General features: G+C 39.1%; 2 protein-coding genes across 2 annotated transcripts; both read right to left on the minus strand.

The window, feature by feature from the left end:
• Nucleotides 1-29,855: 29,855 nt before the first annotated feature.
• On the minus strand, nt 29,856-98,878 carry tacr3a (tachykinin receptor 3a). The gene is made up of 5 exons (XM_041786228.1): nt 98,242-98,878; nt 83,816-84,004; nt 75,168-75,318; nt 39,666-39,862; nt 29,856-36,732 (listed from the first exon to the last, which is right to left on the minus strand). The coding sequence occupies exons 1-5, from the start codon at nt 98,607-98,609 to the stop codon at nt 36,408-36,410; spliced, it is 1,230 nt and encodes a 409-aa protein (XP_041642162.1). The 5' UTR covers nt 98,610-98,878; the 3' UTR covers nt 29,856-36,407.
• A 16,942-nt stretch (nt 98,879-115,820) lies between these two features.
• Nucleotides 115,821-129,186, minus strand: cnga1a (cyclic nucleotide gated channel subunit alpha 1a). The gene is made up of 9 exons (XM_041785974.1): nt 129,022-129,186; nt 126,394-126,493; nt 126,231-126,275; nt 126,083-126,115; nt 125,907-125,999; nt 125,722-125,826; nt 125,286-125,392; nt 119,637-120,247; nt 115,821-116,738 (listed from the first exon to the last, which is right to left on the minus strand). Exons 2-9 carry the CDS (start codon nt 126,477-126,479, stop codon nt 115,821-115,823), a joined length of 1,998 nt encoding a protein of 665 aa, XP_041641908.1. The 5' UTR covers nt 126,480-126,493; nt 129,022-129,186.
• Between the last annotated feature and the right edge of the window lie 14,993 nt (nt 129,187-144,179).

Consider the following 144,179-nt stretch of genomic DNA (forward strand, 5'->3'; position numbering starts at 1 on the left):
TAGCTAATTAAAAAAAATCATATACCCCTCTGCTAATAAAAAATAGTTTGTGCCAATCATTGGGAGGATATAAAAAGCTGTTTGATATCTAGATGAATGTTGTAGATACATCTGCCATGTTTTAAAATGCATGTTTGGAATAAAATAAAGTGAAACAAGATGATCTGCACCATACTCTGCCTCTGTCTTCATTGCTGTGATCCAGCTGCTCATTTGTCATTTTTCTCAACTATTAATTAGCTGTCACAGCATGATTTTTTTTTTAGTCTATTCTTGTTCATAACACTTTGTGCAGAAAGAATGGAGTGGTAATTATCTACTTTCCTGCCTTTTGACCTATCAGCATTGGTTAACAATAACCCGCAATTTTCACATAGGAAGACTGCATTGCGCACCGAAGTGCTACAGGTTTGCTTCGACCAAAGGTGAGTGACCTTGCACACTGGAAGCGAATCTTGAGCGATGCACCGCAGCACGCAGCCCTGATCAGAGGGCAGAGATAGTGGGAGAACTGTGAGGTCACGCAGGAATGGTATGTCAACAGCGGACTATTTTACCTTTTAGGCTTAATTTATCATCCTCTCCAGTAGAAGTCCATGATGTTATTGCTTCCACCATTGGGTGTGTACATTTGGAAGTTAAAAGGTTAATGTTTGCTTCAAGTATGTGTGGCTTTATGTAAAATTCTGGCTAAATGTCCTCAAAGATAACTTTTCCTCATCAATAGCACTATTGAAGCTCTGTGACCCACTGACCTCCCGGTAACCCTTTGCTCTTGCTACAGGATGAGACGCAATGTTGATATAGATTTGTGACTGGGAATCCGTGCATTGTGTTTTATTTTGAAAGGATCGGATATTCTACGCATGTGATTTCCTTATTTGGAGCTTTCTGTTTAACAGGTATTGATGCGGTTTGGCAACAGTGGGCGCTAAAACAGACCTGCAGTGTGTCTCTAATGAAGCGAAGCAAAATGGCGCTCCAGAGACACGCTGCTGTTGGTCTGGAGCACCAGCTGTGGATATGCTCCACAGTACAATTCGCTGACAGATTGCGGCATGGTCACTGTATGTGGAAACTGGAGGTAAGGGGTTTTACAACTAGGAAAAGGAATTCAGTTGCCTGGCTTCTCTTGCTCCAACAGGCCTCAGGATCAAGTCATTGTAGGTGTGCATCAAATATGAGGTGTAAGTGCAACAATATGTAATAAGGGGCCAAGAGTTAATACATCCAAATAGATACTGATTATCCATAAATGTCCCTGCAGACTCCTGGCACCAACAGCAAGGTCCAAGCCCTCAAAGAGACCACAAATATCTTTATTTGTAGCAATTTTTTTGTTATACTTATGTCTGTTAGTTATTTGTTAGATAGACATGCTAAATCAATGAGTTATGTGATCACCGTATGTTGAAATAGTGTATGAATAAATCTATAATTTTTGTGGCAGAATAACTGATTTTGTATTAATAGTAAGCATACATTTTCATTTCTTATAAGTTACACCTGGCCTAAAGTCATGTTCAATTAGATACGAGTTTAAGTTATGATGCTCTTTTCAGCAGTGATGACAGAGTATCTGGCTTTCAGATGGGGATATGTCCTGTAGTTTTCTGGCTATGATACCAGAAAAAAACTGCTTCAAAAACCTTATTTCACTCTCTATTATTGCTTTTAGCTTATCATGGGAAGCGCTCATGTTGGTCTTTGCCTGGAGCCCTCAAATTACTAAAATTGCCCCTGAGGTTGATGCGCATTACTGATCCTGAAGAAAACTCACCATTTCATTTATTTTGTTTTGTTTTTTTTTTAGCTTGGCACATATATAGACCTAAAAGCAGAGAAATATGCACCAGGGAGATATAATAGACAGTAGGGGGCTTCACACAAAAGAGCAACGAGAAGTTGGGGGTTTGATGCCTAGCTAAGGGCTCCTTGGTAGTGCTCCAAACTCCGAATATCGGCACCTATCCAGAAAAACACCCTCAAGAACTTTCGACAAGATACCAGAATTTCAAATCTTGTTACAATATATATATATAATAGAACAATAATAAAAACTGGTAAATTGAGAAAAAGTATTTCATGTCAACAGAAATAGCATTTCACTTGTGGTAATGTCTTTTTTTGCAATGATTAAAACTCAAAGCAAATTCCTTCACTGTCTAAATTGCACTGTCAGCAATTCAGTATTGAAACATGGTTTTGAAGCATTTTAGACAGTGTGCAGGAGTTTGCTTGCTTTTTTTATGGATTTGTTGATTTCTAAAGTGCCTCTGTAGCTCTCTACACCTTCATTTCCTTGATATACCATTATTCTTTACAACATACTGTTTTAAGACAGATGGAATTATAAAGTATCAAATATCTGATAACCTTATATTGCTTATCAGATGTTTAAACCTTTTTTTCACCCTGGATTTAACCCTTACAAAGTCTTGATATTCTGTGTACTCCCCATTTCTAAAAGGTCAAAAATGACTCCCTTTCATCAAAAACTTATGACAAACAGCTTTACATTCATCAAAGACTTGTTTGAAGTCCCTGTAAAGTAATAAAAATCTCCAATTTAGGTTTGTTGTATGACAGACTACTGTGTTATGAACCATCTTACATCTCAATTTTCTTCTGATTATCCTGGGCAAGGTCACAGTAGTAGCAGAATAAGCAAGTCAACCCGGACATCCCTCTCCATAGCAAGCCTTTCCAACTCCTTCTGGGGATCCTGAGGTGTCCCCAGACCAGACAGGACATTTAATCCCTCCAGCGCATTCTGCCTTCCCCTGCCTTCTCCTCCCAGCTGGATATGCCTGGAAAACCTCCAAAGGGAGGCGTCCAGGAGGCGTCATGATCAGAAGCCTAAACCGCCTCAACTGGCTACTTTCAATACAAAGGAGCAGCGGCTCTACTCTTAGTTCCCTCCAGAAGTTTAAACCCCTCACCATCATCTCTAAGGCTGAGCCTAGCCCCCCACTGGAGAAAACTCATTTCGTCCACTTGTACCTGCAGTTTCAATCTTTCGGCCCTTACCCAGAGTTCATAGCCAGAGGTGAGGTTGAAAGGAAGATTGACTGGTAAATCAAAAACATTGCCTTCTTGCTCAGCTCACTCTTCACCACAATGATCCAGTACAACGCATGCAGTACTGCTCGCACTGCATCAATCTGCCTGTCAATCATATGCTCCCTTTAACCCTCACCTGTGAGCAAGACCCCAAAATACTTGAACTCCTTCACCTGTGGCAGAGACTCACTCCCCACGCTGAAGGAGCAATCCACCGTTTTCCTGCAGAGAACCATGGCCTCTGACTTGGAGGTGCTGACTTTCATCCCAACCACTTGCACTCAACCGCAAACCATCCCAGTGCCAGTACTGGAGGACCCCAGCTGAGGAAGCCAGCAGAACCACATCTGCAGAAAGCAGAGATGGAATCTTGAGGTCCTCAAACCAGAAACCCTCCTCCCCGCTGGCTGTGACTCAAGATCCCGTCCATGAAAATCACAAACAGAATTGGAGACAAAGGCAGCCTTGGCAGAGGCCACGCACTAGGAACATGTCCGACTCTGTGCTGAGAATGAGATATACATACAGAGACCTGATGGCTCGCTGCAGCAGCCCAGGACCCTATATTCTCGCAGTACCCTCCACATGACCCCTCTGTGGGATACAATCGTAAGCCTTCTTCAAGTCCACAAAACACATGTAGACTGGATGAGCAAACTCCCATGCTACCTCAAGAAGTCCGCTAAGGGTAATGAGTAGGTCCACTGTCCCACGGTCAGGACGGTATCCTCAGGAACCACCAGCCCAAATATCAGTCATAAGAAGCATCTCTAAAATATTAAATCAAGCCTCAAATCATGAAAAATGAGGCAGTAATATCTGCGCTAGGATATAGTAGGCATGAGTGTGGAATGCCCCAGGTCCACACCTACTAACGAGAAATATGATCCTCTCTAATTTAAAAAAAGCTACAACCTGAATGTATGAATCATCTGTCTGCTATGTTGCTACATAACAACTCTCTTTGTTCAGCCACTAGAAAATCAATCAGATTTATGTCATGATACAAACACAGCTTAAGAGTTTAAAAGTCTCAGCTTCATTCTCTCATTCTGTATTTAACTCTTCAGGTATTCCTTGTATTTCATTTTCTGAGTTATGTGAAGTTCTGTCACTCGTTCAACTTTGACTCCAACTCCATCACCTTTTTCTGTAATCTGATGACTGAGGTCCATTTCTTTTCCAAAAGCCTGGCATACTTTTTATCTACCTCTTCATTCATATCTAACTCTGCCTCTTTCTTGAAAATTGAATAGGCCTCCTGGTATCCACTGGAGCGGCGATAGTTAGCTATAGCTCAGTTTAGTTAATCTCTGATGAGATGTCTTTGTTGAGAAGTTGCTGCTAAAAACACATAATTTCCTGATGTTGCCTTTCAAAGTAAAAGTCTTCAATGATGATAAGCATTAGAAGCTTATATTGTGGCAGACTTGTCAGGAATGGAGCGTGGCTTTCATCGGCCACTTCACCAAACTAGCACCACAACAATTATCAGGAGGGATTGAAGTCTTGCTGCTTAGAGAGAGACAAAGCCACAACCTGCTTCTTTTATTCATTCAGAACTAAAGACAAGGGAAATATGGATTAGAACACACCTATAGCAGGAAATATGTTTGTTCCTGCAGAGAAAGAGAGTTGGGAATTAAGTTTACTGTTTTCTGGCACAAATGTCTCCATTGCGATACTTTTAACGACCCATAGGCTGTGAAGTGAACAAAAACAAAACAAAACATAGTGTGTAGCTGGCTGTTAACTTTCAGCAAAGATAGTGGCATCAGCTAACAACAGATTGTATTGACATGAACTACTCTGTGGTTTATATCGTTGTAGCATTAGGGGGCGGGGCAGCAGCTGTGGGCTCCCATATTTGCTGTGCCCTGAATAAAACCAAGGGAGGAAAGAGGTGAAAAACTTTCTAATGGTCTAAATACAAACCATGATGGTCTAAGTCCATTCATCTACACATAGAGCTCAGTGTTTTCACATGTTTACAACAACCTTATTCCAATATATCCAGTGTGTTAAGACACACATTTTGGATTTCGCTTTACATGGGCTTTAAATGTTATTGTGGTAAATAATTCTTATTCTTTGAACTGAAAAAACAACCTTCAGATGTGTTCAGGAACACATAGATAGTAATTTAAATTACTTTCAGTCTCAGTAATCAGTCATGTATTGCCATTCCTGGGTCTATCTACAGCAAGGGGGAAAGTGGTATACCAATCTGCATACTAAACACTAAAAGAAAATGAGCCCATTTTCTCAAACAGGTGCACTAAAGCTTAATGAACACAGTGTTTATGCCACTGATTGCTTTGATATTTAGAATAACCTAGTATTTACAATTACAATTGATTTTTCATCTACAAGCTCTTTGTATGATCTTCAGCTTTCACAAACCCAAAGAGGATACGTGTTAACAATATCTATTTCAATGTGTGAGAAAGCCTGCTCAGAGAAACTTTCGTACACGCTTGTAAAGCAGGAAAGGATCAAGAGCCACAGTTCATGCAGCACAGCAGAAACAGGCGCCTTTGGACAACCACAGGAGTAGTCTGGAGTATTTGTTAACCAAATTGTGCCTCCATTAAGACAAAGACAGGTTATTCACCTTTCTCAATATTGAACATGTTTAATATTTATTATTTCAAATAGGAGTAACCCTGGTTGTCTTCTGAGGAGACAGGGAAGGGTGAAAATCACACTGGAAAATCTGGCAAGATAATCTGTAGAACCATCAAATAATCAGGCCTTTGCTGACTTCAGGCAAAAGGGGATGTACACAGCCCCATTGGTGATTCAACCTGCTGCACAGACTACAATAAGAGTGTATTATGAGAGAAGAACATATTGGGTGGATGGAACTAGCTGAAAAAGCAAGATGAATGTATTATGAAGAGAGTTGGGGGAAGAAAATCTGTAACAGAGCAGAAGTGGCTGACTGTAAGGTGATGTTTTGAGTGATTAAAGTTATGGTCAAGGCAAGGTCCTGATCCCTAGTCTGACTTTTAAAAGCAAACTTCATCTTACGAGCAAAGACCACAAAACAACAATACATCACTTTAAAGATTACTGGAGGTATTGATGTCAAGTACTATTGAAGATCAAAGTTAAGAGGTAAAAATGAGGTCATTTGTTGGGCTGGTCTTGAAGGACTTACTGGAACAGGGCAAAGAAAGACTTGGCAGTGTTTCCATTTCTTGTGTGACACTATCCATCCTGATGACAGCCCCTAGAAAAGTCAATGTTAAAAATATCTGAGCTTAGTGTAGGCTTGACATTAACATTAAGCCTGTTGCCCGAGATGGCCAAGGGCAAAAGAGATAGTCACAGCTGCTGTGACACTGCCAGAGTGTTAGAAACTCCTGTGTAACTAATTTAGAATTAAAGGATGGACTTGTACTGTTTCACTAATAAAGAGTGTCTGCCTTGGTAGTTTCTTGGCAGCACACTTGGAGCTGATTGATTTGATGGCTCAGGGCAGAATTTGCAGATTTAGAGAGACATTTCCAGCTGATTCATTTCTTCGTCTGGGAGGATGGGAACAATTATAGGTGGAGGAAGCTGGGAAAAGATGTAAAGTCTTAGTGGTAAGTAAAGCTGGAGGTAAAAGAAGTCTGATGACTGGTTTCAGGAAGATGTTAATCTTTGCTGAGTAGGCTATAAATTCTGACCTTGATGAGTGAGGGCGATAATATTACAGATGGCAGCAAAGTGATACCTGCACAGTAGTGTAATATGTCAAATCAAGGCTGAAAACTGTGACCCTGGTGTGGCGTAATGCTCTGATTCTTGGGTCAAGTGTGTGATGCGTCCGTGAAAACTGTGTGCAGCTTATTGTCCTCTGGTTGAGGAATGAGGAGAGCCATGTAAAATGAAATGCAATTTCAAGTAGTGACATTTTGCAACACTATATCATTCTTGTGTCATCCAGAACAAATCTATCATAGAGAGAAACAGTGTAACAGTATACTATGCAGTATAAGTACAGTATAAGTCACCTCGCCTTCCAGCTATGGATGGTCCTGACTTTTAGCCACCGCTGGAGTCGAGGCTTTCTTCTTTTTCATACTGAAAATAAAAGTGTGTTTCTTTATTCGATGCTCGCTAGCGTTTGTAAACCTATGCTGTGCTAGTTCAATGCTAATAGTCGGCTAGCTGCTAGCATCATCAAAGTATAAGCGATGCTCATTTGTTTGGCTGGTATAAGCTGAGCTTTGTTTCTGACAAATATTCATGACAATTGTCCGACACCATGTTGGTTAAAACTAGATTGTGCGCAAGCTCGTGGGAGGGACTCATGGGAGTGTGGGGAGTAAAGAGAGAATCAGGTTGGGAGGGGCTGTGTTGATGTTTTAAAATCTCTCGCCTTAGACGTCTGCCACTGTTAACTCGAAGGATATTTCAGGAATTTTGAATTTGAGTCATATGAGGTACTTGGCTATAGTAGTGGCATTAGCCTTCAGTGATTTCTGTGAAAGTTGCTCCTGTGGTTATTACGAGCTCAGAGAGCCTCGCGGCATAGTGGCTATAAATGGAATGGGCCAAGAAAATATGTTGGCTCACCCGTACACTGTATTGAAAATGTACAAAGCACTTCATTTCTCCCAAAAAAAACGGTCTGTGTCCAGCACTAATTTACGATGCAGCTTTCGGCATTCTGAACCGTAGTACACCGAAGAAGAACTTACACAGATGGAGAGTCAGCAGGCTAAAAGAGAGAGCAGAGAAACTTCATTAGAAAGTTTTGAGCAGGAGAGATCCCGAGTTACCTGTCTGCGTAGGTGTGGAAAATACGAACCCATGCTCAGGATCTGTCCTGCAACTGTTGCTGCAATTTTTATCCTATCTGATTTTGTGGGAGAGTTCCCATAAAATCTGGTTTGAATGGCACTTCCCATAAATCTTAATTTGAAGGGCCACTTTGTGCTTCCCCTTCATTCCAACTAGAATCAGGACACTCTACCCTTCTACATGAACATGCAAAACATGGTAGGGCTAAGTGGTAGGGGGTGTGCTTATATTAAATCTATCTGTAGATCTGTGTGCACAGTTGTCGTCACTTATCTCTTAAGGTGTTGTATTTGTGATTTTAAAATAAATCAAAAATAGAATTTGTTGAAATTATGCTTTTGCATTGACACAATTCCAACACTGATTTTGAATAAATGCCAATAAATCATCATTTCTGACACTATTTTAACACTAAATGTTGAAATTATGCCCTTAGGTAGGTTGGATTTACCCATGATTTGGAGACATTCTGTTAAAAAAATCTTTTGTGTCCTCCTTTCAACAGTAACATGAACGATTTACCGTACTGAAAAGAGAGAGCTTTGGTTCGTGAAACGCTGGTATAGCCATATTACATCCACTTAAGAATTTGTTAAAATCAAGTCTTGGACATCTTGGCCTGTCAACCTGTTTTCAACCAAATTTCAACATTAAAAATCACATCTAGTTTTGGCGGGAAAATGACTGAAGTAGGGTTGGGCATCTTAGGTGTAAGGCCGATAAGATACGCATCTCAGTACAATGTCTCCAATCCGATATATTAAAGATAAATGTGTGGCATTTTGCAGTGCAATACGATACAATTCACACCCAAATCACGATACAGAGCGATTCATCACAGTCCATGTCCACAGTGGTGATGTAAAAGAGGATGCTGTGCAATTCAATTAACTTGATTATTTGTTTACCAAATAAAACCAAGACTTTTCCCAAACTGGCTTTTTTTCTCATAGCCTGAGTGTCTGTTTTAAGTTTACAGTGCCGTGCCGTTTTAGAACACATGACTCATATATTTAAGTAAAATCAAGATAAACAGGAATATTTAAGTGCAATATATAAAAAAAACCTATTTTCACTCTTTTTTAGCAGAATGAAGGCTCACCAGTGAGCAGCTGAAAGTGATTTCTTTCATGAACTATAAAAATTAATTTTACAAAAATGTCTTTTAGCGCTGAATACAAATTCAAATAACATAAACTAGTATTAGCAGTGTTATGCCGCTTTTACTTATTGTAAAAACAATAACAGCCACGAAAGTGAAATAGCTTAACTGTGGTAAGAATTTTAAAAAATAAAAATTATCTTAAAACAAGTAACTTGGTCAGGTGGACGACTCATGGCCTTTTAAAGTAGTACACACTGGTCAGTCACCTTCAGTCCATTTCTCACTGAATCAAATCCAAATGCCCCACTTAAAGGTTTTTCTTCAGGAATATTAATTGATCGACATGATCAGGGTGAGAAAATTGCGCTGTGCTGTAACTATGTCACAAGCAGTACTAAAAACTCTTTCAGCTGGTACACTTGTTGCTGGGATTGACAGATATCTCTTTGCTAAAGCTGATAGTTGATTAAAGATCTACTTGCTGTCTCCACCATTGCAACACATCCCCACCCAAACATTAATACTCCCTCTCTCTATGACACCTTCGTTCTCTGTGACACTGTAAGGCTGAATATCTTTGCTGATAAAGAAAGCAATAGCATCAGTTTTTGCCGTTGAGTGCGTGGAGCTGTTAGTCAGCGGGGCATGAAAAAAACTTACAATACTTTGCTCACCACTTTTGGAGCAGGCAGCTGCAGGCAAATCCAAGCTGGAAGCGGGGGGTGGGGAGGTGGGGGGTGGTAGACGCCTCCATGACAACACCATGTTGCTGCTTCAAGTGAGTTATCTGATTGGTCGTACTGCCTGTGTATTTTACAGGAGAGTGGCACATTTTGCAAATTGCATCTGTCTTGTCAAGTCGTCCGTCTTTCTTGTATAATCGTTAGATTTAAAACTCAGAGAAGAATAATTTCGCTCAGGGTCTGACATGTTTGTTTAGCTTACTCCTCACGCTCCAGCTCACTAAATCTAGTATTCATCTGCGGCACACGTATCACAGTGCAATTGTAGAGTAGGGCTGGGCAATTAATCGAAAATTAAATTAAATCACAATATGGCCTGCGGCAATTTTTTAAATCGTAGAAGGTGCATTATTTCTTTAACCTGAAATTTGTGTCAAAAAAACAGTTCAAAACTTTTTTTTTTTTTGCAGCAGAGATCTTATGCATTACAGATCAAGCAGTCTTTCTCAGGCATTTTTTTTAGATAAGTCTAAAAAAAATGCTCCTATTTAATTTCTTATTAAATAGGAGAATGACATAAAAATTAAAACTCCCTTTAATACATCAATTCCTATCCAATTTGCAATATGAGTCAAAATCATCACAATTAAATATTAAAATCAGCTCTAGTTTGATCTAACATTGTGTTGGTTATAATATAGAATGATTTATTGTGTGTGTTTGTTGGTAAAAACATTATATAATGATCTTAGGAAATAATTGTATTTCAAATCGCAATTGCAGTACAAGGAAAAAAATTGCAACTAGATTATTTTCCCAAATCGTTCAGCCCTACCACTGAGCTCATACTGTAGCTTGTAGTGTACACATCTGCGAGTCCACTACCCACGTTTATGTGGGTCGAAGAAGTAATGCCTCTAAAATTGTTTGTTAACACTTATTAATAAATGTTAAAACGTGTATTAAATGGATCGGATTGTATCGATACAAACATTTAATAACCGATGCATTTTGGTATCCTTCCAAAATTGCATTCACTCTCAGCTGCTCTACCAGTGCATTCGCATTGTGCACACTTGTGACCGTGTATCCATAGACTGAAGAAGGTTTCATTATTGAGGCGTTGGCAGCAGGAGCCCCTGTCAGTCTGCTCATTTGGCCTCTGTTTTAATAGGAAAACTGACAAAAGTAACACCTGCTATTAGACCTGTCCATGCAAAAGATATAACTAATTAGAGCTTAACAAATTGTGGTCAGCAGCTCACATTTAATGACTGTAATGTTTGTGCATGATGGCAACACAATAGGAAAACTGAAGAGCAGCTTTTCTTCGGGTAATTGAGAATGTCAAAAGAAGGACATTATGGTTGGGTACATAGAAATAAGATAAATGCCCATTCACATGGTGGGAAAACAAAAAGCCCACGTTCACAGAAATCCATGAAAAGAATAACAGACAGATGAGTCATCATTTAGATTTAAGAGATCTGGTGGCTCTGTTTTAATAGTTGCTGGCATCGTTTTTATTCATTTCCCCCTTAGAAGAGAAGGTCACCTTACCTCAGTTTAATTCTTCCCCTTTGGTCTTCCTCATCAAAAGACATTTTACAAGGCTCTGCTCTTGCTTCAGACTTTCTGGGGTCACAACTGTTTGAAGCACTTAATTTTTCATGCAAGACATAACTCGCGGCTCAAAGTCATTCAAATCAAGTGTTCTCTGGGAAGTCAGGAGGTTGCAGGGGAGATTAAACGTGTTTGAAGTCCCGGCCAGCTGCTTCCATAAACAGAGAGCATTTGTCATACTTGCATATCCACACATGTACATTTAAGGTAACATATCTTGCAGCAGATTCTGTTTTGTCATTGCAGGAAAATCACAGGTGTAACTTCCAACATTACTGCAGCTCTGATTAGATTTAGAGCAATATTAACATCCCTAAAACAGGAATCCCTAACTAGTCTAGAGCAGTTATTTGTTTCTGATTACATATCTGTTACAAGTTTAGTACCTGCCAGATAGATTTTGCTTTAAAGAGAACATGTTCAAAGCAAGAGGAGAAAACGAGATTTATGCTCTTAACCTTTATCAAAGAAAACAATCCACAACCTGCTCAGAGCATGAGTTGAGAATATTTTTATTTCAGGCCAGGAAATCCTTGACCTGCCTTAGTATTTTCTTGTTGTTGTAGTTGGAGTCTGGACTTTCTGAGTTATTAATTTGTGCTTCTGCTTGCCTCTCTTTGATGATTCAAGTGCATTCAAGGCTCGCAATTTTTGTATTGTGACTCCAGGAAATTTGTCCTTCTGTTCCATCTAACATGTTGAGAGCACACTGTTAACAATATGGGCTATTTTTAACTCTGCTAAACCTTGTTTACACTCAGTTTTATTATGCCACTTGGGCAACAGCTCTCAAATGTAAAGCACCACACTAATGTGTAAATACCTTCAAGAACCATGTATTCTGGTCACTCGGGCCTTATCAAGGTGGTCAAGGATGCATTTGAACACATGGTTGGTAACGGATGTTAAAAACATTTACAATACCTTTTTGCTCTCAGACAGAAAGCGGCATATGCATCAATAAAATAAAACATGTTTTAAAACAACGTCTAAGCAAGTTCTCAGAACCACAGTATGAGTTGGCGTGTATGCACATTACCAGTATTTTGTACATAAGGAAGCTAAATAAAATTCAGCTACAGTAGTTAGGCAATTAACAGACATGCTTTTCCTCTTTAAATTTCTCTGAAGCTACTTGATGATAGAGGTTTACAGTATGTTCCAACTAAGTTGCAATCTGTAAGGTTGAAAAATGAGGTGTGCACTTGAGGCTGGCTGCAGAAGTCACATACACATGTTAAAATGTTGATTTTTACATCAAAAAATAGTCATGAACAGCCTTGTTCAAAAACCTACATAGTCAAAAAAGTCATGCCTTTATAGAGGGTATGCATGCCACATCACAGGCAGCATGCCATTCTCACCACTGAGTGGCAGAAAAAGCAGCCTAGCATCAGAGATGTGTAGGGATATAAGCAGCAAACAGCTTTACTTGAGATGAAAAGTGCCAACTTTATTATTAATTAAATCTTGATGGTGTACAAAGAGGTTAGATCAGATCCTCAGCTGATAGAATATGTTTATAGAAATGTTTGGAGCCATAACACTATGTTAATAAAGCAACAAAATAAAGCTTGGCTATAACTGTAGCAATCATTTAGCAATGACTAAAGCCAAACCCCACTCAATTCTCCTTCCTGCAGCCCAACCACACAGCTAAGAGGAATCTAAGGTAGCAGGTACTTAATGATAATGGATTGTGTTTTTTAGTTCTTTATATAGTTCTTAATAGTCCTGTGATGTCCAATTAACATGGCTGATATTATTGGGAAAAGACCCAAAAAATGTCAAGGGCATCAAGATTTCTCACAAACCAAATAATGTAGTCTTGGTAAATGAAGGTGATTTCTTTTTAGTCAAAAACTGCTGATATTTCCACTAACTTTCCATGGAGTTAACGTATCCGCCACTTTAACAGTTTATATGACATAACCGTCTAAATTTGACACATTGGAATTAACATGAAGATTTAACAGGTGTTAGAATCTAATTACATTAAACAAGACAGTCGGGGTTTGTTGATTTTATTCAAGAAAAGGCCTACACCCGAACTTTGGTGTACAGAACCACAGGCAGATTGCAGATTACCTTAAGTAGAAACAAGTATACACTATTTCACTGAACTACAGAGAAACAACTGATCTAGAGATTCATATAATGTCTGAAAACTCAATTTATGACCACATATCACAGTCACCAGTGGGACACAGTTTGTCTCGAGTCCAATGGAAAAGTTACTTTGCACATGTATTTCTCAGGACAGGTGCGTCGGAGGGCAAGGTATTCAGCAGACATTTCAAAGACAAACACCTGCACACTGTTCAACTTGCAAAGAAAAGGAGTATTTATTTGCAACGTTTCGTCACTAGACCTTCATCAGGCAGTGTTGCAAATAAATACACCTTGTCTTTGCAAGTTGGACAGTGTGCGGGTGTTTGTCTTTGAAATGTTTGTCTTGAGTCCAAAAATCCCTTTTTTAAGCAGATATTAGTCTGTTTTTCTCCCGTTTTCACCTGTTCCCCACAGAGCAGACAGCTGTGTCTCAACTCCAAGTCAGTATTATGTAGCTGTTTCTCAGGAGGCTTAAGGCCCACTCCAACACCTATTGTTCCACAACATGACAGAGACTTCACTGTACTAAAGCAACACAAACATTTCTACTCAGTGTAATGTTTTATGACTGAATAGCAATCCTGGATTATTAAATCAGTGAACTTTTTAAAAATAATTTATTAGGAGATAGGAGTGTGCTGGTTTTGCTTTGTTGGCCCATGAGATTCAGAGGTACCAGCTTAGTCAGTCAAGACTAAGACCATCTGCTATGCTCACCAGCTGTAGTCTGAACACCTGAGGTGAAGGGATGTGCAAGGGGGAATGTAATGTTGCCAGACTGTGAAAGAAAAATTGGTGTAGCAGAAGGGTGATACAGAATAATAAATTTATTTAACATAAGTTGAATGAGTTTGTATTTGAATTTACTTAAGGATAGCCCCTTGAGATGCATCTTGTTGACACCTGATTTAGATTTATGCTAACTTTACACGCCAAATAGACTGTTGTATATTTACATTGCATGGTTATATTTAACATCTGAGAAAGCTTCCACAGAAAGCATCTGGGAAGGGCAGGACTTTTCAAAAAATTCTTGGAAGGTGAGTGGAGCAGTGTTCTGTGTGTCACTTCCATGACAGGCCAACCAGAGGGACAAGACAAAATGACGTACGCATGCGCTACTCTTGAGCTGACAGGCTACCACTGCTGTATATTGTTAATGGCAAAGCTTCTCGGTGAATAAAACTGATACCAACGCCAGCCGGGAGATGTGCAAAAACATCTTCTCTGCCAAAACAAGGTATCAGTTTGGCTCTTTGCTCTTGTTTAGAAAAAGAAATGTGGTCCAGTTCTGATTAAATTGCTGCTTTCCTACAGCTACATTCGAGCTAATAGTTACCATGGCAGCAGCCATTGGATATACCTGCAAACGCCATAACAATCGCAAACCCATGCTGAAGCAGACCAGGAGAAGAGCAAAATATATTTTCTCTCATGAAAAGCTTTTAGTGTTGGTGTCTGTCCTTTTTAAATAAATACATGTTGTCCAGTTCTTACAAAACTGCTGCTGTGGCTACGTCCAAGCTAATCCCTCCACTAGCAGCCATTGTATACAACCTCTCGCAGTACAACTAACCCCTTCCCACAGTAACTCTCACAAACTCATGTCGAAGCAGGTCGGCAGAAGAATGACAACACCTTTCACTTCATAAAAAAGCTGTAAGTGTTGTTGTTATTATTTATTTCTTGCAGAAATGTGGTCAAGCTCTTGTAAAACTGATGCTATGCTAAAGCTACATCTGAGGTAATCACCGCACTGGAGGCAGCCATTGCAGGGATAACCAAACCCCGCCTGTAGCTCCCGCCCTGTTGTCCTCAAATGATGCTGATTGGTCTGAACAGCATTCAGTTTGGCACAAACGTTGTGGATTGGAGCTTTTCAAGAGGGATTTGCCTGATGACAGAGACTGAGTCCAGAAAACCTATCTGTTTTGCAAGGTTAGATTTGTTAGATTTGCCTCATCAGAGTTGATCTTTTGATATTTTTTCCCCTGTTCACCAGAATCGAGCGCTGTTTATTTAATGTGATCACAGTGTCAGCAGGTTAACAATGTGAAGTTGTTTTTCTGAGTTTAGCTGTTAGCATTGCTAACCTTCTGTCTTCCTCTCAGGTTAATATCCACATCATGCATTAAAATGGTTCTGATTGCTTCAGCTATATGTGAGTATAACCTCACACATTTGATGTACAATTTTATCGCCAACACTATTCCTGTGAGTTGCTATGATGCTATCTATTGTAATGGCAAAATTAATCCTTTAATATTCCCATGCAAATCTTTTATTTGAATCATAGTGAGTCATGATATTCATTTTGTGTTATCCTATATTCTCTTGTATAACCTAATAATTACTTAGTTGTGTGACCTAATAGTCTTGTGATTCGGTAAGATTCAAATGGAACAGAGCTGGCTGTATGTTCACAGGGAGTAAAAAATAGTGGAAGGTCCAAGGTCAGTGTTCATGCAGATCACGCTCTGTCCCCTGGGAATCAGCACCTCTGTATCTATGTCCTGTTTGGTTCATGTAAGAGGGGCACCATCAGGCCTGTTGTTGATCCCAGAGGGCAACAAAGTTTAATTGGGGGCACAGAGACAAGAGGTGCAGCTGAGGAGGTATAATATAGATACTTGTGCTATCCTCTCCTCTGGGCTCCTACGCGATGCCAAGGCCAAGGTCCCGAGAGGGGGGCCAGTACCAGGAAGATGAATGTGTTTTGGAGCCTTGTGTGTCACGGGAGTCAGAGGGAGGCGTGAATGTTAGAATAGCGTGATTTTACTTCATTTAGCGTGATGACGTGTTCGGAAATGTATAAAAGTTTGCGATTCCTTGTCTCTGGCAGAACTCTCTCTGCAGAGCTTATGCACTGTATGATTGACTTCTCTCTTGCAAGATAATAAATCTCCATAAAGACATTTCCTGACTCAAGATCCTTCATTGATCCTCTACTGTGGTAAAATTTCCAGGACAATGCCTTGGTGTCAATTAAGTGGGATCCCAGACTGATCGTCCGATGCCCGGAGAATGGGGATTGGCCGTCCAGGACCAGGTAGGGTCCTGCCTCTTACCTCATACTTTAATGACTTTTTGAGAAGGGCGGGCCGTCTCCGTGGAGTTGGGTCATCATCTCGGGATCCGAACTGCTTCCTCCAAAACCACTCGGGTAAAATTATACCCTATGACAAATTATTACATGGGGATCTTCTTTTGTTGAATGAGGATCACTTTTTATTGAGTCAAAGGTTCTTTGTTGAGAAAAGGCATACATAGGGGTGTCCCTCTGAGGCATTACTAAACATCTGGAGCATAGAATTCAGGCATTCATTTTAACCAGACATTTAATTTCTAAGTACTGAAATAAAACTTAGAACTTAAGTACTAGTTCTAATCTGAAATGTAATTTCTAAGCACTGAAATTACTAGGCAGCTTTTGTGTGTCTGAGTGTCTGACAAGATGGGGTCAAAGCAGAGTAGAGATACAAAGAAATGCCCAGATACACCCTGTTGTAATGTCATGAAAAACAAATACGGTGAGGAACGGATACCCCATTTCCACGTATGGGTAGATTCCACGGGCTTCCCTAAAGAAGGAAGCTTTAGTCTGAACCAACTGCAAAAACTTGAGCAACATTTAAAAGAACAAAAAAAAACAACTCAGGTCAAAGAAAACAGTAAAAACAGCAGATTTAGACTTAATAGATGGTCACAGGGAAAGTTGAAATAAGTGGAAGCAAGAAGCTGAACGTAGAGACAAAAAGAAAGTGGCAAAGATTGTTTCTAAGTGTGATAAGAGTGATGAGAGTGGTAAGTGTGATAATTGTGAAAGGTGTGATAAAGCCACTTAAGCTGAAATAACTGCTATGCACCATACGCAAAAGCCTTCCCCCTCTGCTCCACCTAAATCCTCTCTTTATCCAACTCTCGAGGAACACGTGGACCCGAAAAGGTCATCTCTGGTCCGCTATGATGATGTGACTCCTCCAAGAAGTCGGCCTAACCCTCCGTCCTCTCCCCCGCCAACGTACCAGGAAACACCACCAATCAGCCCACCGCCAGGCCCATCATCACCGCCACAACAACAACAACAGCTGGGGAGCACGCCAACAACAAGCTCAGCGTCAGGCTCAGCCCCGCAGCAACAAGTGAGTGACACTGGGGGCACCTGCATTGGGAACTGGTCTCTGACTAACCCTTTCGCTACAGACGACACTGAGGTGTTCAGCCCATCACACACACAGTCAGGAGCAACATACGCTCACAAGAGGTCAGGAATAATGCCTATGGTGGAGTATCCAGGGCCTGATGGGACCCCAGCTTTAATGCTCCGCCCGTGGACCAACGCTGACGTGATGGAAGCAGCTCGTCAACTTCCCCCTATTTCCGTAGGAGGAGAAAAGTACGGAAATGCACTGCTGTCATTCTGCAAAGCCTTGAGGCCAACATCGGGTGAAATTCATCGCTTGGTAAAAATGTCTCTTGACAGCGACACCTGCATGAAGTTGGAGCCGAAACTATGGGGGGATGAGCGGGCTGCACAAGCTGAATGGGATGACACAAAGCCCTGGGAGAGGTGGGTGATGGCTCTGGTACAGGCGATAAAGGAGGCATTTCCACGTAAAATAAACCTGGCCAAAATACGTGAGTGCTGCCAAGAGGACGATGAAAAGGTAATTAAATACTATTACAGGCTGATGGATGACTGTGAGCAACACAGTGGTTACGAAAAACCCACATCTTTTGATGGAGAAGAGACCCCTTTTGAAAACTGCATGAAGGGATATTTCATCGAAGGCCTGCGCAGCTCCGTGTCCACAGCACTGAAGAAAACCATCATCGGGCCTTGGGGAGATGAAAGATTAACAGAACTGCTCAAACACACTAAACATGCTGAAATACAAGAAAAGGAAGAATGGGAAAATGAGAGGAAGAAGCGCGAAGACGTCGCGCTCTTGGCCAATCTCTCCATGGTTAAAGGTGAAAGTTTCCAACAGACAGGGCGCGGACCCCAAAAAGGATGCGGAGGAAAAGGCAAAAATGGAGGTAAAGGATCATGGAAAAGTGATCAAAAGGGCAAAATCAGAAGCCTTACGATCCAAACAGGTGTTTTTACTGCAAAGAGATGGGTCACCGGATCAAAGACTGTCCAGAGAAGAAACAACAAGGAAACAACAATGAAAGCACGCAGTCTTCTTCAGACTGACGACTAACTGAAAAGAGTAGGGAAGGTACTGCACCTCACACACACGCTATTTGCAATGAAGAAATGCTTTGCACTGATACACTGCTTTCTATGACTGATGAGACAATAGAGAGATTAGAGCAGGGACAGACTAAACCACAGGAAACTTATTCAATGTACCATTCAAACTCTTACCAGAAAATGCCAACCATTACTTGTACAGTTGATAATGTGTGCATGACTTTTTTGGTTGACTCAGGAGCAACTAACTCCCTGATCAGATCAGCAGAATTATCTCCAAAATTAAGTGGCAGATATATGTGGACTACTTGTGCCTCTGGCCAGACAGTCAAGAGAAGTTTTCTGTAGCATTATGTACACAACAACCATTTCTCAGCTAACACACATGACTGAACACAACCACATGTAGCTGGCAGAGAAAGGAGGTGTTTGTCATATGTTTTGTACTGCCTGTTGCACACTCATTCCTAAGAACACTGCTCCTGACGGTTCCATAACAAAGGCTTTAAAAGGCCTAAAATCCCTGAGCACCGAATTGGCTGAAAATTCTGGTGTTGACAACCCCTTCTCCACCTGGCTGGAAGGTGTATTCGGTAAATGGAAAACTCTGTTTGTCTCTCTGTTCACCTCTCTTTGCGTAGCTGCAGCTGTCTTGGTGACTTGTGGATGTTGTGTCGTTCCATGTCTGAGAGGTCTAGTAGTCAAATTGATTGAAACAACCCTAACTAAGGTTAAGGCAAAACAAACCTATGCAAAACTGACCTCTGTTGATCCTGAAAGTGTTGACAAAAAATTCTATTTGAACTTACCTGACATTTTTCCTGAACCTGACCAAGGACTGATAGACTGTTCAGATGACTGTGACACTGACAGTGACTCTGACACTGTTGTCTAATGACCTTTGATCGTGTCTCAGTGATGACACATTTTTTTTAAACTGCGTGCAGGGTAATGTGTTTGATGCTGAAAGAAAACTTCATTATGACAAGGTGTTAATCATGCTATTATCTTTACTTCACAATTATGCCTTTAGTTAGTAGGATTCCATGCTTATAATCACATTTCCTTAATTTTTTAATCTTTTCAATATATACAGTGTGAGATGATCTTATGTTACTGATACTTATACATTGTGAGTTAGATTAATTTTGACTGAAAATGATTGGGTGATTAAGAATAATCAAAGGGAAGGAATTGTAATGGCAAAATTATTCCTTTAATATTCCCATGCAAATCTTTTATTTAAATCATAGTGAGTCATATTCATTTTGTGTTATCTATGTTCTCTTGTATAACCTAATGATTATTTAGTTGTGTGACCTGATAGTCTTGTGATTCTGTAAGATTCAAATGGAGCAGAGCTGACTGTATGTTCACAGGGAGTGAAGAGGTCCAAGGTCAGTGTTCATGCAGATCTTGCTCTGTCCCCTGAGAATCAGCACCTCTGTATCTGTGTCCTGTTTGGCTCACGTAAGAGAGGCACCATCAGGCCTGTTGTTGATACCAGGGGGAAACAAAGTTTAATCAGAGAACAATGAACAGAAGTGTATAAAAGTTTGTGATTCCTTATCTCTGGCAGAACTCTCTCTGCAGAGGTTATGCACTGTATGATTGACTTCTCTCTTGCAAGACAATAAATCTCCATAAAGACATTTCTTGACTCAAGATCCTTCATTGATCCTCTGGTAAAATTTCCAGGACACTATACACTGTTGTTTACATGGGGTTATAGAGTCTTTATGGCAGCAAGACATTAGCAACTAACCACAGCTACAGTGGCTACTAGTGGCATGCAGCTGTGTTACATTTTAGATTAGGTAAAGCAAAAATTAGTAAAACTGACTGACTAACTAACTGGCCAAGGAATCAGATGTTTTGTTAATTTAGCCAGCTAATGCTGTGAACCCCTAGTTTAGTGTGCAACACTGTTGGTTGTTATTCTAGTTAAATGTATCTGTGAATGCAGCTTTACAGTAGCTAATGAAAATGGTCAAAACTGATCTAATACTTTTGACAGCCATAATTATCAGTTTGTCTTATGAACTCTGCAGGTGTTGCCCCTGCTGCTGTTTTGACTCTGTCACATCTCCACTGCCATGTCTCTCCCCTTAGAAGTCGTGTATGCATGTCTCATTAATTTTTGAGGACGTGCACTGTTGTCACTCCAAGCAGATGAAGGAGACTTAATATGTGGCTGAAAGCAAGCATACTGTATCTCCACATTAAGGAGCACTTGGTGTTGAATGAGAGAAATGAGCATAAAATATTATTTCCAGACAACAAGAGGAAAAGATACATGACTGAAAGGGGTTAAGTTGTTGGAGCATGACTTGCAGGAGCTCCCGTTCCACTCTGCTAATTTGGCATCTGTTTCATTTGGTAATATCAACAGTATCATCTGCAATTAGACCTGCAAAAAGCAATTCATTAACTAGGTTCATAAATTGCTGTCAGCAGCACGTATTTGATGACAGTTATGTTTGTGCATTAGTGCAATAGATTAAGAAAACTGGAGAGCAGCTATTCTCTGGGTAATTGAGAATGTCAATAGAGGGATATTAAGGTTGGGTTGCAGCAACACAGTAAAAAGATAAATGGCCATTTGAGATTAAAGTGGTTCAGAAATAACAGGTCTACAGAGATATAACTAAAGGGGTCTTGTAAAATGAGTCATCTTTTAACAGGGTTTTGACATGTACTCAATGCATCTGCAGCTTATTCATGTAAAGTGGTGTTGATTTCTGTAAAAGCACTCGGAAAGACCCATGTCCAATCAGATTACTTTGTTAAAACCTTGCTGTTTTATGATTATTGATCAAACTAATGGTGTGTTCACAACATTTGGAATGGAGTGGCTGGTTTACATTAACATCTGCATACTAGATTCAACAGTTCTCTTGGATTAATCACTGCCCTCTTTGACTGTACTTAGGATGTGTGTCAGGCAATATAAGCTTTTTAACACATTCATACTGAAATCATCATCCTGGCTGCTTCTCCTTCACAACTGTATGAGCGATGCAGCAGGCATTAGTAAAGCTACATAATGTAGTTATGAATGAGGTGTCATTTTGCAAAGGAGGAAATTAACTTAATAACTTACACAAATTACTGTAATTATTTTGTTGTGCTTGGATTTTTTTTATGTGCATTTTGAAATCAGTATTTTTACTTCTACTTAAGTAAGGTTTAACCAGAGTGACTACACTTTCATTTGAGTACTCTTGTAGTTTTTCCACCTCGCGTCCCCCTTTTTTGCCCCCCCCCCCCAGTTCAGTTCAGGAGTCCCCAATCCTGACCCTACAGCTTGACCTGGGGCCTTGAAGTGACTTTACCATCCACAGAATATCTGTGGAGACCCAGAAATATTAGAATTGTTAGAATATTGGAAATTTCCATTACAGTACTTTTACTTGGATGCAATAGTCATATAACTTTTCCCACCTCTACAGTTTTGTCCAAAGCCTTACAAACACTCACTCTGGATATTTTACATACGGTATCGGCTACATTGCTTTGATTTATAACATTATTGACACTACATATATACACTGCAGCAGTGAACCATCACTTACACTTTATGTGGACGTCAAAGGAATCCTTTTAATTCACAAATATTTATTGGATGAAGAAAAAGAAGACGTTTTGTCTTTTGTGTTAGTTTCAGTATTTAATGCTCTGAATGTGTTCACAGTCAGGAGTGATGGGGAAATCTAATACAAACTACCCAGACAAACCGCCCACTTGTCAGTGAGAAGATGCACATGATGGATTTCCTGACAGTGTTCAAAGTGACATGCTATCTCCATAAATTAAATATGTGTCACATTTCAAATGAATCAGAGATTTGCACTGGCTGGCAGGCTGGTTTGGCCTGCACAAAGGCATCATATTAACTCATCACTTTTCCTTGTCAGTGATAACTTTTATCCTATTTCATCAAGTCAAGAAAAATACATGAGTACACTCAGGCTTTTAGGAACTTTTACCAGGAAGTATACGCTCTGAAATTAAGGTATTAAGGTCAAATTAGCCTTTCTATTTTTAAGATTTCAAGAAAAAACATGATCTCCGGTTATAAATATTTTTGTTTAGTTATTAATTAGCACTTATTGCTATAATTTATGCTTGGCGGTGTGATATTCTGGGATCCCCCTGCCCTTAAACAAGCCTATGTGGAAAGCATCAAACAGAAACAGCACACATTCCTACACTTCCTATGCAGATAAGGAAAGCACAAGGCAGGAAGAGAAGCAGCAAAAAACCCATAGCAGAGCATGCATCAATGACAACTGAATTGCATTCAGTAATCAGAATGATAAAGAAGGAGCTGGGGTGGAGGAAGGTTGCAAGAGCAGCTTGCAGAACATAGCCAGGCAAGGGCTTTTAGATAAGGCAGCATGAGAGCGATTCGCCAAGAGCATGCTTAGAGCATCAGCTATCCATCAAATATAAAAGACTGCAGAAATAATCAGTTTTATCATTCATGTTGGAGATATATTGTCAGGATTATTTTTTCTAATAGAAGAAATAGCTTTCTATTTCCTGCCAGCAGCATAAGTCTTTGCTATGGGAGGTGCTGCAGAACGTTTTGTCTCTCCTGATTTTACTGCTTGGAAATACCCCTTAGTGTTGGAGAATCCTGTCAAAGTGTTTTGAAACACCACGCTGAGGTTTGTAGATGCGGGGAATATCACAGTGTTCTTTCATCTGTGAAGCAATATATTCCATAACAGAGCAATATATCAGGATATGCAAATAACACAAACAGCTGTGAGGAGAGTCAAAGCGATAGGATTGTTGTTGTCACAAACCCTTTCAGCCTTTTTAATAAAGACTGTACATGAAAAAAAAGCATGTGCCATTATGCCATGGTGCTGTTCCTGTGCACACAGTGGCAACAACCTGAAATGTGTTTAATTTAGAGAGCGACAGAAGCAGTAACCAGCTTGACTTAAGTTGTGTGTTTTGGTAGATAAAGTATAAGACAGCTTATGTGACTAAAGCGTGTGTGGCTGGTGAGAGGCTGCTCTAAAAGAGACGGACCTGCCAAGTGGTGTGACACAGACCAGCGGAGCAGCACTCCTTCTGAGCCCAACGATAGCAGACTAGGGTTGCTGTGTAACAATTGCCTTATTTAGTGGTGCAGGTCCATGCCTCCTCACTGGCTCACATAGCACTTCTTGTTTTTTAGAAACACAGAAAGACTCAATGTAAGGGAAAGTTTTTGACTCAACTTTGAGAATTGATTGCAAACAAAAGCCCCGCATTGATGTATTCCTGGCAACATGTCACCTCTCTGATGACAAACTACAAAAGATACACAAGTGGAATATGTGACTGAATTCAGTTTGGAATCATAAATATTCTTCTTGACATCATGAAAATTCATGCATTGTCACAGAGCAGCAGACTGTGCTGTAAAACAACAAGCAGCAGAGACATGCTGCTGCATAAATAAAGCCTTATGAAGCAGAGCTCACTGTGCAACTGTGATAAATAAGGTGAACAGAAGAGCCCGCAACATATCAATAACGCTTCCTATAAGATCAATCCATCCATTATTACACCACTTGTCTTGTTTGGGGTTGCGCAGGGCTTGAGCCAATCCAAGCTGTCGCTGGGTGAGAGGCGGGGTACTCCCTGGACTGATCGCCCATCAGTCACAGGGCTGACATGTAGAGTCAAACAACCAGTGCCTATAAAATGTATTGACAAGACAAAAAAGACAAAAAAAAACCTCTTTAAAGTCAAAGTGAAAACAGATTTCTACAAAGTAATGCCAATTAAATAAAAACATGTAATGTAAAACAAGTGATTGCACAAATATTCACCCCCTTTGAAGTGACTGAGCTAATACAACATAGGCCCAGTCATCTGGTACTAGTAGTCTCACAATTAGTGAAATGGGGATGACTTGAGTGTAGTGAATGAATCTCAAGTAATTTTTAGTATAAAGACACTTGTGTCTGGAAGGACCAGGCATTGGTTAATCAGTATTCCTAGCTACCATTTTACCATGAAGACAAAAGAACACTCCAAGCAACTCAGAGAAAAGGTTACTGAAGTCAGGGCATGGGTAAAAAATAATTTCAAGGCACTGAACATCCCCCGCAGTTCAGTTAAATCCATCATCAAGAAATAGAGGGAATATGGCGCATGTGTAAATCTGCCTACATGAGGCCGTCCACAAACTGACTACATTAGTGAGAGAGGTCACCAAGACATGACAAAGTTACAAGCTTCAACAGCTGAGATGGGAGAGACTGCATACAACAACTGCTGCCCAGGTTCTTTACCAGTCAAAGCTTTATGGGAGAGTGACAAAGAGAAAGACACTGTTGAAGAAGACTCATTAAATCTCAGTAAGAGTTCACCAGGAGGCAAGTGGAAAAAAGTTCTTTGCTCTGATCAGACCAAAATGGTGCTTTTTGGCCATCATCGTCGTTGTCAGTATTGCAATCATCGTTTACCTGCCTCACAGAAATGAACACCTTTACCTCTAAGCTGATGTCGCCATCACATCCTTTCTCATTGATCTGAAGTGGCGCAGTAACATTGGAACCAAAGCTTTTTCATGATCATTAGATTAAAATCAAGACACAAATAAACATTTCTTATCAGTTGTTAATGTGGACTAGGGCTGTCACGATGTACCGATATTGACGATAATCGTGGTATTAAAAAATAAAACTTCAATATCGTGTTAAAAATATGCATATGATAATATCGTATAAATGAGCAGGTGCCATTGAACACAGTTTATTTTCTACATCCGCCCCTGTTTTCTTCCACCCTGCTTCGTCTCCCTCCTGTAGCACCCCAACAACCCCTCCTCCTTCCTTCTCACACACAAACACTGACCCTCTGCACTGACACAACAGTTGCAGTACCTCCTTAGACAGGTATTTTGAGTGTAATTCATCCGCCCAAAGAGAGAACACAACATAAAGTTAAAAATAAATTTGATTAATTGTCCCATTATTATTTAATTTTTTGAATTGAAATCGTGATAATATCATTATCGTGACATTTTTTGCCTACGATAATCATGGAGTGAAAATCTGATATCGTTACAGCCCTAATGTGGACCAAAAGTTGTGTTTTGAAAGGAATGAAAAAGGAATCCAAGCATGTGATTAAAAAAGGTGATTAATTGTAATTCACTTCAGATATTTTGCAATTAGTTTGAGTTTAAAAAAAAAATTAAAATCCCCTGCCAGGCCTTAAAAAGCAGACAATTAGAGCATAAAAGACCATTTGGGAATAAAATATTGGCTGTTTTTTTAATATATTTGAATTATTTATCCTGGGCATAAGTTATCTGGTTTTATTTTCTCACTTGGTAATGTTCAATGTCTGCAACAATTTCAACCTCACACATTTCACAAGATGCGTGCCACCTTTCTGTTGTCACAGTGTGATATCCAGATTAAAAGGAGAATTAAAGGTGTGTAGACTCTGAAATAGGAACAACAGCCGCACGTCTTCCAGCTGACTTTTACATCATTATTTTTATTTTTGAGTTCTGGTCTGTGAAACTTGATTTTTGTATGAGCCAACCCTGCTGCTGATCCCTCACCCTAACTAAATCAATCGTTGAGGAGTTCTGAAGAAATCATAAAAGAAAGAAAAATGAAATATCTAAGGTTATGGTCAGTTGGCTGTTGCCTGGTAACATGCTCTTTGATGTATTGCTATATTACTCTGAGGATGAGAGGCCTCTTCATTCAGTAAATCCAATGCAACGTTTCATTCATTAATTTAGATCAAACTGCTTCCTGTTATTCTGATATCATCCTTTGGTCCTGCTCATATATGGCCTGTAGCTCAATGTCCAATCAGAATCAAATGTTCCCACCTTATAATTTCAGAGAAATGAGATTTTGAAGATGTCTTTGGTTCTGACATAGTTGCTAAACTTGTGCTTTCAAGGCTTCATTGCTCATCTGATGCTGCAGGCTGATGGCTGGCAGGATAAGAAAGTCATACTTTCTCAGTGGAGCTGTGAAACCTCAGGCGAATGCTCTGACAGATTATTTATGATGACGATAACGGCAACAAATAAAAACTGTGGGGGACTTGCCCTATGAGTTGCCCTTCCAGTAAATAACATTTTTACACAGCGTCATGTCGACTGAGCTGTGTGAACCTGAAAGTTTCTTGTGCTGGGATCATTTAAGTTCAGTGTCTGTGCTTTATGTTATAGTTAAGAATGATTTACTGACAATTTTATACAGCAACAACGAACATTAAGAGTTCAAGTGACTGTGTCGACTGGAACTATTTTGCACTGGCAGCCCCCTCTTCTCATTACAAAATCAACGCAGTGCAGTGTTTCTGATGATGCTTTTGTGACTGCTCTCACAGCTCTGTCAGTTCACAATAGTTCAACTTTAGGAACACTGGCATGCTTGTTTACGTCACCTCTCCTGCAAAGAACAATCAAAATCAAGAAGGAGTGGGACTTCTTGTGTCAGTAGTCAATGCAAAGTTGTTCAGTTCTTAACACCTCTGTGTTCCAAATTATAATGCAAATGATATTTTTCTGTGATTTTCCTAAATAGTCAATATGACAGCATAATTTTCAAGTCATCATCCATTAGAGCATAATTAAAATTTGAGCAGATCTCCAAATGATAACTTTTTTAAATTTCCAAATCATGAAGCACAACAGAGTTTCAACACATTTTATAGGCTGTAAAGAACTGAAAATGGTCATTCATTGAATTTGCAGCATTAGGAGGTCATATTTACTGAAATCAGCTATTTCAATCAAAAACATCTTAACAGGCCAAGTTCCATGTTTACATAGGAGCCCTTCTTTGATATCACCTTCACTATTCTTGCATCCATTGAACTTGTGAGTTTTTGGAGTTTCTGCTTGAATTTCTTTGCAGGATATCAGAATATCCTCCCAGAGCTGCTGTTTTGATGTGAACTGCCTCCCACCCTCATAGATCTTTAGCTTGAGGATGCTCCAAAGGTTCTCAATAGGGTTGAGGTCAGGGGAGGACGGGGCCACACCATGAGTTTCTCTCCTTTTATGCCCATAGCAGCCAATGACATAGAGGTATTCTTTGCAGCATGAGATGGTGCATTGTCATGCATGAAGATAATTTTGTTACAGAAGGCATGGTTCTCTTTGTAACACAAAAGAAAGTGGTTAGTCAGAAACTCTATATATTTTGCTGAGGTCATTTTCACACCTTTGGGGACCCTAAAGGGGCCTACCAGATCTCTCCCCATGGTTCTGGCCCAAAACATGACTCCGCCCCCTCCTTGCTGACGTCGCAGTCTTATTGGGACATGGTGGCCATCGACCAACCATAAACCACTCCATCCATCTGGACCATCCAGGGTTGCACGGCACTCATCAGTAAACAAGACTGTTTGAAAATGAGTCTTCATGTATTTCTGGGCCCACTTCAACCGTTTCTGCTTGTGAGCATTGGTTAGGTGGGGCTGAATAGGTTTATGCACAACTGCAAGCCTCTGGAGGATCCTACACCTTGAGGTTGGTGACTCCAGAGGCACCAGCAGCTTCAAATACCTGTTTGTTGCTTTGTAATGACATTTTAGCATCTGCTCTCTCAATCTGATGAATTTGTCCATCAGAAACCTTCCTCATTATGCCTTTATCTGCACAAACCCATCTGTGCTCTTAATCTGATACAAATTTCTTCACAGTACAATCAACACACTAAAGTTATTTGATGCTTTTCGGCAGCAGAGAGCTTTTTCTTTCACAGATTGCTTGAAACCTTAGGCCTGCTTAATAATATTGAACGTCCTTCTTCAGTAGTTTTCCTTAAATTGGGCTCACCTGGCAAACTAATTATCACAGGTGTCTAAGATTGATTTAAGTGATCCAAAGTGCCCTGAGACACAAAACCATCCATGAGTTGAATTGAAAAACAAAAAAGTGAATGTTTATGACACTGAAATTCAATTTACATAATAATGTGGAACCCCGACTAATGCAGACACCCTCGTCACAGCTGTTGTTCGACGCGACACTTACAATGCTCTCAGATGAAAAAGTTTGGCTTTTGCAAGGGTGCTGTCTCTAGGTCTTTGGCTGCTTTAATTCTAAGGACTGTTGCATTTTTTTATTACCTTTTTGTTGTATGGAATTATTTCATTGCATAGTTAGTGCTTTGATGGTTTCTTTTATTGTTTTTATTGATTGTTTTTATGAGTGCGTGTGAAATCCAACTGCCCCTGAGGCACACAGGTAGCATAATCAGAAGATGAGCAACAGATATGGGACCATTCATCAAAACAAGCGGTCAATATGACTATAACGTTGACTGTTTTTAATTTGCAGTTAATAGTGCTTTAAATGTAATGAGCAGAAAGAAAGACAGAAGCAGGGTAGACTTGTATAATTGACAGACACAAGAGAATTAAAGAAAGAATGGATAGGTAGAGAATAAAATGAAAGGATCTAATAAATGTCCTCAATATCATTCATCTAGTCCTTCTAACTCTGACGAGAGATCAGATTAAGAGAAACCAGGCTGTATATCAGGCTGTAAAAATCTTAATGAGCTCTTATTTATCACCAAGGCTTTCATGTTTCATTTGCTGCACTTCACAACATAGAGAATGCGCCAAGTGACAGATGTGAATTTTGTAGTCCCTCAACGTTAAATTGTAGTTTTACACAAATAACACATCACATTTGTAAAATCCAGTGCAGCTGGTTTTCCTAGTCAACGCTGTTCTCCTTTCACGTCCTCTAATTTCCACTTTTCCTTAAACCTGTAAAGTTTTTTTCCAGGGTTAGGGAAAAGTGGATAGGAAAGGATTTAGGAAGTAGTTTGTTGGACTTTTTGGATGGACCCAAGGCGGTACACAGAGCCAAGGCAGAGAGCAGAGAAGAAGTGCATACCCTGGATCCACAAGCCGAGCACAGGTGACAGTGTCTGAGGAGCAAAAAATTCCAAGCCGGGGCCTATGGCCCAGGAAATCGGACAAGAACAGTGGCAACACAGGAGAACATAGAAGGCTGTTTGAGAACATCTGGAATAGAGCAATCACACTGGTCAAACGGGCTGGACTTGAGGCTCAAACATGCCTAGGCACAGTACAGATTGCCGAGTGAGTGCACCCTTAAACAAATTAGCAAAGCAGTCACTGAACTGGTCCAACCAGCTAGATCCACTCTGGCCACATCTTAGCTCCAAATTACCTCAACATCACAAAATCTCTGCCACCGCAGTAGTGGTACTTTAGGTTCATCTTAGTTCAATAGAAGGAAACAGTGAAGAGCTGTCCTTTTTATTAAACATACATTATATTCAAACAGTTAATGCTTCAGACCAAAGGAAATTTGTGTTTGAAAGAGTTAATTTACATTAAAACCCACAGTTTGCTAGCAAAATGATACAATGTCTGCCTTGTCACATAACATTGATAAATACACTTTAATTGAGATGATCAGTGTTTCAGATTATTACAAAAAAATTCATTGTTTTTGACATAAAACAAAACACTCATTTTTTTTCTCAAATCATCACTACATTTCATAAGCATGTCATGAGCACTCATGGTAAGAAAGTCTATTGCAGTAAAGCTACATCACACAAAACATCAGAACTGATCACTGCAGAGCAAAAACCTTTTATAGGTCTGATTGTAAGAAATATAACACTGTTTAGTGATGTAATTCTGTAACAAAAAAATCTTCTTATTTCTCATTTCAAATTACCAAAATAGTTTTCTTTTCCACAAATAACACATTTATGTTTGTTAACGCTAATACTGTCTTCAACCTGAGTTATGTCTCTTTTCTTAGCAGAGCTTCCTGCTTAAAAAGGAGACACTATTCTTACTAAAATCATGGCAATTAATTCAACACAAGGTCTCAGGTCAATTTAAATATCTTAATAAGACACAACAAATAAGGTGGTCACAACTCGACAAAAGAGAGAGGCACACATAGTACTTTACATTCATAAAAAACAAACAGAGAAACATTAAAAAAACACAGCACATATAATTAACCACCTTAAATAACATGATTATACATAGCAGCTTAAAAATGCACGTTGTTGCCACATTCTTGGGTAAATACTTTCATGAAGTCTGAACATTCAGAGTGGTTTTGAGAATATTTAAAGACAGTTGTATTTTTTGTTTTATCTGCTATGGAAGATAAGAGCTTAAATCTTCTTCCATACTGAGAACACATATGTAATAACAAAATGCTACTTTTATCATGGGAATAAAAACACAGACACTTATGTTAAGAAATGATACATATCGGTCATGAGTGCATCATAATGATCAGGTTTATGTGTTGCTAAAAAGAGTCAGAAGGGACCACTTTCCCCATGGTACATATAATCCTACTTATTACAGCATCATGTTGCAAAGCCCTGCTTTTCACTTAGTAACATTTGATGTGCACACAAACACAGAGTTAGATTAAAGTACACAAGAATGTGGGCAGGAGCTACAAAACAACAATGCTTCTTTTTGTTATCTGACACACACCAAGCTAACTGCACGTCACTGCTTGACTTTTTTTTCTTCATAGAGTTAAAAAATGGAAAAAACAACAGTGACCGACAGTGACCAACTGCCCCCCTTTATTCTCCAGCAGCCTGTTTATTGACCTGCCACAAATGGTAACTGGATTTAGCCTCCAGCTTGTCACTGGTCACCAGGACGCACAGTACTTTGTACAGTTACATAACAGAAAGCCAAACTCTGTGCTTTTAGTGACAAACTTTCAGCTGAACAGAGTTCAATCAACAGATTTTCCATTGGCATCTCTCTGCAGCCCCTCACATTGTTCTGCAGTGGGGAAAAAATTTGCAGAGTGCATCCCCTCCATGACATAAAGTTCACAGACACGCGTCAATGAAATGCATGTGACGCTTACATAATTATCACCATGATGGGTGTTCAGATTATCTCTGCTGGGAGATGGTCTCACATTCCCTTTTTTTAAAATAACACTGATTAACTGATTATAGCCACAATCAGTTGTTAAAAGGAAATGGAAATGTGTTAAATTGCTAATCTCAATCAGAGCTGAACCCTTGATGAAAAAGGAGCAGTTACATGCTGCTTTGCAATAAAGTATAGAGGCTGATTAGGGGAAAAAACAAAACAGATAATTAGGGCCCAAGGTGCGAGGACCCTCAAAAGATTGTTGGGATTATATTCCATTTGTCTTTTTTTTTTTTTTTAATTTGGAGGCCTTAACATATCCGAGGAGTCTTGAAATTTGACACATGCATATATTCTATTGGTTTTCAACTTGCATGATGGGATTTGACTAGCCAGCTGCCCCTGAACCAAGAGTAAAATTCAGCACCATTCCTCACCATGACTATGGTAAGGAATGGTGCATTCCTTACAGGAAGTCATCGTTTTGAATCAAAGTGTACTTTTTTTTTTTTTTTTTTTTTTTTTTTGCCATGGCCGGGGGTCATTTGAAGATAAACTTGCCCAAGGGCGTTCATCCTATTAAGCTGAATTTTTGTAAACAACTAGAAGAAACCTGAATGATGAAAATGTATCAAAATCTTGTAAAAAAATCAAAGGGCGTGGCAATGGCAGGGCCTCAAATTTGCATATTTGCTCTGAACACATTAATTCTGAATATTTTGATAAATTGCACAGCAGCCCCCTCTAGCAACTGGAAGTCACTGCTTGTGAATTTCACATTAAAATTTCTATATGGTTGACGAAATCATGCTAAAACTTGCCGAGGTACATCCCAAGACATTGACCTTATGACATATATGGATGTGGCCATAGTGATTTTTTTGTTCGCCATGAAACAGGAAGTAGTTTTGCCAGGGGGGAAAAATGGTAATAAAGCCACGAAACATGTTTGGTAAATTCACAGTGAAGAAACAACATTATTGATCTAAATTTTGGGGGTGGGGGTGGCTTAATGGCTCAGTGGGACAAAATTTTTAAAAAAAATCAGCGCTCACATCACATTTAACCTAGGATTTTGAATTTAGGTGCACAGTGTTCAGTGTCAGTCAAAAGCTTTTATGTTGATCTAAAATCTGTGTAACTTTACGGAACATTGTTGGCACATTAGAGGAAATACATTTTAAAAGGTAACCTTTTGTTAAAATCAAGTAATATCTTTCAGACATGCCTAGGTTGGTTATACTGTGTACTCTCATCAGATTTCGTAGCTGTGCCCAGCGTGCACCAAACCCTGACATGCATGAATTAAACTTGTCAATATTCTTAACATAGAAATCCTTCAGTTCTCTCACATACAAATCATTAACTCCTTGGACTAAAACATTTATGTGAGATTTCCACCCATCATTCTTCTAAATTATGGCTCATAATAGCATCTCACTATGAAAAAGTATGGGTACATTATGCATTTCCTGAATTCTAAGTTTCATGTGAGAATTACAGTATTTGAGTTTTGTGTCCCTGATGTAGTATGACTAGAGTATGATTCAGGGGAAAACTGTGAAAAAATGTGAGTCATTGACTACTTGAGTAGGTGCGGTTAACTCAGTATTTGTCAGAAAGATTCAAAATTGGTTTTGAATGACCATTTAAAATACTGGAAAATGTCCTGGACTAAACCAGGATATGCACCAGCGTCTAAAAGGCAATTTCAATAGGGGGTGGCTCATTTTAAGAGCTGTTTACTATGACTCAGCTACCACTCAGGAAAGTCTGTCATTCCAAAGTACTGACTACAGACATGGACCTTTTCAAAAGTTATTACGAAGTTTTGCCGCCTTGAGTGGTACTGATCTCTGAAATATTTGGGCTTGGCACATGGACTAAGGTTGATGTGCCAAAGTCACGCAAAAAAAAAAGATGATGCTCTCTCACCTGAAAACACTTCCCCACTTCATATGCAAGTAAACATGGAGAATTATTCACCTTCAATATAAATATAACATCAAGACCCGATGTGCAGCTATTGCAGAGAAAGAGTATCGGCTGAAGAGTGATGGTGCAGATGGCATCACACTAACATGGCGGCCTCCTGGTGACTTTTAACCTTCCAAAGCATATTAATTTGCCAGACTGTCATCAGGCAAATCCATATTGCAAAGCTCTAATCTAAAACGTTTGTGCTGAAGCGAAAACAGTTCGGACCAATTAAAATTATTTGAGGAGAACAAGGCAGTAGCAGCGGGCGAGGTTAAGTTGTTCTGGGATATGGATAAATGGTTGGTGTATGGCAAAAAGCCAGTCATGTCAAGGATTTTAAGGAGGCCAGTCAGATTTCAGAAGAACCCAGGCTACCATTAGCACCGGTCAGAAGGAGAATTTACAGTGTTGTCTCAGTTTAAGTCCAGAAAAAATTATATAAATGAACTGGTGTGTAAAAATGTTTATTTACAGAATTAGCAAGGTAGCACTGCCTAGTGCTTAAACTTAAACATACTTGTCCAAATAAATTCATACAGTCTTCACAGACTATATTTTTTCTGCGTTTTTTTGTTACCTTCCCAGACTAGCTCCCAAGGTAACACAAAAAAAATCTTGTCTGTCAGTAAGAAATTCTATGTGGAAATTGTAATGTGGGCCATTTTTATATTTATGTTTTAGAATTTGCTGCAGGCCGATTAAAAATGGAAATGTGGTTACATTTGTACCCTGGGCCATAGTTTGGACACCCCTGGCGTGGGACCTCCTCGCATGTTGGGGGGACCTCGCCATGAGGTTTTTTTTTTTTTTTTTTTTTTTGTCCGTTCCCTCCCTGCAAATAAAGCCAGGGTTTGCATGATAAATATGATCAAGATTTTTGTCTGAAAAGCATTGGCCAAACAAAAAACTTTAAATAGGCATCACACATTAGAAAATTAACCACTGTAATGTCCCACGCTGGTTTTGATAGTGACTTAATAAACATCAAAGTTCAAATCAGCTGTTTAAGAATCAGGTCACAGATGAAAAATAATAATGATGTTTATTTTAAGGAGATTTAATAAAAAAGGGTACTGATGATGACACTAAAGCAGAAACACAGTGAGAGAAAGAAGCAAAATAGATGAACTGTTGTGAACTGCTGCAGGGGTGTGTATGGGGGGGGCACTGAGGGGGCAAGATTGGTTCATTTAGGTTAGTTGTATTTTTAGGAAAGACCTCAATAAAACAGATAGCAAATAAATAATGTTATAATGCAACTAATGAACCTACAGTGATGAATATTTAAATAAAAGAAACAGATGAAAATAAAGAATATAATCTAATTATTGCAACAAGGAATATGAGCATTAAAAGCAACAATCATTTTTGTGACTTTTAATAGTTCTCATCACATATTTAACCATTTTATTGCAAAATGGATAAACAGTTGATGGAGAAGGCTTGGCTCAAAAGATGCTCCCTGGGTTAGTCAAGCTGCATGCTTTGAATTTCCTCAGAGCTCATACCTAGAAACCTCCATATGGACAGATTTATGACAATGCATACTGAATACAATAAAATTAGGTCAAAAGATACTAATCCATACTAGTATACATCTGAATATGAGGGTGCAACAAGCTTTATGCTATAGAGGAGGATGCTGGGGTGGAGGTGGTTAAGCTTTGCCAGGGGCAGTGTGGTGCATCAGCATTAATGCAAGTAGGGATTAGTCAGAAGTACGTCATATTCAGGTGATAATAAGGATCAGCTGATCACGGCTGGATGTATGACTACCATGTTCTGCATGAACTCACGCTGAGCTTCATTTTAGCTGAAAGACACAGGTCTGTGGTAGTATTGGGTATGTTATTCTCATTAATGACTCAATTATAACTCAGAACTGCTTTTTTTATCTCACCGTCTTGGGGCAAAATTACAAATTGCAAAGACTTTATATTTATTATTGTTGTAATGTTGAGTGAGTATACTGGTCTGTACAGGGGTGGGGGTCATGCAATGTAGGGGGCCCTCATACCAGAGTCTGGTTAAGGCCTCACTTTGGCTGGGGACAGCCCTGGGGGCAAAGAGAGTATTCCAAGTAAATGGCCTAAGCTTAACCAGGCTACAGCTGTATCTTATCTTAACTGTGCATGTAAACATGTCAACTATTGTTGGCCTATTTTAAAATATGCATAAGAACATTTGAGCATTTTAATCTCTGACTACATTTTAGCTCTTACACTGATGTGATGAATAATTTTTATTTGTGTAAGTCACATAACAGCTACCGTGTAAATCTTTCCCAAAGCAACCATCTAAATCAGAGCTCTGTTTACCAAATACAACTCCCCAGCTTTAGTTTACAACCACAACATACTGTCCTTCCTCCTCTGTTGATTATAATTTTTTTTAAGGATCAAAACAAACACAAGAGTTGCTGGATGGAGGAGCCCTGGAGGAGTATTAAATCTATTGAGAATTTGCAAACAACAATTCTCCTGACAGTGCCAGCCCTTCTGATCTGCATGTTAACACTCCTCGGCAAACATTTGAATCCACTCAGGCATCACTCAACAGAAATCATCAAATATACTAGAGTAGGATATTAAATCTTGGCCTCACCAATATCAAATGTATAATAGTAGTGAAAATCACTAATCATTAAAATAGATTCGATTTCATTGTCTACATGATATTACAAAAAAACTTAGCTCTGTGACTTTTGAATGAAAACAGCTGTAACATTCATTCTCAGTCTTAGGGGCCTCTGTCGCTAATCCTCTTTGATTATTTATTCATGACGGCTTCTTTTTGGTCACTCTCTGCACGTACACCTGTATGTGATAGCACTAAGTCTAAATTAAGCACACATGACATGCACTGTTTGTATGTACAGAGGATTATGCATGTTAACACATTTCCTTCATGCTTGGGTGAAAATCACGAGGACCGTCCTTCAGGAGAACTCTTCCGATTGACAGCTTCGAGCTTCTCCGTTTTGTGTTTTTGCAAGGCCACCGTTGCACCCGGTGATCTCTGCGCTGCGAGACGTAATGTAGCTTCTCTTCCTGGACGGGTTCCTTCCAGGGCCCCCACCAGCGCTGCTGTCGCCCTCTGCAGGATCGTAGACCACTACCACGGTGGTATCCATACGTGACAGTGTATACATGCTGCTCTGGCGTGTCGGGTGCATCCGTGTGGACCGTAGTTCCAGCTCATCGTAGCTGGACACCTTGATGAATGGGCACCAACGAAATGCTCGCTTGAAGCCGGCACGAAACCTGTGGAGACGTAGAGAATGTGAGAGGAGGAGGGCAAACAGATTTAGTCTATGATCTTTTTAGAGAAGCTTACAGGTTGGTGACCCGGTTCAGCAACTTGTAGGAAATATCTTTAAAATTTTGCAGCAAAATGAATATTCTAATACATTATGGTGACTCCTGGAGTTGTTTTCTAAGTTGTTTGTACTTCTGTAGCTAATGGGAGTTAACCTTATTTATCATTAATACAGTAAAACATATGAATCACAATGTCAGTAATAATTTAAGTATTGATTTATACACATATGACAGACCACAGACTTGGTGAACAACAACAGGTGAGAATGAGGAGGAATTCAGTTGTGTTATGATAAATCACTGCTGGTGTCATGGCAAGGGGCCGGGGTTAGCCAGCCATGCAGGGAGATGAGTCTGTCAGTTTAGTGTGATTGAATTTCTCTGTATTATTTAGCTTCTAAATAAAACTGTCTGGACTGACAGGCTGTTTATAGAATCCTGCTTGTGTAAGACATATATTGTGTAAAGTTGCTACAGCTGAAAACACCCCTGTATTCTGCTGGGTTGTTTCAGAGTTTAAAACCTGACAGGCCAGGTTGTTTGACATTTCCATTGCATTGGATATATTTCACATCTGGGCAATCACACATAGTCTGTGTTTGGGAAGGTAAGAACCTTTAAATGAAATCTAAGAGGGTGATTGGACTATTTAGATAAACTTTACCTCTGACCTGTTGACTCTGGGCTCAGCGACACACCATTATGATGTTGTCGATGTAGTAAAGTGAAATATGCTTTGGCATTTGTCTGGCTTCAACACCGATTATTTTATTCTGAAATTTAAATGGATAATTCAATTTCTGCAAAACTTTCTGCTTCACTCAATCTTCTCTGTTTCAAATTGATGCACAGTGGTCCAGCATTCATAAAAAAACAGAAGTGCTGCATATCCTCTGTATAGGGGTCTGGACTGCCAAAGCTGTGACGGAGCAGAGATGTACTGCAGCGAGGCCGGGGGAAGCACTCTCATTGATTAAAGTGAAACCTGTTGGCTGTGTTGCCGTAACAGAGCGGAGATGGACCAAACATGCATCAGGTGGAATTTAGGGGTAAGACTGAACACAGCTGTTTCAGACTGGAGCTTTGCAAGATTAATCTGCCTGACAACAGATATGGAAACAGTCTGCCTCAATGGTAAGCTTAAAACTAGACTGTGAAATAAACAATAACTCCATAAGTTTCCTGATACAGTTCAACCCGCAAGTCTATCAGTCATGAGTCAAAATTAGGACAACCAAACTTAACTACTGTTTATGTTAGCAAGCCAAATTTAGGATAACTTGGCTTTACTTCTGTTTATGTAAGCAAGTTAAAGTTAGGATAACCTAGCTTCACATTAGCTAGCTATAAACTTAAGCCAAATCAGTAACGAAAACAATGACAGAATGAGAGAAAATGTGAACGCACGTTTAGAGGACATTAAAGAGGCACATTTCAAATTGCGTTTTACCGGTGACTTTTATGACGATGCTTATCCACTTGCTGAATACCTACAGATGATACATTTATCTTTTTAAAAGCACAAACTGACCACTTCATTAGTTACATCTGTGTAATGTAATGAACACCAATAACAAAATCTCTACCATGAATTCTACTTCAATAAATGTATGACTTTATAAATGTTGTTGACATTGTCAGAGGGATGATTCATTCCTTTTTATGTTAATTGCTGTTGCTGTTGTTGTAAGAGGTGTTCCTAATATTTTGACCCTTTGGTGCATTTGAGCAGGGTTATCATAGACTCCTCAATGTAATGCTCTTCAAACCAACACCCACTACCACCTCAAGACAAAGCATATGGAAGAAATATCAGCTTTCTGACAGTCAAGCCATTTGTTTTATCTATTAAATAATCAAAAAAAGATTATTTAAAAATGTAATTGGCACATATATTGGTTATCGTAATTTTTTTAATCCCTAATACTATTATCAGCATCAGCCCCCAAAAATCAATTTGCAATAAGACAGGGCCGAACAGACTCACTCAACTTCTTTTACATTTTTTTTTCTCTGTCACATGCTCTGCTTTTTCTGTCTATGAAGCAAGACTTGTCTTGTTGTAATGTTCCTTTAAAGATTTTCTGCTGAGAGAAGTGGGTTCAGGTGTGCTTGAAGCTCTTCAAAACTGCATTATAAATCAGAGTGATTTCACAGCAAGAAGCACAGGATGATTAATGTTGAAGTGGGATATTTCTACAATCAGAAGAGGAAATTTACAGCACTTGTGATAGTTTACTCTTTGAAGACATAAAAGCTGCTCTTGCTAAAATGCCAAACAAATTAAGATAATGAGCAAGATTTATTTACAACTGATCAAATCCATTTTCATGGCATGGCTTTTAAAAGATTAAGTTTCCACTGATTACAGATCTTTTATGTTGAGGTTTTCATCAAGTTAATTATTTAAAACATATATTTTTTAAATATCATATTCCTGTTAAAAGATATTTTCTTTATCAGAGGGAGAATGGAAGTTATATCAAATAAGATGATAGTTATTTTTGGTGTCATACACTGAAAGAGGATAAACCAAGCACATAAAAGACTCGATTGTCTCATGGTACCAAGCTTGATAAACTCATTAATTATTGTCTGCAAAGCCATGAAATTGTACGTTTTACTGATTATCTCTGCTTTGATTGGATTCCCACGGATGATTTGACCAGCTTTGATAAGTCCACTTCTTTATCATTTTCAACACAAGGGTAATGATGAGAGCCTACATTTCTTATCTTTTACTGTAACACACAACGCCTCTTGGACTCAGTGATGATAATACGATTAGCTCATCTTTGCTGCTTCATTATGAAGCTGTTACAAAGATGATGTAATGCAACAATATAGATCACCACCACCACTGTGAAGGTACTCACCTGCTGTTGAGGCAGCAGTAGATGATGGGGTTGTACATGGTGGAGCTCATGGCCAGCCACATCACTGACAGGTAAACCTGCTGGATGTACTTCCACCTGCTCAGACTCTTGTTGAGACCCGTCACGATGAAGTAGACGTGATAAGGCAGCCAGCAGAGGGCAAATGTCACCACCACAATGATCATCATCTTCACCACCTGCAGCACAGAGCAAGTCAGTCAGGATGATGCACGTTTATGAGCTGTCAGAGCGAGCTGTGTTTAGGAGACAGTGAAAGACGGCGGGGTTTAAACCTCTGGGTGCGCTGATTCAAAAAGGAAACAATATGACTGTCAGCCCAGCATCACTCTGTGAACAGATGAGTATTTACAGGGAGGAATTTGATGCTCATAATTTTAATCGTTTTCTGAATTATGGTATTTTGCTAACACCTGGAACTGCAGAAAGACATCAGTATCAATCCTGTGTTCACTCAGTATTCAAACCTCATCTCACATTTGTTCAGGGCCTTTTCACAAATGTGCCTCAGAGCACAATACCACTGCAACAATATAGGTCTAACTCAAATGTATCATAGCAGGATAAACTCTGAGCTTCATCGTCTTTTCAAGGGGACCCTAAAATCAAACAGGAGCACAAACAACAGAGAAATAAGAAAATATAACATTGAAAGTAAAAGGAATATACCTTCTCAATATCAAAACAGAACAGAACATAGACACTATGAAAAAATGGTAGCTTTAGATGACATTTTCTTATTATGTCAGAGAAGGGACCCGCAAATAAATTACTTTATTAAGAGAGAGCATTAAAGATAAAAGCATGCCCTTTATTGAAATTTCCAGAAAGACAGACGGGACAACAAGGTGTAGGTGATCAGAGCAACCAGTAAGTAATTGCATGAAAAAAGGACTATTTTTTAAAACTCATTTTGAATATACTTGAATATGCACCTAGGTTTGTATCAATAATAAGATGGAGCCATCTGAAAGCTCATTTATTGTGCTTAAAAGTAGAAAATCCAGAGAGGAAGTCACTGCAGAGACCATTGTGATCTGGCCCAAAACCAGAAAGAAAACTGGTCTTTAAGTTAATTCTTCTCTAAAGGATGAATGGGCCTCATTCACCTTTATCCTCATTTGTTTTTATATGAATAAGTTCTGAAGAAAAATTTTAGACAGATTCACAAGGCTGTTATTAGTGAAGTGCAGAATTGGTCCTTTATATGTTCCCAAGTTAATTGTCCTCGTAGGTGTGAAACTCATGCTAGTTCTCCAAGAGGGGTCTGGCTGCAGACTGAGCATCACTGGTGGCCACTCTCACAGACCGGTCTTATGAGACACAAGCTGTTTCTCAAAGCCAAGGAAGGATCCTTAAATGGCCGTTTTTGAAGGATTCCACTTTCGTTGGAGGGCTTGAGGATCAGAAGGAACAGAAGGACATCATTATTTTTGCCATCATTATTTCATCATCAGAGTAAAGCTGAAAAGGTAAAAGTAGCACCATATAATATGATTGTATAATATAATTATATTTCATAATTATATTAAATAATCAATATGATTACATGATATTATTATAATATATGTTATGATTATCTGATGATGTGATGGCCTGCTAGACAGCGCAGGGTAAAACTTGTGGAAGTTGTTGTTAGTACCCCTCCCATTTTGATTTCTGCCGCCACAGGAGTGACCCTTCCCATGACGTGATCACGTACACCTGCTAGCCTGTTCCAAATGTGTGTTCAAGAATTGCAGGGGAGGTCTCTGGTCTCACCTCCAAGGGTCCTGATTTGGGAGGATCCGTCCCATGAAAGAAAGGATCCTGGAATTTGGGAAACAGCTACTGTCTATTTCAGAAAGGAAGTGCCTAACATATTTCCAGTTTTTAGATTATTCTTTTAATTAATGTCTGGCAGTTAAATTAATGAAATAACCACACTGCAAACATACAGACCTGTTTTAGAAGAACTTAAATAAACAGTAGCTCGCTTTAACTTCATAACTTTCAGCTTTTAGCTAAGGATAACATAGCTACTGTAGCTACGTAATTATCGTTACTACATAAGTTAAATAAAGCAATGTGAGCTTTAGCGTCATTTGCCAAAGCTGATGTAGCTGCATAGATAACTTATCTACATTGCTTGCATAGCTGCTTTAGCTATGTTAGCTACGTAGCTCAATGATCTATTGCTAAATTAGCTAGCAACATGAACATACGCAAATATGGCTTAAGCTTACTTACCTACACATATTAAGTAGATATATCACATAATCAGCTACACATAGCTACGTAGCTAAATTATATTTAACTATATTTGTGTAAGCTCACATTGCTAAATCTAACTTAACTATAGATAATGGAGCAAGGTAGCAAAATTAGCTATGAGTAGCTGCTATGTGAGCCTATCTTTGGCTACATTAGACACACAACACTGTTATCTATAGCTAAGTTAGCTTTAGCAACATGAGTTTAAGCAAAAAACGTATTTAAAATTAATTTAACTACATAGAGAATGTAGATATGTGTAGCTAAAGCTAAGCTCATAAAACAGCTATGTATAGCTATAGCTAAGTTATAGCTAAGTTATAAGCTAAATTTGCTCAAGTTCAAATTACAATAAAAGAACAACATAGCTTACTGTAGCTGCTTTGTGAGCTTAGCTTTTGCTATGTTTGTAGCTACATTGTCTACATAGCTTATGCAGCTAACAGAGCTATGTAAGCTACATTTGCTGTGTTTGAATGTTTTCATGGAGGACAAGCTTTTTTTTTCCTGTAAACAGACTGTTTACTTGGCTTTACATTTTGTAATCAGGTTTTGCAGGTCAGGTTTTTGATTTTTAAGTCTTGGTATTTTAAACATTACTTTAAGCCTTACCCTTACCCTAACCCTAAGAGTTTTAGTGTGTATTTCTGTTCTGAGATAAACAGTGTCTTAGATGAACAGTCTGTGAGAGTGGCCAACAGAAATGATGGTGGCAGTTCAAAACCCAAGTAGCTCTTTGGTTTGTGCTCTGAGTTACTGCTAAATGTAACGGTGCACAGGCTAGGGTAGCAGTGAAAACATAATAATGAATTTCCCTGAATTAGACAGTCGCTCATTGAAAAAACTAACTCAAACCTGGTTTAGAGTTTCATTGATTTTATCATTCCTTGAGAAAGTAAATTAATTCCACCGAGAGTGCTCTTAAAATAGAACAGGGTGGATAGACAGACTTGCTGAGTTTGTGACACAGTTAAAGTGTGATGCTCCAAAATAGTGATTTTAAAAGTGGGCCGGAAAAGTCCCACCCATGTGCAATGGGTCAAATGCCCATGGTTGTTCCTAATAAGCAGAGAAATATGCACCTTTAGTGGTCGAATAAAAGCATGAGACTGCAGGGCTGTTTGCACACATTCATAGAAATTCTCAGTACTGAAAACAGAGAAAAGCTGGAAATGTTCAAAATCTCAAATGATTGCACAGATGAATTTTACAGAAAAAAAACCAATGACTTCTCATTTCACACAGACATGTCAGTACTTATTCGTAGGGAGAATAGGTCTGCACCAAGCAAGACACCACACATACATCAAAGACAACATGGAATGACTCATTATCAATGCTGCTCCATGAGGGGTCGGCTCTAGCTGTCATTTGGTGAAATGTCATCTGGTTCCAGTTGCCCATCAATCACAAGGCTGATTCACAAATACCATCAAGCGATTGCATTCACTCACACGTGAGGGTGGTGTAAAGTCACCAATTAACCTAACAAGCATGTCTTTAGATCGTGGGCGGACACCAGAGTGCCTGCAGAGAACCAGCACAGGCATGCTGGGAAAAACAAGCTAACTCCACAAGGCCCTTGGCTCACTGCTCAGGGTCACAGGAGGCTGGAGCTGATCACAGCTGTCATTTGAGTAACAAGGGGACCTGACCCTAGACAGGTCACCAGTCAATCAAAGTGATAACATATAGACCCACACAAGCAGGCACACTGACTCTCACACCTATGGGTGCATCACCAATCAGCCTAATGAGCATGTCTTTAGACTGAGGGGGCAAGCTGGAGTACCCTCACGGACAGAACACACACATGCAGATAACATACAAACTCTGCTGAGAAATTCCCTGTCTGATGGAGATTTGACAGGAACCTTATATTATGAGGTGACCGTGCAAACCACCTGGCCACCGTTAGTCCTAAAAGGCAACAAAAAATGAATAAATAATACATACAGAAAATCCACAGCTTAAATGAAAACCATGGATACTCCTGCTACACTGAGGCAGAGGCAGAAAACTGCAGAGGAGTGCAGAAAGAGTCAAATGAATTTTAGAGTTCTGGCTCAGAATTAATCTGAGACAGCATTTGTGAATGAAAAAAAGAGTAAAATAAAATCCTGGGGAGGCCCTGCTCCCCCCTTAAAAATGTCCAAATAGTATAGTCCAGCGCTGTAAAATAATAAAATATATTGCCAAAAGTATTCGCTCACCTGCCTTGACTCGCATATAAACTGAAGTGACAACCCATTCTTAATCATAGGGTTCAATATGACGTTGGTCCACCCTTGGCAGCTATAACAGCTTCAACTCTTCTGGGAAGGCTTTCCACAAGGTTTAGGAGTGTGTTTATGGGAATTTTCAATCATTTTTTCCAGAAGAGCATTTGTGAGGTCACACACTGATGTTGGACGAGAAGGCCTGGCTCCCAGTCTCCGCTCTAATTCATCCCAAAGGTGTTCTATCGGGTTGAGGTCAGGACTCTGTGCAGGCCGGTCAAGTTCAGCCACATCAAACTCTCTCATCCATGTCTTTATGGACCTTGCTCTGTGCACTGGTGCACAGTCATGTTGGAACAGGAAGGGACCATCCCCAAACTGTTCCCACAAAGTTGGGAGCATAGAATTGCTCTTTGCATCTCTTGGTATGATGAAGCATTCAGAGTTCCTTTCACTGGGACTAAGGGGCCAAACCCAGCTCCTGAAAAACAACCCCACACCATAATCCCCCCTCCACCAAACTTTATACTTGGCACAGTGCAGACAGACAAGTACCGTTCTCCTGGCAACCGCCAAACCCAGACTTGTCCATCAGATTGCCAGATAGAGAAGCACGATTTGTCACTCCAGAGAATGAGTCTCCTCTGCTCTAGAGTCCAGTGGCAGCGTGCTTTACACCACTGCATCCAACGATTTGCATTGCACTTGGTGATGTATGGCTTGGATGCAGCTGCCTGGCCATGGAAACCCATTTCATGAAGCTGCTCTACGCATTGTTCTTGAGCTAATCTGAGGCCACATGAAGTTTGGAGTTCTGTTGCGATTGACACTGCAGAAAGTTGGCGACCTCTGCGCACTATTCGCCTCAGAATCTGCTGACCCCGCTCCATTATTTTACATGGCCTACCACTTCATGGTTTAGTTGGGGCCATTACAAATCGCTTCCACTTTGTTATAATACCACTGACAGTTGACTGTGGAATATTTAGGAGCGAGATTATTTCACAACTGGACTTGTTGCACAGGTGGCATCCTATCACAATACCACGCTGGAATTCACTGAGCTCCTGAGAGTGACCCATTCTTTCACAAATGTTTGTAGAAACAGTCTGCATGCCTAGGTGCTTGATTTTATACTCCTGTGGCCATGGAAGTGATTAGAACACCTGATTCCAATTATTTGGAATCACATTTGTTTGCTTGGCTAGCACATTAAGGGGGCCCCTGTGTAATATTCTTTCCAGGGGTCTGGTATCCCTAGCTTCACCCCTGGGCCCCACTAGGCATTTCCAGATCAAGTAGAGACCAGACTTGCTGCTTAGCATGCCCACCTCTGTCTTATCTTGCATTTAAGAATTTATTCAATTATAACTGCACTCCCTAAGGTGCATTTACTTAACAGTAAGCTGACATTTTGGTTTCATGCATGAATTTCACATAATAAGGGAAAAAAGCTGTGAAAAGTGCCTTTCCTGGTTTGAGTAGTCCCTAGAATGCTTTGCAAAAAGCTTGCATCAGTAGCTAGAAAGGCTATTATTGTTAAAAAGTGGAGAGCTTTTTATGTTAAAAGACACCTCAATTCAAGAGTAGGCAGATGTTGGTGGAGCTGAGTTGTTGGTCTCTATTTGTCACCTTTTGTTATTTTTTTTTTAAGCAATCAGAAACAGTGGCAGAATTTCAATAATGTTAGTTGGGTTTTCAAAAACAATTTCTACTGAGGAGCAATTGGTGAATGAAGCGTAGCACTTACTTTAACAGTCAGGTTATGAGCCTTTCAAACTCTCTGAAGGGAGTTATTGTCTTTATAAACTTAAACCAAAGAGTTGATTTAACAGTTGGGCTCTGTCTCCTACAATTCCACAATGTAAAAATTGTGTAATTTGGTAGCAGAAAAAGAACATCTGGTTAAAGGCAAATTTTGTAGTCCCATCCATCTTTGTGTTCTGTTCAATGAAAAGTCTGTTCACAAACTTACCTCTAAAACAATCACTTCTTATTTGGGAGTGAACTGCCTGACCTGTTTAGGATTTCCTCTGTGAATACAATCCACACGCACTGTGTGACTTCACACAGGCAGGCAACAGAGAAAAAACAGACATGGAGTCCCTCCTGAAATCCAAACACAGGTCCTGGCATACCTTCTGTTGAGAACATGTTTCAGATTAATGGTAAATCACAAGCTGTGCTGTAAACTGTGCTGGGTGGCTGAAGAACAGAAGTGGAGCAGTAATTTTCCTCGTTGGCAGAGTGGATATAAAATGATTATTCTCAGAGGGATAGGATTGAGACTTTAAAAGGATGTGACAGGGCTAATTCAAGATGTATAAATACCACAGTAGCTATCTAGGGGGCTGTGTAAACATTTCCACTGAATGTGATGTGCTCTTTTGTCAGAATCGTCACATTGAGGAGTACAACAAGGAGAGACAGGAGGGGAAGGTGAAGAGTCCAGTGCATTTATTTTAGAGTATCTACACTCCAGCAGAAATATCTGGCCTCAAGTGCAACTGGAATTCAGTCATGTGTTTATATCTCAGGTTTCAGGGATTTCAGAAGTATGTTCTTTTGGACATTTCAGCTACTCTCTTATCGAGAGGTCTTTAAAAACTAGAAACTTATCTTTACCCATATATGTGAAATGTTAATGAAATTAATCAGTGCCTCTTGTTTATTTTAGGTGCTGAAGTATTCTGTAACATTTTATAAGCTTCCCGAATAAAATTAATTTGCAGCTGGACAAAGCTCGCTATTGACAACATGGCGTTAATTTTAAGTCCAATCTTTATCTGTTTGAAACACACAGAACATTACTTCACATTCCCAGATTGTAAATGATAATCGTTGATCTTTATTTCTCATATTACCTCTGGGAGGAGGGGAGGGAGTACAAGAGAGCTGCAGTGTTGTATATGGAGAGGAAAAAGAGAGAATCTTAATTTGATCCTCCAGCCTAATTCAGCTACTTTTCTGAAGTGTAAAACAAAGCTTCAACTATAATTCACTATAATAATATAATAATATAATATAATAATACTATTATATAAATGAATATCGCCCAGTCTTAATTAAATGTTGTGAATGTTAAAGATTGATCATTTAATTACTGGATTCTCACTTTGACTTTTTACTTTAAAAAAGTAGTGAACACTAACATTGTTTTTCAGCTGTACACTGAGGTATCTGACTGAACTATGATAAAACACATCAATGCTGGTGTTATTTCTGACATTTGCTCCAAACTGATAAAAATCAGCATTTTACGTCTTTTAATTAGCTCAAATGGACATCTGTTTTGAAAAACCTTTTCTGAAAAGGCGGGGCTTATGTGACATAGAAACCCACCAATAGTAGGTTTCTCTATCACAAACTTTATGGAAAAGGTAGAATGTTACCGGCTCTAACTGACTTTTCCATTCAGAGACCACTCCCATCCTCACCTGCACCTGCACTGCCTAGGCACAGAGAGCTCCGGCTTTAGTAACGCCGCTGCTGGAGCCAACGGCCGTAACAGGTAGTGCTCAGGACCACCACGGTCCATCACCGCACTGCTTTAGGGGACTCTGGAGGGGAAAAATTCTCCACCTCAAAAGATCGCTCTGCGGCAGCACTGCTGCGGGACTCTGTGTCACTTTCTGGCAAGGGGGAGTCACTGTCACTTCCACTTCATCTGGAAAACACCATCCTCTAAAAACAACAAGAAAAAACATCCTTTTCTCCTTCCTCCTCTCAGTACCAAACATCTCACTTTCTGTAGACTTTTTGAAACCTTGAAGTGGGCGGAGTTAGCTTTGAGCTGGGGGTTCACTTACACTTTAAAATATTTGTATCTCTTAATGTTTAATTCTCATCAATTTTTTATGCTTTGAAAGTCAAATCATACATATTTTCATCACCTTAATTTTCATCAACATCTTTGTGACTTCCACCTTTGAAGCCTCTTTCCTTAAATGATAAATGCAAATGTTTGCACGTTGAATGATAAATGATACGGAAAAACAATCAAAATGATCAAATTTGACACTATTTGCATCAAATTGCAACATTTTTCATCAAATCATCCCCAATAAGCAAATCAATTCATAAGTTACCACTTCCTTTTTTTTAGTTCAGTTGGAGTTAGAGTTTTTTCAACTCCATTTCAGTCATCTATTTTTTATTTTTTACTTTCACCCTTCATACTTTGTTAGTGAAAGCAGATTTAGCCCTAACTTGTGCTTTTCTTAAGGACTATATTTGTCTAGCATGTGTGACAACATCATGGTCGTGTCTGGAGACCAACTCTAATTAACTTTCATTTCACAGGTCGCTGTGCAGTTGTGGAGATCTGTGGTTAAAAAAACAAAACAAAAAAACAACAAAAAAAAAAAAAAGAGATTTGTTAGTGGGATTGATTCAAGTAACAGTTTTGTACATGCAGTCATTGTTAGCATGTTTGTCAAAAACCAAGCAGTCCCATTATTATAAAGGATGTTTCATTTCTCTGTGGCTGGAAACATGAATAATGCTGAGGTGGAGAATACATTTGCTCTAATATCCTGTTAAAACAGGCTGTCTTTGGATGGAGCTCAGTACAATCCATACAGTTTATTAAGAGTGTGCATAGGCTATGAGGCAGTCAGTAAATTAAAAACATACAAGTAATAATAAATGGAATTTGACTTTTATGCAAAAATATTAAAAGATCCCTTTTTATCCCTGAGCTTGCGTCAGTTCAGATCCTAGTGCTCTAAACAAGCTAATGCATGCTTTTAGCCCATTTTATCAGCCACTCAGTGATATTTGAAAACTCTAAAAAGGATCATTATCTAATATGAGGTGCATTAAGCACAAAATACCTGAAAAGAACTATGCAGTGTTGTTTTGCAGTTGTCAAAGAAAAGTTTATTAAGAGGTCCCTGAGGTTTTAAAGTAAGTGACGCAAATCTTAAAGAGGACATAAGGGTTGAATGATGCCAAAATGTAAGGTAAACGGCTATTTTCATGGTTAGGTATCAATATGTCAACAGCATTAAACCATGTTTTAAATCTCAGCACAGTTGTTTTAGTCCTCTGAAAATGAAACCTTTTTTTTCTATGTCAATTATTCTGATGTCTTCTGTTGTTTGGAGCTTGAACATCAAGATTGACAGTCACATCAAAATGTTTCATAATGAGAGTGGTGCAACAAATTGAATAGAAATGGCTTCATTGAATTCACAGAAATGAAAGCCCAGCCAAGAGAAGCATCATTAAAGTGAAACAACTGAAGAACAGTAACCACTGCACATCCAATTAAAGTACCTGCAGTGAAAAAACAAAAGAAAAGCTGCGTAGCCCCTAAAACAATGTTGTTCAAAAGTTGTAATTAATTAGTTATATGCATATTTATTAAGAAGAACAAAAACTGGCTTAAAATGTAGTAAACATTAACATGTGTGTTTTAATGTGTTCAACCAGCAAAGACTGATATTATTTTAGACCAGGTTTTAAATTTGACAAACACTCATGCTGTCGAGCCAAAGGACCAAGGTACCTAAGTACTGAACATAAAGGAACTGAATAAACCTCTATATCACATATTTCATGCATATATCATATATACACCAGTATAGGTGTTACAGGGTTGGTGACTTGACAAGAATTTTACTTGTACAGATGTGATTTTAGAATAGAGTGGGACTCGTCCCTCAACAACAACAAACTTGACTCAGAGTCAAGGTTTAGGACTTGTATTTATATATATATATTTTTTTATTTCTGGTGTATTATATATAAAAGTTGAGTGTAATTCACACACATCATGTAACCCTCTGTGTTTGGTGCAGGAATGGCCTCACATCACCTACAGAAGCTACAGTCAGGGCAGACTTCTACCACTACTACTAGGCCAACTACTGCTGTGTTTAGGTCTATTGTGCTACTACTGCAGTGAGGCCCATTACTATAGGCCAATGACTGCTATACTATATTGCCAAAAGTATTCACTCACCCATCCAAATAATTGAAATCAGGTTTTCCAATCACTTTTCGTCCGCAACGCCGTTCTGTATGAAAGCGACTGTTCCACAATGGGGGTTGATCTCACCCCACCTCTGATCCGGATTGAGAGGTAGTATCAGAGCCGTAAGAGCCACACCGAGTGTGAAAGGACGTCACGTCATTCTGCAAGGGCAAGTGTGCACTGCTGTCTCCATAAACGGGAGATTTAAAAACAAGCATGGTTTAATCGAGCAGCATTTCATTGAAGAAAACAACAGGGGGATAAAACAAAGAATAAAGTGGATTAACTGGAGAGACAGCAAGGTTAGAGAGCTGATCACACTCTGTACAGGAGAGGAGAGAGCAGACGCATCTCTACTCACAGCAGCGTCTGAAAAGTTCCATGATGTGTTCAAGTGAGCTTAGTACTCTGAAGTTTCCGACCTCTGACGCAAATACATGTGCAGTGACACTGCTTAAGGTTGGACCTCCAACTCAGAAACATGGAGGAAAAAAGTCTATTTGATCTAATCGATCAAAATGAACGTTCATGTTATTTTCCCTGTATTTCATTTAGAAAATACAAAGTTTTGAACCGGGAAATTCTGAGTTTCGAGTTTCATTGAAAGCAGTAGCTCGGGCAGCGGCTGCCATCTGATTAGGGGACACCGGTGAGAGTCCTCTCTCCCCCTCCTCGGAGGCTGATGGTTGAAGGTAGAATTAATTTGATTCACAGAGCCAGAGCACTAATGTTATAATAAAAACAATCTTAAATAATAGGAAATTCATAACCAGCTGGTGAGACTTTGTTGTTCCTCCTTGTTACAGTGACGTTCTTGTTTGAGTGGTGCTTTTTAAAATGCTTTGATTGATCTGCTGGACGGCGTGCTGTCAGCGACACAGCTGCTGAATAATGTCAGCGCTATTGTTGTTGTCTTTGTCCACTGTTGTGTTCTATTGGGCAACAAAATGTTCCTAAACAAGACAATTTTATCTGGGAGTATTCAGGCTGTTGCTGTCATTAGCTGTGGTTGTGTGGTTGCCAGGACAGTGTGACAGTGAGTTGTGCTCTGGTTTTCTGTCTGTATTTGAGCTTTGTTCCATGCATATCCATTTGGTACACCTCTGTACTGTACCGAGAGGCCCGTACCGAATTGGTACAGTACAAATACATGTACTTTTACACCCCTACAATATACAGTTTGCAGGGGGGCACGATTCAAAAATAACAGAAAGGCAGGATTACACAGCTACATAAACAATATTACAGTATATCCTGCAAAGCACATAAGGTTTAGGTAAAGCTCTGCAGTGGTTTATATAAATATCACTGGACTCTGTTTATGGCTGTGGGCACACAAATACAAACATAAACTCACAAAAGAATAAGATGTAGAAAAGCTAGGACTGCCTGCCACCCTTTTTCATCATGAGGGATAATACGAAAGTCAGAGCATATTGTTCAAGAATGCTCTTATTTTCATATTGTTTAATATTATTATTGCCCTGCTGCATGCCTTCAGACGTTTGCTGAACACAGTGTGAGTGGACAAACAAACATGGTATGGATATAATTATTTCCGTCAATGGAAAATGAAAAAAAAATGAAAATTCAGTTTCAATTATTCTTGTTCCCTGTGCAGTTTGAAACCTGAGTTTAAATATTCAGATTGACAGTCACATCAGAATGTTGCATAATGAGAGTGGTGCAAACAAATCAGATGGAAATGGTTTCATGGTATTCATAGAAATGAAAGCCAGGCCAAGTGAGGTACCATTAAAGTCAACAACTGGAGCTGTGAAGACTGCATATCACAGAGTATAACTGCAGTAAACAAAACAAAAAAGCAAACTTAGAACCCAAAGAACAATGTTCTCTAAAATTCAAAATAATAACTTGTAAGCTTCCTCTAATCTTACACAGGGAAAAATAAACTTAAATTGTTAGCAAAAGGTAACAGAAGTTTTTTTTTTTCTTTTTCTTTTTTTTTTTTTTTAACACGGATGCCAGATTCTTTTTTTTAATATTCAGTCTGTAAATAGAGATAAAGTGAAGATGCATCATAAAAGTAATAGTACTAGAAGATAAAACCTGTTTTATTTTGTGGTCTCTCTGGGGAAAACAGCGTAAACTGTTTCCCTGTGTAATATTTTCCATTGTGTTCAGTATAGTCTAGTTTCTGGTCAGCTGTGTAGCTCTTTTATATTTCCATCTGTTTTCACCATGTGGAGTTTGTGATCCTGCTCACGGTTATGTTCTTGATTTTTCAGCCTACAGTGATAGTTGTAAAACAAAACTGACCGCAGGCTAAATCCACAAAAGATAGTGCTGCTTTTTGCATGTACTGAACCTGTGGAAATAGAAAAAAAATGATATGGTCCAATCACAGAGCATGTGCAGAGGGAAGCTGACGCAAACAGTTAAGTTCTTTGGTCAAATTGGTCAATTTCTCTCATCATGTTGTTTTGGCCTTCTTGAAGTTAACTCCGAAAAATATTTTCTGCTCACATAGGAGGGGAGCACCTGACAGATACCCTGAAGTTTCAAATTTTTCTTTTTCTGTCTTTTAAAACCTTTTTGTTGTGTGTTGAATCGAACTGTTGGCCCTTAATTATTATATTTAACTGTCTCCAAAAACTGTTCAAATGAATTGTTTTTCTCTCCCACACATATTTGTTTAAACCAGTTGGGTTCAAATAAATTTTATAGAGATGGTAAATAAAAAAACAGTGAAAACTACTCAGACTCATTTTTGGTTGTTCACTGTTTTCATTATTTTCCATTATTTATTAATCTTGATTATCCATTTTATTTATATCAATAATTATTATTTTAAATGTCCAAAAAGCTGTTTATTTGCCAACATTTTTTCTAACAATAGAAAACAGTAGAGTTTGTGTTACACTGTTTAATTTAATTTCAAGGTTGTTATTGGCAGTTTTTGCTTTGAATGAAAAAAAAAACTGCTTTCACATTACAGTTGAAATGCATCTTTAGCTGGACTTGTTCTGTTTGGAGCAGCCCTTGTGTCTCTAAGACTGAGCCCCTGTATCACTGTAGAATCCTGAGTCATGGTATTTTCAGAGGTAAAAAGACAAAGAAAAATGAAAAAATACAGAGCCCAGCTTGTGCTGTCGTTGCTCCCACCTATGTGTTAACTAGTCCTTAATGAAGAAGACCTGAGGAGAAACCACAGGGGGGCCAAGGCCACAAAAGCTTGTGACCCTCTCCTCTTGTTCATTCCACTGCCATACCAGCTGCCTTCCACTGTGTATTTTCGTGGGTGATTTCCTTTGTTCACCCAGATTAACCTGAAAATTTGGCACAGTCAGTAACTCACAGGTTGAGCATCAAGAGTTTTCTCTCCTTTCTTCAACTTCAAGGAGCATAGCAGAACAGATAGACCCCTGGTATGTAATGAAGGACAATAAAAGAACTCATTTCCTGCCGCCAAAGGACAATTGAGCATTGTACTCATCAGAAAGTTGAATCCTGCTACCACTTTTCATCTTCTGGAGAAGCACCCCAAACTGTGGAATGAATGTGAACCATTGCTTACACCATGGGGGTTGTTCTGGGCAGACATAGATCTAGGAGAACTTCCATGTACGTTCATTGAGAGCTGCAAAAAGACATTCAATGTCAGATTTACTGGTGTGGATTTAATTCTTTAAAAAACCCAGAAAGTCACCTAAGTTCCAGGCTCACTAGAAAAGCCTCTGTAAGGTCTATAGAAACATGGATAGCGTCATCAGAATGGCACAATGACAAGCTTCAATGGGGAAAAAGTGAGTAGCTTTGATTTATGGCTGAAAAGTTATTTAACTTTCTAAAACCTGTATCACTTCTTGTTGTATACGGTAACATTAGTCTCAGAGGGTTGATTAATCATGTCATCAAAAGTAACCTCTGGATGCTTCAAAAAAAAAAGAGCAGCTCCAAAACAAACTCCTTTTTGTCATTTAAAGAAACACAACATTGATCCACTGTGAGTAAGCACTTGACACTTTATGGTAACTTCTGTTTGAAATCTATTTCTTAGCAGACAATATCTGCCCAAGTGGATGAATGGTTCAGTGTTAAACAGACTGTAAGATCCTAATCGTCTAACCTCTTGACATTCATTAAAACACTCAAAGCATCACATTTGACAAGTATTTTTCTGACTACATTTGCATTGACTGGACATACTGACTGATGTTTTGTAGGGAAACTGGGATCAATACACAAGATAATCCAAGTAATTCCCTTTATGTACTAAACTTTTTATTCATGTTTGAGAGGTGAAGGTCATTTTCCTGATGGCAAGGAAGAGAAGAAAAGGCTAGCTACTCAAGACAACTATACAATTGCACATCACGTACATCTACACACAACACCAGTCTGCCCTCTGTAAAGGTGTGCAAGTGCCGGAGTGGAATAGCAACGAAAGGAGAGACACAGTGTGCAAAACAAAAAGCTGTTTGAGCTTTCTTTCTGTCTTTACTTCCTAACACAGAGGAGAGAAATGGGTGGTACAGCTATAAAACATTTATCTTGGCTGAGGTTGCTCTCTAAGAGGCTGAGGGACAGGACTGTATTGATCACAACCTACAATCTGATAATATCTAGATAAAATGCCAGCAAAAGATTAAAAACTGAAATAAAATGCGAGGGCCCTCATCAGTGCCTTTGAAACAGTAAATAAGTGACAAAGTGCCCTGCATGGTGCCCTTTAGGTGGACAAAGTGTGACAAGGTGCCTAACTGGTGTTTTTCCACAGGACAAAATGTAGTAAACTGCCTTCCAAGTGCCCTCTCAGTGGACCAAAAGTGATAAAATGCCCGCTAGCCTGCCTTTAAATGGCTAAAAGTAGCAAGCTGTCCTCCAAGGGGCCCTCTCAGAGGACAAACCAGATAAAATGGCCCCAAGAGGGAACCTGTCCAATAATGAAAAAAAAAAAAAAAATAGTGCCATAGGCTTAATTTTAACTGACGTCCTTGTGAAATAAATAGTGAAATAGTTGACAAATGTTTTTCTTTTTTATCGCAGCGGTGTATTAGGTTTAAACACTTTATAAAAAACATGTAATCTTAACCAGGGTTTCGAATGGTGTCACCAAATATGACAACATTTTGTGTGCTGACACCCCACCACATACAGCAGGTGCCCTTTTTTATGATGGCCCTCAAACATCCTGAGTCAGCCACTGTCCCATGGTTATACATTTTGCTTTCTTTCCACTTTTCACAGCCAGAGCCACTGATGGTTTTCTGCTTGGATTTAACATGAAAAGTGAACAAAAACAGGCTCACACAGAGATGAGTGAAGATCAAATATAGGAAATTTACATATAGTAGAGCAGACCTCAAAGGAAGGATGTCACATCTCTTTTGTTCCACTTTGATGTTTCATGATCACTGTACTACAAAGACCAGAGGTAGAATACACAGAGAAAAGTGCCCCAGCATAAGAGCTATTTAAGTAGTGTACCCAGGAGATGTCTGGTTGTGAAATAGCCATGAATACAGGTCACAGTTCCAGTGCAGTGAGAAGAGAACACTCTTACATACATGAATATGTTCTCAGAACTGTGAGACATACACTAATAATGAATTGTGGCACATTCAGAGGAAGGAAAAGAAAATTAACTAGCCACCAAGCTTACAGGCTATTCCCAAAATTGAAACAGATTTTGTAGACTTGTACACTCAGTCCATTTGAGACCTTGTAGACTGTTAGATAAAGACAGAGACCCTGTTTAAATTAGCCGAATGTGAAGCTACTGCTAGCAGCTTAGCTAGAACCAAAAAACTTTACTTTCTATTTGGGATGTAGATATCTCACTGTTGAGATGAAGATAACACTGCTTGCATCAAATGAACTCATGGCCACCAAGTCTGTCTAGAACCTGGTTGTCATGATTGATGACCTGCTAACCTTTAAGGATCAGACCCTACCTGGCAGAGCATTCAACACAGCTCCTGGTTTAGGCTCTTATACTGTCATGCATTGACTACTGTGATACATTACTGGCAGGCCTCCCTGCATGCAGTAGCAGTAATGGTGGTAGTTGAAAAAGTAATTCTGGTTGTGGTAGAAGTAGAAGAAGTGGTAGTCCCAGTGGTAGACCTAGAAAAGTAGAAGTAGTAGTAGTTGTGGTAGGCCTAGTTGTAGTAGTTATAGTATTGGGCCTCAATGCAATAGTAGCAGCAGTAGACCTAAACATAGCAGTCAATAGGCCTAGTAGTATTAGTAATAGTAGCAATCGTAGTAGTACACCTTGTTCAGGTCAGGTCAGGTCAGGTGTGGTTTCATATGCCAGTTTGGCACTGCATTAACCTTGGCCCTCTACTGCTGGCCCCCTGATGGCGATCATTCAGGCCTGAATGATGCCCAGACATGGTGGTGGAGTGGTGGAATGAACTCCATCCTATCGACAGAGTGCCTTTCCAACTCCAAGACAAAACTCAACCAGTTCTTCCAGGAACATTGACTCACAAAGCTAGACTCATCTTGTTCGTAGTTCCCAGTGGTACAGCAAGTTATCCAACCACATTTGGTCTGCACCTTCCCTTTCACATGCTCGTTAGGTTAATCGGTGACTTCAACCTGCCTGTATGTGTGAGAGTGCCTGGTTGTTTGTCTCTCCATGTCAGCCCTGTGATTGACTGGCGACCAGACCAGGGTGTAACTTGCCACTTGTTCAATGACAGCTGATTGACTCCAAACCCCCACAGCCCTGAATAGGATAAGCAGAATAAATCATTTATGGCAGAGTGGATGAAAACATATATTACAATATTCTTTTAATAAGCAGGGACCATTTTTTTCCCGTTTGGCCCCTCTTTTTTGATCCCTATAGCTAAAGAATACACCTCTACAGTAGTGGGATGTTTTGCATTTTATTATTGTGATAAACATCTGATGAAATTGTATTGTGAAACTGGTGTCATGATGTGTTTCATAGAGTAGGTTAAGTGTTTTGTTACATACCTGTAGCCTTTATAGAATAACTTTTTAGAATCACAGCTTTAGAGGTGCTCTAACTGAAAGGCATTGTGACATACTGACATCTTTGCAAGTGTTTATTTCAGCCACCAGAGTAAATGCAATATTCTACAGATCATTTTTGAACAACAATAATAAAACTAAGTTTTACCTCATGAATTTATTTTTCATAAAATAGGCATTTTTACAAATTGAATTCTTAATCTTGTCACCTTTATCATATCCTTGCCATTAACACTAAGATTTTCACATGTGCTTAATTACCACCAAGACATCAGCACCTTTACCTGCCTGATCACATCACCATCAAACCTTCTGATAAATCCCAAATGGTCCTTTAAAAGAGGACTTTTTCTCAATGAAATTAACAGTGGTGAAAGAAGGTAAATATTCCTACATTACTGTGGTAATGCACATTTTTTCAAAGCAGGAAATGAGGTATTCAAACAACATGGTCAGGGGACTAAAGTATAATCTGTTTTTCTGTCAAAACCAATAAACGAAAAAATGAAAAATAACGTCCTTTTGCCTTTTTCCTTTTCAACCAAAAACAAAAAAAAAAATGTTTTTTTTTCTTTCTGAACAAAAAATGAAAAATGAAAAAAATCGAAATCAAACAATGGCCCGATAGTGTTTTTTGGATTTTCCATTTTTTGTTTTGCCGTTTTAGGTCTGGAAATGAAGAAACGGAAGCATGTGACCATGAGGTAAATGGACTCCCTACCAAAATAAAATCCAAAGTCATAAATTAATAATAATTAAAAGATAAGTTACGATAAATAGTGCTTTTATTTTTCAACAGTGTTATAGTGTCCATTATATACACGATTCGGCTCATTATGATAATTTCAGGAAATAGAAATTTAAAATATATTTCAAAAAAATATATTCTGTGGCCATGAGATATTTAATGCGCGGACATGAGATAGTTAATGCGTGGCTACGAGTTAATTCACCTTCGCGGTCGGTGTGGTGTGGCACTCTGGTTGATGCTATTTAGTAGACTATAGGTCATGATATAAATAAACTGGACCTGTGCAAGAAATTTTACCTTAACTGTGGACCACATAGCCTACGATTTAACCCTCTGTATATAAATATATATATCTCTTGGCCACGCAATATAATTTTTTTATATATATATTTTTCATGTCTATTTCCTGAAATTATCATAATGAGCCAAATGGTGTATATAATAAACAGTATAACATTGTTGAAAAGTAAAGCGCTATTTATTGAACCTATCTTTTTATTATTATTAATTCATAACTTTGGATTTTATTTTGGTAGGGAGTCCATTTACCTCATGGTCACGTGCTTCCATTTCTTTGTTTCCAGACCTCTGCTGCAGAGTTATTTGCATGGGAAGGCCAAATCTGCCTTTCTAGCTTTAATCAAATCCTGCAGCATGCATCACTGCCCATCCAGAGTTCTCTGTCTCACTGAATGCTGTTTTTTTACAGACCCTCTTCAACTTTCTGAAGATAAATTAGAGAAACTAAATGGAAATGGAGAACTGCATGCAAATCTGCCATCCATGTAAGTTCATGACTGTTGCTTTATTCTTCTAATGGTTGATAATTAGACAAGCAGTACAATGCATTTACCTGTTCCTGTTCAAGTGGAAAACTGAGCAGAAATCACTAGCTTGAGCTGAATTTGATTTTTTTTTTTTCTCCTCTGATGAAGCCCTCAGACACAAACAGCTGTTAAGAGGTGGAAGAACATGTGGCCAAAGCTTGCATGGCAAAATAGTGCCAAACACAGAGGCTTATTGGGTGAAAGACTCAATGCTATAAAAATGTTCAATATAGGTTGTGCTTTTGTCATGTTTAAAGGTGCTGAGATTAGATTTAGGAGGGCTTCAGCACCTCTAAAAAGGGTCTAATAGTGAACAGAGATTTATCAACGCCAAAGTAAATTAATCTCAGCTAAAATGTAACATGTACCGAAAAAGACAAAGAAATGAAAGGAAATGTTCTTTATGATTTGGTATAACTCAAGTTCTCATTGTTTTGAGGCCGAATACTGGTGAAAACCCCCTTAAGAAATTTGTGAGTAAAGAAGAGCCGGTAATAACCGATACATAGCATTTTCAATGGTACAGGAGATGAAGCAATCTGTTTTTCTGAGGAGAAAGTGGATTTTCCACCAGCTGGAACTGCAGCACAACATGGCAAGGATTTTCTTTTGTATCAGCCTCAGTCCTTGCAGCAATCATCTTCATTCATGCCAGGGGTTGATGGTAAAAACCTTGTTCATGATGAATGCTAAAAAGAGCCTTTCAACAGCTTTCTGCTTGTAGCTGTTCATCTGCAGCCGTCCTGCCTCGTATGAATCACTGGGTTTTGTGCAGGTTTAATAGCAACATTAATTCTCTAGCAACAAATTAGGCGGTTTGCAGGGATGGGTGTGAAAAGCCTCCAGTAGATATCACTGTGAGGAGTCACATAATTCCATTTGTGTCTACTAATTGGATGTGAAAATGTTCACATTTTTTTTTGTCATAAAATACCTTGATTAACCAGGAAAAACAAGTTCAGCTAAAAGGCCGAGACCTGTGGTGACTCTTCTCAAATGCCTTCCATCAGCCCTGAGAGCTCTGTGCCTCTATTCATTCCCACTTGTAAAATACAAAAGGCAATCTACACCTTCTGTTCCATAGCAACATGTCTGTGTAATCTAAAGGCTATTTCATATCAATTCTACAACATGGGAAGAGGTGGCAGAAAAGGAGACGTGATTATTTTCTAACCAAATATCAGCTGGATTGAAGGGATTTTTCTTTCTCCCTTGTTTGCAGGAAGCTTGTGGGAGGTGAAAAGTGTGAACGGCAGAAAATACCTCTCTGATACGTGTGGATGTATGCCTGATGTATGATGTCAAACCTCAAAAGGACTGTCAAAACACCACAGTATTAAACTGTGATATGATTCTAGTAGAAATCACTGTAGCAAAGTATGCTACAGTATAGACATTTTGGATAACCTTTCAGTGGAACACACAACTTTAGTTTTAATTGGTACTGAATTTGAATGAAAAGTTTAGTTACAGTTATCACCATCACTCGTTTATTTTCAAAATCTTCCGATGTAAATGGAAGCATTTGCTACCTGGAGTGTTTCTCATCCCTTGCAGTAGGGGTCATGCCATGTGCTCTGTCATACAAATGTAGAAATTAGGGGTTATAAACAAGGAAGTTGTTCCTCTTTATGTATGTTGCACAGAAGTTATCACTATTGTGAAGGTTGTTACAAAATGAGTATTAAAGTTTGGTTTGTTTATACAAGTGGCCCCTTATAAGACTTTTAAAAGCATGAAACAAATTTGCACTGACCAAAACATTTTTACATTTTACAAAACAATTTTAAATCAGCAAAACACTTTTACAAATGGAAATAACACATGTACAATCTTTAAAACAGATTCACAAAGTCAGATACAAAATTACAAAGCCTGCAACACTTTTACAAGTTTTGAAACAAATTTACATAGTCTGATATAAAATTACAAAGTCTAAAACACTTGACAAAATTTGAAACTTGAGTCAAATGTCACATATTTTAAATTTATTTTTTTTAATCTTAAATTCATTTCAAGAAAAACAAATAAATGTTAAATTAAAAGTGTTTCAGACTGTAAATTTTTATTAGACTGCGTTTTACATTAGTAATAAAAAATGGTCATTTGTTTTGTCATTTGTAAAAGTGTTTTTCTAATGTAAATTAGTTTACTAAATGTAAAAAATGTTTTGTAAAAGTGTTGCAGACTTTTTTTTTGTATCAGACTTTATGTAAATTTGTTTTATTTTTTGGAAAAGTGTTTCTGACTTTGTCATTTTTTATTGCACTTTTTTGTAAATTTGTTTTGTAAAATGTAAATGTTTTTGTCATTTGTAAAAGTGCTTTGCTTATGTAAATGTGCTTTATGAAATGTAAAGCTGTTTTAGTTGATGCAAATGCAAAAGCAAGTAGTCCAGGTCCTGAAGCAGCAAAGCAGCCCCAGACCATCACACTGCCACCACCATGTTTGACTGTTGCCATGGTGTTCTTTTTATCAAATGCTGGTTGTTTCATGCTTTGTAAGTGTTTTATACTTTGTATGTTTGTTTGTTTTTGTTTTGTTTGTTTGTTCGTGTTTTTTTTTTTGCACTTCCAGGCCACTGTGCCTTAAAATATATTTCAATCACAACAAATGTTGTCTGTGTTTCACTTTTACTTCATGTTTCAATTATGTTTGGAAACAAATGTTTGTAACATCATTTTACCCCTTTAATTCTGTAAGTGTTGAGATTTAGAATAAGCTCAGGGAGCTGCTAAAACTTGGCATGACCTTGCTCTGTTAAAAAACAAAAGATGCAATGCCCGAATGTGTCTTTTGTGGAAAGTAATAAAGAGAAAGAGATACCATGCTTCTTCTTCGTGACCTTGGGCATTGTGCTAATGAAAATAAAATGTCCCTTCTTGTGCTTCAAATCCCTTCAGAATTGTTTTCAGTAAATGTTTTACAAAAAGGCCCTAAAGCCAAAGGCCTTATGTACTTATATATTGGTCCTGTGCCAGACAGTAATGTGGTTTATGTTGATTACCTTTTGCCGTTTGAACAAGTGTGCATGAAAAAACTCTGATTAGGTCAGGAAAACATTGGCTGTTGCAAATCATAGATAGATGTGAAATGTAGAAATACAATTTCATGGACACAGCTTTGGTCATGCATTTTATGGACACTTCTCTTGATTATATACTGGGTAATTACTATTTGGATATTTATAACGCTACCGGCTGATGGGTTGTAGGGCTGTTTTTATGAGAGGTCACTTGACATCGGTGCAGGTCTAACAAGACCAACAGTCCAATGAGGGAGAGGTGTCATCAGCTTTAGTGAGACTGAAAAACCTGGGCCATAGCTCACACATTTAAGGGGCCTTTAAATGGAAAACTGCTGGCAATTTGTATCTTTTAATGAGTATTGTGGGTTTGCTTAAGTCAAAGCAGTAGTAAAAGAAGTATTAGTGTGAAGCATTCACAGAAAGCTTAAAGTGTCATAGTTTTACAAGTGTTGTACAAAGAAACGAAATTAAAAATGACTGGTTTCAAAATCAAATAAATAAACAAAGCTCAAGTCCACATTTGTTAACAGATCTCCTTCAGCACAGCATTCTGCTTATAAATGTAAATGAGCTGTGGGAAATGGATGGGAAGAAGAAAACATATTAGTTTGATGCTGATTTGCTTTTGGGAGGAAAAAAAAGGTAATGAAACTCACATGCTAATGAGCTTTTTAATAGACAAAATGGATATTGAGTTAGATACTAACCGACCAAAACATTCTTGGGGCTAGAGCAACAGATTTATGTTTCTTCATTAATCCAGCAAATCACTCCCCATTAGTTAGCTTGAAACCAGAATGAATCCCACAAACGATTTTTAACTGTGAGACAAAGCGGACAACCCTCTGTGAGCTGTGTGCCTGAATGCTGCTGAGTGATTAAAGAGACAGAAAGGGATTTGATCATTTAGCACTTTGATGCTTTGGGAAAAGTTTTGCTTACACTTTTAATACTTACAAAATCTGGGAATGGACTTGAATGAAATGCAACAGATTAAAACATCAATTTTCCTGTGTTTAAATGGGGATATTTATTCAGCTATATCCCTATTGTGATAGAGCAGCTCATCATATGTCAGTTGCTTCATTCAGTAGATAATCCTTTTATTCATATTTTATAATAAAATCTTTTACTTTTTAGTTAAACTGAACATCCCCCTTGTTGTTGTCATGTCTTTTGAGCAGAGTTCTGACAGAATGGGGGCTTGTCTTGGAGTTCCTTAAAATCATATGGTATTGTATCCTTTAATGCAGTGGTCCCCAACCTTTTTTCCATAGTTTGCTTTTTAAATTTTTCGTCACATTCTTGTCCTTTCACAACAAATTGGAAGCAGTATGTGTATCTTGCAGGAGTAATGCTGGTTGAGTGTTTATGAAAACAGGCATTTTATCTGTTTTTCTGTCCTGACTATATGCAGATACAGTGCTGTGAAAAAGCATTTGCCCCCTTTCTGATTCCTGACTTTTTTGCATGTTTATCACACTTAAATGTTTTGGATCATTAAACCAATTTTTATACCTTACAAAGACAACCCAAGTAAATGAAAATGCATTTTTTAAAATGATGTTTTTATTTGTTAAGGGGGGGGGGGGGTCCCAAACTATCTGGCCCTGTGTGAAAAAGTAATTACCCCTGATCCTAATAACTGGCTGTGCCACCCTTGGCAGCAATAACTGAGATCAATCACAACTGGTGATGAGTCTTTCACATCACTGTTGAGGAATTTTGGCCCACTCTTCTTCGCAGAATTGTTTTAACTCAGCCTTATTGGAGGGTTTTTGAACATAAACTGCCTGTTTAAGGGCACACCACTGCATCTCAGCTGAATTTAAGTCTAGACTTTGACTGGGCCACTGCAAAACCTTAATTTTGTTTTTTTTTTTTTAGCCATTCAGAGGTGGACTTGGTGGTATTTTTCATGTCGTTGTCCTGCTGCATAACCCAAGAGCGCTTGAGCTTGAGGGCACAAACCGATGGCCGGACATTCATCCTAAGGATTTTCTGGTAGACAGCAGAATTCATTGTTCCATCAATCACAGCAAGTAGTCCAGGTCCTGAAGCAGTAAAGCAGCCCCAGACCATTACACTGCCACCACCATGTCTGACTGCTGGCATGATATTCTTTTTATCAAATGCTGTTATTTTTATGCAAGATGTAACGGGCCGCACACCTTCCAAAAAGTTCAACTTTTGTCTCGTCAGTCCACAGAATATTTCTCCAAAAGTCTTGGGGTTCAATGTGAGACGAGCCTTTATGTTCTTATATGTCAGCAGTGGTTTTGGCCTCGGAACTCTCCCATGGATGCCATTTTTGCCCAGTGTCTTTCTTATGGTTGAGTCATGAACTCTGACCTTAACTGAGGCCAGTGAGGCTTGCAGGTCTTTGGATGTCGTTCTGGGTTCTTTTGTGACCTCCCAGATGAGTCGTCGTTGCACTCTTGGAGTCATTTTGGTTGGCCAATTGGGAAGGTTCACCATTGTTCCCCGATTTTTCTTTCTTTGTGGATAATGGCTCTGACTGTGGTTTACTGGAGTCCCAGAGCCTTGGAAATGACTTTGTAACCTTTTCCAGACTGAAAGATTTCAATCATGTTGTTTCTCATCTGTTCTTGAATTTCTTTGGATCATAGCATGATGTGTTTCTTTTTGAGATCTTGTAGCCAACTCCACTTTGTCTGTCAGCTTCTATTTCAGTGATTTCTTGGTTCAACAAATCTGGTGGTAATCAGGCCTGGGTGTGGCCAGTGAAATGGAACTCATCTTTCCAAAAACTGTGGTTAATCACAGTTAACTCATGATTTAACAAGGGGAGCAATTACTTTTTCACGCAGGGCCAGAAAGGTTTGGATTTTTTTCCCCTTGATAAATAAAATCATCATTTAGAAACTGCATTTTGTATTTACTTGGGTTGTCTTTATGAGATATTAAAATTGGTTTGATGATCCCAAACATTTAAGTGTGATAAATGTGTTAAAAAAAAAAAAAAAAAAAGGCAGGAATCAGAAAGGGGGCAAATACTTTTTCACTGCATTGTATACCTTTAGTTGAAGAATAAAATAAGTACTGAAATAGTTTTTTGATTAGTAATGGTAATTTCATTACTTAAGTAAGAAACAGTAATACTTCACATTACTGTGTTTTCACATTTTCAGCATTTCACAAAAGCTTGAGTTTTAAAAACTTAAAACAGACATTTTTGGTTCAAAGAGCTGGTATCCACCCCATCTGCATGGCCTTATTTGGTAAAGAAAAAATGGACAACTCCTGGAGAATTGTTTGTATAATACATCATGTATTATACAGGAGAATGGTAATTTTGCACAGAATTATGCAGGCATGCATTAGAATTTAAATCTCAGGTTGTTTTCAGACTCAATTCAATGCAATTTTATTCCACAGAGTCCACTGTGGAAAAAGCACAATGTGCCACATGGGAATACCCAGGATGAGTAATATATTTTCCACTATGTCCATGCTGCATACAACGACAGGTCCTAGAGAATTAATAAATTCAATCAGCATTTGGGACATGGGTATGGTCTATAAGGATAATGTATGGATGAATTATTATCCAAGATGAAGCTCATGTAACTTTTTGCACAAGTCTATAATTTCATGGCATGTCTCTAGCATCCCTTTTATCTACATATTAGTCTACAGCAGCATTGAAATGATATTTTACTGCCGTTTATGTCATGTGAAGTTAGACACGTGATGATGTCACTTGTGTGTGGTTTGTATGTTACCGTAAGAGTGTGGAATAAAGCAGAATGAAAAGAGTGCGAGCATGGTGATGTCAGTGGTGTTTATACGGTCAGAAACACTACAAAGAGTGACAAAAATTTGAAATGGAACGCCGGAATATGTACGAGAAACTAATGTTAGTGCATGAAGTTTAATCTGACGAGGGGAAGGAAAAGAGGGCAATTAAGCTAGCACGGCGCTATGTTTACCGGCAGTCCCACCTTTTGATGTGCTCAGCGACTCAGTTAATGTCGGTGTTCGCTGGCAGAAGTGGTTAAATAGTTTTAGACCTTATTTAGCTGCGTCAGGAGTCCATGAGGCTTTATTGCTACACTTAGCAGGAGCCAAAGTACAAGGCATCTTCTTCACGCTGGGGATCAGAGCAGGAGACGGCGTTTGTGGAGCTAAAGAGACAGCTAGCCAGCTTACATGTAATGGCATATTTTAGACAAGATGCAGGGACACATGTGATTGAGGATGCTAGTCCAGTAGGATTAGGCACAATATTGAGCCTAAAACAAAGTGATGGAACACATAAATCTGTCTATTACGCCAGCACAGCATTGTCTGATGTAGAGCGCCGCTACTCCCAGACTGAGAGAGAGGCCCTTGCCATTGTGTGGGGATGTGAGAAATTCCATGTGTTTCTCTATGGAAAAGACTTTTTGATGGTCACAGACCATAAACCCCTCGAGACAATATACTCACCTAAGTCCAAACCTCCAGCTAGGAATGAAGGTGGGCTTTGCAACTGCAGCTGTATCGATTCAAAGTTGTGTATAAGCCAGCGCGGCTGACTCACCGTCATGCCTCACAGCCAATCCACTAGTACAGAGTGGTACCATGGAGAATCACGTCTACCATGTGGCTCAACATACAGTGCCGAATGCTTTCACACCAGGACAAATGGAGGACTTGTCAGCAGAGGACAGCATCTGTCCCTACAACAAGGTCAGAGCTCCCAGCTAAGCTGTGGCAGACACTTGCTATGGACATGTGTGGACCATTCCCTTCAGGAGACAATCTACTGGTACTGACTGATTCCAGACTCCAGATGGATAGGTGTCAATGTTCTCAGGAGCCCCACATCAGCGAACAAAATCAAATGTCTGAGACACTTGTTTGCAACTCATGGAATCCCAGAGACTATAGTAGGTGATAACGGCACTCCATTTCTGTCGTAGGTGTTTATAACATATCTACAAGAGAGCGGGATCACTCATAAACGAATCACGCCGTATTGGCGTCAGGCAAATGGCAAGGTTGAAAGACAGAATAGTACATTGTGTAAAGCCATACGTGCAGCTCATGCTGAAGGCAAGGATTGGCGCCATGAGCTGCTATTCAACTGACAGATCAGAACCAACCTCCCTAAACTGTGAGCAGACCGCCAGCTACAACCTGGGGGACAGGATGCTGCTGTTCGCAGGACTGATGCTGTGAGGAAGGAGAAGGGACGCATAGATGCAAACAGAGCTTGAAGAGCAAAAGACAGTACAGTGAGACAGGGTGACAAAATCCTGCTCCGTCAGCAGAAACAAAACAAACTTTCAACACCATTTGAATGAAACCCTTACACTGTAGTGAACAGAAGAGGACATTCAGTTATTCTAGAAAAGGGTGGCAAAACAATGATGTGTCATGTGTCGCAGGTGGAGCAGTGGGTTCAGCCTGAACTAGAGACAGTCGGGCCCATCTGTGTGACTGGGGAGAGGCTGGACACACATCCCACTGACACAGCCACAACAGAATCCTCTCAACAGGACAGTAGACCTCAGAGAGCCAGAAGAGTGACAACTCACCTTGCACCTTAGTTAGGAGAATTACCTACTAACTGTGAATGACAGACACTTTGCTGAGACATAACACTACACAAAAGGTCTTCATATTATGAATAATGTAAAAGTACTGCATATTCAGTTCCTTACGAAATGTAATGTAAAATATAACTAGCAAGGAAAACAGGACAATGGTGGGCAGCCACAGTCAAGGTAATTAATGGGAAACACTGCTGTTCTTCAATCAGTGATTTATGCCTGTGGCTTATCCAAGCTACAATTCAGCTCTATTCTTGTCTCTTAAGACAGATGTCAGTTGCCATGGATACATTTCAACCAATAAGTGGACTGATAAATTTAGCTAACAATTCTATAGTTAGGACTTTTTCAGATACTTGTTTTGAGAACATGAGAGCATCAAAGTGGGAAAGTACAGACAGCTGAGGTTTGCACAATTACTGTCTCCTTGAAAGGCCAGTTCACCTAAAGATTTTCTGCCAGCCTCATAAAATCGAAGTGGATGTTATTTATATGCCATGCTAGAATCAAGGTTCTACTCTTGATAATGTTAGTGTGCTTGCCCACCACTGGCCGTACCCTGACATATGTTTTTACAACACTAGTGCGTATACTGATACATGCATCCTGTACAGTATCTCCTAATAAATAATATATTTAAAAAAGTGGTGAGGATGTTGTTTAACAGACAGCCCATCCCAATGACTGTGGTAATCTTTTGATATTTCCTGTAATATACAACAGTTCAGTTTTATCAGTGTAATTAGTATGCATACTGATAGTTGACAGTGATGCCTGGAGGTATGCACTCCTTTCTGTGATTTTTTTCCTGTGAAAGCCAGAGAGCACACCACATTGATGAATGTTTCCACATTAACTATGGCACACCGTCTGAAATATCACAGTGAAACTGGTGATTAAGCACTGAATTCTTCTGTGTAAACAGACTAACAACTAAACACACATGCACTAATGTGCTGTAAAAATATTAACAATCATAACAGTCTTACCTATTTATCTCCGTAGAGACACTGGGAAATTTCCACAGACCTTTTCACTGGATGTAAAACTCAAAAATAATAGAGTAGAGAAATAACAGAGAGGTGAAGCCAAAACTACTTTAGAAAACAGTGAAGCATGCCAGGGTTCAAAAAAGAAATGTTGACCCTCATTCACAGGCTGTGGCTTTAGTGGTGACAAAAAGCTTAGTCAGCAACAGATGTTGCACTGGATGTTTTTGTTGTCTGTCATTTTTGACAGAAAGGGTCATAAAAATTCCGTCATGCCATTTTACAATCCGTCATTATAATTTCCTCTTTAATATCTGTAATATGATATAATTCAATGTGACTTTATTAGTACTGTTTAATTAATGAAGCACCATTTCTAATTTTATATTCAAAAAAACAATCTTTGAGGTTCTGGATTTTAATGGCACTGATAGAAAGATGAACACAGCAGCACAGCGTTTACTTTTTACGCAGTGACTGTGGAGCAACAATCCCTGTCTTTAAGCAAGCAACTATGAAGTGCGCCATTTAAGACATCATGCACAGTTTTGAGGATATTTTTAATATCAGTATGTTGTAGTTTGACAACCCTAGCTGATACGTTGTTAAAAGGCTCCACAGTGGAGCCGTGCACATTTTTCTGCTCCACAGGACTTGTAATCTGAAAAAACGTCACGCACTCGGACCTTGCACACTGAGTCAGGTGTGTTTGTACTTGCCTTGACTGCGAAAATTTGTAGAATGTAGCAAATGGTTTTGTACTGCGAGCCTGTGTCTGTCACTCCTTTAAAGTCCATCTGGATCCATCCTGACACAGAGCTTCATACAGCACATGCGTCATAGCACAGACACAAGCTGGAGAGATGGAGAACAACTTTTTAATTCTGTCTCTGTTATGACCAGTGAGTAGGCTACAAACGTATGCCTTTATCTGTTATATTTCCATGACTGATAGCCACATAATACACGGGCAAACAACGGTGGATAAAGTGAGGTTTTCAGAGAAAGAGAGAAGGGAGGGTTGGGCAGTGGTGAGCGAGCAAGAAAGAATAAAGCAACAGGTGCTGATCTGAATCATCATTCACCCATCTCTTTGTTATATTTCCATGGTTGATATCCACATGATAAATGAGCAAACTTTGGTGTTTAAAGTAAGGTTTCGGTGGTGAGCAAGCGAGGAGGAAGCAGCGAGAACTGTTTTGAATCATCAGTCACCTTGGACTGATACGAAATGTCGCATAAAATCAAATCTGTTCCGAAAAAAACGGAATGAATAAAACGATAATTTTGGCATCAGTGTGCAGACATGATTAGAACAACATGAAAAGGGCTCTTTGTGCAAAGGCCTTAACACTCTGCATGCTGACCTGTGTACTGAGACACCCTCAGCAGCCTCTCAGTGCTGTCAGCACAGAGACAGACGCGCTTTCATTGATCTACGATGTCGAGGTCAGTGAGAGATCCCACTGGGTACAAGATTTTTAATAGATTAAATAACCTCCTTGATAGTCCATGTGTGCAAAATGGAAAAGGTTTATGCATCTGTCTGTGTGTGCGCTGAAATGCAGGCTCATCCTCATCATTCCAGCCCGTCAAAATGGCGGACAGCCTTCAAAATTCTCCATCATCCCTCAAAAAAATCTGTCAATGACTGAGAATATTCGGTTAATGCGACTTCTGGTCAGCAAAGGGTTATCAAATAAACTGCTGACCAGGTCAAAAATCGAGCATATAGCGTTAGTTCAGGCAGGCAGACAGTGATCAGCTGATCTCACACGAGCTGAATCAGCTGAAGGCCAGCTGATTTGCTCAAAGCACACTATTGGCTAATCGCTCTCATGCTGCCTTTTTAAACTATTCTTGCCTGGCTACTCTCTGCTGCTCTCTGCAAGCTGCTGTTGCAACGGTCCTCCACCCGAGCTCCTCTTTCATTCTGCTTCTGACTTAATCAGCGTCATTCAGTTGTGACTGATGCCTGCTCTGCTCTGGGTTTTTTGCCAATTTTCTCCCTACCTTGTGCTTGGACTGAAGATATTCAAAGTTATAACTTATTTTACTGAAGAAGAAAAATGTGCAACACTGAGATTTCAACAAACCTAATGTTCATTTTCAATACAGCCCAAGTTTAAAGCCTGTATTTTAAAAAAGGCTGGTCAATCGCAGTTTAGTACTTAGACTGCCTGGGAGTGGTCAGTCAGATTTCAAGCATTGCCCTGGCCACTTGATAGCAGATAGCATTTGTATTGCCATTTGAAAGCAGAATACTTTAGCCCCTGCTGCACCTCACACGCATTTTTTTATGCACAGAGGCAGAGTGGAAGAAAAAAGTTGGTCCTCAAGGACAGCTCTGTTCAAACAGCGCACCTTGTGACCAGGAATACATGTGAGCAAACAACAAATGTATATTTTGCTTAAGTCCAGAAAAGGAAGACTATAATCTGCATGCTGGTTTAATTGTTCATTGTCAGATTGCGCTGTATGCACTCCTCCACACATGCTCACTCTTTTTCATCTAATCATCAGGTGTTCACATCACCTGGTCACATTTTTCTAACAGCACTGCTCCACTCTCTCATTGTGAGAACAGTACACGTCTTACTGCCGTCCTTTTATGACATGGTTTTCTCATCCACCAGTTCATTCATGACATCTCTGTACGTGGCCCTCCACCTCCCAATCACTGCCATGTATGCGTTACAACATTTTCCATATCCTGGTGCCCAGGGTAGACAGCTTTCGATCACTTTATGTCCCTGAAGAATTCAAGTGACACAGTCTTTCTGACAATAATTCAATGTCACACCTACATATGATAAATATAATTCAATACGCATTTATATCATTTTGTCACCAGATTAGTAAAAATGTAACAATTTAATCAGTGGCATGGATAAGTGTTTATTTCTGATTTCTTCTCAGAGATATTTTCTTTGGTATTGATTTCTTTAAATCACAACATCTGCTGTGCCTCCAGTGTTCCCTCGAGTTTTACTTCATCTCTTCTGCTTCTCTGTTTCACACTGTGTCTGCCATGTGTGTGTGTGTTTTTGTGCCTGTGTGTTTATGGTGTGAAATTGAAACAGTTCCTGGTTACTGGCTCACTAATCACTCCTGATCAATCACACCTGCTGTCTCCCAAGCTTATCATTCTGTAGCGTTTCAATCATTTATCTCCAAATTGTTGTCGCGCCGACCCGGGTGGATTCCTTCCCTGTGTTTTTGCATTTTTGAGTCCCTGGGGTTCTTCATGTAACAAAGCCTTACTTTTCCTCTCCTGTGCCTCTGGATTACCTCCCACCAGCCTTCCTGTCTTTGCAGCTTACCTGCTTGTTATCAGTTCAGCATCAGCTAACACCAGCCAGCCATTCCTGCCACACCTGGACTGATGCCCCATTTACACGATGTTTTCGAGTGAAAACGCAAAAGTTTTGTAGCATTTTGGCTGTCTGTTTACACGGCAACGGCATTTTGGCGCCTGAAAATGGAACTTTTCGGAAACGGGCTCCAGAGTGGAAGTTTTTTGTTTGTGCTCCTCATTCTTTTGAATTTAACTGTACTTCTCCAACAAAGTGTTGATTTACTTCACCATCACTTGGATCAGCGGAGTTATATTTCATGCCAAGTTTAAAAATTCTTCACAATAGATCTGGTCAAATCTGTCTGAGCAAAAAGTAAGAAAAGCTGGAGTGGGTTGACCCTAGAATTTCAAAAAAATGCCTTTAGAATGTCAGGGATAAGACACGCCAACTATCTTCTTTCAACTGTCCCTAATCAGCTACAGCATCAATCAATCAATCAGACCTGATTATTAGCCAAAATATCATAACCATTAAAGGCAGACTAACCATGAGCTACCTTAGTGTGAAACAATGATATATGGTCATGTAAGAGACACACATTTGTATGTTATCAACCTTGTTTTAACAAAAACACAGTTTATTCTCAATCTTGGTCAACAGCACTATATTGCACACAATCCTGAAGTGTCAGTGATGTATTGGGTGATTCTGCCTTTACCTGCGAAACTTGTGTGTTCTTCCTGGTTCTGCCACTACCATAAATTCAATGGGAATTTTTTTTAAAGAAAGATGGTTGAAGTACGGTACCAAAGATATATGATCACGTAGGAGACGTAAGTCTGTACATTTTCCACTTCATTTTAAATTCCTTGTAAGTGATTATAAAAAATCTCTAATGTAGATTTGTTGTAAGACAGGCAGCTGTGTTATGTCCCACCAGGTCAAATTTCAGTCATGAAAAACATCTTTAAGTATATTAAATTAAACTTCAAATTCATGAAAAATTAAGCATTTATATCTGCTCTATGTTGCACTGGGAATGTCGGTCACAAGAAAGACAATCTTCTGAATTTAAAAAAAATGCCACAACTTTAATGGAGGAATCTAAAACTCCCTTTTTGGGCCCATAGAGAAACAATTACACTTATGTCATGACAGATTCACAGTTCAGAGCTAAAACGTTTAAGTTTCATTTTCTCATCCTGTTTTTAACCCTTCAGGTAGTCTATATTTCATTTTCTCGGCTCTGTTATGTCACTCTTCCTCTTATGAGACACCTCTGTTTTTAAGTTGCTGCTGAAAACATTTCATTTCTTGATATTGCTTCTCCAAATAAAAGTCCTAAATGATGATTGGCATTGGAGGTTTGACTTGTGACAGAATTTGCAGGGATAGAACATGTCCATCATCTGACACTTTACTGATATCAAGTATCAGATGCTAACAAAGGAAAGGGATTGGACTTTTGCTGCTTTGAGAGAGACAAAGCCACAGTCTGCTTCTTTTATCATCCAGGAATAAAGACAAGTGAAATATGGATTAAATCACGACTTCAGCAGATAAAGTGTTGGTACCCAACACACCTGGTTCAAGTGAAAAATAGAGAAGCATTTAGTTCTGGCAATTAACCTGCTCCCTGACCTTACGATGCACTATGACTAGAGCGTGGCTGTCTGGCTCTGTTACATAATTTCACATTGTTGTATCCTTGGGAAGCTGGGACAATTCCCCAAGTGTGGCATCATGGAGTGCTACATTTTGCCCTGCCCAAATTAGTCACACATAGATTTCAGTGTTTTTCACATTTAAAACAATCTTATTTTAACATATCTTGTATGTTAAGACACACATTTTGGATTTCACTTTACAGGGACCTTAAGAAAACATGTTCACAATCTTGTGCAACAGCACTACAAACAATCTGAGTACACAGCAATGTCTCTAATCAGCTGATTTTTCCTGCAAAACTTCCACAGTCTGCCACTAAAAATAAAGTCATTTTCAACAAAGGCTCAGCTTAAGCACAGCTTAAATGTGATAAGAAAGATGTATGATCATGAAGAACACACATGATAGTATATTATCAGCCTTGTTTTAAAAAAAAAATCACATTTCATTCATGATCTCAGGCAACACCACTACATTACCCACAATCCTAGAGTGTCACAGCAATGCCTTTGATTGGTAGAGCTGCAAATTTCCTCTGTCGGCTGCTACTAGTGAAGAAAACGCACAAGGAAAATGTTGGCAGTAACTGTTGAGTTCTGTGATGATGACAGATGGCACCACATACATCACTTAGCACAAGATCAGCCAGTAGAAGTTTTTCAAAAAATGAATTCGCAGTAGACAGTTTCAACCTGTAGAGGGCTGTTGCTATTTTCATACAAAATGAAGCATTCAAATATGTTGTGGAAAAAAGGCCAAAATTTGGACCCTCACTGATCAACAGTACTATATTTTTTTAAGATTTACTTTTGGGCCTTAGGTTTAGTTTGTCTTTAAAGACCTTGTTCTGCAGGAAGAGATGTATTTGCCAAAACCAGGCCCAATGTTTTATCTTACATGCATTCATTCTTCGAGTTAGCATTTAACAGCTATACTGCAAAAGTGTGTCATGCCTGTGCTCTGACTCCTGAGATATAAAGGCCTTGGCATTAGACACAGAGCAGGGACAACGCATAATACTAAGAGACAGTTGTTTTCAGTGCATATGCCTGCCCAGATGAATGAACATACTGTTGATTTAGGACAAGTGACAACCAAAAACACTGTGTTCTTAGGAGAAAGGTTTGTTTTTCCTTGAAATGTTTGATGTGCAGTACCAAGGTTCACAGAAATACAGACAGTGCTCAGGAGTCCTGTAAATCCTCATCCACAGAAAGCAACGCAGTCATTTTAACTGTGATGCTTGAAATCTGGAGACTGCCAGCATATTCCTTTAATTTCTCTAGATAGCGAACTATTCCAGTAATAGTGGAGAGAAATAATGCTCTAATGTAGCTTTACCGTTGCTACTGCATGCCTTATAAAATAACATATTAAATCAAAAATGAAATATCATTTCCAAATAATTACTTTTTATGTTTTATCTCATAAAATTTTTTGTTTTCACATCAGGGTGTATCAGCAGGATGCAATAAATTAGATTTCAGTGGTGGTCTGGGATTATCCGCATCACACAAGAAATGCTCTTAGTCACAGCAGCAAAATGAACAGAGACATAGGCTTTAATCTAAATTTAAAAAGTAACTGAAAACTGGAAAACTACCCTGGCAGATGATTATCAATGCTTTCTAGTCTTGCAAAACCATCAGAAAATCCATTTAACTCTCAAATCTTTCTCCACTTTGAATGCGATTGAGTACTAAATTGGGATATATTACAAAAATCTTCCTCTTCATCCTCCTTTTCAGTACAGAATATAAAATCTAAATGAGATAGTAATTACCTGGAGCCACAGGCATTTCAGTGGCAGACAATTACAAATTATTCCTTCCCCTCTGATTTGTAGTTCAAAGATCCTGATGTTCACAAAGACTAATTGCAGCGCCTCAGGTCATATCCTAATGAGTGGTGCACTGTTTCCTCTCAAGAGTGCTTACCTTCCGTTTAGCCCTGAGCTGTCCGTGATAGTTATCAGATGAGTCTCCTGGGATTTCCCCACCCCACAGGGTCACCCCAACAATGGTGTATGTGATGCCCATCACCACTAGGGGAAGCAGGTAGATCAGAATCGTCACTATGATATGATACCTAGGAAGGAAAAGGAGAGTGGATTAGGAATGGTTTGAGTTTTAGATGTGAAATTCTGCTACCAGCACAATGGGTCCAATGGGTACCACAGAGGGATTTTTATTTTGCTGTGACTTTGGCGCCCCATTGGGACAAGGAGGTCCATCTTATTAATTTGCAGATCTTACACAAAATCTGTTCTTACTGTCTTTTATTAGGGGTGTAAAAAATGATCGATGTATATCGATATATCGATTGGTTGATTGATGATCCAATCAGATCGATGGAAAGTCAAAACATGGATCTAAATGGATGCTTCAAGCTACGCTTTTATTTTGAATTTCCCCCCGCATGCCCTTTGACAGTTTCTGCCCCAGGCAGCGTCCTTTAACAAGCTAGCTGCAAGCTAACTAAGTAGCAGCAGTGGCTTAAAGTTTCACGGCTGAGGGAAAGAGGATATCCTCTCCTCTCTCTGCTGTGTGGATATATTTCAGACAGACGCTACTGCAGGACGGATCTCTCCCCTTAGTTTGCTGACTACATCTATGTCTTTATCCGTATATAACCCCCGTATGAGATCGTTCACGGATGAAAACACTCCACCCGTCATGGCTGAGGGAGCGAGTGCTGTCTGCAGCAGACCACAGATATACAGAGAGGAAAAGTCTGCTGCTGCATCTCTCCTTTGATATACTTATTTTACATCGCCGTCTCACGTTAGATTTATAATGAAAATATAAGCTGTCCAAACTTAATGCGGTTCAAGCAGGACAGCTGTTCTCTGTATACCCCCACTCCCTCACTCTTGTTATAAAGCTGCACATCACAGGAACATCCTTTATAATAAAACTTTGCTCTAGTATTCTGTCGAACCTTTCCATTTATTAAAATCAAGGTTGCAATAAATAAAAAATGATAAAGAATCATTATATAACATTATCTGCCACATATTTTACCTCATTTAAATCTCATAAGGTGAATAAACTAAATGAACTTGTCTTCCACATTAACAGACCCCTGTGTAAAGTATGAAGGGCTGATATAGAGCAGAAATAATAAGTTTAAGAAAAAAATCTAAAATGGAAACACAGGCCAAACATTTTGATCATTATTATAAGGGGTTGCAGAAAAAGTCCATATTGGTGCTTTAGAGTGATCTGGGGATGTGAGGAAATAAAATGTTTAGTACTGAAAGTGTTTGCTGTTTTAAATCAACATATTTTAACACAAATGTGCATAGTTGTGTTCCTAATTTAAAGGTAATCAGTAATCAGGTCTTTGTTGTTTTTGTTAAAGACATATTTTTATTAAATACAGAGACCTGTCAATAAATTAATTGCAGAAACTTTTTTTCTGTAACCGTGTGAAATTTTGCACAAAATCGGCTGATATCAATCCTGGGCCCCATATCGAATCGAATCAATAATGTATCGTGGCAGATTTTGTGATATCGGAAAAAAACGCATCGTTGTCCATAATATCGAAATTGTATCGTATCGGGATGAAACTGGTGATTTACACCCCTATCTTTTATAGTAAAATATATTATTAAATGTTTCTGCCGTGTGTTTTGACTCATCCTGTCTGACACTGAAAGCTTTTCCACACTGAATCCTTTTGTTTCATCCAAAATTGTTACATCTTTAAAAAAGTACAATTTCATGTTGTGTCAGTTATGTTTTCACACTGACTCCAAAACAGTTATTCATCATTATATTTTTCAAAACAGGTTCAGCTTTTATATATATATATATCTTTATCATTATTATTTTATTTTTTATTATTATTATTATTATTATTATTATTTTCTTTTTTTTTTTTTTTTTTTTGCATCTAAGTCATTTTTGTGGGGGTTTGACTACTCAGTGAAGCTGGCTTTCTCTCTCTTGCTCCCTGATGCTGAAACTTGACAAAACACTGTTTCATGCTCATGGATTTTGTAAATTTCCATCATTGAACAGCATAGATTAAGGCCCATATTTGTACTCACTGCCACATAAAACAAGCAAGACCAAACTGAGAAGAAAAATGCTATCTCTCCAGCTTGGCTCAGTGCCATGATGCCCATGCTTGTGCAGACAAACCAACTGTAAAGCTCTGTAAGGACCCAGTAGATCCAGTGTTCCACAAAATCATATTCAATGCTTTTTGTCTCTGCAGTACAAGGCCATTTGACCCGTACTGGAAATTCTCACAATGAACATGAAAAATGAACACATCAGAGACGGTGTGCAAGGTGCAATCAAAAATGGATCAAAATGGATTTATAAAGGCTTTTAACATTCAGATGTGATAGAAAAGGTACCAAAAGGCTATGAAGGCGTAGATAGCACATTCAGTAGTACAAAATCTAGCTTTACCTACCACAAGGGATGGGTACCTTTCACATTTGAACGGGTATGGTACGATTACCGGTACCTGTGAACCGGTACAGGTACACAACAGTACCCATTTTTATTACTTTTGTGGGTGAATGATATGCAATAATAAATGTTATATAACCCCAAAACTTATGAATTTTAGATATATATTTCTCAATATCAAAACACTATCAAATATCAAATACATCAAAACAACATCAAACACCGTTTGTAATGTAATGTCACAAGTGTTTTTACAAATTACTCCAACATGGAAAACCTAAACTATTATAACTACCCAGCCCACTACCTCCTATTCCTCTAATTTCCCCTCTTTGAAAAATGTGCATTGGGGTCCATGGAGGGTGAATAAGTTTAAAACCAATGAACAATAGAGTATGGAGTCCAAATAACTCATTAAATAAATAAAGGTATACAATTTTACCAATTAAAGTATTACAATTGAAATTAAACAAACTACTTCCTCTACCATGAACTACCTGTACTGCACATCTTCTATCCTAATGCAGTCCTTTTTCCAACAAAACTAAGATGTCATCTTTCCCTGGTGAGAGCAGAGTCTGCTCCTCCCTCACTCATCATAACCGAGCCTTAATACGCAAAAACATCACACCTGAACCGTGCACACTGGGTCTGTTTAGTTCTCTTAGTATTTACTGCAAAAAAATTAATAGAAAGTGGCAAATTGTTTTATTCTGCGATGAAAATAAGCAGTGAGGACAAGCCTGTGGCTCTGTCACTCCTTTAAAATCACTCTGAATCCATCCATCCTGACAGAGCACTTCATACTGCACTAACTGTGCCAAGTTGGAGAGATGGAGAGCAACGTTTAGGACGCACTCACACAAGGCAATCTGTACCGTGCCCTAATCTGTTAGGTGACTGAGCAAACAAACATATGCCTTTATCTAGTATATTTCCATGGTTGATATCCAAATGATAAATGGGCAAATCATGGTGTTTAAAGTGAGGATTCGGTACGAAAGAGGGAGAGAGGGAGGGGGGCGAACGAGCAGGAAACAGCAGGAGCCAATCTGAATCATCAATCATCAAACTCAGATTAGAAGTTTTGCTGTGGTAAACCTTGAGCTTCATGTCACAAACACTGCACGGTAACCTGCATCATATTTTGAAAAGTGGAGCGCTACCTTCGACCACTTCCTATCAGCCATGCTTGTTTTGTTGATTCAGTTAGCTGCCACCGACGTCATTACTCTCGTGCATGCAATGCTGCGTTCACATCCGGCATGGAAAATTGACTACTCTTCCACTCTCTTGCAGTCACAATGATGCGTTTAGGTACTGAAACATGGTACCGTTTGATTTTAAGTGAATAGAATTCGGCGGTACCTATAAAAGTACCAAATTCGGTACCCATCCCTACCTACCACAGTATAAAATCAGCCACCAGGGGGCTCCTAATCAAAACAATTACAATAGATGGCAAGTACCACCAAGCTGTGCAGTTAGATACCTTTGTTTATGAGGGGCCTTATAAGACATAATTCATTCTGGACCTTTCACATACACATATATTCTTCTCTCACATACATATATACTTCTCATACATGCATATATACTTCTCTCACATACATATATACTCCTCTCACATTCATATATTCTCCTTGCACATATATACATTCTTCTATCAAGTATATGTAGTGGGAGAAGTATATATGTGAGTGCAAGGAGAATATATGTATGTGAGAGTAAAGTATAGTGGAAAGGGAAGGCAGTTCATTTTGAAGTGCTCTGATTGGTTGAGAGGTTTACAAGGTGGGTCAAGGTCTGAAAGAGCATTTAAACAAGCATGGCGTCTGAGGAGTAGCTACATGTTTTAAAGCAAGCAATTGGTATATTGCATCATATCTTATCACCACCTGAAACTGTAACATCCTCATACTCAACAACTGATCGGCAGAGGACATGCCCAGCTGCACACAATGTCACCCACAGCTCAGTGCAAAGTGAGCGTCGTGAGAGATGAGGACTGGAGTCCGCGACTTGGACTCGAGTCGCATAAAGGTGCCCACATCAGTGACTAGGAGGAAAATTATTTTATTATACTGTTATTGTTCATATTTTCATTAAAAGGGTGAGGAAAATAATGACGTCCTTTCTCCAGAATCATATCACAACACTATATGGCACTGAACAATGTATTTAAGTAATATTAGGACATATATATGTAGATAATATGGCTAAGGGGTAGCGGGTTTGATTCTTGTGGTGAACAGAGTGTTTTAATTTATTTAGGTATTTATTTTTTTGGCTGGTGACATTCATGCACTTCTTAGAAATTTAATCAGTCAAGCCAGGAATATGTATGACTTAAAAACTGTCTTCAATCTGTGATCGAAAAGTTCCAACCAAGCGAAATATTAATTTTAGTCTGTAACAGTTCATCCTATTTTAATCCTTTGTTAACTGGCTCTGGCATTAAAACACATCAGCCGTCCTAAAATAGAAAAACGCTCTGCAGTCCCGTGGGTAAGGCTACCAGAGACACATGCTAAAATAGATACCTGAGAGTCACCTGGCTCTGCCCAGTGTGCTGATCTGGAACACAAGCGCGGTGCCTGCGTGATGCCTCTGTATCCTGTGTAGCTACAGCAGGGAGGGATCCACTATAAAAGATTATACTAAGCCAGATATATTCATAAACTCGGTTAAATACTATTTCATATTAAGTCGAGGTTACACATCTGACCTGTCCATCACTAGCCTACCTTTCCTTACTGCTGATAAAATAAATGAAGAATCCCTCTACTGCATCATCTGTCACCTGCTCCCACCTGGGCATGGACAGATTCTGTCCTGATGCTGATTCACTGAAAGCAGGCAGGATCACAAACAGTACATTCAGTTAATCCCACGTTCAAAAGCGTTTCCCACAGTATAAGATAAAAACCCTTTCCCAAAATTGTTGCTGTGGGAAATGCGAAGGTGGGTAGTCTGGTGACATCTGCCCTGAAAGGGAAGCCCTGTGATGCTGGGGATAACCCAAACAAATCCCCACCCACTACTTAGGTGCTGATACTTCGTATTTCCTGCAGCACCCATTGCTTGCTCCACTTTTGGGAAAGGGTTTTTTCTTATACCCTGGGAAACGCTATTTTTAATGTTGGATTAACTGAACATACTGTTTGTGATCCTGCCTGCTTTCAGTGAATTTGCAATCAGGACAGAATCTGTCCATGCGCAGGCGGGAGTTTATTCTCCTTGCACATGCATACATACTTCTCTCACATAAATATTTTCCTCTCTCAAACATATGCATGTGAGCGAAGAAAATATTTGCATGTGCAAGGAGAATATATCTATGTGAGAGGAGGAGTATCTATGAAGACCACTTTCAACAGCTTTTCTCCCTCACTTTTGATTTATCAGTTAAACAAAAAAGTGTTGTACTCTTTTGTGACTATACCTTATGGAGTACAGTTTTTCTTGAAAACTCCCCTTTTCAAAATAATACATAGGCACTGGAGGTAGGCGGAGCTGAGCAGCACGTCTTACATGTGCACATTGGAAATGTAGTGGGGCCACCGTTGCAAGGTTTAGGTGGGGGCATGGAGTTACATAGGGAGCCTGGGCAACAGAATGCCCAGCCAATGAGAGAGAATATGTATTTTTCATTACAAGAAGGCAGCACAAAACATGAATGAAACACAACAGCAGCCTTCTGTAGCAGTTCACACTTCTTTTTGTAGCGGTATTTGACATGAAGTACCACAACAACTTATAAACCAGAGGTGCAAAAAAATCATACATCTATTGTCTTCAAGTAAAGTACAGTTATTCCTGTTAAAATTTACATTTAAAAGCACTGTTCTATATATAAACTCAAGTAAAAGTATTTAATTTAAAGTTGACTTTAAGTATTGAGTAGCTGAGTAGCTACTGAGGGGTTGTACAGTAAATGTGATCTTCACTTACTGGCAAGAACAACAAGAGATTGCACCTACAACCAGGTAGTTCCGGTAAAGTCACACCTCTATAATAAAGACAAACACACAGCAAAACTGACAGTGTTACTTGAACTCACAGAGCTAAATTTAAAACTTAAAAAAATGTATGTTTGTCCATACTACTTATACTACTCTTTTGAATGTGTTAAATATTTTCCAATATAACAGAGCTGAAGTAATGCTCCAAAACTGTGGCAAAGTGGGTCCCCTTTGGCAAGAACAAAATAGAGAGTTAACCACAAGAAAATGCATACTGGTGAAGAATATGCTCTAACCTTAAGGAGCACCTGAAGTCACAGGCATGATCTCTAACTCACTGGATAACTTCACTCATGGTGCTAATTTGTCTCACATCAAACACAACAATCCATCAGAAATGTGAGCAAAATAACCAAGGCAATGAACACAGTACAACAGGCAACATCCAAACACAGCTAAACACAAATAAAACACATCTTCACACTCTGATGATGGGGTCCACACAACCCCCAGATTTGAAAGAGCTTACCTCTTTACAGAGTTGAGAATTTGCCTCGCTTACGATATGACATATCTGAAGTAATGTAAGTACTTAACTAAAGCTATGTTTTAAAAGAAAGTATAGTCATTTTTGAATAATGAAGACATTTCAGGGGAAAAATTCTGCGTACTGCACCCTTAAGGTATTGTAAACACTGCCAAAACTCAAACGTGAGTCGCTGTGGGTTTTTCTGAGGATGGCAATGTTAACATTGTTACAATGTGAGACTGTACTTCAGCAGAATGTGACTATAACATATTCCAACAAATAGCCCTTAACCCTAGCAACAAAACTTTCAGTTAACAGGCATAACAGGATTCAGAGGAGGAAGCCAGGTCATTGGTTATGGCGGAGCAACAAAGTCCCAGCAGAGAGGAGGTCAGGATGGAGAGATGTGTCAACAAAACATTGACCGTAAGTACAGGAGATAGATGCTGACTCCCTGCCAACAGTGTACTTTGTTTATCAGGTGTGTTTTTAACATGGCCTGATTTAACCCGAACCACATGTTTAGCATCGTGACCACAAACACGAAGGTTGCCTTACAATGACAGAGTTTTCATATTAACCCAAACCTGACCACTGTTTGTTGTTTCTAACTCTGACCAAACTGAACAAATGTAATGAGAAGAAATCATTATGGAATGTATTTTCATCTTCTTAGTGGTGTTCTTTTGTCACTGTAATGGCATAATAGCTAAATGTAGTGGGATTGATGTAACTGACTCATAATGTTTTCTCTTAGTAACAACTACAATGAATGATAGCCTCTTTGTATATCTTAATGGATGCTTGAAAACTAAGAACAACAAAAATTACAATGGCTTCTTGGCTAAAAGATAAAAGATGTTTTTCTCTTTCAGACAACATCATCTCAGCTTTTTATCTGTTCATTTATTCACACCAATTTCTTGGCCAATGCTGAAATAGTGTGGTCTCGAATGATTCAAAGCCAGGGGGAACTCCAAAAATACATCTAGTAAGGACATTGCGCTCTTGACCATTAAACACACATTCCTGTTGCTAAAGGGAGATAAACAAAAATGTTTTACAAATATATTTTGTAAGTTTTACAGTACATGGTAAAAAAACTGAAAATTTGGCACATCACCATAAACACATCATCCACTCTTTGAAGCATGGTGGAGGAAGCATCATGCTGCAGGGGTGCTTCTCGGCCATGGAAGGCTTGTAAAGGTAGAGGGGAAAACTAATGTGGCGAAATATAGAAAAATCTTGGAGGACAATCTCATTCGGTCTGCTAGAGAAGTACGGCTTGGGAGAAGATTTATTTTTCAGTAAGACAATGATCCAACGCATACAGCAAAAGCTACACAGAATGGTTTCAGGACAACACAATGAGTGGCTGAATAAGTTACTAAAGCCTACAGCTGAAACGAAATGAGATTTTTTTAAAAGGTGGCTGGCCAGTTCGTATACTGGTAGACATTGAAGGAGAAAATCAAATACTAACAGCAGCACCCTTCTGAATGTATGACAGGACCACTGGAGCTCATTTAATTTTTTTCTCTGTTTTAATATTAAAAATCAGCCTCCCAGTGGCCTGAAAAAAACCCGACTAAGCTGCCCCTCCTGGTTTTCAAATGGTATCCAAGTCTTTCTTAAATAGGCAACAAAAGGATTCTCACATGAAGGAGTCATCCGCCAAGCGGGGCCAGGCCACGTAGCAGATGGTCCTGTGGGGCAGAGTTCGAGTGGTGGAGAAGTAGCAGAGAGGGAAGGCCAGAACGACGGCCAAACTCCAGATACACACAATGACTCCTGTGGTAGCCTTTGCTGACAGACGAGGCTTCAGAGGATGGATGATGGCCATGTACCTGCAGTTAAGAGGTGAAAAAATTACATAAAATGACATAATTAAGAGTGAACCCTTGACAGCATTCAATTTAAGATTGTTCATGGATTCTTTCCGGAAAGCTGAAAATCTAAATGCATTATGGTGATACTTTAAGAGCAGATTGTTATATAAAAATATTCTCTCTTTTGGCATACCTCCTTCATCCCTCAGCTCCTGCCTCCCCCTGCCTCCTTACCCTCCAATCCCAGTGAGTTGTTGACACAGAGAGAGGCAGAGGAGTGCTGATAATCATCTGAAAATAATATTCTGTCATCAATGACAACATTAATTCTACAGTAGATTTGGTTGTCATTGACTTGTTTCTTCGGCCAAAGCCTTGGAAAGTTTTTGGTTCTCCTTTAGTGTTGCAATGGTAATAATCTGTAATAATGCCTCTGTTCTCTGAGTTGGCAGGGCTGTCTTCATCACAGGACTAGTGGCTGGAGAGGTCAGGGTTAACGAGAACAAATATATGAAACATACTAGACCTTTTGATGGGAGCATAACCAAGCCGATAAAGCACCATGCCATCAATGTGAACACAGAGTTAGAAACAACAAACCCAGAGGGAGTTTCACTTCTCTGTCTTTCTATGACAGTATAATTCTACTATTTTATTTTTTATTTATTTTTGTAGATGCAAAGGGTTTATTTAATTTAGCTGGTTTATAAAGTTTTACATATTAAACACACAGCTAGTATATTCTGCCACCAGGGGGCTCTCAAACAAAACAATAACAAAAGATGACAAGACCAGACGCAATTAAAAAGTAAAAAACAACAAAGTGGCAGGTGTGGCGAGAGCCCAGCTTGCAGTTTGCAGTAGCAGTTTTGACTTCTTTATGCTGCAGTCTTTCATGTTAAATCCAGTGGAAACACTTCATGTAGATAGATAAGTGTCTTGTCCAAGAACAGATTGACATGTGATTGTAGAAGCAGGGGATCAAACCCTTGACCTTCTCATTAACCCTAAAGTTCCATATACTTCGCCTGCGCTGCAGATTGCTCCATTCAACAAAGCACGTCAGTATGGGCTTGATGCATTTTAGGAGTGATGTAAGGTGTAACACATCCCTCAGTAACTGGAGATTAGAGATCACAAGATTACCAAACAGTTACACAGTACATTTTGCCATGCTGAAGTAACACTTAAAGACCCTGTAAAGTGAAATTCAAAGTTTTTGTCTCACTACTCTACATATGTTGGAATATGGTTGCTGTAAACATGTGAAAACACTGAGATCTACATGTGACTGAATTCTGGATTGAGACCTTTAGCAAGTTTTTCCCCTCTTTCCTGGCTGGGTATGATGTGGGCGGGGCTAAAATGTGGGCTCATAACATCATGAGCCCATAGTGGAGAATGACCCCGCCCCTCTAACACTACAATATAAAATCACAGAGCAGTTCATTTCAGTCCATTCTTTGTAAGCTGATGTCACTGCCTTTATTGAAAGTTAACAGTCAGTTAAATGCTGTTTTTTCTGTTCATTGTGAGGTAAATTTACCAAATCTATCAGCTACAGTGTTCTATGGATCATAAAGCATCAGAACAGAGATTAAAGACAGAAAACAGGCTTTTTCTCTTCTCTGGCACAGAGTCAGACAGCTGTGCTCTGATTAGAATTTTTCTAAATCTGAGAGGATCGTATTTCTCCTGAGTGGGCGTGGCTTCAGCTCATTCAGCAGACACGCCCACACCATCCTGGAGCAGATTTTACTGCCTCATTTTTCTCAATTTTGGAGCTTAATTTCATAAACTTAGAGCTGTTTTATTTGACTGAAATTTGACCTGGGGGTTCATAAAATAGTGACCTGTCATACAACAAACCTAAATACAGATTTATTTTCACTTTACAAGGTCTTTAAAGAGTTGAATTTATTTATTCTGAGTGTAAACAGTAGGTCCCACCCTGAAACACTGAAGAGCATGAAAAATACTCTCAGTAAGTGCTGATAATTTAATCAACTCTACACTGCAACATCATCAGTGTTAATTCATTTCCCATTGTGTGAAATTAAACACTTTCCCTGACTTTACTTATCATGGGTTCTGGGTTAATGAGTGTTAAATTTCTAACAGTTATTTCTGATACATTTAAGAGTTCTTTAAACACTAAATTATCAATTCAAATTTACTGGAGATGTTCTATTGTGGTATTGAACATAACAGTACCATGTACATTGCAAAGTCTCTTATACTGTACTATGCTCTTTGTTGTAAGGTGCTCACTCACACAGTAACCAACTGTCTTCACAGATCTACTCTGCCAACACCACAGGTGGGATGTCAATAACTCAGAGAATAACTTCACTCATGGTGCAATAGTGTTTATCACCGAAAACTACAACAGTTCACCAGAAACTAGGGATGGGACCGATCCGATCCAATATCGGTATCGGGTCCGATATGGATGTAATTAATAGATCAGATATCTGACTGACGGCACCGATCCAAGTGACGGATCCAAATCCATCCTACAGATTGCGGTAGACCATGAACACACCGCTGTCTAACAGGAGACAGTCTGTGTGTAACTGAACTAGTTAGGATGTTCTTAGTGGTATAATTACCTAGTAGAAAACGTAAATCTATATTTAGAATAGTCAAAACAAGTCTACTAGTTTTTCAGGACCAAAGGTTGCAGCTTGTGTAAAACACATCACTCTGCCAAACGGCATGTTGGGAAAGCTCTGCCTGCTTATCCCAAGATTTTGAAATGACAGTGGACAGAGCTTAGATCAGTTGGCTTTCTACAGAGTTAGAGTTACTGTCAAATTACTCTTGCACACAGTCTTTGATTTTCAGGATTTTTTCAAATTCATAATCCAAAAAAAAAAAAAGTCACACACTCAAACATTGCATACTGAGCCGTTACGTTTTATTTATTTTCACTATGAGAATTCATAGAATTTGCAAATTGCCTATGGCTCTGTCACTCCCTTGGAACCAACTATCCTGACACAGAGCTTCATAAGGCACCAGCTCATATGTCAAAGCTGTGCCAAGGTTGAGAGATGGAGAGCTGTTAGGTGGCTGTGAGAACACACAAATTTATGACCTTCTCTGTTACATTTTCATTGTTGACATCCACATAATCACAGGCAAACCATGGTGTTTAAAGTCAGGTTTTGGTGCAAAAGAGGGAGAGAGAAGTGGGAGCCGAGAAGGAAGCAGCAGGTGCTGTTTTAAATAATCAACCACCTTTCCATTGACTTGGAATGATGGACAAAAGTTGCAGCATCAGTTTGCAAACATGATTTAAACAACATGAGATTGATTCTTTGTTAATGTGCAAAAAATTCAAACGAATAAAGCAGACTTGGTGTGCAAAGGCCTTAACACTGAAGGCCATTTCCTTCAGAGTGGAGTCAAAATTACACTTTGAGGGTTAAATCAACTCTGAAATTTTTAACACTGACATATCAACACTGCAGTTTTTACTGTGTGTGAGTTCACGCAGGAATAGTAAACAACAGTGACCTGACATGCCAGATGGATATGTTTCACACATCCATCTGGTAAACCTTCCATAGACTGTGTTTGGGAACGGGCAGAGCCTTTGTAAAAACACTCGGAGGGTGATGGGATGAATTTTCTGTCTGTCACAACTTCACGGGCCAGTCAGAGTAACAAAACACATGATGTCATAGCCCCAAACTGAGGTGCGCCCCTACCGAGGAGTAAACTCCATAGAGAACTGCATAATGCGAACCATGGAGACTGTGGACATATTGAAATGTTGTCAAGTTCTGATAAAACAGACACTATAGAAGGATCCACGCTAATCCCTTCCGCTGTAATTGGCAGCTTGCTTACATCACAACTCGTGCCCGAAAGTACTGCTCCCTCGACGCTGATTGGTCCTGGCACTTTCTAACTGAACTCAGATGGTTCAGACGGGAGCTTTGCAAGGTGGATTTGCCAGTGAGAAACACAGAATCTGCTTTTGCAACGTTAAAACAACATTAAAAAAAAATTTAAGTAGAATAAGCAAAGTAACCTTAAGAGTTAGGGACACACAACCTTAAAAGCAGAGTGAATACTAGCTTTTTATCTTAACAGAACTAAATTTTCTGCAGGTCAGCCTGTAAGAGTCCAATTATGCCACAGTGTTTGATTTTCAGTGAAATGATGGATGATTCACTTCAAACACTGGCTCTGATGAGATTTAGCTTGAGCTGCACAATGAAACACTCTGCAGTGGCAGCAGATTACTGTCGAACATGAATGCAGCAGAGGATGCTGCATCATTTTGAATTGCTTGAAACAAAAGATTTCTAGCCACTAATTCACTCTTCACGAGAAAGTAAAGAATTGGCCCCTCTCCTTGCAAATCAGAGACTGAAACTCTCCGATGAATAAAGATGCCCCATCTATTCACCCTTTACTGCTTGGCATTTATTTCCAGTGTCTCATGGGCCTTTTAAGTGAACAGTTTGTTAGACATCCAATCAGGTTTGTGCCACAGCAGCAGACTGGAGTTATCTGGTATCCCATGACCTCGTAGAAGGGTGGCTGATCTAACAACTTTTAACAGCTCAACAATCAGCATGATGCAACACCAGAAACACTTTAATAATAACAGGATTACACTTCAAAGTACAATCACAGAAGCATCAGCAGGACACGTTCATGGCAGATCATGAATAAATCATGTTTTTTTTTTTTTTTGCTCAACCTTGGAGTCTATATTGCCTTGAGCTGCAAAAACTTCACCTGGATAGCATACTGCTTGAAAAGCTCGCTGTGATGTTGTTTCAACATCAGCTTAACCCTCACATTATCACAGCCTGGTGTTTGACAAGCAGAGATTGCCTCAGATGAGACTCCCCACTGCAGAAGTCAAACATTATGCAAACAGCTGAAAGTGAGAGCTGATTTGACGACAAGGCGAGGGAGTTTAATGTTGCAGCTAAACTCACCTCCCTTCACTGTGAAGTAAAAATGCTACCAGGATCAGTTTTCTAAAGTAACACAACAAACACAGAATGAGTGATAAAGCTGAGTAAACAGTTTGCTTACCTGAAAAAAAAAAAAGCTTGTCTTCCATGAAAACACTGTTAGCTACATTAGCTATGTATGCTACATAGGTAACACAGCTTACATAGCTGATGTAACTGAAACTAAAGAAGCTACATTAGCTTATACTACATGTGCTAAATCTTATGTAGTTTTGTAGCTATGATACCTACATAGCTACAAAACTGCATTAGCTTTTGCTGCACCTGCTTAAGATCATGTTGCTAAAGCTAACGTAGCTACATTTAGGGATGTCAATGACAAGCATCTACTGGCTATTATAAACCATTTTGATAACTGAAAATGTTTAATATCAAGTGTTTGGGACAGAGCATGTGAGCAGAGTGGAGCGATGAGATTTCCCGCTCCTCACTCACAGAGCTGTTCCTTGCGCCCGCTCGTCCGCTCAGAGGGGATTCACGCCGCTCCGCTCATTATCGCTCCACCTTCCACTCAAATTTCTACCCACTCCACTCCAATCACTCACCGCTCACTCATCGAAAACACGGAAGCGCATTACCATTACCATCTTCTCGGTTTCAGACACTGGGAAATACTGATGTTTTTAAAAAATGACGATGATGTTAATATTAGTATATCAACACTGCAGGCATCTCAAGTCTCTCGGATTATTCCGGCGGAAAGCCCAGTCTGACATGCTGGATGTCGCTTTCTCTCTGCAGGAGCAGTGAAACCAACACTGGATGCTTCACGGATACAAATTCTTGCAGATGCATTCTGGGTGAGACATGCTTCAGACGCATGGTGTGAGCGGTACCGGAGCGAAATTGGAGCGGGATGGAGTGCAAGATAAGGTGCCGGTCCAGCTTTTTTGAAAAAACCGCTCCGCGCTCTGGCCAAAATCCTTCCGCTCGCGCTCCCCACTCGCTCCCGCTCCGCTCACATGCTCTGGTTTGGGAAGAGAACATGCTAAAATACACAAAAATGATCTTTTTTGTTAGAAATGTCTCAGTTAAAACAAACTGCTCTCTGGAACTTCAGTCTTAGAATTTTAATTATAATACATTGCTGCTGCTTATTTTCTTTAAAAGATAAAACTAAGATAAAAGGCATTGATAAGGGAATTGTTAAGAAAATTTAAATTTAAATTATATTGATTGACTGAACCAACTGGACCCAGTTCTCAACTGGAACTGGTACTCAATTCCCATTCCTAGCTATATTGGCTTAAGTACTAACCTCAGCTATGTAGTTAACATAGCAAAACTGGCTTTGTTTCAAGCTTGCAAAGCTAAAGCGAGCCACCGTTTGCATGACTACTTCTAAAAAGGTTCTATACGTATTTAATAATAGATGAGACCTCTGACTTTTTTTCTGTTTTATCTATGAAATGTTGCTTTGTCTGTAATGTTTGCAATGTTGTTATTTCACAAATTAACAGCCAGACACTGGATGCTGTTTTGAATAAAGTTGAATAAAAAGTACCTTAAAAATTAAAATTAAATTTCGTCACTTCTGTTTTGAGACAGGCAGTGTCTCACAGTCATGGTCTGCTAGAGGGGAAGTCTCAGGTCTATGGTCTGCAGCCAGACCCCTCATGAAATTTCAGATCCAGTTTGAAACATTATTCTTTGAATACATCAAAGATTCTTTAAGGATGGAATAAGGCTAATATGCACCAGCTGAGAAAGTTAAAGCCAGTGACTGAAATAAAAAAGTAGAGATAGCCAGTACTGATGCAATGTTTTTTTCCAATACATTTTTTGTTGTAAGACTCACACTGTCATCATTTCTCTAGTTTTTGACCATGAAGACAAATCATAATTTGTCCATAAAGTTGCTTTATCTGCTGAGTAAAAGAGCTTGTCTTTTACTCAATACATACGTTTACTAAATACAAGCATTAAATTGACTGGGCACAACAGATAGACACTGATGATGGCTGATGTTTTTCAACAAGACTAATAGTGAACAGTACCACTATTTTGCTCTGGCTATCTGCTCTAAGGTCTAACTCACAAAGCATTTAGTGCTAATGATCAGAGGAGGTGGGGAAAGACGTGATTTATGTCAGAACTGCAAAATATCAATTTCTAAAATTCTAAAATGATTTAAAATGTCAAAAATAAGTATTTTTAAACAAACTTTATTTCATCCTAGCTATATTTTCAACTGCCAGTTTGATCAGAAAAAAAAACCCCTTCTGCTGGTACTTTTCTCTGTGCTCTGTTTCCAACTTCCCCGGTGTACTGTTGCAGCAGGGGGCTGTTTGGCTCATAAGCGGCACTGTTAGCAATAGCTGTGTGTTGAGGCTCATTATGGATTCTATAGTCCCTCTGGTAAGAGGAAGCCTGATCCAACATGTCTGCTAAGGGTACTAAACGAAAGCAATTTAGTGTACTTCAGAAACATCATACACTACTACCTGGGGTTAGAACAAACAGAACAGCCAGCAACTACTCTCTGACAAGGACATTAAAAATAATATGGTCTATCATCTCTGTCATCTTTTAAAGGGAAATTTCTGTATTTTTTAAGTTGGATGGTATGCAGTTCAAAAAATTCTGATATGGCATACAACTGAGCCAGTGTTGGTTTTCAGTAAATTTTTACCTAAATGTACCAAAAAAAAAAAAAAAAAAAAAAAGTATACATGCCTGCAACACTCTATAGCCTACATCTACAGTCCTGTTTGAGGACTGATTTCACTGAAATCACTGGAGACAAATGTCACCACTATTGCCAAGTACCTCTATAGACCAACTTCAAAAGTAGAGAAATATCCCTTTAAATGTCATAGACCCATGTTATAGCATGCAGTGACCATGTGACTTGAAAAGAAGCAACAGGCCAGATTTGAACCTGGGCCACCTGTGTACATGGGTCACACCTTACACCACAAGGCCACCTGTGCCCCATTAACAGACATCGCTAACAGAAAATATACTTTTAAATCATAAAACGTCGGTGATCATTGTATAGTTTGTACTTGGGTGCATCAGACGGTAACTTTTGCACCCTGTGTTCATGTGGCTGTTTTATGCTATTGTTTGCAAATCTAACATTTTTTGCAAAAATTTGCAAACAGAGGCTGATTTTTCCATAAATTACTATATAAGGGTTTGTTTAAATACAGCAGTACTGCACAGAGGTGCTGTCCCCTCTTCCACTGTGTTAGGGAAGCTTTAAAACGTTTGTTTTATGGACTTCACGGTGTCTTTTTGACTCACTTGTGAAGGTTTAGGGAATGTGACAGCCACACAATCCTTTCCTGAATCAGGCACTTAAACTCTTTCCAGGAACAATCTAAAGAACACTGGATGCCTCACACCAGTCTTGGTCAGCACTTTTTTTACACTCTATTTGTCTCCTGGGCGAAGTGTAAATGAAAACTTGAGCAGCAAAGACCATGAATTATCCAGAGCAAGAGGAGCATTTTCTCTGATACGACATTCTGTCGCTGAATTTTTAAGAAGTAATCTTTCAATGCTGTTGGCACAAGAGTGCAATTCCATTAACCTATACTGCATTGAGGTAGAGGCACAAATCTCCAGGAAGGCATCACAAAAACAGGAGTATAAATTGGACCAGAAAATAGCAGTTGTAATTCTCCTGGAGGTGTTTTCTACTCCTCTGGTTCTGCCAGCACATGATAGAGTTTCTATATGCATCACTCCAGGTGAAGGAACTGATTATATTATCCACATCCACAGCTTCAACACAAGAGATGTGCGGAATGGACAAAAAGAGACCCCTGCCTTGTTACGATAAAAAGCTTTAAAAGCTTGGCCTGTTACCTTTCACACAGCAACCTGCATCTACTTAAATGCAGTGCCTGAGGAAGCATGCCTAGCAGCACAGAGAGCGGGCAGGAAGGACAAACTCACAGAGGATCACGAACTGTGGCCTCATGCCATTTGAAGACATCAGAGCGGAGACAGCAGCTTACTGGGGTTAGGAAACAGCATGACCTGAGGTTGCATCTACACCATGTAGGTCAAGCCAATGTTCCCTCTCTCTGTACACAGCTGACAAAATCGAATGGACGCTGCAGACCATGTATACAAATGCATGGCAGCTGGGGAGAAGGTTTAAAGAGAAAGAGCAGGGCCTCAGGACATGCAGCATTCCCTTTAGTGTCGAGGGGAGCTGGTGGAGGAAGAAAAAAACACCTCACACAGTACCGCAACGCTCAGTGACACATGCTGTTACTGCATGCTGCATCTCCAGGCTCTCTGTTTTCATTATGCTTGGCTTGTGACGGCCCCCCTCATCAGTCTAATCCCTTTATTCCAACATTATGACGTTGGACGGTCCACTGATCGGTATCAAAACCCAGCTGATAGCGATGTCTCATAAGATTACTGCAAAACCATAGGAGCAAGCAGGAGAAAAAAAGAGCCATGAGGACAGAAAGAAAGAAAGAAACAGGTGTAAAAAAGCAGAGGGAATACATCATCTGATGATCACGTCAGACATTAAACAGGGCGGGGTGTATTTCTTTAGTGCTTGCACACAAATCATCAGTCAATGGTTAGAAGACTTCATAACAACCGCTTCTATTTCTGTATTATTGGGAGTGAAAATTAAAAATAAATGTGTGGAAGAAGCCTTTAGAGTGCGTATGAGCTGTGAGTCATCCTGCTGGGATGCTGCCTGTATGATAATGCATATAGCAAACAAGTCATTACCTCCCTCTTCCTCTGGGAGCTTGAATTAACGTATATCAGCGGGGAATTCTGATGAGATAACGTGCAAACAAACCCCACATACGATGCCATAACTTCAATCCACATCAAACTGATGCAGACTGTGAATGAGTTAGCAACAAAGCTGCAGCATCAGATGCTTTAACCAAGTTTTCCCAAAGGAAAAATTTAAGACTTTAACTTTGTACCAGTATTAGCACCCTCTGTGGACAAGGAGATCTCATTTTTTGTACACTTGATACGAGTAGTATTTCCAACAAACCTGCCCTCCTGTCAGTTTTAGAAGTCAAAAATTACTCACTGCAAATCTGTCTACATACATTAAAACATGGTATCTTACAGCAGCAACATATACTAAAATTTAAAACAACTATACAGTGCGTATAAAAAGTATTCACCCCTTCGATGCTTTACTTTTTGATTGGTTTTATACATCAATCACGGTCAATATATATGGATATTAACAAAAAAAATTACAAGAACTCACTGGTTAATCAGTATTCCTGGCTATCATTACACCATGAAGACAAAAGAACACTCCAAGCAACTTTGGGAAAAGGATATTGAAAAGTATAAGTCGGGAGATGGATACAAAAACATTTTCAAGGCACTGAACATCCCCCAGAGTTCAGTTAAATCCATCATCAAGAAATGGAAGAAATATGGCACGTGTAAGTCTGCCTAGATCTGCCCATCTTCATTAACTGAGCGACCATGCAAGGAGACTAGTGAGAGAGGCCACCAAGACACCGACTAGACTAGCTTCAGCAGCTGAGATGGGAGAGACTCTGCACACAACTGTTACACAGGGAGAGTAGCACTGTTGAAGAAAAATCCCATTAAATCTCAACTAGAGTTCTCCAAACGGCACATGAGAGACTCCATGGTCAAGAAGAACAAAGTTCTTTGGTTTGATGAGACCAAAATGGTGCTTTTTGGCCATTACAAGACAAGACACTATTTTTGGTGGACACCAAACACTGCACATCACCACAAACACACCCCACACACTGTGAAGCATAGTGGCAGCATCATGCTGTGGGGATGCTTCTCAGCAGCCGGCCCTTGTAAGGTAGAGGAGAAAGTGAATGCGGCAAAATATAGGAAAATCCAGGAGGACAATCTTGTTCAGTCTGCTAGCGAACAAAGTCTTGGGAGAAGATTTATTTTCCAGCAAGACAATGATACAAAGCATACAACGAAAACACAGAATGGTTTAAAGACAACAAAGTGAATATCCTTGAGCAGCCAAGTCAAAGCCCAGACATCAATAAGACAGAGAATTCGTGACGATAACCAGCTGTTCGGGCCCGAGTTTGAGCAGTTTTGCAAAGAAGAATGGTGTAAATTGCAGTGTCCAGATGTGCAAGCCTGATTGAGACCCACCCACACAGACTCAGTGCTGTGATTACAGCCTTTTTTGTCACAAAAGCCAATTAAATTATGCTAACCATGATTGATTTATCAAATCAATGAAAGGGTAAAGCAATCAAGGGGGTGAATACTTTTATAGGCACTGTAGACATCCAGTTTTAATCCTGATGGTCTACTTTTTGCTTTTGTAGTTCATAGTCCGTCGTTCGTAGTTCATAGCTTTCATGCATATAGCTCATTTCCTTTATTCTGATTGACTTTGTTCAGATGATAAAACTAGAAATTGTAAAATTTCCCTCTGGGTGATTTTGTAGTGACATTGCAATAGTCTAAAGCAGGCCACACAATGAGCCTTATGTCACAACCACGTTTGACATCATGCACAAATACACAGAAGCAAACAAACGATGCTGACTGGTGTTACAAGAAGTTCCTTGTAAATGTTTCTTTGTTTAGTTTACATGTCTGATGAGATAGTTTAAATGTTATAATGAACAAATTAACAAAAAGTATTTATAGGTGTTCTTTCAACATTTGTTGTAACTACGGCATCATGGACAAGGCCACCAACTGACATGGTCACTCTTTAAACTGCAGCACGTGTTACGCTCTGACAGCAGGATGTAAAAATAAAGCCCAGCTTGCTGAAAGTGGAGGTTCTAGCAATAAAAAGGGACAAATTCCCCTCTGGTACAACAAGCTGGATAACAATCTATGTTCTGAATGAGTTGTTGAACTAGCTGATGAGTCCTGTGATGCTCTGCAGACAAAAAAGTAAGCAGGCCTTGATTGCTTTCCCAAATGATCTGGGCTAGGATCTCCCAAACAAAGTTCAATAGTAGGGTTCTCATGTCCAACTGTGCCAACAAGGTGGTGCCCTGTTGTTTTGGAACATCTTCTCCAACAATCCAGATGTGAAAATTTCCACATTGTATCACTGCTGTTAAAAGTTCCTCACAGGAGCTATGCAATACGCTGATTAGGTTCCTTTTGCTGTGTTACGTTTTGTTGTGGTAAAATTAAAGGATACATCATGAAAAAAGCGACCTTTTAGTGTATTTGCACATGTATCTGAGATTTGCAGTACCTCTTAACTCACAAATGTGAAATAAGCCAGACTAGTCCTTTGTTCGTGGTGCACCTTTGCCCTAAAAACTAAAACTCAGACCGCTTATTCAGAATCCGCTGTCAGTGTGACATCACAGAGTCATTATTTCATTTCTCTGTAAATACTAGTTTAAATTCCCAAATTATTTTCTTTTGGTGTTTAAACATGTATGAATGGGGTAATATATATATATATATATATATATATATATATATATATATATTATTATTATTATTATTATTATTATTATTAATATTATGTGATACAGATAAACTTATCGGTGATCATTTTTGATACAGATTGATAAACAGTTCTATTTTTGTACTAAGAAGCTAATATAAGAGGTTATATCTTGAAATAGAAAGATTTTTGGCACAGCTTAAAGGTTGTTGCTCTAAGTAGCTTATCTATAGAACAATATTATTGTTGAAATCAATGTGAACTGTTATAATTTTTTAAGAAGGGGACGGGATTAAATAAGTTTGCACTTCTTCCCACACCTTTTTGAACATGTAATCTTGAACATTAAGTGTCCTTGTAATTGTTTTGTTTTATCTCCCTCTTCAAAACTTGTATGCGTCTTTTGAAGGTATATGACCTTTTTTTTTTTTCATTGTTATGCTTTTTACATGTTTGAAATAAACTTCAAAACAAAGAAAGACCTTCCCCCTCACCTGGCTTCTCCGCCCACAGCCATAAGAGCACACAGCACAGCTGTACACATGTGTTACTCATTATGTGGATGAGAGGGGCGGAGTCAGAAGGAGCTAATTTGCATTTAAAGTGAATCAGACTGCTCTGAAAAGGTTGTTTAGAGCTGGTTTAACCTGCTCTGGTGCTTGATCCGAAGCAAAGCAGATATTTTGTTTAGACCGCAGGGGACTGTATTAAAAAGCATGACAGGGATATAAACATACTTTAAAATTTTCCACAACAGTGGAAAAAAAACAAGAGGTTTCAGCCAGCAGCACCTTTTAACATATAGAGACTGAAATATCAAATTACAGGTGAGACAATTAATTTATTCTTTGAATACAGAACTGCACCCAAGGTTGTCTGCCATCACTTGCAACATTTCAATTTCTCCTTTGGGCTTCAAAACACATCAGATGTATGTATTTTGTAATCTTTTATGCTCCTGTGAAAGAAATCGTCTGTCTGTCAGAACAGATAACACCTCTTTTCCCTCCTGTGGATCAGAGGATATGTCTTCTTTGGCCAGTATATGTCCATTTCCTGTCTATATATTGGCTCTGACAGTGAAAAAGCCCTCCTGCTGTGTTTTAGCAGTCAGATGTCCCACTCATTGTAAATCTTAATGGTTTGTGTTGGGTGTTTTTAATTACTAAGTCTCATATTGATCCCCCTTGGCAATATTGACTAAAAACATATATAAAGGAATGCTGAGTGTTAATCCTGATGGGATTTTTTTTTTTCCGGTGTGGGTAATTATAAATCTTAATGATTTTTGTTCTACGTTTTTAATTACCAAGTCTGACATCCATCCCCCTTGACAGTATTGACTGACTGTAAAGATAAACTAATGTTGTGTTAATCCTGATGGTTTGTTTGCTTTGGGTCGGTTATCCCATCCTGATTCATAACCAGATAAAGAAGTGAACTCGCTTATTTGAGGGTTTTTTGTAGTGTTTTTTCAACCAGTTTGACAAATTAGCTATTCAAGAGCCCTTGAGATATCAGTGTTTGGTTGTCAGAACATTTTTCAAGTCTAAATATTTGAATATTGATGTATTTAACTGCTTCTTTCACTATAGAACTGCCTTGAGGACAAAGAAAAGTAATTACAAAGTCAGTGGTAGTATCATAATTTCTCCCTTTCTTCAGTGCGCAAACAAACTGGTCATTCATTCATAAAAATGCAGACAAATTTGCTCATAGACGCACACTGCCTTAGTGTGACTCATGGCCACATGACAGCAGGTGAACACATTTTACGCACACGTTTAACTGATGACCAACAGGGAAAGGTGGATGAAAGGAAACAGAGAAGATTATAAATATTATTTTACAGTATTCAGTACCTGTCCACAGCTATCGCAGTCATGGAGTAGATGCTCGCGAACACAGATGTCACCGGGAAGAAGTTGTGGAATTTGCAGTACGCCTCTCCGAAGTACCACTCCCCGTGTGTGGCGTAAACAAAGTTTATCAAAGTGTTGAATGCGGCCATGGACGCGTCTGAAAACGCCAAGTTTAGGAGAAAGTAATTCGTCACAGTTCTCATGCGCTTGTGCGCGAGGATGATCCATATTACGATGAGGTTTCCAAACACAGCCACAGCCAGCACCGCGCTGTAGGCTACGGACCAGAGAGCCACGCGCCACGGCGGCTGCACAAACGGGTTGGTGTAGTTCGCCGTTATGTTGGATCCGTTATGTGGAGCAGCCATCCTCTTCTCCTCCTTATCCCCCAGTCTAAGAAAGCTCGCCCGTCTTAATGAGTTAGGTCTAATTTGCTGTGGGGCACAAGTAGAATTGTGTGAGAAAATGTGCGTATACGCACCATACCGCGCAAATTCAACGCAACACCATCTCTTAAAAAAAGACGCGCGTCCCTTCCACTGAGCAGTCCCACAAACACTACACACTTTAAAGCCTAGATAAGGAATAAAACGCGCTGAAACTGTTGATGTAAGTATCCTCAGTGCCTGTTGAATAAGGGGGTGAGCGTACAGCCTCTCCTCTCAGGCAGGGCTCCGTGCGCACTCAGTGACGCGCAAGTGGCACAAATGGTGGGGAAAAAAAATAAGATTGATGGATAGTTGATGCTGCTGTTTTACACTGCGTGGGGCCCCTGTTGTGCCTTTCCTCGGTGTATAATCATTCAGCTTTGTGTGACTTTATCATCAGATGATCTTCGTTCAGCAGGGAAGGAGAAGCAAACAGGATATTGAAATGTTGCAGGCAGAGCGTGCACAATGGCACACTCGGATGTGCAGTCAAGAGTTGACACAGCCCAGTGCCCTCTTCTTTTTGTTCAGTTTTCCATCTCTTAAATTTGTCATTACTCACAATTTTACAGTGGATTGGCCCCAGCCTTAATGCTTCTCTTATTGTGGTCATAAGTCATCCCCACACTGCAGCAGAAAGAATAGATATGTACAATGCTGTGTGCTGTGACTCTCCCCTTTCCTGTCACATCAGCATTCACAACTATCAGGCTGACGTCCCCTGCAGACATCCAGCTGTTCACATTGGATAAACCTCCTTCATCAGCCTGCAGAGCCTTTAGTGTTAGCCTCTACTTGAATACATTTACATGTCTCCCATGGCTAATTAAACCCAGTCTGTCTAGTACAGCTTCCCTGCAGTTACTTTTTTTCCTCTGAGTCAAATCGCTCCATAAAATGAGATATTACAATATGATTGAGGTGTTTAGGAATGCTGCAGTTCCCCTGTGAAATTCCATCAAAACTTTATATTTATTTCCTTTATCAGTGCTCAGAGAGGAAAAGGAGTCGATGTGAATACTGAATCAGCATACTGTGATATTGCATATGCAATATTGCATTTAAATGAAAGAGAGCAGTCACAGGACATTTTCACTTTGCTGCACACTGCGGATGAATGCAGACACCGCTGTCTGTTTAGCTCTCAGTTGTGGTGCCATGCATATATGCATTGAACTGTGGCACAACACAGCAAGATCATCATATTCCCCTTTACACTTCTGTTATTGAGTACTTTAAAAGAGACATAATAAGCTGCAAAAATATGTCTGCAGATAAATAAAACATCACATTCTGATCCTAATCGCTGCAGTCATCCTGCTCCCTAAAGCTTTGGTGAAGGTATGCCTGAGTAATGGAGAGGGCTTTGTGCTGCAGGATCAAAATTATCCATAATTAAGAAATCAGTGGATCATTACAGTCAGATGTGAAACTGATGGATGCTGCAGGGATTTAATGCAAGTAAATCTAATGAGTTTTTGTTCTTCTTTGCAGTCCTGCTTTTTACTCCTGATTGAAATTCATGAGACACTGACAATCTTTTTTGGAAGTTTCCTCCTTGAGGATATGAAAATTAGAGCCAAAAGTGTCATTATGAAGACTCAACTTAATAATAAAAGAGCATTGGCAGCAATAAAAATAAAGCTAACCTATCCTCTCTCATATTAATTCATGGATATTCATACTTTAGGTATTTTAATGTGATATAAAAACACACAGCTCAGTGTGGATTTTTGAATGAGCTTCAAACTGTAGGTGACAGTGGCAATCATCCTGTGTGATCCCTGATTGCAGCTTTATTTCCCTTTAGATAGGGTCAGTCCATGAGGTGAAGAGAAAAAAATTCACAATTAGTGGAACAGCAGCAAACCCAGTGTGCCCTCTCCATAGAGAAAAGGCACGCACAGAATGCATGGAGCTCATATCTGTGGCTTTCTTTGGAGTCTTTGATCACTGTCAGAAACCCGGAGGGATGCTGCAGTTGTTGCTGTGCAAGCTGACCTTTACTAAAGCACAGAGTGCACGGCTTTGTCACTGTGTTATTACTAAAATGATGAATTCGATAACACATCAAGGGATGAACCAGTTGAGAGTTAGCTCCTCCTACATGGTAACACCAGTCTGCAGTTCGCAGTAAAGATGAATGCACTGAGCTGCAGGGTGCAGACTTTTTGACTGGGGTGGACCAAAGGACACTGATACAGTGCTGGGAAATTTCCCCCTTCCTGATTTTGTATGTTTTGCATATTTGCCATACTTACATGTTTGAGCTCAGGAAACATGTTCTTAGACAAACATAACAAACTACAAAATGTAGTTTTAAAATTATTTCATTTATAAGGGAAAAAAGCCACCCAAACTTAGCTGTCCCATTGTGAAAATGATTTGAAGCTATAAATGTTTCTTTATTAGCAGTTATTAATTAGCATTTATTGCTGTTATTTATATTGGGTGGTGTTGCTGTTCTGGGATCACCCTGCCCTATGCGGAAGGCATCAAACAGGGGCAGCACACGTTCTTGCTCTTCCTATGCCGATGAGGAAAGCATAAGGCAGGGAGAGAGGCAGCAGAGCAGAGCAGGCATTAATGACAACTGAAAGACACTGATTAAGTCAGAAGCAGAATAAAGGAGGAGCTGGGGTGGAGGAGGGTTGCAAATGCAGCTTGCAGAGAGAGCGGCAGAGCATAGTCAGGCATGAGCAGTTTAAATATGGCAGCATCAGAGCAATAAACATGCTTAGAGCAAATCAGCTGGTCGTCAGCTGATGATGGCTTGTGTGAGATCAGCTGATCTTAAGAATATTAACCCTTGACTCCATGGCTAGCCTGAACTACCGGTATACACTCGATTTGTAAGACATTTTAACCACATTCTCTGAAGAGTTGAGTTTAATTTCACTAGTCACACCCAGGCCTGATTACTTCCAGGTCTGTTGAATCAAGAAATCACTTAAATAGAAACTGTCAGACAAAGTGAAGTAGGCTAACAAATCTCAAAAAGCAACACATCATGCCACAATCTAAAGAAATTCAAGATCAGATGAGAGACAAAGTGATTGATATCTATCAGTCTGCAAAGGGTTGCAAAGCTATTTCTGAGGCTTTGAGGCCCAAGCAAATCACAGTGAGAGCCATTATCTACAAATGGAGAAAACTTGGAACAGTGGTGAACCTTCTGAGGAGTGGTTGATCTACTTAAAATACTCCATGAGCACATCAACGACTTATCCAAGAGGTCACAAAAGAACTCAGAACAACATCCAAAGACCTTCAAGTCTCATTTGACACAGTTATGGTCAATGTTCATGAGTCAACAGAAAAAAAGTGACTGGGAAAAAATGGCATCCATGGGAGTTCCAAGGTCAAAACTACTGCTGACCAAAAAGAACACAAAGGCTCGTATCACATTTGCCATGAAACATCTTGAAGATCCCCAAGACTTTTGGAGTAATATTCTGTGGACTGACCGCACTTTTGGAAGGTGTTTATCCTGTTACATCTGGCATAAAACTGGCAAAAAAGGATTTCACAAAAAGAACACACCAGCAGTCAAACACAGGGGTGGTAGTGTGATGGTCTGGGGCTGGTTTGCTTCTCCAGGACCTGGACAACTTGCTGTGATTGATGGAAGAATAAATTCAGCTCTCTACCAGAAAATTCTGAAGGAGAATATCTGGCCATCAGTTTGTGGCCTCAAGCTCAAGAGCACTTGTGCAACAAGACAATGATTTTAAACACACCTGCAGGTATACGTCTGAATGGCTTAAAAAAAAAGATGAAATGAAGGTTTTGGAGTGGCCTAGTCAAAGTCCAGACTGAAATCTCGTTGAGAGGCTGTGGCATGGCCTTCACCTTCATGCTTGAAAACCCTCTAGTGTGGCTGAATTAAAACAAGTCTGCAAAAAAAAAAAAAAAAAAAAAAAAAAAAAAAAGGGTAGGAAAGAATTCCTCCACAGCTGAAGCTTGTAACTCCTTAAGTCATAGGTGTCTTGCCAGCCTCTCTCACTAGTGTCCTTATTGCACGCTCACTCAGTTTGATGATCTAGACAGATTTACACATGAGCCATTTTCCTTCTATTTCTTTATCACAGATGTAATTGAACTCTGGGGGAATGTTCAATATCCACCCATTGACTTATACTTTCAATAACCTTTTCTCTGAGTTGCTTGGAGTGTTCTTTTGTCTTCATGATGTAATGGTAGCAAGGAATACTGATTATCCGGTGACTGGGCCTTCCAGACACAGGTGTCTTGCTGCAATATTTATTGACCATGATGGATTTATAAAATCAACAAAAGGGTAAGACATCCAAGGAGGGTGATTTTTCATTTTTATTAGCACTGCACATTGAGTTATAAGGGAAGCAGTGACAGCACAGCTCAAAAGTTTGTTTTAACTTAAGTCCTGGCTCTGAAAGGCAAACAGTCCACACCATATTTTACAACTTTAGATCATCACCAGAGGTGGCCAATCAGATTTCCTGGAAGCTGGGGGTGGGGGGGGGGGCACCCTTGACCATTGCTGTGTAGACACACCCCTAGTAAGTAACAAAAGAAATCAGATGTGACAGGCCTTTCTTATGTAAGTTGTGATTTGGTTTCGATATCAGGGTTGAATGAATGAAACCATAATGTACCTTTTTCTCTGGCTCTGTAAGAGAACTGTTGCATATCCAAAACCTTTGTATTTTCTGAACCCTTTAATTCCCTTTAGTGGCTCTGCAGACTTTCTTGCAGATCAATGTGAGGTATGATTAAAGCAGCTGCCACTGTGTTGGGGCCACCCTTTGTGCATTTTGGCATTTATGCATTTACTAATTGATGTATTCACTTAAACTCTCTGAGAAATAATGCAGAAATTCCTCTTAGATGTTTTATAAATGCTGCATCAAGTTGCAAAATGCATGTATCATTACTTGAGTTTTAGGGTTTTTTTTTAAACTTGATGCCAACTGCAGAAAAAGATAATCCAATCAAGCTTTCAGAAAGTATTTTACTAATTTATTTGTTGCTCTTTTTGATGCCATTCTTTGAAACTGGAAAGATTCAGAAATGTTAGATATTATTTCAAGGCTTAGAAAAAAATAACAAAAGGACTTTCTCTGGTATTCGTATGCCATTCAACAGAGTGTAGACAAGAGATGAGGGATCAAAAACAGACACCTCCTCCTATGTGCATCTGCCCGCCCTAGTAGTACGTCCATGACATTAGGACTTTGAAGGAAAGAAAAGCTTATAATGATTAAAGTTTGAGAGAAAAAAGTAAACTTTATATTAATACATGGCACACTGAGACCCTCTGGGCCCTCATTAGACATGTGGTGTCCATGTCATTATGGCAGTGTAAGACTAAGAGTCGTAACTCAAAGAAGACAGCTACACAGGCATGCATGTGATGCATACATTCAGTCTGCTGTTGACCCTCATCCACTCTGACTGGCAGCTTAATGAGGGGCTGTGGGCTCATGCTCTGCCTTTGTTATGTGCCTGTTGCATAGCTGAGGCACAATTGTTGTTAGGTAATTGAATTTTCTTGACAGGAAATGTCATTTTTTTCACGAGTCTCCTCACATTTTTTTAGTTAAAATATATCACACCAGAAGTGATGTTCAGCTGCAGCTTCGTCGTCAGCTCTTTTCACAGGCGCCTGTGTCATAACATGTGTCAGAGCCCTGGGCTATTTGTTCTGATCAATTCAAAGTGTGACCATAGAGAGCAATTTATGCGCTAATGAAACAGCATTTCTCCTCAGTTATGTTTTAATTAATATTTAACTAAGACATTAGCAGCTGAACATCACGTTCTGATGAAGAACGCCGTGTGGGTGCTTTAATGTAGGAAATGAAGCAAGTATGACTATTGACCATGCAGAGTCCGCTGCACAACAATCAATTAAAGGTTATCACAGGGGCATGTTTGTGTTGCTAAACAGTAGTGACACAAATTCAGAGTTTTGTCGATACAGCTGCACCTAAAGCAGGCAGCATTAAGGTGTTTCACATGCAAATAGCTTGACTTTTTTGTCTCTATAGCTACAACTCCTGCATGCAGAAACAGGATAAAAGTGAAGACTCTGTCATCAAGAGCTTTAAGAGTATATCCGTGTAATTATTTGTGAATGCACTGGCGCTCTCGTGAGAAGAAATCACTTCAGCTTTCAACAGAGTTCCAGTGGAACGGTAATGACAAGCTGTGCCATAGTATGGTTTGACTATTAGTGCTTCTTTTTTTTATACTGTATAGACACTTTACATTAACACTGACAATAAACTGCAGCGCTGGGTTCCCTGCATTTAAAACAAGTCTTTAATGACCTATGAGACCTGCAGGGCTTGGCAGACTATTGACAGCTTTGTCAATACAGCTCCATTAAATGAATAAAAGGAGTGTGGCTTAATGTGGGCTGTTGGTCATGGCTCTTTGTTCGGAGGACCAGGAGGACCATATGTGCCTGACTGTCTCAGTAAGATAAACAGAGTTAAAGAACCTAAGCATATTGATCCTTAACACACAAAAAAAACATCATGGAAAACACCCAGTGTTCTAAATGAGACATTTTGTAAAATGCTATGAAAGCTTTTATCTAACAAAAACTATTTCAACAGACAGAATCAACAATTTAAACTGCATATTACAAAAACAAAGCAGCCAAAATATCAGGCAGTTGTAGAAGATTCCCCTTATTCTCACTAGATTCCAACATAACTTTAAGTCATGTTCTCGCCTTCATCACTGATTAGCTAGAATTTGCTCATATGGTATTATTTCTAGCAAAAGTTCAATCACTTTCCTAATATCTTATTTCTTAACTGTATCTCAGATACTATAAGTGGCTCAGTGTGATGAAAACTTTATCTCATATGCATATTTGCATACATAAGTCTGTTAACTGTTCATTGTGGTGAAATGCTTCTCATCATATGCAAACTGCACTCATTAGTCTATTAATTGTAACTTGAATCACTGCAGTAAAATGCCTCTCATCATATGCAATGGATGCAATGGAAGAGCTTTCTGGAGCCCAGCCAAACTGGGGGCCAGCAAAACATGGTCCATAGTAAAGTTTAGCTGTGATATTTTATATTTAACCTGACTAATAACCACTCTAACAAAGAAAACAAATTTGAATTCATTTGTGTTGTAAATAGCTCTCTTAAAATGTAAATCCTTTTATTAAAAACAGAACTAAAATATGTTAAAAATAGCTAAAACAGGTGAACATGGCAAAAAATCTTTGGAAAAGTGATGAAATAGGATTTTAAAAAATAGCAGAAATGGGTTAGAAATGCCAAAAATTAGAAAAAAGTGGCAAAATACCCCCCCCCCCAACAAAAAATGGCAAAAATGGGTTAAAGAGGCAAAAATGGGCATATTAAGTGGTGAAATACAATTTAAAAGTGGCCGAAATGGTGTTAAAGTGGCAAAAATAGGTGGAAAATTTGGTGAAAGGGGATGAAAATTGATAGAAACTGGCAAAAGAGGATTAGCCAAGGCAGGAAAAAGTCAGAAACTGGCAACAAAGGGCATATCACATTGTGAAATGTGATGTAAAAAGTGGTAAAAAGGGATTAATAGTGGCAATAATGGGTCAACAGAGCCAACAATAGGCAGAGTGTGGCATGATTTGGTTTAGAAGTGGCAAAAACAGGCAGAAAAAAAGTGGTGGAAAGAGCTTAAATTTTTACAAAAAAAGGGTCTTAAGTGGCAAAAATGTGTTAAAGTTTGGCAAAATTGGTGTTAAGTGGCAACAGTGCATTTCAAACATGCTCTTAGTTTTAATAAGGCTACTTGAGACCCCCTCTTAGTCTCTCGTGACCCTCAATGGGGTCCCGACCCCAACGTTGAGAACCCCTGACTTAAATCACTGCGGTAAAATGCCTCACATCATATGCAAACTGCACTCATTAATCTTTTAACTGTAACTTAAATCACTGCGTTAAAAAGCCTCTCATCAAGTGCAAATTGCCCTAATTAATCGATTTACTGCACTAATTAATAATTTAATCTATTACCCGTACTCAAATGCTGAAAGTCATTAATCTATCTTCTGTAACTCCAATGCTGTAAGAAGGCCCACTGTGGTAAAATGCCCCATCCCATATACATATTTGCACTGATTATTCTATTTACCTCAGAGCAGTAAATAATTAATCTATTCACTGTAGCTCAAATATTGTATGAAGGCTCACTGTGGAAAAATGCCCGCTCTCATATGCACACTTGCATGACTCATCTATCTTTAATGATCCTGTCTACCTCATGTAAATCTGCCCACATATTTGCATGTTTTATGCTCTGATCGTGTCCAGTCACTATTCTTGCTCCCTCTGCACATCTTGCAACCATACTATACATAAATGCAGACAGACTTGTACAAGTTTCAATCTAAACAATAAGGCATTCTTATATACAGCCTACCCAAATTTCCCCCAAAATTTTCAACCAGTCAAATTATTTTAAAAATGTCTTGAGGAATGACTATCTTCAGAAAGCCAGGCTTATTATTCACTATCCTTCACTCAGGGCTTCCATACTTTGATGACTTTTTGCCATTGTTTTTATTTCCCAGGCACACATTTGGGACCCGCTGAAAATGGCCTGTTCACAGAGAAATGCCTCTTTAAGGTTTGCTCTTCACAAGTTTCCGTGTTTCTGAACGTCCTCAAGGTGACTCACCTCATCGTTAGAGTCCCTGGCATTTATGTTAAGTAGGCTTATTTTATTATGTTACTTTCTCTTACTTTAATGGCTGCCATATTCACCTCAGTGATTATCAGCTATATTGCACAGTAGCCGAATGTCAACAAGGGCACTTCTGCCATCCACTGTAGTTGGTGATGTCATAATGGAATGATTTTTCTGTGAAAGACATGTTATGTTCAATGTAAAAATAAAACTGTAATATTCTTAATAACTGCCACAGTCCAGTTATGGGCGGACCAAACTGCCTCCACCATAACATTGAACTAAACCCTCAGTTAAAGTCATTATTCATATACTAAATTACAACTTGAGGAATGAGAATGGAGTTGAGAGATGATGTATACATGTACTACCCGACCGTAAGTTGCACTTATAGGTAGATCTCTGCTTTAATCAGTTACTTAAAGCCTTACAGTCACCAAATGTAAACTGAAAATCTGCAGAAACCCCCACTGCTTATTCCAAAAGCAGAAATCAGAAAACTTTATCTACCCAATACTTTCCCCATCTATTTACAGATCCTGCATTCAACATGCAGACTCTGTAAATAGAGATTAAGTGGTGTTAAACTAGGATGCCTGGGAGGGGGAGATTAAATGTGGCTGAAAGATTGTTTTTCTAAGTAGAATTTAATATTTTAAACTTAAATGTGTTACATTAATCCGTCAAAGTCTAGACTGTATTAAGTATTCTCAGACTGATTTTGTGATCAGGATGCTAAAGAAAACCTTTCACCTTGTATGATGTTTTCGTATCAGTTTTTCTGGTTTAAAAAAACTATTTTAAGACTTCACATTGGCTGATGGACTGTTAAAACACCATGGAAAGGACGATCAAAAGTTCTTGCAATTGTTTCTCTAATGACCACTTAAGATGTTCAGCTTTGATTAAACATTGTCATCATGCTCTTGCTTTGGATCTAAAACACAGAAATTAATGACACAGTCTTGTTGTGTTATGATGAAGTTTGGAATTTATCTTTTTTGTGACTAAATCCCTTAAAATGTCCAAAACTAATTGCAAATGTCCATGTATTCATAGTCTGATATACTATGTCTTATTTTTCTGTGCCACATAAGCCTTTATTTATGTCCACAACCCATTAAAAATGAATAAATGAACGACTTGGAGTGATGTATCTTCAGTCTCATCAACCAGTCATGGGAATATAAATACAGGTCAGAAAAGGTTTATTAATTCATAATAAAAGTCATTGTCCAAAACAGTCTGCAGTTTTGACCTGTTTGTTTCCAAGAAACTACAGTGCACCCAGCACTGAACTGGAGAGAAAATTTGGCTGCAGCACTTGGCCCACAACCGGTCCAACACAATGTAACTGTACATGATCCCTGTGTCCCCCTACCAAATTATTCCCCCTGAACCATTACCAAGCTAAGCAGTATACTTTTGAGACACATATTATTGTGTATTCCCTCTATTTGCACTGACTCCTTTGCATTCCAAATACACCTGCCTTTAGAAAGGAATGATGGCAGCTCTATAAAAAGACAAATAAAAGCCAGATAGCCCTGAGCTTTTTGAATTTTAATAACAGCAAAACTGAACTTATCATTTTTGGCCCAAGATTAGCCTGTGATGCACCTCAGAAGGGCTTAGACCCCCTTCTGCCTTTACATTTGACTTAACCATGTCTCGCTTTCACATGAACAGTAGTCCAAAAGGCCATTTGTAATGACCCTGGGTCATATGTTTGGTTGTGAATATCGTGAATGCAGCTTTGCCTCCTCTCCTGCTGTGTGTAAGTGGTGTGTGAGTTAGCAATAGAAAAAAAAATAACCGAGATAAATAACACCAGCACACCAGGAAAATGCCTGATGTGCAAGATTACTAGACCCTCCCTTGGTGCAAAGTCTGTTTTTTCATTCAGCTGTAGTTTATCTATTGTCTGATACTAAGCCCCATGCAGTGATTTCAGACATCAGTTATAACTCTATGGGAATTAGAAATTTTAAAGCTGCTGGTTTGCTGCTGAAACATTAAAATGAAGCAACAATATATAACTTTTCCATCTTAAATGAGTCTTCTCAAGGCCAGTCTAACAGCACAATAACTTACAAACAGGAGAATAGCATCCAGCATTTCCACCCCGTTATGGCACTAGTACTATCCACTATTTAGGCTGAAAGCCCATCTCTGTTAACCTGACACGCCAGATGGATTTGTTTCACACATCCATCTGGGAAGGCTTCGATAGGAAACGTTTGAGAAAAGGCAGAGGCTTTGAAAAAAAAAACTTGGAGGGTGATTGGGTGAACGTTCAGTCTGTCACATCTCTACGGGCCAGTCAGAGCAACAAAACATGTGACGTAGCTGCTATCAAGCTGCATGTGGGCAGCTACACAGGAATAACGTGAAACATGGCGACTATTGACATGTAAGTACTCGACTTTTGTTGTTTTTGAAAAGAAAACACTGCTGTTCTTTGTTCTTCTTTTAACGGAGAAATGTCGTCAAGTTCTGATAAAACTGGCCCTTTAGCAGCATCCACGCTAATCTCTTCCTCCATAACCGCACCAGCTCTTGCTGCTGTTTCTTAACGTCACGACTCTCCTGCGCCTGAGAGTACTGCCCCTCGTCGCTGATTGGTCCTGTCACTTTCTAACCGGGCGAGTAATTCATTATCTCGCCATTTCACAGGAAGTCACCTTAACTTGTATGAAACTTCTGATTTGCATCAGATCTCACATGTTTTGGGTCTGCTCCTCCTCATGTGTACATGTGTGTTCAAATTTATGCCACATGCTATATCTAATGTGCCACCTACTGCAAGAAAGCAGAGGCATTTCTAACATATAATGTCCTGATAAATGACAGTCCTTAGAGGATCGACATGCTGTCTGTGCTCTGCTGCAGCACACTACGTAGGTTTCTTACACCCAAAAATTCCCACACTACCTCGGCTGTGACACACGCGGAGGGCCCTTCAGTGCCGATTGCAGCCCTAGTTTATATTATGACCTTTCATATAGTGACTTCTTTGAAATCACTGCATCAAAAGTTGTATGGCTTACCTACATGTCTTTAACATCAGATAAAGCTTCTTTCTCTTCTTTTAATATTTGTCCTACTAATTTTGTTCAATACAGCTGAGACCCTCCAGCGGTGACTCTCACCGAGAAATATCTCCTTTGGGAAATCAGCCTTAGGCACCAATTTCAACAGGATAAATAGCATGCGCTCCATCAGTTCAACATGCTGATGCTGGTCTGCACAGACACTTTTGTCGGCTCTCACAATTGAGTTCACAACAAAAAAAGGTATTTTACATTAATACTCAGACAATGTAGACTAGGCTGTACAGTTCTAGACAAGAGGAAAGGGAGTGAATGATAAGAGCTAGAAATGGAGAGAGGGAAACCTGTTGCACATTCATAGTATGAAAATATAATGCAGGTTTATGCTGCTTCTATAAAAGCAAATTTTTCCTATTGACCTCACCGTCTGTGATAGTTTAGTTAAAGCAGAAATGGCTGATGCTGATAAACAGCCCAAGGTCTGATTGCTTTTTTGTAATGTGCACTTTCCATGTATATTCCCAACAGCTTTAAACTTGCAAACAGAAGTATTAGTACAGATGAAAGTTGCATATTAATTGACAACTCTGTCTCCTTTTTGTTTTTAAGGGAGTGATTTTGTTTTCTTTGCACTTCAACACCAATCAGCTAACACATGTGACTGGAATAAAATTGATCATCTCTCTACAATGGTGCCTGTCAGTGGGTGTGATATGCTAGGCACACACAAACATTTTGTCCTCAAAGTTTATGTATAGGAAGAAGAATAAATGGGCTACAAGTGGTAAGGATGTGAGGAACTTTGGCAGGTGTGCAAGAGGACAACTATAAGGCAAGAGCTACCCTGTTAAAGAAGATCAGTCCACTACTGAGCTACTGAGCTGCCTGATCCTGGAGTGACCTGGCTAACACGCATAGGCTACAGGTTGTAAACATCTTTACCTGCAGGTGTGTGTGCGTCGTTTGCTGCCAGTTATCCAGGCAGTAGTGTGTTTCAAACAGGTTCAAATGATTAATCTTCCAAAGCGATGACCTAAACAATGTTCATGATAGCAAACAATGACATAAACTTTCATTTAAAGATGAAACACAACTCATGCTCTTATGGTCAAAAACCCATAGCCCTTCACACACCTAACTCAGACATACAAATCCTTCGTATTTATAACCAAGCTGCAGCCATGCAGTGACAGCCGTTGACCATATAAAAAATTACACTTGTAATACCACTAAATACCATGAATTTTGGTGCTACATACCCCATGATGAATTGTTTGGAGCAAACAAAAGACTACTTCCCCCATTTATTTTCTGTTTCTAAGTTTGCCTTTGAGTTTTGTGACATGTTTATGTTATAAAAAAATGATCCAACAACACTCTGAGGAGGACGTGTTGAACCCAAAGTAGAGCGAGCTGGTTGAGGCGACTGCGTATCCTGGCTAAGGTCCGCCTCCCTGGTCTTGAGTTTGGCAGTCACATGCTAAGTATGGCATGGAAAGAAACCTGGAAACTCTAGACAATCATAAATATTCCCAGGGTAGCTTTTGCTGTGAAATTATGTCTTCTAGAAAGGATGTGTATGGTTTTGAGTAAAATTCAACGGTTTCCTCCATCAAAAGTTAACTTTTCTTCACCAGTGGCACCAAAGAAGCTCTATGACCCAGAGATAGGATGGCATGTAATGTTGCAGTTTTGAAATTGAGGGTTAGGCGAAAGTAGAAACGCCAAGCTTTTAAAAAAGAGAAGACATCAAAAACTTTTCAATCCCAGACGCTTTAAAACCAGCAGTCCTATGCCTCAAATGTTTCAATACCCTGGCAATTATTTAACAGGATACTGTAAAATTCAACACGAGTCAAAGTTAACATCTTTGAACAATCATACAAACTAAAGATGTAATCTGAGGACACACAAAATAAGTGAATGAAGAGTTGAATGTCGATCCCTTAGAATCCTGACACATTCTCAATCTAACAATGTTTCCTTAAACTTCTTTTCCTTTTGAGTTGACACATAAATCCCTTCAGTGGCACAATTTAACTCGGATTTCAAATGTGAACTTTCATAGGGAATTTGTCTCGAATTAACCTGGCACCTTTGTGTATTTGAAAAAAAAAAAAAAAAAAACCCAGAGAGTGATTGGATGAACGTTCTGTCATATCTTTACAGGCCAATCAGAGCAACAAAACATGTGACGTAGCCACTACTGAGGTGTGCTGCTACCGAGGAGTAAACTCCATAAAGAACTGCATAACACATACCACGGCGACTGTAGACATGCCAGTACACAACTTCTGTCATTTTTGAAAACAACTAAATGCTGTTCTTTGTTCTTCTTTTAATCAAGAAATGTCATCAAGTTCTGATGAAACTGGCGCTTTAGCAGCATCCATGCTAATGTCTTCCGCCATAATTGCCTCTGCCTTCCTCTGTCATTGCCTTCTCCTCAGTTAACAGTTTATTGTATCTGCTTTGAGAATGTACCACTTTAACAATTTTGAAATTAGACTAGTGACAGATCAAAAGAGATGACGCACAGAGTGCATCAAAGAATGGCAACAAATCACCAACATCTCACCCATTGTTCCTGCCTGTTATCACAAATTGCTTCTTTTCTTCTCCCTCGATTTTTATCAGAGTCTTGTTTAACACATTAGAGCTTTGATGTGACTCTGCTGGTGCCACACATTCAAACACTAAAGATGATCAATGTCCATACGCTCAGCTTCAAAGCTGTTACAGAGAGGTAGCAGTATGTTTATTAAGTTCCCACAGATGTCTGGCTTTGAGTTTAAGCTGTTCAGTTCAGGCTACAAGTGAAGTGCAGCAATGATGTATGTACATGTCCCAGAGACAGATAGATAGTCGTTTATTGTCATTGCATTGTAAAAACGTAACAAAATTACGTTTGGCAGTCTCCTCTGTAGCAGCAAACACAGTGGTTCAAGCGGTGGTTAGAAATCTGCAGCCTCACGTTGTCCATTCTGCTGGCGAGGGAGCAGACATCTGGGAGAAAGATGCTCAGTATGACAGGTTTGTGTGGGGAGCTCTTAGCCTAGCCTGCAACCCGGCTTGTTTGCCCCGCTTTCACCTTCTTGCACAATGCCGTCGCTGCCTCCTCTCCACTGGCTGTAGGTGTTGTGCTGCTCCACATCCTCCTCCTGTCAGTCTCTGAGCACCCCGTTCTCCGGATAATGTCCATCAGGAAAGATGTAAACTCAGAGGGGACACTGTCAGTTCAAGTGTAAGTTTAGTTCTTTGTTTTGCTGCTAGTGATGGAGCGCCGGGCCATACGCGGCGCCCCATATCACCTCAGTTGATAGCATTCAGTAGTCTCCTGTTGATCAGGCAGTTTTCTGTTGCAGTTACTGCTAGTTGTTGTTAGCTTTTAAGCTAGCCAGGAGTTGTAGTTGAGACTGAGATCTTCTTTTCACATTTATGGGGTTTTTTTATCAATGGAAATTTCCCGTTCTTTCTCTCAAAGGTGTCCTGGACCATCCATCTTCTTTGTTTTCATAGGTTTCAACATATGTTGTCAACCTAATTGTGAAAGACACTACAAGTCCAAGATATAACTTAAGAGTGAATCTTTCTTGCTGCCAACTGGATGCCTGGCAACAACAGAAAAGAGTGAAGTGAAAGACTTTTTTTTTTTTTTTTTTAAATCTGGCACATTAAATGGGTTGGAGCACACCAGAAAAATCAGTCTGTGATATGAGAACTCTCAGATGATTTGACATATTTTAGAAAGCCATCCCGCAAAGGTAAAACAACCTGTGCTATAGTCTTGTCTTTCACATCAAATGACCTATAATAAGCCTTTTGCATTTGCAATTTGTCATTCAACTTCTGCAGCTGTTTTCAAGCAGTAAGGATCATTACATTATCATTATTAAATATGATAATGAGGCAAGCAAGCTAATAGAAAAAAGTGCTGCAAGCTCCGTTTGGGTCGTTAGATATTAGAAGGAACCACAAAATATGACCTGCCCTATTCAACCTTTAATTAACTCATCCTGATATTCTCACCAGTGTGAAGGCATTGAGTACTAGCCAACTAGAGACAGAATAACATGGGCCTTGCCTTAGCCATCCTAGGACAGAAATTCATGATGATAAGTATCAGAGGAGTTCTTGCAGTGACAATGCATTTGGACATCCAGACTAGACCTCCATAGGACAGTATTAGAAATTTTCCGCATGCCCTCTTAGGAAATGGATGTGTTATTTTCTTTATTTTTTTTTTTTTTTTCACTTTATTGGGATGATGCACATTCAAACAATGAATTTCTTGCGTGTGGGCGTTGCTTTGGTTCATACAACTGACATGCCCACACCATCAGAGTGGATATTACAGCCTCTTATTTTCTGACTTTAAAGGCTAAATTTTATAAACTTAGAGATGTTTTTCCTAACTGAAATTCGACCTGATGGTTATTAACACAATGGCCGATCATACAACAAACCTAAAATACAGATTTTTTTTTTTTGTCACTTAACAGGGACTTTAACTTCAACAGCATGCTGATTTTTTTGTCCAGGTAATCTAAGGGGCAGCAGCTGTAGAAGTGATAACAATACAGCTACCAGGTAATTTAATTATATCTGGTATAAAGTAATAGAAATACAATAAGAAGAATATATTTAAATAATTAACTTGCTAACTAGCATCTTGGACACAACGTATGACTAGAAGGCTATACATGGCATTTGTTTAGTGGGAATAAGAAACTGTGGCGAAGGAAAAAATTAACAATTTATCATGTCATTATCTGACATGGGCCAAAGCAAACAAGCTAAAGGTATGAAAGCACTCTTTTATCATAAATTTAACTCACTGTTACATGAAAGTTTGTAAGTGCATGCTCCTCTGAATGTGATTCCTGTTGTATCAAACAGAATACACACTCTAGTGAGTGCACTTAGGTGATCAAAGGTGCAGTTTTTTTCTGCATTCACATGATAAGAATGTGCCTATATGTGCCTGACAACTCCTCCTTTTAAGCCAAACTCACCCTTGGGTGCAAACAGAAACACAAATTAATTTGCTGTTTAAAGATTGTGAGCGTTGGACCTGAAAATGAAAACTGGATCAGGTGGAAAATAGGAAAGATACCTGCAATGTGTTTCAGTGGCATCTTGTAATTGATGCCTTGTTTTCTTTTGTTTCATTTAACAGTAAAAGCATTAAACTTCATAAACACACACACTGAAGGAGCTAAATTCAATTTTATTTGCAGCGAATGTCAATATTGTCATGCTTGTCACTATAATTCTTGTTTATTTTTTTATGTAAATACAATGGCAGTACTAACAAGTTCCAAGAGGTATTTCTGACACGTTTTCTTTGATTCTTCAGTCATTTGTGAATAAAATCAGTATAAAAATAATGTTGTTCCAAGTTAGACAAGATCTATTTTTTCTCTTTCTCTGCAGTTTTCTCATCTTCCTTCTCTGCCGATTTTTCCTCTTCAGCTTTACCTTCTTCTTCTTTTATGGCTGCCCCTTTTTCCTCAACTTCCTTTTTCTCCTCTTCAACCTCTTTCTCTTCCTTTTCCCCACCTCCACCTTCCCAATCTTCATCCTCCACCTCCTCTCCTGTCAGGTGCTCCAGATTTGCAATTCGATGTCTGAGAATCTTGTCAGTGTTCTTGTAATTTCCCAGAATCTTCTTCAGCTTGGTTTGCATCAGGTCCATGGTGTTGTACAATTTATTAACCTTCTCCTCCAGCTCTTTGGCCTCAGGCATGATGTTTGCTGGGTCCAGGTCGATTAGACCATCTTTCAATAGGATCTGCCGGCCTTTGTCCTCCAGCATCCCTTTGGCATCTGGGTACTCAATCAGTGACTCCATCAGGTCGTCTTTGGACAGACAGAAGAGATCTGAGTATCCAATGCTGCGGATATTGGCTGTCCGCCTGTTGCCTGCTTTGCTTCCTTTGATATTAAGGATACTGATCTCACCAAAGTAGCTCCCACTTCCGAGCACAACAAACTGTGTGACTCCATCATCAGCAACCACTGCGAGTTTTCCATCTTTGATGATGTACATCTCCCGGCCAATATCACCCTTTTTGCAGATATAGTCCCCGGGGCTGAACACCTGAGGCCTTAGCTTGAGCACCAGCTCGATCAGAAGACCGGCCTCACAGTCTGCAAAAATACGAACTTTCTTCAGGGTCTCCATGTGGACTTGGATTGCAATTTCAGCCTTTAGTTTATCTGGAAGATACCTCAGGACCTCTCTCTCATCCTGTGCCTTGCCATTATTCCACAGATAGTCAAACCATTTAATGACTCGCAACTCCAGTTCTTTGCTGACTTTTCGGACCTAAGAAAAAAAGAAAAATACAAACATTCAAAATATTTTTAACAGAAAACTGATAATTGAAAACAGATGAATAAAAACATGTAATAAAGCTCGTACTTATAAATCCTTATAAACTCTTTTATATTTGAATGATTGTCTATGCTTTGCACTGGTGGCCCAGGTAGGATATTTTCATTCCTGTAACAACCTGGTTTCTATTTCCTTTTTTAAGCTGTAAACCACTTTTCTTAAAAACAGAATTACCTTTTTCAGATAGTAATAAATGTGGATGGGCACACTGAACTAAACCATTTGGAAAGTAATGTCAGACATCAGCATGCCAGAAAAAAAGGAGAAGAAACTGACAACTTTAGTGGAGAAAGAATAAGTGAAGAAGATAATTAGAGAGTCATGCAAAATTGAGTGGTCAAAATGGGTTCAAAGTGTTTTTTTAAAAGCAGCAAAACATGATTTAAAGTGGCAAAAAATGAAAATGGGTTATAACTGGCAAAAAGTTTTTAGAAATGGTAGGTTAAAGTTGCAAAAAAAGGGGTCGTGAGTAGGGCTGGGCAATTAATCGCAAAATAGATTAAATCGCAATATGACCTGCTGCAATTTTCAAATGGCAGAATGTGCAATGTTTCTTTGACCTGAAATTTGTGTCAAAATACCAGTTTAAAACTTTCTTTTGCAGCAGAAACATTGTGCATTACACATCATGCAATCATTCTAGTGGCATATTTTGAGAATAGTGTACAAAAAAAAATCATATTTACTTCATTTTTGTATGTTTTTCTTATTAAATGTGAGAATTGTATAAAAATTATCATTCCCTTTAATACAACAGTTCATATCCAACTTACAAAATAAGCCAAAATCATCACAACTAGCCTAGATTTTTTTTTGCAAAATTGTTCAGCCCTGGTTTTATCTAATATCGTGTTTGCAATAGTATAGAATGAATTGTTGATTAGTTTTGTTGGAAAGTACATGAAATGAGGAACTTCAGAGATAATCGCATATCAAATCTTAATCGCAACTTTGGGTAAAAAAAAAAATCACAATTAGATTATTTTCCTGAATCGTTCAGCACTAGTCATGAGTGATAAAAAAGTGTCTACGATGGGTTATAAAATGCAAATAAGTGGGGAAAATGGGTTAAAAGTGGCAAAAATTAATTAGAAGTGGCAAAAGTTGGTATAAATGGGTTAAACGTTCCAATATGTGACAAAATGTGTAAAAAGTGGGGTAACGAAGGTTACAAATACTTGAATTTCTCTGGATCAATAAAGTATCTATCAGTCAATCTATCTCAAACGTTTCAATAAGTGGTAAAAATGGGTTGAAAGTGGCAAAAAGGTGTTATAAGTGATACGAAAACTGGCTATAATGGGTTGAAACCAGCAAAATGAGGGCAAAAATGGGTTAAAAGGGGCAAAACGGTGTAATAAGTAACAAGAAAAGTGATTAGAATTGGTTACGTACATTTTGGACTGGAAGCAAGAAAATGGCAAAATGGGTTAAAAGCGGGGGGTGGGGGGGGGGGGGTGGTTATAAATAATTGAATTTCTCTCTGGATGAATAAAGTATGTATCAGTCAGTCGATCTTAAAAGTTGCAAATACATGGCAAAAATGGGTTGAGAGTGGCACGAAAAGTGTTATGAGTGACAAGAAAAGTGTTGGGTTAAAAGTGGCTATAAGTGGCAAAAACTGATTGAAACTGGCAATAAGTGCCAAAATGGGATAAAAGTGGCAAAACTGGTTATAAGTGGAGAGAAAAGTGGTTAAAGTTGGTTAAAAGTGAAAAAATTGGCAAGAAGGGCTTATTGGTGACAAAAAAAATTGGTGGAAAAGTGGAAAAAAGATGTTAAAAAGTTGCATTATTAAACAGTTTCAACATCGGACCCAATTGTAGCTTCAGCTCTATAATGAGGTAACTGTTAGCAAGGATGCTAGCACCAATGCTACTGATCTAACACACAAGCATTGGCATTTTGAATAAATCACAACTGGGGAGGACCCATTCCTCCACTCGTTTTCAGGGGCTCAGCCAATTTTTTGGGCAAGCCTGTTTGTGCAGTACTTGGGAGTCCAAGAAGGATGACCCCCAAGAGACAATACAGTGTACCGTATCTTATTGTATCTTTGTATCATATAGTATCCTACTATATATTATATTGTACTGTAGTACTGTATTATCTTATATCATCATATCATATTGTATCACTGTATTGTGTGGTATCATATATCCTGTCATATTGTATCATGGCATTGTAGTATGTTGTGTCATCATATCCTATTGTATCATAATTTGAAATCACACAATAATAAGTCTACGTATTTTTTTTTTTTTTTAATCAAATCTTTGTATAACCAATCCCTGAGCCATACGGCCATATTTCTCAATGAGTCTATCTGTCCAAATAGGTCTATACACTATGGGCAAATGATAGTGCACCAAGGCACTTCTGTGACAGGATCTACTGATTTGTGCACTACTATGTTTAATACTTGAAGGTTGCCGTTTTTTCACCCCATCTTGGATTTTTTTTTTTTATCTTTATGAGATCATATTACATGTCTGTCTTAAATAACAGGTGTGGACTTAGGGATATGTCAAGCACATGTTGTCAAATCTAAAACACTTGTTGCTTTATCATTTAGACCTGCTGAGCTAGACTATAATTTACAAAATCAACATCATGCTGAACACCATGAAGTTTTGAAACTAATGACTAAAGTCTAAAAACTCTTTAGGAAGTGTTCACTGAGGTAATGATAAAACAGTGAAGAAGGGTTATTTGCTCTTCAGCTTTCAAACTATTCAGCATCACCAGTTACATATTAAGGCAATCCCCCTTTGGCCACACTCCTAAAAGAAAACTAGTACACCCCCTTATCTACAGTCTTTGATCTACCTGCATGTACTGCTTGATGTTGTCAATCCTGGCTTGAAACTGAGCTTGGGCTGCGTTCATATTGGAGATCATGGTGGCGATGTTTCCTACAATGGTGGCAAAGATCAGGACACCAACTAAGAAGTCAATGACATGGAAGAAAAATTCAGAGTCCAGGGCTGGTGGTGGGGTTTCTCCGATGGTCGTCAGGGTCAGCGTGGACCAGTAGAGACTGAATGCATACTTTCTCATGGGCTGTCCAAACTCAGGCTCCTCAGGATCATCCAGAGCTGGGTAAACCCATTCATCAGAACCAAAACCAATGGATTTAGAGAAGGAGAAGTAGAAGCAAGCATTCCAGTGGATGATGATGAGAATGTACATGATTAAATTTGCGATACGGAAGATGTTGGGGTAGTTGGTTTTGGTCTCTGTTCTTGTGAAGAATTCCATCATGCGGCCAATTCTGAGCAGCCTGTTAATGCGGATCTCTGGGTAGTCAAGGCCATAGTACAGATAGAGGACATCAGTTGGCAGCATGGAGACAACGTCAAGACGAAACTGGAAACTGTTTATGTAACAATCCTTAAGAAGCTTCTCATCTTTTACCATTAAGCCTTGCTCAAGGTAACCTGCAATCAAAGAGGAACAAAATTTGACACTTAGTATGCATCCACCAGAGGACAAGATGGAAGTCAAGTGTTCCCTGTTTCAGCTTTATTGCATACTGTGTTAAATGCTTATTCTGATTGGCAGCCGCTTTAAAAAAAAAAAAGACTGTTGTAAAGGATGCTGTTGTGGTCATAGACTACAAAAGCTAACTGATTATATCAAACATAAAAAATAAGATTTCTTTTGACATGATTTTTTGTGGCGAAGAAAACGTTGAGGAAGAAAGAGAGAGTGAGAAAAAGGTTGTTGCTTTGACAGAGCAGTCCGCAATATTGAAAATGGAACATCAAGTAAAGATCAAATGGAACTTAAAAAAGGGATTTGACAGTGGTTTGAGATGGTGAATAGAAAAGAAAATGTCAACAGATTTTATTTGTGAAGGCAGAAAACCTCACCCAAGTACCACAGTGATTTGTGCTGAACCAGTCACTCTAATCATTTAAGGCCCCTTGGAGTGAAATGCAAAATGTGTGTCTCAAAACACTAGATATGTTGGAATAAGGTTGGTATGAACATGGAAAAAAAGACACTGAGATCTATGTGTGACTGAATTTTGGATTTAGACTGCTGGAAAGTTGCTCACCTCTTCCCTGGCTTGGTTTAATTTGGGCAGGGCAAATATAGCCCCAACCAGTCACTATGAGGAATTCCCCCGACCCTCCATAACGCTACAATGATATAAAATCTGATCAATTCAGTTCTTCTCAGTACGTTCTGTTGTTAGCTGATGTCACTACCTACATTGAAAGTTAACTACATCCTGTGTTTTTGTACATTGTGAGGTAAATTTCCAAAACCTTCCAGCCACAGTGGCCTATGGCCAATATCATAACAGAGATATTTGTGCCAGAACACAGTAGATTCCATCCCCCAACTTCTGTCTCTGCTCTTGCACAGAGCCAGGCAGCTGTGCTCTTACGTTCACTGTAAGATCAGGGGGTAGGCTAATTGCTGGAGTGCTTGTCTGTTATTCACTTGAACCAGCAGGAACAAACATCTCAAACATCTTGTATCTAATGCAGTTTGGTGGCTGCCAGCCACATAAATTTGGGGCATTTATTTTAGTTGTACACTATATTGCCAAAAGTATTCACTCACCCATTCAAATAATTGAAATCAGGTTTTTCAATCACTTCCATGGCTACAGGTGAATAAAATCAAGCACCTAGGCATGCAGATTGTTTCTAAAAACATTTGTTAAAGAATGGGTCACTCTCAGGAGCTCAGTGAATTCCAGGGTGGTACTGTGATAGGATGTCACCTGTGCACAAGTCCAGTCCTGAAATTTCCTTGCTCCTAAATATTCCACAGTCAACTGTCAGTGGTATTATAACAAAGTGGAAGCGACTGGGAATGACAGTGACTTAGCCATGAAGTGGTAGGCCACGTAAAATGACAGAGCGGGGTCAGCGGATGCTGAGGTGCATAGTGCGCAGAGGTTGCCAACTTTCTGCAGAGTCAATTGCTACAGACTTCCAAACTTCATGTGGCCTTCAGATTAGCTCAGGAACAGTGCATAGAGAGCTCCATGGAATGGGTTTCCATGGCCAAGCAGCTGCATCCAAGCCATGCATCACCAAGTGCAATGCAAAGCGTCAGATGCAGTGGTGCAAAGCATGCCGCCACTGGACTCGAGAGCAGTGGAGACGCCTTCTCTGGAGTGACCAATCGCGCTTGTCCATCTGTCAATCTGATGGACGAGTCTGGGTTTGGCGGTTGCCAGGAGAACGGTACTTGTCTGACTGCATTGTGCCAAGTGTAAAGTTTGGTAGAGGGGGGATTATGGTGTGGGGTTGTTCTTCAGGAGCTGGGTTTGGCCTCTTAGTTCCAGTGAAAGGAACTCTGAATGCTTCAGCATACCAAGAGATTTTGGACAATTCCATGCTCCCAACTTTGTGGGAACAGTTTCGGGATGGCCCCTTCCTGTTCCAACATGACTGTGCACCAGTGCACAAAGCAAGGTCCATGAAGACATGGATGAGAGAGTTTGGTGTGGATGAACTTGACTGGCCTGCACAGAGTCCTGACCTCAGCCTGATAGAACACCTTTGGGATGAATTAGAGCAGAAACTGAGAGCCAGGCCTTCTCTTCCAACATCAGTGTGTGAGCTCACAAATGCACTTCTGGAAGAATGGTCAAAAATTCCCATAAACACACTCCTAAACCTTGTGGAAAGCCTTCCTAGAAGAGTTGAAGCTGTTATAGCTGCAAAGGGTGGACCGAAGTCATACTAAACCCTATGGATTAAGAATGGGTTGTCACTTAAGTTCATATGCAGTCAAGGCAGGTGAGTGAATACTCTTGGCAATATAGTGTATATATATAAAAAGTAATTTTCTTAAGCCACTTGTTTTGCCCTTTTGTCCTTTTAGTGCTGATGGCTGAAGATGGTTGTGCTGCTGTCTTGAGTGGTGGTTTTCCTTTTTTTTTTCTTTTTTATTTGCTGTGCATCCTTTAGGCTTGATTTGGATTAGTGTGTATGTAACCTAAATGTGACTGCCACATGCAACTAGGGTGATTTTTCCCTGGGATCCTTCTTTGTCCTCATGTCCCAATGTGAATGATGTTTTTATTTTTTCTGGTTGTTTCCAGTGCAGGGGACTTTGACTTTCATCTCTGCACTTTGCAGATGATGTGGTTCTGCTGACTTCCTTAACTGGGGACCCCCAACAGACACTGGGGTGGTTTGTAGCTGAGTGTGAAGCAGTTGGGATGAGAGTCAGCACCTCCATGTCTGAGGCCATGGTCCACTGCCAGAAAATGATGGATCGCTCCCAGCAGGTGGGGAGTGAGTCTTTGGCCCAAGTGAAGGAGTTCAAACATCTCAGGGTCATGTTCATGAGCAAGGGTAGAATAGACCGTGAGATTGCTGCAGCATCAGCAGTGTTGCTGTACCGTACTGTCATGGTGAAGAGGGAGCTGAGCCAGGAGGCAAGGCTTTTGTTCTACTGATCGATGCTAACACTCACCTGTGGTCTTGAACTCTGAGTAATGACCAAAAGAATGAGATCATACTGTCATTTCATTCATATTTAATTTAACACAAAACTCTCTTGGTATTGCCACATTAGAAAAAATTTCAGGGAGGAAAAAGCCCAATTGTCCTTTTGATCCTTCTTACCCTGTCGGGGTTCCATTATAATATAACTACCCACTGACTCTGCAATACCCCTTACCTAATTACCCTTAATTCACACAGATGGTGGACGCTCAAGTTCAGAATACAACATTAAGATACAGCTGGTTCCATTAGTGGGGATGAAGGCCTCTAAAAGTAAATTGGTTTCCGGCCCCGCAGTGCAGTAAGACTATTGCAATTAAGAGTTTTTGTTCTCTGTATTGCTCAAGAATTATTCTCATATTGTGATTAGTTTCAATTCCCTCTTAATCAGTGTCTCTAAAGGGCCTGATTAGATCCATTGTGAATCATGATTGCTATAAAATGAGACATTAAGTTTAACACATATGAAAACAATCATTCACCATTGTAAAAAGATTTTGTGGCATCCAGGGGTGAAGTTGCAGATTGAAACCAGTTCATTACTGATCCTCTTATCTTTGACTCAAAAACTTGTTAAACAACAAGGAAAAAGTAAATTATGAAAGAGACTCCTGAGCAACAGTGGAAACTTTGGCAACTACTTCGACTTGGGCTTGGTCTTTAAATGAAAATATTATCAAAATGTAATTTTAGTCAATTTAATCATCTAAGCTCTATAAAGTTTTTGCCTAGATTTAGTCAACAAAAACTCAAAAACATTTTTGGTCAATAAAACATCCTTACTTTGAGTCATTTCAAATAGTCAAAAGATTTTCTCCTTTTAAACTGATTTATTCAGCTAGAATGTAAATTGATCATACATGTATAGTATAACACTCATATTAATGCACTTTACTTCCACTTTAAATTAATTTACAATAAAGATGATGAAATCGCCATTCTTTGAGTGGCAGCTTTTACTCATAGCAATTGCATTAGTTTTGTTTGTTTTTCATTAAGCATATATCTGGTGAGTATCTGAACACGGCTGGCTGAAAGTCACCAATTAACATGGTCACTAATAAACCAATACACCGGGCCATTACATCTGTTCGTGGAGGAAAATGTTAGAGAAATGAAGTGAAGACAGTGTGTTCTGACCAACAGTCACTGGTCTGAGCTGACCTGATGTTACTGTTGATATTTCATGTAATTTTGAGTTGAGTTCTGATGTCAGAATTAACATCCATTTTTGTAGTTTACATCTCACACATCAGATAGTTGTAAACAGCCTGAGCTGTCTTGTGTGCCCTCTAGTGGTGTCCTCCAGTAATATGTGCCAAGCAGGCAAGTATATTTACTGGAACATTCATTATGAAGCTGGACAACTAACTAATTTATAAAATATATCTCCAACCAAAAGGGTCCCAGCTCTTTTTGATTCTTCTCTCTGTTCACACTGACAGTAAGATAATTACTATTTTAATCTATTTGAAGGGAAGGCTAAAGGACAAAACTCATGGCTGCTCTTACTTTATGTGCAGAAATACATTTTCAGGTTCAGTGAAGTTAATTTTAGGCTTGAGCCAAGCAACTTAGTGAAATATAGTGGCTATTTTCCATGCACAGTCAGTCTTTTAGGACAAAATTTCCTTTTTTATGATTCCCAACACTGACGTTTCTTATAAGGGAAAATAACGCATAAAGAAGAAATTGTGCTGTTAAGACAAAACTTTCAAAAGTATGCCTTGTAGTTAAAGTAAAGTTTAGCCTCTGGAAGCTTCTTATTATGCTGCAGTTGAGGACTAGAAAACATTTTCTTGCATTGCCTTTTGATTTAATTCCCGTCACATTCATTAAAGGGATATTTTGATGCGAACCGCGACAAAGAGAAACAAGAGCAGCTGCTGATGTATTCATTTGTACATAAAGGCATATGTTGTTTGGAGACAGATTTAGAACAAAAACAAGCATTCTAAAACTTTTATGCAGATATAGAAGCAGCAGTCAGATTTACCTGTTCTGGTCCTGAAAAACATGTCAGCTAGGTAGATGATGTCCGACGTGTAGTCCAGAATGACCCAGTAAATGATGTAGTTGTGCTGCAGCTCCTCAAAGCAGGCCCTGTGTGCAGGAAAAGACATTTATTAAATGAATTATGCCGAGGACATTCACCATAGTGTCACTTTGTGTTTCTGCCTCAGCAGATGTTATAGCAGGTTCTCTAGTCTCGACTAATTATGAAAAATGTAGGATCAATTATTGCAGGGTATTCAAATTGGCTCAAGCTGGATTTACCACAGGCTTTAAAAGAATGAGGATATTTTTCTATACAAAGTCAGCCCACAGAGAAAATCTTAATGATTTGCAGGATAATCTAATGGGTGGCATAATGAGAGGACACATAAGAATAGCTGTTGTGAAGGGAATGTAGGCGTCGTTTTCAGAGTCACCTGGCTATGATCATGGTCCAGTTGTACATGACAGGTAGAGTGATGATGAAGAGCCAGTTGTAATACAAACTCCCAGCAGGATTAATGACAAACAGCTCTTTGGGCCTATGAGAGCAGAGAGAAGAAATGCAGATAGAATATTGTGGAAATGGGTTTGAGGAAGTCGCACTGTGTGATGCACATACTTATCTTTGTCCTCTTGTTTTTCCTTCTCCTTTTCCTTCTCTTTTTCCTTCTTCTCTTTTTCCTTTTCCTCTTTTTCCTTTTCTTCCTCCTTCCTGTAACATGCATTTGAAAACACTTAGGATCCTATATTTCTTTTACAGCATTAGCTAACAGATGTGAAATCAAGTATAATTACTCCTTCTCCGTTTTCCTTTTCTTCTTTTTCTCACTGGAAAAAGGATTAATGAACACATTTAATCGGCCTTACTGTAATGACTCTAAGAAAGCATCAAAGTGTTACAGAAGGACTTCACTTATCTTTTAATGACTCTGGAAACACTCACTCTTCGTTGTTGTTGCTGTTATTCATATTAAGCTGATGAGGAGGACTGCATGGAGGAATACATCAGGGACATACAGAGCACGTGACACATCAAGGCAATTAGCACTCACGTCTTATTTGTTATGCGTTCATTGATGATTTGTGCACTCTTTGAATAAGCTTACAGGCAGCTCTTGCTGGGCTCCTCTCTTTCTGAGATGAGCTGTGCAGCAGCGTGAGGTGGCCCTGTGAGGATGCTTGAGGTGCTCATAGCAGTGGTTGGTCCTGCAAAAATAAATGATAGGTTTGGATTTTTAGTGATGCAGCTACTTTACATGTGCCTCATGTTTATGAAGCTCCTGTTTATGTTACAGCTGCTTCACAGGTGGATGAGAGCCTCTGATGGATTTAAAGGTCAGCTATTCTTTATTGATCACTTCTCTTAGTCAAAATCTGTGATACGAAAATAGTTAATGTAGTAAACAGACTGGCATGTACAGTGCTATTGTGGTGTTTTGACCACCCAAAGCCCCTTTACACTATATAGCAGACATCCATTCACACAGTCAGTGCATTATGATTTCTTGGGGAGATACTGAAATGCTTACCATCAGCAGTAAGGTGTCCTTAAATAAGATATGTCAGTGTTGTGAACAAATTTTGAGCCATTACTCTCAAAGTCTGAACTTTAAAGGTTCAGCTCAGTAAAAGGAATAAAGAAATGGCCCAATTGTATCACTTCCTCTCACCAGTAGGGTGCGCTGCAGTAAAACAATAAAAGTAACCTTTGAATATGTAGAGGGGCAGACAATGGTCATAAATATGCATTGGAAGGCAATTAGATGTTTGGTATGAGGCTTACACTAATTTCCTGTCAAATGGGCGAGATGTCATAATGGTCAGTGAGACATAGCCTACATAAATGAAACATGTCTACGTTTAGCTTAATAGGTTACACACAGTAAGTGGAATGAAGATATGACCAATTTATGCCACTTTCTGTTGCCAGTAGGGGGCACGTTGATGAAATCTTTGTATGTAGGCGTGTTCAGTGTGATTCTGTTGTGTTGCCAGTTGTGTTTACAGTATGACAGAGCTTCAGTTACTTTTGAAAATCTGTAGCAGGATGATCTTCCTCTGCCAAAAAAGCAGAGTCAACCTCATAGCAATGTGTGCTACTGTCATCCAGGAGCCCCTGAGGTCACAGACAGTAGCTCTAACTTAGTCGATAACTTCACTCATAGTGCAAATGTGTTTCACATCAAAAACAACATGAATCTACCAGAAACATTAGTAAAAGAACCCCAGCAAGAATCAGTTGTACAACAGGCAACATCCAAACACAACTAAACGCATATAAAAGGCATCTAAACACCTGAACCACACATCCCTTCAGATAACAAATCGCAGTGGGTGGAGCTTAGATCAGACGAGTAACACTGGTGGATTAACACCAGTGTTTAAGTTACTACAACACTGAGGACCATTTCACTCAGAATTGAGTTAAATTACACTTTAGGACTTAAAAGTCAATTCTGAAATGTTTGGTATTTGAAATGTCGAGTCAGTTGTAATGTTAAATTGACTCCAACCTTTCCAGTAACAGTCCATTAGCATTCACTACCAAATCTAAAAAGATACAGCCATCCTCTTGCTATATGATTTGCAAATTGGAAGCTGAAATCATAAGCTAGTTTTTTAAAGTTCTGCAAGGACCTTTTTGTTTTGTGCCAACTTTGTCACCACCAGCTGACAAAGCATTAACTCTTTGTTGATTTTGTATTGTGGGTAAGTGGTGTTTCCTGAGGAAAATCAGATCCTGCTGTTTAACAGTAAATTGTTAGCCTTGGAAAGTAAATGGATTTGCCAGACTGACATCAGGCAAATCCATCTTTAAAAGCACCGATCCGCAATGGTTGTGCCAACCATAAATAGTTATACTGCCAGTATTAGCTCAGATGTACAGAAGCTATAGTACAGCAGCAGTTTTATCAGAACTTGACCGCATTTCTTTATAAAAGCAAAGAGCCACACTGAAAGCTTTCATGATGGAAAAGGTGTTTTCGGTCTTCTGCTGGCCTGTTTCAGTTTTTTTTAAGTTCATAAACAGGCATTTTGTTATTTGTGTGTTTTTCAGCACTGAAAACTCTAGGAACTCTTAGGAGAAAGACAAAATTAAACTGCAATAACTTTATAAATAGACATAGTCAAGTCTCATTTAAAAATCACTTCAGAGAAAATTGTCTCAAGTATATAGAATATGAATACTTGGTTCTCTCCTCTGTTGATAAAATAAAACAGAATGGTAAAACATCAACTTCATCCTAAGAGAAAGGCACCAATTCTATTTTCTAAGAAATGAAGGATCTTAATAAGAAAACAAGCCAACAGAGGAGTCATGAAATGTTGTTTCGCTACTCTTTGACCCCCAAAGTTAAAGAACCAGGAATATATGCATATCAACCTGGCATGCATCCTCTAGACTAAATTCTCCATTCGAACGACAACAAATAGTAACCATGATCCTAATCAAAAGTAATATTTTGATATCTGAAGTTTATTAGATTCAATGTATTCACGATTCTTGGTTAGACTTCTTTCATTTTAAAATAGTTTGATACAGCTGATTCAAAGATAAGCATACAAAAGGTAAAGGTACTTTTTTTGTGTGTGAGATTGTTTTATCCAGAGCTTTGCACTCCTAGACCCCATCAGCAAATTTGAATCAAATCTTTGTAGAAACTAACTGCATCATGTGACTCAAAACCAAGCAAATTATTGATGTACAATCCATTCAGTTTAACTAAACTTACCTTTTACATGTGGTATTGTAAGAAGTCCATTTCTGGAGGATGATGCCGGGGGTTTTTTTTGTATCTAATCTTACCGCTCAGAGCATCTGGAGATTTATTTTATTGACACTAAAGGGAAAAGAGAGGTATTATCAAAATATAGCCAGACAAGTGTCCCCTGCAGGCATCGACTGTAACCAACAGTGTCAGTGAGTCTCAGTGACCCTGATAAGGATTTGTGGATTAGACTTGGCTGAGAAGAGGAGCAGCAGAGTCACTCATCCTTCTTATTCGACCACTCTGCTGGGAGACGAGATTCTTTAAAGTGGGTTTGGACAACCTTCAGTTAATCTGTTAGAGCAGACCCACCAGTCCCAAATCACTCTGTTGACACTTCTTTTTCTTTTTTAGGACACAGGCTATCATTTTCCTGACCGTTAGCGGAACATCAGTGGAATTTGTTCTGCTTGGACACACACAAAAACACACAGCAGCAGCTCCTCCTGCTCAGTCAGCACTCTCCGGCATATCCAGCTCTGATCCTCTTAAATCTCTGCAGGTGTTACAGATTTCAGATCAGTGGGATCAGGCTCCCTCTTTATGAATGAGGATCATGAGAGTGAAATTGAATCCGAACCTCAATCAGTGTTGAGAGCTGTGTCCTAAAGGTGATAGGTCCTCCTCTGTGTATGTCTGAGACATCCTACAGTTCAGTGGCACTCCCTGTTGGCTGATGTGCAGTTTACAGTATTTTTTTTTTCAGCTCTTATATGAACTGAGGAGCATCAGTGGAAATGCAGTAATTTTGATTGTATATTGAATAATTAGACATAGATTCATTTCTAGTCCTCTTCTTGATTTTGATCTATTTACTTTGTCACAGTGTTGGATGCAGGATGTTTGAGGGACTGGGACAAAAATGATTAAAATGGCACCCACTATGTGCAGTGTGGGGCACCGCTGTTCAAAAAGTTATCATTTGTTTTTCAATTTATAGTGAAACAGTTAGAAATTTCAACCTTTTTGTTACAACTATACCTACTACATGTCTGTAAAAGCAGACAAGGAATTAACAAAACCATTTAACAACTTATTTAACAAAGATACACAAAGGCGCATGTCAGTGAAAATTACCTTTACATACCAAAGATCTTATAGCATTTTCTCCACTCTTAGATAAGTAGCTACATCCACGGAGTGGAGACCCTGCCTACTAAAGGAAGGGCAATTTATCACTTGTTTTCCACTGAGAAGGCAGTATGGAGGGGGATTTATCATCTATTGTCCATTTAGGTAAGCTAGAGACCACTTGGCATATCTTGTAGATAAAGACGGCACTTAAGAGCCAATTTGTAAAATTTTGTCTATTTAAAGGCACTTGAGAGATAACAGGTCAATTTTGTCTGTTAACATATTGACCTTTGTCAAAATTTAAGAGGGCACGTCTCTTTTTAAGGACCATTTAGAGGAACCGTGAGGGATTTTGTCTATTGATAGGGCACTTGACCGCCTTTTGTCTATTTAGAGGGCACTGAAGAGTCAGACAAATTTTATCTTTTTAAAAGGCATTTCAGAATTTTGTACATATAAAGGGCATTTACAAGACAATTTGTCATTTACACTTTACCAACTTGTGTCTTTTCAGAGGGCACTTGAGGAGTAATTTGTCAAATCAAGATGTTATAAAAATTATTTGATGAATTGTAACGGTATGATTATTGTCCAAGATTGGCCTAAATGTCGTAGCCTTTTGAGTTGACTTACAAGAAAGATAAAAAGAATATTTAGCAGCTGAAGCAAAAAAATGTGTTCTTTATTTAACAGTGCATACACTCAATTTCATGCGTGATAGAAGCTGATATAGGTCACTTACAGATGCCATTAATAAAATTCGTGATGACTGAAGGAATGTTAAGTGTCCAGGGACGACACCACAGCACTTCTGGAGCCACCGTTAATGGAATAAATTACACATGCTGACCTCCTGCTGTAGCAAAATGTCTTTATTTTAAACAAAAAATAAATGGATTTCTATCTAAAGAAAACATCAATATATGGATTTAACATGAAAAAAATCATGACTTATAATGAAGATTTGTAATAGTCAAATACTGAACCAATAAAACAGAACCAGCGTACTTGTTTATTTTTCAAACAGTTCTACTCCTAATAGTTTCCATGTTATTTGGAGACTGTCAAAGTAGGGGTGGCCTCTGTAAGATGGACATACATTTTAAAGTTTTGACTTTAGTCCTTTTGCTATCATCATGCCCCCTTCCTCATTGGTGAAATCACAACGTAGCCAGGCATTAAAGCATGATGTGCTTTATTTTAAATTTTACACAGTCGTTACAAAATCAACATAAAAAGAAAAGTAAACCAGAAATAAACACAATAATAAAATGTTTATTGAGCAGTTAAATCAAGTGAGAAGTATGGGTATACTCTCAAAGACATTTAGAAAGAACTGGTGGTCTTTGGGACTAGCGAAGTCGCCCCCTGCAGGCTACTAAAGATAATGCTGATCTAATGCACATGTTAATGGCTTTATTTTCAGACTCAATGGCTACATCCATTTCTTATATACAATCTTTTCATCCCTGTTTTCTGGTGCTAAATCACTGCTTTCAACTCTTAATATGGCTGCTAGTGGAGAGATACTTAAAGGCTGGTAACTGATGAAAGACGACTACAGTGCAACAGGATCTGCAGCTGCTGGGGCAGCATCAGCAGGGACATCAGCAGCAGGGACATCAGCCGGGGCAGCAGCATCAGCAGCCACCTCAGGACCAGCTGGGGCAGCGTCAACAGGAACTATATCAACAGGAGGGACATCTACAGCAGCAGCATCGACTGCGGCATCCACAGGAACATCGACCACAGCTGGCTCCACAGCGGCAGGGTCGGCGGCAGGGTCGGCTGCGGGCTCAGCCGCGGGATCAGCTGCAGGCTCGGCTGGTGCCGCTTCAACCACAGCCGGTTCAGCCTCGGCTGCTTCCACCTCCTCAGCTTCCTCAACCTCATCTGAATTCAGGGGAGCAGCAGCAGCAGGTGCTGCAGCTTTAGGGGCAGGGTTGCCATCCTGGGCAAAGAAAAGGAGAGAAAGGGATTTAGAGTCAACTGGCAAACATCCTAGATCATTATGAACAACATCCTACAGGTCAGAAATTCTCAGGCTGTACTATCTCGAGCTGGTGGCAGAGCGTGATAGACTTATGATTGAAATAATTGTTTTTTGGAGTTCATTTTAAGAATGGTTAGCTAGATATAGTAAGAGCATTGTTTCTTTAATTAAAAAAGGCAACACTTGGGTTGTTCAGAGGCAAATTTTTCTTGTAACAAAGACTCCCAAAGTGGGGGCCTTAGCTCTTGGGATGTGTGTGACATCCAGTGCAGCCAGCCTCAAGCAGCCTTCCAAGGAACTGCAGTTTTTTCACCTTACTTGCTGCATTGCTATATATTTTAATAATTAGCAGTAAATCTGGTCTCATTTGTTGCCTCAGTGTCTTGGAATCAGGCCTGCCAACAGAGTAGGCTGGACCCCTGAGAAAACCCAGAGACAGGACCCTCCCCAGTTGTGATTATTGATATTGATACATATGTGTTAGATCAATAGCATTGGTCCAAGCATCCTGGCAACAGTTACCTAATTCTTGAGCTGAAAAGTATTGGGTTCTGATCAAATTATTTATTCATGTCCACTTTTTACTCCCTTTTCATCACTGTTTCTGCCATTGACACATTTGGTTCCACATTAAACCCATTTTTGCCACTTTTAGCCTACTTTTGCTGCTTTTAACCTCTTTTCATGACTTCAGCGCTTCAGCTTTGCCGCTTTTGCCCCTTTAGCCCATTTTTGCTACCATTAACCTACTTTTTTCATTCATTTTTTGCCCGTTTTAACCCATTTTTGCCAACATTTGCCTGTTTTTGCAAAAAAAAAAAAAAAAAGAAATTAAAGTTGTCTCAGTTCCCTCTACGTTATTTTCTGGTATCTGGCTGCTTTGACCCATTTTCTGAAACTTATTAACTGCTTTTTGGCCATTTTTTAAACATTTTTTTGCCTTTTCAGCAAGTTTATGCCACCTTTATCCAGTTTTTCCACTCTGTTACCAATTTTAATCATGTTTTGCTGCCTATTTTTGCCACCTTTTACCCATTTTGCCACTTTCAAACTACTTTTCATCATTTCCCACCCATTTTTACCTCTTTCTTTGTTTCCTAACCCTAATTGCCACTGTTCTCCAGCATTTTATCCATTTTATACAACTCTGTTAACACTTTTCTGACAATTTCTGTCACTTTTAATTCTATTTTGCCACTATTTAACAGCTTTTCACCCTTTGTTCACCCATTTTGGCCCCTTTTGCCCTTTTAACCCTATTTTCAACTTTCGTTACATTTCTAAGCTTTTGAATCCCTTTTTGTGGCTTTGTAGCCACTTTTCACCACTTTTTTGTGCCAATTTTTGTCACTTTTTACCAGCTTTTTGTCATTTTCCCACCTGTTTTGTCCCTTTTTGTCCCTATTTTGTCCCTTTCAAAGGTTAACTCTTTCAACAAAATGGGTTTACATTTTGAAAATTGTTGCTTTGATAGGTGTGGTTATTATGTATGTTAAAAGAAATAAAATATGGTTATCACAGATTAACTTAACAATGGATTGTGGTTTTCCTGTCCTCCATTTGACTGTGCCCCAGAAAACTCTCCCCTTTATCCCCCCCTTATGGGTGGCTTTGCTTGAAATAAATGTGTACCTGGACTGAATGTGGCTTGAAGTGTAATGAGGTATTTTTAACTAGGAATAATCGTTTGATTAGAGTTTTTGCAGTATACTAGGTTAAAAACTAAAATTTCCATGCATGAGGTCTGCTTCCGTCTCTGGGGTGAGACATGAATTTTGTTCAGAAGCAAAAACACTTCAGGCACTTTCAACACCTTTCAAAAAACAGAGCTCCAGCTGAAAGCAGGACAGGTGAGCCTTTGTCCTTTGATAAATATGTCATGTAGGTGCTACTCTGCGTCTCTGTGTGCTGTTCTTACAGCCTCTATGAATGCTGCTAAATTTGAATACATTGATGAATGACATTTTTTCTCTGCATAAAGAAGTATCAGCATGGAGAGATCTACATTTCCTCTGAGTTTGTTGAAAAGATGTTGGCTCACCTCTGCCTCCTCGTCTGATCCTTCTCCAATGGCGATGGGAGCCGGAGGGGCAGCATCAGCTGCCGGTGCCGGTGCTGCTTCCACCTGCATGAATAAAACAGATTTAGCTTCAATGCCTTATTAAATTGTGACTGCTCAGATGTTGCGGTGCTGAATGTGTGCCTACCACTGCTGCCCCAACTGGATCAGCCTAAACAAATGAATAATTCATGTTTGAGTATGAACTTCTGTTATACATTTTAAGTTCTGTTATAACTTTGAAACTGATAGAGTCTATCAAGATTTAAACTTACAGGAGCATCAGCAGCAGGAAGGAAGGGGTTTCCAACTATTCCCTGAAAAATACAGATTTATCAGTATCATTAATAATTAATCCCATGACTATCTGAATTAATATTTCTTTCTTTCTTTGTCAGTGAAGCTACAATGAACCCCCTCTACCTGCTGCTGGTACAGCCTGTACATCTCCATCCACCTCAGGGCCTGATTAGCATGTGCTGCAACCTGCTGTAAAAATACCAGACATCTCCAGACATGAGCTGCAGTGTAATTATCATCTTAGTGTCAGACACATATCCTGTTGTATCTCTGATGACATGACAAAAACATGGTCTGACATGCAGGCAGACACAAAAGCCTCAAAGAAAGCCAGGAAAAGCTGCAGTCTTACCTCGTTGCTTTCACTCTCAGCAACCTGCAAATCAAGCAGAGAAAATCAGGATATAGTAGCTTCTCTATATATTTTTTCTAAAAAAAAAAAAAAAAGAGTGTTTGAAATATTTGAAAAGGGATCTGTAGGTAAATGGAAAATCAGACTTACAGGAGCTGCCAAGGTAGAGACCAGCAGGCACACCACGAACACAAAGAGCTTCTTCATGATGGCTGTTTCTGCACACATGAACATTAAATAACATGTAGCAAAGATCAAAATATTAGAGAAAACATGAATGAAAGACTGAATTAAAACCTTTAAATGATCACATCTCTCTTTATAGCATTATTAAAATCTGTGAGAAAGAAACTCTCTTACCTTTTTCTCACGTGCAGAGAGAAACTGAAGATGTGTGTCCTCAGGGCTGGAAAGTAATCTACTTCATCGCCAACATGGAAGCCATTTATATAGTGGAACATCCTGTGACAGCCAATCACATCCAGTAAAACACGCTGAGCTATGTCTTTGAAGAAATCTCCTTAGATTTCAAAACAAAAAAACAGAGGCATGTAGGGTGAAGGCCCCTCTTATAGTTAATTACATACTGTGCAGGTATGCTAAGTGCATATGGCCTCCTCTTTATTGCCCTAAAGTCAAAATGAGGTGGATAAAGACCCCATGAAGGCAGCATGACATGAGAATGTAACAGCAGGAAGACGTCTATCTACTCTGACTTTAAGAAGGCATTGCTTATTTGTGCCACTTTTAATCCCTTTTTCATCTTCATTTTGTTTTCTTTCTGCCTATTTTGCCATATTTGGTTCCAAATTAAAGCATTATTTTTGCAAATTTCAGTCAATTTTTGCTACTGTAACTTCTGTCCACAACTTTAGCTGCTAATTTTACTACTTGTAAGCCATTTTGCCATTTTAAAACCGCTTTTTACCATTTTACTGCTTAATTTTTGCCCTTTTTTGCTTGTATTTTGCAAAAAAAAGAAAAAAAAAAACATTAAAGTTTTATCAGTTTCCTCTACTTCACTTTCTGGTATCTGGCACCTTAAAAACATTTTCTATACGGCTTTCACCCTTTGCCCACCCATTTTTGCCCCCTTTTTTTACCTCATTTTCTGACACTTTTTTCCAATGTTGCCCATTTAATCCCCTTTTTACTACTCTGTAACCAGTTTTCACTATTTTTTCTGCTAATTTTTGCCACTTTTAAACCACTTTTTACCCTTTGTCTGCCCCTTTTTTAACCTTTTGTTTACCTTTTTTGCCCTTTTAACCCTTTTTTGCCTTGTTGAACCCTTTCTTGCCACTTTGCAATCACTTTTCACTACTTTTTCTGTTGTTTTTCTACTTTTTAACTGCTTTTCATCATTTTCCTGCCACTATTGTCCCATCTTTACTTCTTTTAACCCATTTTGCTACTCCCTAACCACTTTTCACCCTTTGCCTCCTCTTTATCGGTGTATAAAGACCCCATGAAGGCAGCATGACATGAGAGTGTAACAGTAATGACAGTAGGCACCATCTACTCTGCCTATAAGCAGGTGTATGGAGGAATGAGTGGAGTCTTTAAGCTTGTACAGACTTTATTAAAAGTATTTAGACTGTAAATCCTTAAAATTAATATCTAAATAAGAACAAACATACATACATCATGGCCATTTAGTACATTTAGCACATATTCTGCAGACATCTGTATAAACCTTGCATCTAGAATTGCACACCTTCAGGGAAGAACATCATTTGTGGCATCTGACTTGGCACCATCTCTGTGTTTGTTTTAGGTGGTGTGGTTGTACATGACAGCAATTTAGGGCATTGTAGGCTTCCAGTGTTTATTTTCTCAATCAGATAATGAAGCACCACTCTGTAATTTGCAAAACTGTATTCTAGACATTCTTGACGCTAAACTGCTGAGTTAATGACTTTCCACACACAGATAACAATCTTTTCATTAGTCTTTCTAACATTTACTGCTGTTCTCTTGGCACTGCCAGGCATTGTTCCCGTCTCTCTTGACATGAATCATCACAGTGAAAGGGGGGGTTACAGGGTTATAAACTGAATGTTTTCCAGACACGACAGAATGCCTCAATTTTGACAACTTGAAATGGATTTTACTTTTCTTTAGAGAATGAACCAAAGGGTTGATATCTCAAAACAGAGGATACACTATTATCATCATTCCTGTGTTAAAAGCAAAAGAGAATGGAGAATATCTTAACACACTCCACTATTCTAACAGTGTTACAAATGGAAAAAGTTTTGGGAATTTAGGATCAAAAGAAAGTTTTTCACAACTTCTTCAGTGCTTTTATGCAGGGCTCTGTAGTTACCACTCCTGTTCAGACCAAAAAGCACTAAAATGTTGAGGTGTAATGACCAGTTACAGTACAGGACATTTTTCTCTGACATTGTCTGATCTGAGGTCTTGCATTTATTAGAGGGAGAAAGGACAATAGATAGAGCAGGAAATGAGGATTAAGAGAGAGAATAACATGCAGTAAAAGCCATAGGCTGAATCTGAACTCAGGCCATTCGCAAACATGCACTGACCAATAGAACTGTAGACCTACTTCAAAAAATCAGCCTCAACTTGTTGCTAGCCATCGATTTAAGTTAATTCAACTCAAGTAAATGAGCTGCAACTCAAGGTAACTTCATGCACCTTGTTCATTTGAGTGAGATAGACTTAAATCAATAGCATGCAACAAATTGAAGATATTTTTTTAAGTGGGTCCAAGAATTTATTTTTTCAGTATGGGTCACAACCCGACGACGAGGCCATCTGTGAACCCATTTTAGCATCTTTTAACCATGTCTGCAACTTGTTGCCATTTTGCCACACTTTTGCTTCTTTTGCCCATTTCTTTTTAACCGCTTTTCCTCATTTTCCTGCCCATCTTTGACCCTTTCTGCCTTTCTTACCCCATTTTTGCCACTTTTGCTTTTTTGCCACTTGTATCCATTGTTGCTGCTCTGTAACCGCTGTTTACCATGTTTTATTCTGCAAATTATTGTCACTTTTAGTCAATTTTTTTTTCTGTTTTCACATTTGTTTTCTCTCTTTTTGTAATTATCTAGGTATTTTTCCCTCAAAGTAATTTCAGTTCCTTCAACTTAATTCTCTGGCATTATTACACACATCATGGCTTAGCTATGAAGTCTGACATTACTTTCCTTAGAGTTTAATCAGTGTGCCCATTCAAACTGTAAACATAACCAATAATAACCAGTAATTCTGGTTTAGGAAAAGAGGTTTACATTTTTAAAATCTTAATGGAAATTTTAAGATTTTTTTCTGCATATTTTGAGGGATTTGCTTCCGGATTAGCTTTGGGGAATTTGTTTGGATGTTTGGGGGAATTTGGTCATTTTCAGGCATTTTCATGAAAATTTGGGAACTGTATTTCCAGTTTCTGGGAATTTTATTTGATGTTTTGGTGGGAATTTGATCTGAATTTTCTAGATTTTTTGGGAGGAAATTTGGCAAATGTACAGTAATTGTAGATTTTGGGGAATTTAATTGGGAATCTCAAGGAGAGAGGCATCCTTTAAAATTCCAGAGAATTTGTTTAGATGTCTGGGGGAACTGTCCGTCATTTTAATGGAATGCATTTCGAAATTCGGGGAATTTGTGTTGACATTTTGAGGAATTCACTCACACTCACTTCATTATATGGATTTTTTGAGTAAATTTTTACTTGAATGTTTAGGCTATATGTAAAAGTTTCTCGAAACATTTGGGGATGTTTTTTTTAAGATGGGGAACTTTTATGGGATACTTTTAAAACATGTTTTTTCATAGAAATGTATGTAAATATCCTTTAAAAATGTTAATTAAAATCTGAACTTTCTGTGTAAAAAAGTGTTCATTGGCCTTAGTAAATCCTCGTCTATTACCTATTGACTCCACTATACCTCTCTAAATGAGTGACACCATTTCTTACTGACTGAAAAACCCCAACAACTGGCTTAAGGCTCAAAAACCTATCCAGGAAGCAGGACCTTCATGAGAATTGCAGACAGCATTTTTGGTCTTAACCAGATCCTGTTCAAAGACCAGGTTAAGTTTTTAAACTTTTCAGGTTGTACAGACCCAAACAAGTGGGAGAAACTAAAAATGCATTCTAAACAAAAACTTGGGTCTTAGGAGGTTTATTGAAGTTGATGGTCATTAACTCAGATTTGACCTCTCTGTGTGATCTTGTTTCCTCTACATTTGACACCCACAGTCCTGTGTTGACAGAAAGTGGTGAAATACTACTTCAGCTTTTTTTACACAAGTATCATGTCTGCAGGAATAATATTTCTGGTCCACTTCTGTATTTTTTTTTACTTCTTTAGACCACACAGAAATAACTTGACCACAAATAAATAACACTTGGCTTTGAAGTGAAAGGTGTGGTTGCAATTAAAATAGCTGTAAATGCATCTATTTAACCTGGCATGCCAGATAGATTTGTTTCACACATCCATCTGGTAAATAGGGTGGCTATTTCCACAGCACCAGAAAAGAGGACACTTTGCAGCACTTAGTGAAGAAAGGATAATCACAACAAACAGGGCTCTAGTGTATTCCCCGCTACAACACAATTTTGTACGTGATAGCGATTGTATCATGATACAATGATCCTGAGATGCTCTATTCATTGAAGGACAATTTGATCCAGGACCACTCCTGGCCAAAGTGAGGCCCTAAACAGACTCTGATATGAGGCTCCCCACTATTGCCCAAACATTCTCCCTTAACAGTACTCAAAAGTATCTTAAAATAACTAAAGGATATATTACTACAATAATAAGAAATACAAAGTTTTTGCAATTTAGCCTGAGTTAGTCACATATAAAAGACAAAGTTCTCAGTTAGTAAAATTATCATTGATTTTAATGATCAGATTCATTGTTGCAATAATAAGGATATTTTCAATTTCCATCCATCTAAAAAAAGTGATCATTATGGTTTAATTATTTTCATCATAACATAAATCCCACTTTATTAGCTATCTGTTTTATTGGAGTCTTTTCCTCAAAATAAAACTAATAAAACCAGCTGATCTTTTCCCTTACACCCCCCCACACTCACCCCTGCACTCTTCCCCTTCCCTCACACACAGCAGCTCATCCATTTTGCTTCTTTCTCTTCCTCTCTGTGTCTGCTTCAGTGTATTCATCTTTTGTTAAATCACCTTAAAATATACATTTGTCCTTATTTGTTTTCACCCGCAATCTGACTTTAAAACAGCTGATCTGCGAGGAAGTTTGACAACGTCAATTAATTCCTAATCAGAACCAGCGCGGGAACTTCACAGAGTTTTATCATAAATTCACAAACTAAACAATGATAGAAGTGGATGTTTGACAAGAGAGGTTGCAGAATAACGGGTGAAAGATGTGATGAAAGTTTCTTTGCAGCTAGTATCAGGAGAGAGAAAGGGAGGGAGAGCGTCTGAACACACTTCATTGACCACGGATGGCACCGATCTCCAAAAATCCTTCAGTACCTAAGAATCTAAGGGCCCTAGAAAGGAAATGTCTCTCTGCTCCTGAGAAAAAAATGTTCAAGGACTGCCTTTTTGGCCTATCATGGACTATTGGATAACACTGGCTCAGAGCTCAGAGGGTAGAAAATAGTAGAGAGAGGACAAGGTCTGAGGACTGATCAGTGAGGAAGGCTTTCCAAAAGTCTTCCCACTGACAGACTTGCTCCGAACATTGGATATCATTCAGTGATTAGTCACTGCTGTCCAGCAGACCTTAATGAAACTTCACATTAGCACAGTGTAATAATGGTGAAAAGACGGACCATGAATCAGATGCTAAACAGACACAATGGACGCAAAACAGATTATACCAGTTTCTAAGCAGTTACTACGTGAGGAGAATTTAAAAGAAAGAATACTGAACATAAGTTTAATACAAATCAATATAAATGACAGCGGTATTTGATTTGTTCTAAAAGATTAATGTTCATGTTTTGTTTTTAAAGATTTTCCTCATTAATTTCATTCTGAAGAGTGTAAAAGTTTAATAGAGAAATGGTTTATCAGTCATTAAGAAACACTTTTTAGATCAATTTTCATGTAATTAAAGTTTATTTCAAGATGATCATTAAGGAGAGTCGAGTTCATATTAGTTTTATGATTTTAATACTTTTGAAAACAGAGAACCAAATGAATAATTTCCATTGTTTTTGAAAGTCTATACAAAAGGGTCTGTGTTTACAGAAAATACAGATATATATTTTTCCTTTATGCTATATTTTTCCTGTATCCTCATGTATTAAACTTCCTGATATTAGCTTGGCTGCATTGGTGTCTTGAAAAATATGAAACAGAACTATAAATCCTACTTCGAATTACCAAATCTTTTGTCTTAATGATAAGGCTCCATCATATTATAAATAGGTATCAGTGCTATGTAACTTCTCTAGATTATAATGAGTAGTATGGGAGGTAGAGCCTTCTGGCCTCTCTCCTTTGGAATCATCCAAAAGTCAGTGTCAAGTAGTCAGAAAACCTCCTCATTTAAAAAAAAAAAAAAAAGAAAAGAAAACAGGTTTCAAATTTGTATTTTTAATTGTGCTTTTGGTTAGAGATGGCTAAGACTTGGGTACACTCAGCTCATGTCTCTATCTCTTTTCTCTCTTTCTCTCTCCTTATGCATACATTTCCATTTATGTCACTTTACACTACATTATGAAAAATCTTCCTGAAAGTTTTTGTGCTTCACCACAACGCACAAGATAAACAACATGGGGATTTGTCATTGTATAAATTAACATTCATTTATTGTTTCTTTTAAACAGCAGCTGAAAAACTTTCTACACAGTACCTCTGAATTTTTGGAGACTTATTTCCCTTATAAAAGGTGCCACATTAAAAAAAAAAAAAAGAACCTTTTTTGGGGATGAGCAGCAGAGCTAAGTTTGTGGGTTGCACCAATGAAAAATCAGCTGAATCTTCCCTGCCGATACCGAACAGCTTATTCTGCTGTTGCTACTGATTCTTGTTTTGAGCTTGGGCACTGCTTCAGTGGTCAGTAGGTGTCTGCTCCAAAAATTGGCACACCACATTTTACTGATCTGGATAAGACTTGTGAGAAAGGGCAACTTCCAGTTGGCACTCCACAAAATCATGTTGCAAAATTATTTGCAGTGAGCCCTGGCACCATCTCAAACTAAAGGCCAAGTCCCATATAACAGAGAATGTCAGGGACAGGCCATGAAGTGGGCGTCCCTGTAAGATGACACCCCAAGAAGACTGTTTCCTCAGCCTGTCAGCTCTTAAGAACCATAGACTGTCTTCTGCAGATTTGCAGTCAAGGTTTGCAGGATGATATGGCTGACGGCTCTTTGTCCAGACAATCTAGAACAGACCACATGTGGCCAATCTCTGGTCTCATAGGGCTGCCAAGAGGACTGCCATGAATGCCCTTCACCATCAGGCCTGTCAGGAGGAATGTTATGTTCAGCACTGAGTCCAGATTCTGCCTAAGGCACTTGAAAAACAAGGCCTGTCATTATTGAAGGCACTCTCAATGCAGACAGATAATGAGATGAGATTCTGCAACCAGTGGCTATCCCATAACTCCACAGTCTGGGACTGAACTCTATCCTCCAAGATGACAATGCTCACCCCCACAGAGTGGGGTTTCTCCAGAATTTGAGAGTGGAGAGGATGGAACGGTCTGCCAGCAGTCCTGACCTCAACCCCATTGAACACTTGGCTGACAAATGCTGGTTGAAGAATGGGATGCCATCCCACAGCAGTGTGTGACCAGGCTGGTGACTGTTGTGACTGTGTATGGTTCTTTCACACATTACTGCTCCTGTTTGTTAAATGAATAAATTTTTTAAATTGCCGATATGTCTTTTTTCTTCTGACTTAAATCATCCAATCCACCAAACATCAAACAAGAGTCAGTAGCAAAGGCAAAATAAGCTGTTTGGCATTGGCAGAGATCTAGCATTTTTTTATGGGGGCAACCCACATACTCAGCTCTGCTGCTTGTCCCTGTGCATGTTCCTCACAAATGTGGCACAATTTAAAAGGAAAATAAATAGGCTTTCTAATGGTATAAGATTTGTCTTTTCATCTAACCACATTAGGTGTTATTCTGCAAGATAGTTCAGGACAAAAATCAAACACTTTGTTGCCTCAATATCTTCTTTTTCTTTAACCACACAGACTTGCAGATGTGTCTCTGCATATCTCTCTGACAAAGAGTTTCTTCATTTCTCCATCCCTTTTTGTGTTTATAAATGTGCCCACTTGACTTAATAACTTTGCAGGAGAATTGTTCAAAGACCATCACGCAGTTGTTGTGACAAGCCAAATTATGGCAATTAAACCTGCTGCTGACATCTCCTCATGTGGGTGATGGAAACAGGAATTGAGGTGATTTTTAGCTCTAGGAAAAAGAGCTTGTGGGAAAGACGCAGTGGTAGCGTGAGAGGATGACGTCTGAGCACTTCAAGGATCTTTGAGGAGCTAAGTGTTAATACATGTTCTCACAGGCTTCTGTCCCCTGGGGAGCAAAGATCAGGAAAATCGACCCATTTATGGTATTTATTTTTCTGAGGTCGTTTCATCTAAATGTGAGAAAACCTTAACCTTGCAAAGCAGATGGATACACCCATTTCCTTGTTTCTCACTGGTGAATCCATCTTGCAAAGCTCCCGCCTGAACTGTTTGTACCTGGTTAGAAAGTGACAGGACCAATCAGCAACGAGGGGCAGTAGTTTCAGGCACGGCGGAGTCGTGACGTAAGCAAGCAGCAACAAGAGGCCAGTGCAGTTGTGGCGCAAAACATTAGCGTGGATGCTGCTAAAGCGCCAGTTTTATCAGAACTTGACAAACATTTCTTCGTTAAAAGAAGAACAAAAAGCAGTGAGTTGTTTTCTTTTCAAAAACTGAACTGACATGTCTACAGTCGCCAAGGTTCATGTTATTCCTCGGTAGCTGTGCACGCGCACCTCGATCATGGCTACATCACATGTTTTGTTACAGTGATTGGCCCATAAAGTTGTGACAGAACGTTCATCCAATCACACTCCAAGTTTTTTCAAAGGCTCTGCCCTTTTCCAAACGCTTAGTATTGAAGGTTTTTGAGATGGATATGTTTCACACATCCATACATCAATACACATACATCAATACAGCCCTTAGAACCCAAATTTTATTGATATGTATGTGATAAGTCCATAATAACAAATTCAATTGCTCAAAATTGCAAAAAAGCACAAGAAAAATAAAAAGGGTTTTTTGTTTTTGTTACACATTTTCCTAAATACAAAGAAGTCATAGCTGTATCCCGCAAAATTGTGATTGTAAAAAGTTGCACAAGATC

Source organism: Cheilinus undulatus, linkage group 4 (genome assembly GCF_018320785.1).
Source record: "Cheilinus undulatus linkage group 4, ASM1832078v1, whole genome shotgun sequence".
Taxonomy (NCBI): Eukaryota; Metazoa; Chordata; class Actinopteri; order Labriformes; family Labridae; genus Cheilinus; species Cheilinus undulatus.

Bases quoted from the DNA above. Each gene is read 5' to 3' on its own strand.
- cnga1a (XM_041785974.1), bottom strand. From the start codon at position 126,479: ATGAGCACCTCAAGCATCCTCACAGGGCCACCTCACGCTGCTGCACAG. The intron at 126,276-126,393 runs GTAAGCTTATTC...TCCTCCATGCAG, and splicing joins GAGCCCAGCAAGAGCTGCCT to TCCTCCTCATCAGCTTAATA. The intron at 116,739-119,636 runs GTAGATCAAAGA...TTTTTTTCTTAG, and splicing joins ACATCAAGCAGTACATGCAG to GTCCGAAAAGTCAGCAAAGA.
- tacr3a (XM_041786228.1), bottom strand. From the start codon at position 98,609: ATGGCTGCTCCACATAACGGATCCAACATAACGGCGAACTACACCAAC. The intron at 75,319-83,815 runs GTGAGAATCCTT...TTTCCTTCCTAG, and splicing joins TTGGCGGATGACTCCTTCAT to GTATCATATCATAGTGACGA. The intron at 39,863-75,167 runs GTAAGCACTCTT...TCTGTGCTGCAG, and splicing joins AGCTCAGGGCTAAACGGAAG to GTGGTGAAGATGATGATCAT.